The sequence below is a fragment of the Mercurialis annua genome, linkage group LG3, assembly GCF_937616625.2.
Source record: "Mercurialis annua linkage group LG3, ddMerAnnu1.2, whole genome shotgun sequence".
Lineage (NCBI taxonomy): Eukaryota > Viridiplantae > Streptophyta > Magnoliopsida > Malpighiales > Euphorbiaceae > Mercurialis > Mercurialis annua.
Genome location: NC_065572.1, coordinates 70,939,377 through 71,048,911, shown reverse-complemented (window position 1 = coordinate 71,048,911; position 109,535 = coordinate 70,939,377). Strand labels below are relative to the sequence as shown.

The 109,535-nt window shown below is 32.4% G+C and overlaps 18 protein-coding genes and 1 non-coding gene across 22 annotated transcripts; 7 read left to right on the top strand and 12 right to left on the bottom strand.

Moving 5' to 3' along the window:
• Nucleotides 1-3,438: 3,438 nt before the first annotated feature.
• On the bottom strand, nucleotides 3,439-6,061 carry LOC126674463 (putative pectinesterase 63). The gene is made up of 4 exons (XM_050368909.2): nucleotides 5,486-6,061; nucleotides 4,639-4,845; nucleotides 4,304-4,545; nucleotides 3,439-3,691 (listed from the first exon to the last, which is right to left on the bottom strand). Exons 1-4 carry the CDS (start codon nucleotides 6,038-6,040, stop codon nucleotides 3,532-3,534), a joined length of 1,164 nt encoding a protein of 387 aa, XP_050224866.1. The 5' UTR covers nucleotides 6,041-6,061; the 3' UTR covers nucleotides 3,439-3,531.
• A 2,719-nt stretch (nucleotides 6,062-8,780) lies between these two features.
• LOC126671615 (uncharacterized protein At1g28695-like) lies at nucleotides 8,781-12,916 on the bottom strand. Its single transcript, XM_050365397.2, has 3 exons — nucleotides 12,565-12,916; nucleotides 11,811-12,206; nucleotides 8,781-9,389 (listed from the first exon to the last, which is right to left on the bottom strand). Exons 1-3 carry the CDS (start codon nucleotides 12,757-12,759, stop codon nucleotides 8,886-8,888), a joined length of 1,095 nt encoding a protein of 364 aa, XP_050221354.1. The 5' UTR covers nucleotides 12,760-12,916; the 3' UTR covers nucleotides 8,781-8,885.
• Nucleotides 12,917-19,660: 6,744 nt separating this feature from the next.
• LOC126671889 (metacaspase-1-like) lies at nucleotides 19,661-21,986 on the top strand. The gene is made up of 5 exons (XM_050365710.2): nucleotides 19,661-20,178; nucleotides 20,635-20,965; nucleotides 21,080-21,200; nucleotides 21,328-21,531; nucleotides 21,760-21,986. The coding sequence occupies exons 1-5, from the start codon at nucleotides 19,821-19,823 to the stop codon at nucleotides 21,817-21,819; spliced, it is 1,074 nt and encodes a 357-aa protein (XP_050221667.1). The 5' UTR covers nucleotides 19,661-19,820; the 3' UTR covers nucleotides 21,820-21,986.
• A 39-nt stretch (nucleotides 21,987-22,025) lies between these two features.
• LOC126671891 (uncharacterized) lies at nucleotides 22,026-23,109 on the bottom strand. Its single transcript, XM_050365712.2, has 2 exons — nucleotides 22,373-23,109; nucleotides 22,026-22,292 (listed from the first exon to the last, which is right to left on the bottom strand). Exons 1-2 carry the CDS (start codon nucleotides 22,973-22,975, stop codon nucleotides 22,224-22,226), a joined length of 672 nt encoding a protein of 223 aa, XP_050221669.1. The 5' UTR covers nucleotides 22,976-23,109; the 3' UTR covers nucleotides 22,026-22,223.
• An 86-nt stretch (nucleotides 23,110-23,195) lies between these two features.
• On the top strand, nucleotides 23,196-25,336 carry LOC126671892 (probable pterin-4-alpha-carbinolamine dehydratase, chloroplastic). Its single transcript, XM_050365714.2, has 3 exons — nucleotides 23,196-23,563; nucleotides 24,619-24,811; nucleotides 25,072-25,336. Exons 1-3 carry the CDS (start codon nucleotides 23,225-23,227, stop codon nucleotides 25,161-25,163), a joined length of 624 nt encoding a protein of 207 aa, XP_050221671.1. The 5' UTR covers nucleotides 23,196-23,224; the 3' UTR covers nucleotides 25,164-25,336.
• Nucleotides 25,337-26,928: 1,592 nt separating this feature from the next.
• On the top strand, nucleotides 26,929-28,940 carry LOC126671890 (superoxide dismutase [Fe], chloroplastic). The gene is made up of 8 exons (XM_050365711.2): nucleotides 26,929-27,218; nucleotides 27,323-27,400; nucleotides 27,502-27,690; nucleotides 27,811-27,982; nucleotides 28,108-28,226; nucleotides 28,349-28,375; nucleotides 28,483-28,506; nucleotides 28,607-28,940. The coding sequence occupies exons 1-8, from the start codon at nucleotides 27,132-27,134 to the stop codon at nucleotides 28,814-28,816; spliced, it is 906 nt and encodes a 301-aa protein (XP_050221668.1). The 5' UTR covers nucleotides 26,929-27,131; the 3' UTR covers nucleotides 28,817-28,940.
• On the bottom strand, nucleotides 28,641-31,218 carry LOC126671888 (cell division cycle 20.3, cofactor of APC complex-like). The gene is made up of 8 exons (XM_050365709.1): nucleotides 31,126-31,218; nucleotides 30,931-31,029; nucleotides 30,658-30,855; nucleotides 30,313-30,582; nucleotides 30,023-30,125; nucleotides 29,630-29,943; nucleotides 29,361-29,522; nucleotides 28,641-29,214 (listed from the first exon to the last, which is right to left on the bottom strand). The coding sequence occupies exons 1-8, from the start codon at nucleotides 31,216-31,218 to the stop codon at nucleotides 29,071-29,073; spliced, it is 1,383 nt and encodes a 460-aa protein (XP_050221666.1). The 3' UTR covers nucleotides 28,641-29,070.
• A 214-nt stretch (nucleotides 31,219-31,432) lies between these two features.
• Nucleotides 31,433-31,505, top strand: TRNAK-UUU (transfer RNA lysine (anticodon UUU)). The gene has a single exon. It is a non-coding gene; the product is annotated as a tRNA-Lys (tRNA).
• A 669-nt stretch (nucleotides 31,506-32,174) lies between these two features.
• On the top strand, nucleotides 32,175-32,778 carry LOC126673873 (uncharacterized). Its single transcript, XM_050368184.2, has one exon. The coding sequence runs from the start codon at nucleotides 32,232-32,234 to the stop codon at nucleotides 32,613-32,615; it is 384 nt and encodes a 127-aa protein (XP_050224141.1). The 5' UTR covers nucleotides 32,175-32,231; the 3' UTR covers nucleotides 32,616-32,778.
• Nucleotides 32,779-33,158: 380 nt separating this feature from the next.
• LOC126671653 (peroxidase 60-like) lies at nucleotides 33,159-35,508 on the bottom strand. The gene is made up of 4 exons (XM_050365438.2): nucleotides 35,048-35,508; nucleotides 34,074-34,253; nucleotides 33,810-33,969; nucleotides 33,159-33,729 (listed from the first exon to the last, which is right to left on the bottom strand). The coding sequence occupies exons 1-4, from the start codon at nucleotides 35,255-35,257 to the stop codon at nucleotides 33,311-33,313; spliced, it is 969 nt and encodes a 322-aa protein (XP_050221395.1). The 5' UTR covers nucleotides 35,258-35,508; the 3' UTR covers nucleotides 33,159-33,310.
• A 399-nt stretch (nucleotides 35,509-35,907) lies between these two features.
• LOC126673275 (protein FRIGIDA) lies at nucleotides 35,908-43,754 on the bottom strand. Its single transcript, XM_050367356.2, has 3 exons — nucleotides 42,734-43,754; nucleotides 37,308-37,483; nucleotides 35,908-37,219 (listed from the first exon to the last, which is right to left on the bottom strand). Exons 1-3 carry the CDS (start codon nucleotides 43,626-43,628, stop codon nucleotides 36,359-36,361), a joined length of 1,932 nt encoding a protein of 643 aa, XP_050223313.1. The 5' UTR covers nucleotides 43,629-43,754; the 3' UTR covers nucleotides 35,908-36,358.
• A 439-nt stretch (nucleotides 43,755-44,193) lies between these two features.
• Nucleotides 44,194-49,997, bottom strand: LOC126675504 (chaperone protein ClpD, chloroplastic). Its single transcript, XM_050370150.2, has 12 exons — nucleotides 48,966-49,997; nucleotides 48,593-48,753; nucleotides 48,281-48,510; nucleotides 48,057-48,165; nucleotides 47,845-47,975; nucleotides 47,366-47,467; nucleotides 46,998-47,279; nucleotides 46,814-46,914; nucleotides 46,411-46,705; nucleotides 45,819-46,052; nucleotides 45,205-45,441; nucleotides 44,194-44,736 (listed from the first exon to the last, which is right to left on the bottom strand). Exons 1-12 carry the CDS (start codon nucleotides 49,622-49,624, stop codon nucleotides 44,425-44,427), a joined length of 2,853 nt encoding a protein of 950 aa, XP_050226107.1. The 5' UTR covers nucleotides 49,625-49,997; the 3' UTR covers nucleotides 44,194-44,424.
• Nucleotides 49,998-50,417: 420 nt separating this feature from the next.
• Nucleotides 50,418-52,654, bottom strand: LOC126675506 (pentatricopeptide repeat-containing protein At4g33990-like). The gene has a single exon (XM_050370153.2). It carries the CDS (start codon nucleotides 52,619-52,621, stop codon nucleotides 50,474-50,476), a length of 2,148 nt encoding a protein of 715 aa, XP_050226110.1. The 5' UTR covers nucleotides 52,622-52,654; the 3' UTR covers nucleotides 50,418-50,473.
• LOC126675501 (uncharacterized) lies at nucleotides 52,602-59,972 on the bottom strand. Of its 2 annotated transcripts, XM_050370147.2 has the most exons (12): nucleotides 58,435-59,972; nucleotides 58,022-58,156; nucleotides 57,787-57,931; nucleotides 57,030-57,299; nucleotides 56,581-56,842; nucleotides 56,047-56,213; nucleotides 55,848-55,958; nucleotides 54,982-55,033; nucleotides 54,791-54,900; nucleotides 54,570-54,698; nucleotides 53,763-53,852; nucleotides 52,602-53,368 (listed from the first exon to the last, which is right to left on the bottom strand). In XM_050370147.2, the coding sequence occupies exons 1-12, from the start codon at nucleotides 59,958-59,960 to the stop codon at nucleotides 52,832-52,834; spliced, it is 3,534 nt and encodes a 1,177-aa protein (XP_050226104.1). In that variant the 5' UTR covers nucleotides 59,961-59,972; the 3' UTR covers nucleotides 52,602-52,831. The 2 variants fall into 2 exon arrangements, with proteins under 2 accessions (XP_050226104.1, XP_050226105.1); XM_050370148.2 differs by lacking the exons at nucleotides 52,602-53,368; nucleotides 53,763-53,852 and adding an exon at nucleotides 53,859-54,488.
• A 10,008-nt stretch (nucleotides 59,973-69,980) lies between these two features.
• LOC126675505 (respiratory burst oxidase homolog protein C-like) lies at nucleotides 69,981-76,723 on the top strand. The gene is made up of 12 exons (XM_050370152.2): nucleotides 69,981-70,793; nucleotides 70,887-71,046; nucleotides 71,138-71,186; nucleotides 71,277-71,390; nucleotides 71,489-71,914; nucleotides 71,996-72,379; nucleotides 72,476-72,571; nucleotides 72,707-72,822; nucleotides 72,911-73,013; nucleotides 73,108-73,181; nucleotides 75,065-75,612; nucleotides 76,268-76,723. The coding sequence occupies exons 1-12, from the start codon at nucleotides 70,217-70,219 to the stop codon at nucleotides 76,375-76,377; spliced, it is 2,757 nt and encodes a 918-aa protein (XP_050226109.1). The 5' UTR covers nucleotides 69,981-70,216; the 3' UTR covers nucleotides 76,378-76,723.
• Nucleotides 76,724-78,916: 2,193 nt separating this feature from the next.
• LOC126675507 (uncharacterized) lies at nucleotides 78,917-84,070 on the bottom strand. 2 transcript variants are annotated; one of them, XM_050370154.2, is made up of 12 exons: nucleotides 83,918-84,061; nucleotides 83,705-83,836; nucleotides 83,497-83,620; nucleotides 83,286-83,419; nucleotides 83,055-83,199; nucleotides 82,478-82,659; nucleotides 82,109-82,349; nucleotides 81,449-81,547; nucleotides 81,111-81,256; nucleotides 80,798-80,905; nucleotides 80,290-80,378; nucleotides 78,917-79,740 (listed from the first exon to the last, which is right to left on the bottom strand). In XM_050370154.2, exons 1-12 carry the CDS (start codon nucleotides 83,984-83,986, stop codon nucleotides 79,236-79,238), a joined length of 1,974 nt encoding a protein of 657 aa, XP_050226111.1. In that variant the 5' UTR covers nucleotides 83,987-84,061; the 3' UTR covers nucleotides 78,917-79,235. The 2 variants fall into 2 exon arrangements, with proteins under 2 accessions (XP_050226111.1, XP_050226112.1); XM_050370155.2 differs by lacking the exon at nucleotides 78,917-79,740 and adding an exon at nucleotides 79,869-80,091 and having other exon boundaries at nucleotides 83,918-84,070.
• A 122-nt stretch (nucleotides 84,071-84,192) lies between these two features.
• LOC126675522 (germin-like protein subfamily 3 member 4) lies at nucleotides 84,193-85,186 on the bottom strand. The gene has a single exon (XM_050370174.2). The coding sequence runs from the start codon at nucleotides 85,069-85,071 to the stop codon at nucleotides 84,367-84,369; it is 705 nt and encodes a 234-aa protein (XP_050226131.1). The 5' UTR covers nucleotides 85,072-85,186; the 3' UTR covers nucleotides 84,193-84,366.
• Nucleotides 85,187-85,423: 237 nt separating this feature from the next.
• Nucleotides 85,424-87,188, bottom strand: LOC126675517 (inositol polyphosphate multikinase beta). Its single transcript, XM_050370170.2, has 2 exons — nucleotides 87,050-87,188; nucleotides 85,424-86,604 (listed from the first exon to the last, which is right to left on the bottom strand). The coding sequence occupies exon 2, from the start codon at nucleotides 86,546-86,548 to the stop codon at nucleotides 85,652-85,654; it is 897 nt and encodes a 298-aa protein (XP_050226127.1). The 5' UTR covers nucleotides 86,549-86,604; nucleotides 87,050-87,188; the 3' UTR covers nucleotides 85,424-85,651.
• Nucleotides 87,189-100,556: 13,368 nt separating this feature from the next.
• Nucleotides 100,557-104,589, top strand: LOC126675508 (uncharacterized). 2 transcript variants are annotated; one of them, XM_050370158.1, is made up of 13 exons: nucleotides 100,557-100,840; nucleotides 100,935-101,014; nucleotides 101,211-101,303; nucleotides 101,387-101,611; nucleotides 101,707-101,789; nucleotides 101,877-101,977; nucleotides 102,259-102,382; nucleotides 102,470-102,624; nucleotides 102,850-102,986; nucleotides 103,074-103,244; nucleotides 103,384-103,608; nucleotides 103,824-104,057; nucleotides 104,151-104,589. In XM_050370158.1, exons 1-13 carry the CDS (start codon nucleotides 100,675-100,677, stop codon nucleotides 104,286-104,288), a joined length of 1,932 nt encoding a protein of 643 aa, XP_050226115.1. In that variant the 5' UTR covers nucleotides 100,557-100,674; the 3' UTR covers nucleotides 104,289-104,589. The 2 variants fall into 2 exon arrangements, with proteins under 2 accessions (XP_050226115.1, XP_050226114.1); XM_050370157.2 differs by lacking the exon at nucleotides 100,935-101,014 and having other exon boundaries at nucleotides 100,558-100,839.
• Nucleotides 104,590-109,535: the final 4,946 nt, after the last annotated feature.

The following is a 109,535-nucleotide window of genomic DNA, read 5'->3' as shown; positions in this document are numbered from 1 at the left end:
TGTTTACACTTTATACAAATTCTCCTTAGAATAGGTTTTCTAGCTGAGTGAGAGTCAAGTCTTTACTAAAATATAGAATGAATCTGATAACTTTCGAGGCAATGTAAGGCCTGTGCAACCATAAGAAACCGCTGCCCCTTGTAGAAACCGCCGTCGCCACATTAAAAACTCATCAAAGCCATACCCATCATAATCCACCACCAAAACTCCAACATACCAAAATCGTTTGTTGAATGTTGAGAAAAGAACAAAAATGATTATTAGTTTTAATTATTACACACAATTAAAAATATTTCATCTCATCTGAAATTTATTTATTTATTTATTCAGTTTTTATATTAAAAAAAATAAAAATATTAAATTTTTTCAAGAAAAAACATAACAAGTTCTTTTAAAAAAAAATTGATATTTTATCCTTAACTTTTGTCAGTTATGTTAAATGTTAAGATTATTTAGTAATTTCTCCAATTACTAACCAATCAATAACTGACGTGAATAAATTTAGTAATTAGACTTTAAAGTTTAAATTAGTTTACATGGTACACTTGTCAATAATTTTAATAAGTAATTTAGTAAATGGTACACTCGTCAGTTATGATTAAGAAATCATAACAAGAATCACTTAACTGTATACCATTCTCTAATTAGCATTTTTTTGTCAAATCAATTTATCAACAGAAAGAATCAAAAAAATTGGAATCATCTTTCTTTTGAGAATCGCACATTCATTAATTAGAAATCAATATTAAGGTAAGGCTCAACGCTCTGATTATATATTTTTTTTTCTACTTGCATTTTAATCTGCTAATTGTCAATAATTTTAATAAGTAATTTCGTAAATGGTACACTCGTCAGTTATGATCAAGAAATCAAAAAAAAAATCACTTAACTGTATACCATTCTCTAATTAGTATTTTTTTGTCAAATCAATTTATCAATAAAGATTATTAAGAAAATTGGAATCATCATTCTTTTCAGAATCGCACATCATTCTCAAGAACAGATATGCTCAAGAAAGAACAGATATGTTCTTTCTTGAGAACAGATCGTTCTCAAGAACAATCTGTTCTCGAGAACAGATTCAATTCTGTTCTTAAGAACATATTTCGAAAATCTGTTTGGGGAAGATGACCGGCGGGCAACAGAGGGAGGCGGCGGGCGGCGGGCGGCGGGCGGCCGGTGGGCGGTTGACCGGGTTGATGGTTAGATTAAATTGAGCGTGGTTTGATTAGTTTGGTTAGGTTTTGATTTGATTGGCTTATTTTAGGGGTATTTTGGATTTTTTAATTTTTTTGAATTTTTTCTGACATGTCAGATGACGTGGCGCCGCCAGCCGCCATTTCGTTTTTTTGTAAGGGTATTTTTGTCCATAAGGACCGTGAATGAGCGCCGCTATAAAGGTTGGGGGGTTTAGAGAAGCTTTTGAAAGTATAGGGGTTTTAGGAAAGTTTGGGGTAAAGGTCGAGGACCATTGATGATTATTAGCCTCATTAATTAGAAGTCAATACTAAGGTAAGATAACTTTATTCAAAAAAAAAATATTAAGATAAGGTTCAACGTTATTATTATATATTTCTTTGTTCTACTTGCATTTTAATCTGCTAATTGTCAATAATTTTAATAAGTAATTTAGTAAATGGTACACTTGTCAGTTATGATCAAGAAATCAAAACAAGAATCACTTAACCGTCTACCATTCTCTAATGAGCATTTTTTTGTGAAATCAGTTCATCAACAGAAAGAATTAAGAAAATTGGAATCATCTTTCTTCTGAGAATCATACATTTATTAATTAGAAGTCAATACTAAAATAAGGGTCAACGCTCTGATTATATATTTCTTTTTTCTACTTGCATTTTAATCTGCTAATTGTCAATAATTTTAATAAGTAATTTAGTAAATGGCACACTCGTCATTATGAAGAATTCAAAAAAAAAGAATCACTTAACTGTATACAATTTTCTAATTTTTTTTTGTCAAATCAGTTTATCAATAGAAAGAATAAAGAAAATTGGAATCGTCTTTCTTCTGAGAATCACACATTCATTAATTAGAAGTCAATATTAAGGTAAGGCTCAACGCTCTGATTATATATTTAATTTTTCTATTTGCATTTTAATCTGCTAATTGTCAATAATTTTAATAAGTAATTTAGTAAATGGTACACTCGTGAGTTATGATCAAGAAATCAAAAAAAAAAAATCACTTAACTGTATACCATTCTCTAATTAGCATTTTTTTTGTCAAATCAGTTTATCAACATAAAAAATCAAGAAAATTGGAATAATCTTTTTTCTGAGAATTGCACATTCATTAATTATAAGTCAGTATTAAGATAAGGCTCAACGCTATGGTTATATTTTTTTTTGTTCTACTTGCATTTTAATCTGCTAATTGTCAATAATTTTAATAAATAATTTAGTAAATGGTACACTCGTCAGTTATGATCAAGAAATCAAAACAAGAATTACTTAACTGTATACCATTCTCTAATTAGCATTTTTTTGTCAAATCAGTTTAGCAACAGAAAAAAATCAAAAAAATTAGAATCATCTTTCTTCTGAGAATTACACATTCATTAATTAGAAGTCAATACTAAGGTGAGGCTCAACGCTCTGATTATATATTTTTTGTTCTACTTGTATTTTAATTTGTTAATTGTCAATAATTTTAATAAGTAATTTAATAAATGGTACACTCATTAGTTATGATCAATAAATCAAAACAAGAATCACTTAACTGTATATCATTCTCTAATTAGCATTTTTTTTGTTAAATCAGTTTATCAACAAAAAGAATCAAGAAAATTGGAATCATCTTTCTTCTGAAAATCACACATTCATTAATTAGAATTCAATACTAAGGTAAGGCTCAACGCTCTTATTATATATTTCTTTGTTCTACTTGCATTTTAATCTGCTAATTGTCAATAATTTCGTCAGTTATGATCAAGAAATCATAAAAAAGAATCACTTAACTGTATACCATTCTCTAATTAGCATTTTTTTGTCAAACCAGTTTATTAACAGAAAGAATCAAGAAAATTGAAATTATCTTTCTTCTGAGAATCGCACATTCATTAATTAAAAGTCAATACTAAGGTAAGACTCAACGCTCAGATTATATAAACCTAAAAACATAAGAGAATGGAAATTATTGTATCGATAAGTATAAATAGAAACATATCGGGGTTAGACGCGAAAATACGACGAGTTATGTATACGTTTGATTCTCGAGTTTAAATTTGAAATACCAAATGCTATCTTATAGAGGTAAATAGTGTTTTACAATTTAAAAGAGTTTAGAGGTAGGTTAGGTGTTTAAGGGATAGCGAAATTACACTGATGGTGACCTAATTTTGCTGAGTAATTCAATTTCACATGTTTAATTATGATTATCAATAATAATTTGAGTTGCAATTCAAATATGATATACTCATGAAATCAATGTGGTAGCAATTAGAAATATTAGTTATGTACCGTAAATATAAAGTAAGGTTTATTTTTAATGTTTGTGAAAATGAACTTCTTATTATACTCTAGGAGAAGGAAGCAACCATTGAGAAGCAGCAATGAAGCTAAGAGAAAGGTAAGGTTTTGCTTCTGCGTCCGTCAATTGCTTCCGGTATTTGACACGCTCAGCACTTTTTGACCCTGCTCCTGTGCACTTGTACTCCGCAAACGTCGCCGTTCTGTAATCCCAATAATGGCTAATGTTAATAACTAGTTCATAATCCAACTAATTACGCAAGAAAAAATCCATTAACAGAATTAAAATTTATAGTTCGCGGAACAAGAATGGCTCCGGTTCAGAATTGGCTATTCACTATTCTAAGATAAATAAAACCAGAGTTTTTAAACTTTAAACCGGCATTAGGAAAATTTTAGACCGGATCCAAATCCATCGGTGTTAGTTTAGGGTTTGAAACCAAGATAAATGGTTCCAATTCCTTAAAATGTAGAATCGGCATGAAACCGATTCCAACAGTTTCATATTGTTATTAGCCCAATTTCGGATTTAGTTGGTATCGTATCAATTTTTATTAGAAAATCTCACGTCGAATAAATAAAAGGATGCCAGGTGATTTATAAGTGGAGATTAATAGTACTAAACATAAGCCAATTAATTTTGTGCAAGATGGACTTCAATCACACTATTTGAGACTTGATCAATTTCAATTCCATAAAAATTCTACACAACTAGTATCAGAACAATTTGACTGGTTGGATTCTAGTCTACCCTTAGCCACCTCTATACACATATATAATGTCAATTTTATATATACCAAGCAAGGCATACGTACCCTTCACGTTCAGAGTGGAAATTATTGAACCATCCAGCAGGATTAACGACAGCTCCCATCTCAGTATAAGCATACACCACTCTAGGCCTTTTCATCCACGCTCTTCCCAAAAATGCCCCTCGCCCTTTTCCAGTCACCCTGCAATGCGCAAATACAAATCCAGTGTCCTCTGTTTCTTCATTTCTCGCCTGTGCTGCTATCACCCTCAACCCCTTCTCTTCCACCACGTGTAATTCCGTGTTCTGCGCTTCATTTCACAAATAATTAGTACTTAGTATTTTGATCACTTGCTCATAATATTAATCATCCAATTAAAAATGTAATTAATTAGTTACCAAATAGATGGATTTTCCGCTTCCGAAAATGTAATCAAATGTGCCTTCAATGTAACAATCTTTGAAGAAATGACGGCCTTTGTCATCACACAATGTGTCTTGAAATCCAAGAATTCTGCAATTGTATAAAGCTGCCTTGTCACCGCCGGTTCTTAGAGCAACTGCTTGAGCACCTTTTCTTTTACCATCCGGCCTTGGTGCAGTGTTCTATTACAAACAATATTATGAACATAATTAGCCTAAATTATAATTTGGGACCTAATATACTACACACCACCGAAACAGAAACTTCAAAAAGCCAAAATATGGGTTAGAAACCATTACCGACTTTTAAATTCTTACATTTTTATAGCCAAACATCAATTTCATCAAAAAAAAAAAAACATATCACTAAGCAAATTTAAATTAAAAATTACTTATACGGCCATCAAAAGTTAGTACATATTTTAGAATAAAGTACATAACTTGATCTCTTTAAATTAAATATAATATATTGCAAAATATTATATATTTATTGTTCAATTAAGAAAAGCTCATCGACCAATGAGCTCTAACTCAAATGGTATAAGCGCTAGGCAGCAAACTGCTAGGTCGTGGGTTCGATTCCTCCCACAAACGCTCTCCCCTCCGCAATTATCAAAAAAAATAAAAAAGTTCATCGAAAATTATTTAATGATCTATCGTTGTTGGTAAAATTGAAGTTTAACAAAACACATTAACCCTCGAAACGAATAGTTTCTAATCAAATATGTTTGTAAATGTCAAGTTTTAAAACTTTATAAGAATTTTTCGGAAACAAAAACAAAATGCCTAAACATATGATTGGGGAAGTTTTCGTGCAGTTTACCTGAATAATGAGATTAGCTGCAACGAAATACTCAGACTCGACAGTGAGAGTGGCACTGTAAACAGTTCCATATTGAGCAGCAGTACCATGATACGACAACGTTGGCATGGCTTTAGCAGATCCATAAAATGTAATAAAAGGCTTATTTCTTTCAATGGTGATTTTTTCAGTATAAACACCGGCACCAATATCCACGATCACTCGTTGTTTATTATTAACCGGAACACTCTTAACCGCATCCGTGATCGTCTTAAAATTCCCAGTACCATCTTTTCTCACCTTAATGATCTTCGGACGATTCTCGGCAGCTTGAAGCGTGGCGTTTAAGGTACCTTTCCGGTCCGAAAACGGTTTAACGTTGGCGATAAACCAGTTGTTTAAGGCGGCTTTGGAATATGGTATTATTGGTTGTGAATAGTCAGGAACGGAGACGGAAATGTTATTATTTAGTGATAGGATTGAAATGATAGCTAACTGAAATATAGCAAAAAGAGTTGTTGTAGCTCTTGCCATTTTAGTGTTTGCTTTTAATGAAGGGAAGCTGGTTAGTTTCATTGGAATTTATATGAAACTTGGTTTTAAAAAAGGCATAAAATTAATTGGATTTAGAAAAGAAATCGCATTATTTTGTTTGTAATTTGTGAAATGTGTCTTTTAGATTCTTAACTGATCTATTCTTCTGTTGTTAAGATTAATTGTCAAGAAGCAGAACGGATGTGTAAATTAAGGGGTAATTACAAAAAAAAAAAAAACATGAATTTTATTTGTTTTGTAATTGTAACAGGATAATATATATTTTATAAAATACAAACTATTGATCTTTTTACAATTAGGAACAAACACTCTTAATATTCTTTAAAATAAGTAGGTATGGATGTCAAAATAACGTATATTTTAGCGTCCACGTCCATATTATTTTATTAAAAAATATCTTGATATTCTAAATTGTAAAAGAAATTACAATTCCAGTTTTATATTGTTAAATTTGAGAACTCATGTTAAAATTTTAAACCGTGCTAAAGTTCATGTTTTATTTTACAATTAATATCTTATATTATGATCAGACCATTTTAGCATTAAAAGATATAGAAATCATAGTTGTATTATAATTCATTTCTGCTTTAAATAATTTTTCTACTTCACTAATTAAAGTAAGGACAACATCAGTTCTTTTGAAATTTATTTTTGAAATTTTAAAATGAGAAATTATTTTAATAAAAAAATTAAAGTGATGACAATTATAAGAAAATAAAGAGAATAAACAATAAGAACATTTAAATTAATTGATTTCTCAAGAAAAAGTTTAAAATTATTATAAAAATTGATTTCTAAAATAACTTGCAAACGATCTCTCTTGCTTTTGTATAGCAACAACGCCAAAAGCCAACAAATTTTGATTTTTTATAAATTTATTCAATTTTTTTAAAAATTAAAAATTTATCATAATTTGATAAGTTCGCTGAAAATTAATTTAATTATGTTTCTGTAGTAGATAGATTGGCATAAAATATTAAAATATAAAATTATATTTTACATGTACCATACGGTTCAATCGGCAATTTTTTTATATTATATAAGAACGGTTGTCCTTTAAGCACAATAAAATTAATTTTAAAATTATATAGTTTTTTTAGCGATTTGACCATATTAAGATAAATTTACAACTTTTTCAAAAAATTATTTTTTGAGAGCTTTTTTTATGCCAATCTACCTATAAAAAGGTAAAATCTTAATTAAGTGAAAATAATAATTAATAGAAGTACATCTTGCAATTTCATGAGAAAATGCTCATGCACTAAATTCGCTTTAAAAAATGGATCAATTCGATCTTTAAACTTGTGGAGCGAATTCAAATAAATCTTGGTTAGCTAACTTTGATAATTAAAGAGGAAAATCATTCAATTTTGGTCAATTATCTCCCATTTTGTGTTGAAATGGAGCGTAATTTATACTACTATCAGTACTTTCTTCCAATAACAAGTTACTACAAGATACTTGCAAAATCCTATTGTTACCAAAACAGAGAAAAAGAAAATCTACAAACAAAAATATCATAACATTCATTAGCACAACCGCACTCCTTACCCAAATGCCACAACTAGTCACAAAAAAGTAAGTAGTTTGCTCGTCACAAAAGACTAAAATTCTATAACTCCTTTTGTTTTCATTTGTTAAAATGTAAGACACCTACCCAACCTGATTTTATGAGGTGTAAGACATGAAGCCTTATTATCCATGCAATTCAAACAATCCTAATCCTTCATATTCAAAAGTTTGACAATTTGTAGATGATGAAAGAAGAGATAGACTATTATTTGTATATATAAGACCAATTCTCAAAAGAAATGGTTGGCTAGCTAGTACGGACACGAATACTGAAAAACGGTACATTTGACGCGGACATAGCAAAACAGTGTCATTTTAAGTTTTTCACGTAAAAATGAAGTTTCGTGTCTGAAACGTCAAGTGTCAGAATATTTTCGAAATGGAACATATTGATTAAATGAAGTGTCCATGCTGCCGATATGGTTAGTAAATTAAATCATCCACTCCTTTAGCATGAATTAGGAGTTAATTGATTTTATTTAAAGAATTTTATTTTAAATTGTCAAAAAATAGCATACTCTTGTTTTTAATCTGGTTTATAAATTTAAGGATTGAATTGACCTTTTATTTTTATAAAAAAACATATGATCAATCAGAGAAAAACAAACAAATTTTAACAAAATTTTAAATTAGGCAAATCCGGGTAAAATTATAATTATAATTAACCTGGATTGATTTTTTATATTTTGAATCCGGGTAAAATAAAAAATCACGTTCATAAACTATAAGCCTAAAATATAAAATATAATTTGACATAAACTATCACGTTCATATAAATTGGTTGTTATGAAAGTTCAATTGCCAAATTAAAACAAATCAAAGCAGAGACATCAAACTGAAATAAACTCAAAGTACTGTGACAGCTATGTCAAATAACCAAACATGACATGTCACTAAGCTGGATAACAGATACTGGAGGTATACAAACTATTATTACATTTTTTTTATGGCCAAATTTTAATATTTTTAATTTTAATTACTAAATTTTAATATTTTTAATTTTAGTTACTAAATTTTAAAAAGGAATTTTAGGGAAAAGAAGATGGCGTGGAGCTGAAATTTGTGACCAAATTAAAAATAAAATCAAATTCAATAGCCAAATTAAAAAGAAATTAAAGTTTGATAATCAAATAAAAAAAGAAAATTTATTAACTAAAATAAAAAAAAAATTAAAATTCATTCACCAAAATGAAAAATAAAGTTGGATGCCAACTTCTTTTTTTATGATCAATTAATCGACTCCCAAACTGGCAAAATCTATTTAAAATTTTGTATCGCTTCATGAATCTGTTTTCTACGACCAAGAATTCTTACAAGCTGCATGATCATTCAACATGCCATACGTAGTCGTTTCATTAGCTGCCGATGATTTCTTGAATCTCTTCCAGTGATGAATAACAGCAGTAAGGTCAACAATTTTTGCACTTATAGTCCGACAACAATTAGCATGAACAGTAATAACAGCCCTAATATCGGCGCTATCTTGGCAAAATCCGCTGAAAAATTGAGTGTCCAAGTACCTCATTTTGAGCCGTAGATCCCTGAACACACCCTCACGCATCATGCTGTCCAAAACATCTTGCTCTTTCTGTCCGACGGAGCTGTTTTTTCTTGCATACCATGAGTCAAATAATGTAATGGTCTTCTTGTTGGATCTTATCATGTAAAATCCTGTGTTTATTGGGTTGCCATCTGACCACTCGTCGTGGTTGAAATTGTCGACGCTCATCTGAAAATCTACACTTCCGTCTACGATTAGACTTGGAAACGGGTTCCGTAACCACATTACATCAGTATCCTGACATTGAGAGAATTCATAAAAAGAATTCTCAGATGAATGTGAAGTGAAAGTAAATTATATGTAACATGGTTAAAAGAACGAGTGCTACCAAACCTTTATCATATGTCTCTATTTGAAACAAAAATTTCTATCCAAATCAAAATAGTAGGGATAGTACGGGTAATTGATTTTGGAGGTCACTGTACTTTTAAAAAGTTACAAAATGGTGACCGAACTTCAAAACGTAACATTTTAGTTACTATACTATTTGGTTATGTTAAGATAGAAGGATTTTTGGTTACCGAAGAAAATTATTTCAAGTCGATTTTTTGTTGATTGTGTGTATATATGAAATATAAGATATTATTTGTTATAAATAATCAAAATTTGATTACTACGTATGTATAATTTGACCGTAAAACACTAAAAAACCTTCCAAAATCACATATTTGAAAGTTTAGTAACCAATTTGTTACGTTTTGAAGTTCGGTCACCATTTTGCAATTCTTGAAAAGTACAGTGACCCCTAGAATCAATTACCCGGATAGTACCTTGTAACTTTCCAAAATGATAATATAATGATCAAGTACGTATATTAGAATTTTATATCATAACATTCTTGAAGTGCTCTTTATACTAGCGGCTATATCTTAGAATGTGGCGCCACTAATTGTTACATGACTAATTAGTTATACTTTTAACTATATTTTAAAGGGCAAATTTCATAATTTAATATAAAATTAAAAGATAAAGTGATCAACATGTATTAAAAATAAGTCCAACATATGTAATTTATACTAATTAATATAAGCTTAATCACTCAAAAATACCATAATTTTTGATTTTTTTTTCATTTATGACCACATCTTTTAAAATCTTCAATTTTAGCCTATTTTTCAATTTTCACTTTCAATTTTAGCTGATTGTCCAAATTGAAGTGGAACAAATTCAAATATGTTGTTTATATTACTTTATATTATTTCAATTTGTATTTCTATCATAATAAATTTTAAAATGAAGTAATATGAGAGGTTTATTTGAACTTTTTCTTACTCCAATTTGGACAATTGGCTACAATTGAAAGTGACGATTGACAAATGGGCTAAAATGAAGATTTTGAAAGATGTAATCATAAATAAAAAAATTGAAATATAATATATTTTTGATTGATTAAACCAGTAATATACTATATTAACGTAAAAAAAATTAAAAAGTGGTTAGTGGATCATGTGTCTTTGACATTGCCTATATTTACTTATTTTAATCTAGAAAGTTGAAGTACCTTAGCTTGAACTAAAAACTAAAATTCAAATTGATGCAAATAAAAAAATGCGTAGTACTAGATTGAAATATAAAATAAAAATGACCAAATGACCAAAAAAGACCAAACATTTTATAAAAACTAGTTTCGCATTACGTGCTATGCACGTGGCTCGTAACGTAACTTGTCAATGAATATATTAGTAAATTTATTATAATTATATCAATTTTTTTGTTTATAATTAATATTAAATTAGTTAAGAATTTTTGTAAAAGTAAATATAATATATTCGGTATTAAATTTTTTTCCATGCTGATTTATTTTTCTTTTGGTTTTATAATAACCATAATTAAATAATTAACTTAGTTTTATTAATAATATCTTTAAAAATAATAAGATAAAAATTTAAATAATATTATACTGACCAAATATAATATTTTAATTTTATAGTTCAATCAAACTAAAAAATAGGTATTCCTACTAATTTGGAGACAATTTAGTTATTTTTTACATACTAAACTAAATTAGAGATAATTTAGTTATATATTCTAATTAGGACTTTTACAATAGTGATTAATTAAATACCTAATTAGTTAATGACTATAAAACCTATATTTAGTAGTAAACTGAAAAGGATTATTTAGTAAATTTGTCTGTCCCCCCCCCATCCGTGCTTTTATATATAGTATAGATTTCACAAAAATTTAAATTTTTTTAATTTTATCCAATTTGTCCTGAAATACATGCTTTCGTTTCAATTTTGTCCAACTAGACAATTTTGCTTATGTGGCAATGATGTGTGGCAATGCTACATCAGGACCATGTAGACGCCACATGAGCCAAATTATATAATTGGACAAAATTGAAACGAGATCATGCATTTCAGGACAAATTGGATAAAATTAAAAGGTTTGAACTTTTTTGAAACTTTTGTGAAAAGTTTGACATTTTTTTGGTTATTTGGCCAATAAAAATTAAGCGTGCAGTGATGCTTTTTAACCCAATATTAGTCCATAGTCCACTAAAAAAGTACAATTATACAAAACGATGGCAAAATTTTATTGCGTAAACTCAACTTCACATGTTTTAGTGAGTACACATAATGATATGAGTTGCAACTTGCAAGTCTAATTAAACATGAAATTTATGAAGGTGGTAGAATGAGAAGAGTTGTGTACCGTAAATATAAAGTTATATCCTCGCTTTAGTACGTCCCCTAGCAACAATGTTCTTCTCCACATCATCTTTATAAAATCTTCCGACATGTACACTACCTCACCGTCAAAATCAACACCGTCTGTTTCAAGCTTGTAACAATGGAGTCCAAGAAACATGCACCTGTCATAAGCCGTCCGATCAACTGTAACTAGAAGAAGATGACTGATCAAATTTCTTGTATCTTCCCCAAGCCAAAAGCTATCCAAGAATATATCTAGCATTGGCTTATCACCTTCAACATATGCTTTATTCACCATCGCGATTATTACGGTTTTGTTCGCCGTTGATGCTCCGGCCAGAGCTTCTTCAAGGCCGTCTCTATGGCTAGAAACAAGACTAGAGCTAGTTCCATTGCTCTGCAAAGTAATTGTAATAAATCAAAAACAAAAGGATAACTTTCAGACGATTATTATCGAGTATGATACCAAACTTTTGCTTCTAGTTTCAATTTGGTACTTAAATTTTGAATTGAACCAAAATGTTATCATATATTTTATTACATGTCGTTGGATCAGGTCAATGCATGCTAATAAGACATATAAATATCAAAAATCTTCTTTTTCTGAATTTGTCTAAGTGCCATAATCTGAAGTGTAGATTAAATTATATGGTGCCAATTTGTTAAGAATTTAGGTACCAAATTGATGTTGAGAGACAAGATTTGGTACTGCAGGGGATAGTAATCCAAATTCAGGACAAGGAGAAGATACTTACAATTGTTGTTGAAGATTGACAATTACAGTGAAAATCTGGAAAAGAAAAGAATGAGTTGGATCCGGCGCCGTCGCCGGGATTAGTAAAGATGAATAGTAGATATGCTGAAGCAATGAAGAAGAGACCAAATAATATAGCAGCAATGTATTTACTGTTGTGATTCTTTGGGATGGGATTGTCCATTGAAATATCCATTGTTTCTGATAAGAAGTTGCTAAATTAAATGGTTATAGTAAAATGTACGTACGTATATATGTCATCAGGATTTACTTTATCTACACTGCCAATTAATATTGATGCCGCCAATTTAATAACGGAAATTAATTAGGTATTTTATCTTGATAAAGAGTAATCGCTTTAGGATAATTATATAGCACGTTACACTTTTTTTTTCTTGTAAAAATGGCGTGAGGTCCCTTTTTAACAAATATCATGCAATTTATACCTTGGTATTCTCATGTATTTTTCTTCATTGTGTACCTTTTTTTTTTTAGAATAATGAAAATTTCATTAATTGAGAAATAAAAATACAACTTGATCAAATATTGAACAAATCAATACATTCAACAAGTACAATAATAGAACATCAGTAAAATAACAGAAAATCATATCTAATTTCTTCAATCGCATTGACGGAGCTCTTTGAATATGCAACTCGGCGATCCGTCCGCTCACTCGAAAGTTATTTTAAACCACAAATCGACTCTTTGGTCTTTGAATGAGTCCGATTGAGAGGATATTAAAAATAAGATTTCTACTGATGACACTTCAGTTCTACACTCCGTAGATAATTCCATCAAGGAAATAGCGAATGCCAGAACTCCACAAAGGAAGACAAAACATCCATAAAGGAAGAAAGAAAAATATCAACAGATCTCAGATCTGTGATTATTGATGCAAAATAAACTAAATACGAGAATTGAACAAAAAACGAGAAGGTAGGGAGGTGATTTTGAACCAAAAAATGGCCAAAATCACCTCCCTCTTGTTGCGGATAGGGTTTCTGAAAAGAAAGAGAGTTTAGAGAGATGAAAGAGAAGGAGTTAATAAGGTAATTTCATTGTGTACCTAAATTAACCGTTATGGCTGTTGCTTCTTGTTTAAAATCATTTTACTATATGCAATCAGTTTATTCAAGAAATCTATGGCTGGTACTCTACTGTTATCGAATTTGATTGCCGCATAATATTCTATCGTTTGAATTGAGAGTTTTCAAAATTAATGAAATGTGAAATTTTAAAAAACTACTGTTTGAATTGAATATAAATTCATAAATGTGTAATTTTTGTTTAGAATAACAAAAGTTGAAAACAATCCATCACTCTTTAAAAATGGTTGTAAATTAAATAAGTGATTTTAAAAGATGAGAGATTTTATGATCCATGAATTTTCATAAAAAAAATCTATCAATCATTGTATTTTGTTAAAAATCCTAGCCGCTCTCTTGAAAAAACTTTCTCATAAAGATTTTTCATTTTTATTCATTTGCAAGGCGTGTCTTTGCCATTTTTATCTAAACATCACTTTAAAATCTCCTCAAATTCAAGGTTTTTAAATTATTTATAGTACATTTATTTTTAGTTCGGGTGAACAGATTTTGTTCATCAATTTTGGGCTTGATCTAGATTAAAAATTTTACCATTTGAAAGCATAAATTCATAAATGTGTAATTATTGTTTAGAATAATAAAAGTTGAAAACAATCTATCATTTTTTTTAAATGACTATAAATCAAATAAGTGATTTTAAAAGATGAGAGATTTTATAATCTATGAATTTTCATAAAAAAAATTCTATCAAATATGGTATTTTGGTAAAATTCTAGCTGCTCTTTAAAAAAAAAAACTCTCTCAAAAAGATTTTTCATCTTTACTCATTTGGAAGGCATGTCTTGGCCATTTTTATCTAAACATTACCTCAAATTCAGGTTTTTTATAATTTATTTTTAGTATATTTATTTTCAGTTCGGATGATCAAATTTTATTGATTAATTTTGGGCTAGATCTAGATTCTTTTTCTAGTATAACGTATTAGTTCAATTAGATCTAATCTAACCCAATTTGAAAATAGTTTATTCTTTATCCTCAAAGGTGGAGATATTGAGCTTTATTTTCAAGTAAGATTGATCTACAACAATTAAAGTTGTCATCGTGCGACGGATTTTTACTGTATGTGTGTTTTGTATTCGTGTTAATGATATTGATATAAAAGAGAATAAATACAACTCAAGAATGTTGATTATTAAAATTTTGAATGTTGAGCTACTTGCTGTAGCAGTCACACGACCAGAGGTGATATTATACGAACAATAAAAGATAATCTATTTTATATAATTTTTTTGTGCTGTAATAGTATAAATTCATGCACAAAATTATTTTAGATCAATGAAGAGCAATATATTAATTTTTGTTATGTTAGTATGAAGACTTTTATGATAGCTCATTTTTTTTAATCAGAGCATATATTTACAGTGTTTTATAATTTAAATAGATGGATGTTTTATGTCTCTTTAAATTTCAAAAGATTCAAAACAATAATTTTTGGTGAAATTTATAAATAGTAAAAAATTCAATTATGTTGTCAAAATTGATTTTATTGACATTTTAAGGTTTGGCCTAATGCTCAAGTTATTCGATATGCGTGAGGTTGCATGTTCGATAGCCCAATTCTACTTAGTGGAGTATGTGGTTTGTCTGATTTAAAAAAAAAAGAAGCAAAACATACTGATTTTTGCTAATTTTTATCAAAAACTTATAAAATAGGTCTATTTTTTATAAAAAAAATTAATTTAATTGTCTTATTGAAAATTAAACAGCTCCATACCGAACTCTGTTTGATTGGTCCTTGTGCGCCAAACCTACTTCAGTTGAGCAATAGAGCGCCAAACCTACTTCAGCTAATTAAGTAGAGAAATATACAAAATAAGACCCTACTTTTTATTTTATTTACTAAATGTACAGTCGACCCTCTGATAATTAATATTCTATAAATTAATAATTCTAATAATTAATAGAAAATTGAGGAAACCAACTTCGTTCTACGTCGGATAATTAATAATTCTATTATTTAATAATTAATAAAATTTAAAACATATTCTATATATATATTAATTATTAGAGAGATTTTTTTTAAAAGAATATATTATATATAAATATAATAAATTATTTAATTTATATATGGGACATAAAAATATTGTTCAATACTTAAAAAATACAACAATTGATGATTTATTTGGGGCAACACAAATCTTGATTCGTAAGGTGGAAGATGAAATACCATCAAATTATGACTTACTTGTTCATTTGAGAAAATTTCAAAAAAAGTTATTAGATGAGCAAGTAAAAGAATATGAAGCAACCCTAGTACAAAAAGATATTAGAACTTATTTTACTTTATAAATATAATTTTTTGATAATTATTTTATTGTTTAATATCAAATTGGGATTAATTAAAGTGAATATAATATTATTTTTTTGGATCGAGTGATTGTAAAAGTATTTAATTAGTTGGTTTTTTATAATATAATATTAATATTAGGTCTATGAGTGCAAATGCTTTAAAATATAATTTTTAATTTTTAAAATTTTTCTATACAAATTCAATAAATTAATAATTCTAATAATTAATAAATTTTTGATCCACCATGTATATTATTTATCAGAAGGTCGACTGTACTACAATTATTGAAATTTATTTTTTTAGCCAAATAATTAAAAGAAAAGGTCAAACCTTTGCCAAAGTTTTTATTTTGATTCATTATTTGAAATATTTTGATTTTAACTTGAATCATATTTTTAAAATACTAAATATTTTTTAGGTCAATTTAATTAAAATAAGTTAAAAGACCAATTTTAATCAATATTTAGTAAGTACATTTTAATTTTAGTCCATTACTCATTTGAAAAAAAAAACAATTTTTTTATTACCATATAAAGTTATAGATAATTTTTAAGATTTCATAAACTTTTCAAAAACGGAAAAATGCATATTCTTTGAGGTATCTGTGCATCGTAATCTATATTTTCTATAATTTTTTTGTGTTTGAAAGAGGAGGTAAAAGAATAACATATATGCTTGAAGAAGAAGACTGAGAAGAATAAGAAGAATTAATTTGGTTTTGTAAAATGTATATTTAGATTTCTACAATATCGTATTTTAGAAAAATGAGTTTTCTATTTTTATTTTACAAAATTGAATTTTTATATTTTCAGTTTTGCAGACGAAAGATTTTTTTGTTATGAAAACAAAGAGCGTGCACTCCACGGGACATTAGCTCTTGGGCCTTGGCACTACAACAAGTTTATTAAGATTTGGGCCGGAGCTCTTTCAGTGACATGGGCTTCAACTCATTTTGATATAGAAGGTTAGTCCTACTACACAATTTTTCTGTATATCAAATACTTTACAATTATTTTATTTTTTAAATTTAATATTGTTTTTTTTATTTACTCACGATTGAACCGTAACAAACAATTTAATCAAATGATAAGATACAAATTACTAAAAATTTCAGTAATAATATATGATTGAGCTTGTAGTATTATCATAAACCTTTTTGTATATATTCAAATATAAATCGATTTTTTTTGGTATTCTATTAAATTTTTTAAGATTGATATAAAGTTTAAAACAAATTCATAAATTTTTGTAAGAGTAATGGAATTACGTATGATTCACGATTAACTAAAGTATATATATATATATATATATATATATATATATATATATATATATATATATATATATATGGTGTAGGATATAGTTAGCAAAAAGTCAAAAAGATAATAATATACTATCATAAGATCATAATAAATTTTATTAAATAAAAAAAAAACATCTTACCTAAAATTAACAAAGGTGGAGATCGATTTTGTTCCCCATAGATTTGTTGTTTTGGAGGTATGTTACGAGGAGTGGCATAGACCCACCATACCAAATCCAACAACTCCACCTTCTTACTTTAATGGCTTAATACATTATTTGACCCCTAAACTATACACTTTTATTCTCTGAGACTCTTAAACTAATTTGATATTCTATTGGACCTCTTAACTTTATTTTTTGTTCTATTTAACCCGCCAACTGCAACTTTTTTGCCGATCTGACCTTTTTCCTCCAACGTGGCAAAAGCGCGTTTTTTCAAACGCTTTGAAGCGCGTGAAGGATAATTAAAATACATAAATTGTTCTATTGAACCCCCGAACTATACTATTTTGTTCTATTTGACCCCTTAACTTATTTTATTTTCCTATTGCACCTTCAAACTTTTAATTTTTACCCATTTAACCTTCTCGAAAATACAATTATTTAATTCTTATCCATTTAATCTTCTAGAAAAATAAAAAAAACATTGAAATTTAGTCAAATAATTACATAATGTCTTAAATGATTTTTAAAGTCTTAAATGATTTTTTCAAATAATATGTAAAGTACATCACTTTTTATTTTAAATTAAAAAAAATATTTAGACTTAATATATTTTTTGACCCCTAAACCTTACCTTTTTATTCCCTATGACCTCTAAACTATTTTAGTGTTCCATTGGACCTCTTAACTATTTTTTTTATTCTATTTAACCCCATATCAGGAAAGCCATGTCAGCAATTTTATCCACGTCATCGTGCGTGGTGTGCACATTCCGAATGAGGGGTTAAATAGAACAAAAAATATAGTTAAGAGGTCCAAAAGAACACGAAATTAGTTTAGAGATCGCAGAGAATAAAATGGTATAGTTTAGGGGTCAAATGATGTATTAAGCCTTACTTTAATAGTTGAGATATATGGAGTACATCTTGTAATCCATGAGAATAAATAGCTAAATAGAAAAAATATACTATCTCATTTTTTTATTTTATCATGCTGATTTTATTATTGAGAGATCTTTAGTTATTAGTGCACCAAAATATTAAATAGCAGTATGGAAATTAATGACGTGGATGTAATACTGCAGAAAAGAATATTTGAAAAAAAGAACAAAAGCCAAAATATTTACGTCACAACCGAACAATTACTATGATTTTTTTAATTATTTATAGAAAATTATTTAAAATATAAAGTGATAATTACAAATATAATCCGGACATTTAGGGTTATGACGAATCAAACTCCATTAATTTTTAAAAAATTAAGGCCAAATAATTAAAAAATACCAAACATTTGAAGAAAATTCCATAAAAATTCAAAATTTTAAATTTCATCCAATTAGTCTTGAAACGCATGATTTCTTTTCAATTTTGTTCAACCCTCAATTGGCACACGCTTTTGTTGATGTGGCGTTGATGTAACGTGCCACCATGGTAATTAATAGATTAAAGTGCAAATAAATTAATAAATAATTATTTTGAAATGTTTTTAAACGTTAGGATTTGTTTTGTTACGGAAAATTTAGTAGGATTCGATTCATTGCAATCCCTAAATATTGAAGTTATTTTTACAATTATTCCAATTATAAATTTAACCAACCTATCTCATTATTAGTTTAAATTCAATCAACACAAATTGATCTAAATGATAGTAAAAAAACGATATTCATTACACAACATTTTATTATTTTAGAAATTGATTTGGACTGCACAACAGGAAGTAGACCACCTCCTTATTTAAAAGTTTAATACTAAAATTTTGAAGTTAAAATTAAAATGCCACAAGTAATTTGAACAAGTAGAAAAAATAAAATAAGTAAAGGTAATGCTTGATTAACCCAATAATTTTCTATCCTAAATCTATTATAATTTTCATTATGTGAAAATAAGCAGCAACTAATTTTACATGATACCAATGAACTATAGCTCAAATGATATAAGCGCTAAACAGCAAACTGCTAGGTCGTGTGTTCGATTCCTCCCATAAACGCTCTCCCCTCCTCAAATTATAAAAAAAAAACTAATTTTACATGATAATACCGCATATGGTCATAAAAAATAGAGTTTAGAAGATAAGGAAAAATAGAGTAAAAAAGCAATTATTAAGCACATTGTGATTCTGTTAAGTGAAGGGAGTTAATCTATTACGGTAATGCTTGTGTAAAACGGACACATCTCATTGGTTAATTACATTGTCATTTTCCGTTTAAAGCTATCCAATCACATATCTGAATTGTAAGAGCAAGTCAAAGTCCGTCAGCTTCTTCTTCTTCTTCTTCACACTCACCTGCCCTTAATTCTCACCTAACCATAAAATCAAATTAATTCCATTTTGATCTCAATCAATTCTTATCAATCTTTTTCTTTTCTTTAAAAGTTCAGCTGCAAAAAAGCTATGCCTATGCTTGTTAATTGTTCTAACTGTCGCACTCCGTTACAGCTACCGCCCGGCGCCAAGTCTATTCGCTGCGCAATCTGTCGCGCGATCACTCTCATCGCTGATCCTCACTCTGCCCCTCCACCGCCACATCACTCTACTTTTGGTCGGTCTCAAGCTGTTTCTTCTTCCTCATACAGCAACGCGCCGTCGAGTCCGTCTTCCCCCCATGGCTCCAAGCGTGCCGTGATATGCGGGGTGTCGTATAGAAACACGAAGAATGAGCTGAAGGGATGTATTAATGATGCTAAGTGTATGAAGTACTTGCTGATTAATAAGTTTAAGTTTCCCGAATCTTCCATTCTCATGCTCACTGGTAATTTCTTCTTTCTTTTTATCTTTCTAATTTATTCATGCTATATTTTACTCGCTTTGTTTGTATCGAAAATTTTATTTGTTTTCTATTATTGAAGTTCTTTTTAATAGAATATTGCATGCTGATCTTGATATCATTGCCAGCTATGCTTGTTTCTTAAAATGGATTGGTTGGTCGATCTGTTGATTCTAATTTTTGAAACTCATTTTGTTTGCTGTTCAATCCAATTAACCATAAGATTTTTATTCTTGCAAATCATATCATTAACTGAAAGAATTGAGCTGTGTTAACTAGTGCCTTTGCAAACATGAACTTTGACTAAACTACAATCAAATTGAATTAAATTCTTGCATTCTTAAGACTTTCCCTAGTACATGTGTTTTCTATAGATTTCTGTTGGGATTTTCCTAGTTGACCATGTTCTTTATGGTTGTCACTTCACTTGTCATTTTGCAGAAGAAGAAACTGATCCATTTAGGAGGCCAACCAAGCACAATATGAGAATGGCATTGTTTTGGCTAGTGCAGGGTTGTCGTCCGGGGGATTCGTTAGTGTTTCACTTTTCTGGGCACGGTTCACAGCAGAGGAATTACTCGGGAGATGAGGTGGATGGATATGATGAAACACTTTGTCCCACTGATTTTGAATCTCAGGGAATGATTGTGGATGATGAGATCAATGCAACCATCGTCAGGCCTCTCCCACGCGGGGTTAAACTTCATGCTATTATAGATGCCTGTCATAGCGGCACTGTCTTGGACTTGCCTTATCAATGCAGAATGGACAGGTTAGGCTTTAATACCAATTCTCATTAGATTTATCGTTCTTCCGCAAATTGCAATAGTCATGCTGTCAATTCGATGTTTAGACCAGATTACTAATTCTACACTTTTTGTTCTAGGAATGGAAGGTATAGTTGGGAAGACCATCGCCCTCGATCAGGTGTATGGAAAGGGACAAATGGTGGCGAAGCAATCTCCTTTAGTGGTTGCGATGACAATCAAACCTCTGCTGACACTTCGGTAAAGTTCTGTGCTATACATATGACAAACTTACTGTTTCGACAAGAATTCCCCTTTCTAAAAATATGTTTTAATTTGTAGTGATGATGGGCTCAAATGTTGATTCTGTTGCTTTTTTTATGGTCAGGCTCTATCGAAAATTACTTCAACAGGTGCAATGACTTACTCTTTCATCCAAGCCATTGAGCGTGGACATGCAACTACATATGGAAATATGTTAAAGGCAATGCGCTCCACCATTAAAAATGCAGACCCTGCGGTTGATGGTATCGTAACTTCTCTTATCTCAATGCTTTTAACTGGCGGAAGCCTTATTGGCGGGTTAAGACAGGTATGCTTCGTCTGTCCCAACTATCTGGTCCGTTTCACTCGATTGCTGTCTGCATCTGTATATCACTAGACTGTTTGACATGGCATTCAGAAACATTTATACACTAAAAAAGCTGATTTCAATACACTTGACCTGTAGTTCATCCGTATGCATAAGTTTGTTAGTAAGATTAACTTGATCACACATATAACGGGCTATATTGAATTCAATATTTAAACTTTGATGCAGGAACCACAGTTAACTGCCAATGAACCATTCGATGTGTATTCAAAACCGTTCTCTTTGTAACAAGCAAAAGTTTTGTTCGATCTTCTTATAGCTTCTTATCTGATTGAGGGTTCATGTACAGGTGTTTAGTATAAACGAATTCCATCATTTGATTCTCTATTTATTGAATTAAAAATGTATAAGGTCTTCCAATTTCATTACAAATATACAATCATTATATTCTCGAATTCTTTGTTCTGAAACTGCTTTTGTCTTAATTCCTTTAATGCAAAATGATTTAAATGTTATTTTGCGTCACTCATATGCAAAAACAAGTTATACTATCAGAATTTCAAGTCAATAATACAAATAAAAATTCAAGCTTACTAATGAAAAATGGAAAAACCAATTTGCATAAACTAATTTCATATTCCAACAAGAAAAGTAGTCATTACTTCATCTTCGTTGTTTCTTCGCATATTTCTTCATCCTTGTAACAGCAAACGTTGCTTTTTATACCTTGCACTGTCCTTCAATGCCATGTCTGAAAACACCTGCATTATTATTACAACAAGTCAAAACAGTATTTCAAAACAAAACAACTTTTTAATGAATTAAATCTGTTCTGTTTCACCTTCTTCTCTTTGTGTGAGATTTGGCACCACATTTGACCCAAACTCTTGCTTGCCTCACTAAATGAAGAACAATTAACCGAATTCCAGTTAGCCATAACGAAAAAAGCATAAGAATTACACGGCCTAACAGGAAGACTATGTCTTCTAAGAACAGTTTTCAATAAATCCTTCTTCCTCCCAGTTCTGCATTTCACTTTTCTCTTCGAACTCTCACTAGACACGGCAGAAACGCGAGGTAAATAGTACTTAACCGGAGATATAGCCCCGCTTCTCAGCCTTGTCATTATATTAACAGTCTTTCTTATGTCAGACTCAACAGCAGCAGCCTCTACAATCCTATCATTATTTGGGGTGATATAAGAAGAGGACGGACTTAGATTCTCGAAGAGGCGATTGTTTCCGAAGAAATTTGCGGCTAACGGACTAAAATGATCATCCGAACCATGATTATGATTACGATTATGCTTATTGTGGATGTTGAATTTAACAGAGAATTGTAAACTGCCGGTGTCACCCTCTACTTGAATAATATCTCCGTGTAGAGAACCCGACAGTTGGAGGGTGGTTGGCGTAGATGGTTCTGCAGATTGTAAGTTAGCCATTGAAACAACCGAAGAAAAACTTGAGAGATAAATAAAATGCAGTAAATATTTGAAAGAAAACGGCTTGGTTGGTTATTTATACTTTTCGAGGAGAAGTTGCATCTTTTCAATACCAACGGTAATATAGTAACTCTCAAACGGCAGGTCGTTTCGTTGGCTTGCAATACGACACAACATCCTAACTACCAGATAAGAGTAAGACCAGTGTCTTAAAATCTATCATCTTCTTCTCTCTTTTGTCTGCTAATAATGGCAGCCACTCATCTCTCCTTCTCTCTTCCTTCCCTTACCAAACCTCGCTGCCTTCCACGTCATCACCGACACGGTGTCTCTGTTCTGACGAGGAACAGTAGAATGAAAACTCGGGCTACGGCAGGGGACTTTCTGGGTGATTTTGGAGCGAGAGACCCATTCCCGGAGGAGATAGAAAGCCAATTTGGAGATAAGGTGTTGGGAAGTTTTAATACAGAGCATAAAATTCTAATTCCTAGACTCTCTGCTCTCTCTCTTGCTCAACAAGAGTGTACTCCTCTCTCTCCTCTTCAGCCTCCCATGTCCAAAGAGGACGCTCAATTGCTCATAAGAAAGGTCAGTCAGTTATTAATCTCATTTTTGCTTTCTGTTTTTATTTTAGTTGAGTAGTCTTGCAATTGAATTGTATTGCTCGTCAGATTACAAATCCTTTTTCCATGTGTGTTCTTCTCTGCAATGACACTAGTTGCTGAAATTGGTGTTCTTTTGGTAGGTTACTTATGTAAATTAAACGGTAACAGGTCATTTGAAAATCCTGATGAGGTTTTACAGATATTGGTACTAGGATGTTGAACTTAAATTACTCTGCTTATTTGGTTCAGCTGTTTAAGGAGAAATTCTTACATGAATCTAGTTCACCGTGTACGAGTATAAACCATCCATTTAATGCGCGACTTCGTTGATTCGTTCATTCATCTATTTACGCCACATGTTCATAATCATACATGGTGAACTAGGTTCATGTAAGAAATTAAGAATTTCTCCTGTTCAAGACTGGTATTTCTTTGTAACAGCAACCATTGACTCCCTTGTTATAGTTTATCCCATATATGCACCCAAAAATAGGAACTTGCACTTTTTATCTGAATGCATCATTAGATATATGTGATAGTGTTAAAGCGTGAAAAATGAAAAATAACCTACTATTGGTTACTGTAGATTATATGTCGATTCAGAAGATAAGACATGATCACTAGAAATTGGTTTTTCTTTCAAAATCTTACATCTTTATGGTAATCCTGAATAATCGAATCTTTAACAAATCTGCAACTTGTAAGAGTTAATGTAAAATTTAATGTTTGAAAACATCAGTCTGAGCTTTCAGTTTCATTTTAGAATAACGAATTATTGACTTGCTTCAAACACTTTATATCTAGCATTGGAGCAGCAATGACCAATGTGAATTCCCCACATAGTTGAATTGCTTGATATTTGAATGTCGACGTTTTTCTCTAATGCAATTGTCTGTTTAAATTTTTATTTTTTGAATGCTTAACTACCTAAGCAATTATAGCAATAGCTGATATTGGTGTTCCTGTGCATGATGATGTGAAGAAAGTAGTAATATATGAGAACAACTTGTTAAAAGATTGTAGTTTTGATCCCTTCAGGTTATTGGCTGGAAAATTCTGGAAGAAAAAGATGGACTTAAACTACAGTGCTTGTGGAAGTTGAGAGACTTTAAAAGTGGAGTTGAGCTTATTAATAGAATTAATAAGGTTACAGAAGCGTTCGGACATTTCCCAGATCTGCACTTGGAACAGAGCATTCAAGTTAGAGCAGAACTTTGGACTGAATCTATCGGTACGCCAAACCTCTTTGCTTAACAATGTCCATTTGAATAACTTTTAGAAATAATTACTGCTACCAAACCTCGAGTTTTAAGTCAAAATTACTATATGAACATTTTGTGTTTGATCTAATACGAGGGGATTGATAATTTGATAGTAATAATCCCTTTTTAATTCCTGCTTACTGACCCAATAAACAAGTCTATGCATGTTTTCTGTACTCCATATATTTCTTACACAGTAGTCCTCAAAAACTTACATTCTGGAATGCAGGAGGCTTGAGCTTGAATGACTTCATAATAGCAGCCAAAATAGATGATATTAAGACATCTGATCTTGTCCCTAGAAGAAGAGTATGGGCATAATTTGAACATTGTTTCTTCTTCAAGAAACTCAAGAGCCATGTTTTGATTCTTCTTCAAGCCTGCCTAGTGTAAATGCATCTTTATTCACTTGATTGTAATTGGGAAACATTCCAATGTGTAAAATCATTACCTACCCCTTTTGGTGCTATTAGTTCAAGCACTCAAATTTTGAATCGCGGTGGTTAGAACAGTGGCCATGTTTGGTTCATGGAATTGAATAGTATGGAATAGAATAGTCATTCCATAAGGAATGGAATAGCCATTCTTTAGTTTTTGAGAGGAGTACTTATTCCACAAAATCATGGAATAGCAATTCCGTGGAATACCTATTCCGTGAACCAAAGTAAAGAATTTTCATTCTATACGGAATAGCTATTCCATTCCGCACCTATTCCATGAACCAAACATGGCCAGTATGTTTTGCATAATCTTTTTAAGAAAAGTTATACTACTAGTGTCTGTTTTTTTTATTATTTGATTTCTTATTCGTTGTATATCAGTGTTTAATATATTTTAAAAATAGCTTATATATAGTAAATTTTTAGGATACTTCACGATCATGCAATTCTACAGTCTTTGAAGGTAATATTGAAAATATCGAATGGAACCTTGATACACACGAATTGACGGATCTTCTTCATCTTTGTCATTCTAATTTTTTATTGCTGACCTATAAATAGTCCAACAAATTGCTCTCTCAATGTCTTTGTTGCAGGATTTTGCGCTTGCTTAATTTTGGTTCTTTTTGAATCTTTGAAGCTCAGAATTTTTTAACAAATTCTGTCCATTCTATTTCTAACAACTATTTCTAACATTATAGTATTAGTATGAACTCCTTGACCACTTCTTATAAACTTACCCTTTCAAGCAATTCGTCCAGACCAGTGCCTGCAATGAATGCTATCAAACATAAGCCGAGAAAATCATGCCCGCTCTGAGTATATTTGAAAATAACATCCAACATCATTATTATAGAGCCTACTTAAGTAATGCGCTTCATAAATTTCGACAAAATTGCGATAACAATCTACTCATCATAGTGACCAACTAGCGATCTTTATGTTTACTGTCGAACAATTGCAACTGTTCTTGAAAGAGAAAAACACTAATTTTACAATGAATATTTCCACAACCATTAATTTTAAACTACTTTACACGAATTTTAAATTACATTAAAATACAAAATATTTAAATTACATTAAAATACAAAATATTTAAATTACATTACATTACGCTACACAAATTTAGCTGATATTATATTTTTTCTTAAGAATGGAGCACATCTGGTCATGAATTTTAAGTTGCTCTTTCGTCATACTTGTAGTATCTTTGAATAAAATTTCATAATCACTTCGAAACATATACCCCTCTAATTTATTTGCTACTTTCTTCATATGCTGGACCTTTTTGGTTTGTTGCTGTAATAAGATATCAATTTCTTCCCTTATATTTCTCTTAGCAACTTTCGATGAAGAACTCGTCGATGCTGATAGTCGTTGCCATTCCTCAAACAACATCATAATTCGATAATCACTATCATCTAGCAATTCATCGACCAAAATTTGCTCAATTTCTGCAAGGTGGGGATCAAGATAATGAGACATTTTCGAATTTATGTTTGGATAAATAAAAACTTATTGCATGTCTATCTCTTTATAAAGACATACCTTTACAACGGCTACTTTTTTTATAACAGCTATTTTTGCATAATATTATATGAATTTTAAATTAAATCAGAGTACTACACATACACATTGGTTATTGTACTGCAAACTTATGCAAACCAATCAGTACATTAGTAGTAGTACAGCCATAATTCCAATCTAAGCTGCTGAAATCTAACGGTCAAATCTAATAACAAATTCCCACGTGGCAAAATCAACGGTGTACAGTCATTCTTCTCCAATATTCATGTCAAAATAAAACAAACCAGTTCTGTCAACTTTTTTTTGTCATCTGCAGAAAAAAATGGTTGCAGCAGCAGCAGCTACTGTCTCCTCTTCACTAACTTGCGGATTATTTCCAAGTCATGGTGAATTACGTTGTACAAGGAAGGTTTGTATCGCATTATCATACCTTAAAAACTATGCACTCAAGTTGTTTGATAAAATGCTTGAATGAAAGTTGTTATTTATATTTTCTTTCTCGTAATACTATAGAGGCAGTGGGTAAAGAAGGCTGCCGGGTCTTGTGTAATTACAGCAAAATTTGAGCTTAAACCTCCTCCATATCCTCTGGTAAATGAGATTCTGGAATTTAGAAACTAAATATTTTGTTCTAAATCAAATGGGTAGTGAAATTAATGTTGTAAATTTTGCTTTTGATTGTTGATTTATAGGATGCTTTGGAGCCACTAATGAGCAAGGATACATTTGAGTATCATTGGGGAAAACATCACAGAGCTTATGTGGATAACTTGAACAAACAAATTGCGGGAACAGAACTCGATGGGCTGTCACTAGAAGATGTTATACTTGCTACTTACAACAAGGGCGATACGCTTCCGGCTTTTAATAATGCTGCACAGGTATGTCGATTATGCGGAATTATTGTGCTCATAATTGGACTAGATATGTAATTTTCATTTGGGTTACAATTCACCAAATTATGATGGATATTCTGCATAACTGCAATAACCTCATATCAGGCCTGGAATCATGAGTTCTTCTGGGGAAGCATGAAACCTGGCGGTGGTGGAAAGCCTTCAGGAGAGCTCTTGCAGTTGATTGAACGAGACTTCGGTTCCTTTGAGAAATTGGTGGAAGAGTTTAAGGCAGCTGCAGCTACACAGTTTGGTTCTGGATGGGCTTGGCTTGCTTGTGAGTGATTTATCCCTTAACCAAATATATGGCATACTTCACTCTTGTAACCTCGAAAAATTACTAATTTTAATATATATAGGATGAAATTGGATGTGATTATATTCTATTTTCTGTTTATCTAGACAAAGCAAATAGGCTTGATGTGGAGAATGCAGTAAATCCACGTCCCTCGGAGGAAGATAAAAAGCTTGTTGTGGTGAAAAGTCCAAATGCTGTAAATCCCCTTGTTTGGGATTACCATGTAAGCATTTACGGCTTGCTACTATTTTCTACTATATTTCGATGTGCAGAGTATCATGTACAATTTTTGTTATCTGGCTACTATTGCTATAGACATCTGACCTTGTTGCTAACTCCTTGCAGCCACTCCTCACTGTTGATGTTTGGGAGGTACGTTACAATTCCTTTTTCTACTATCATATTTATTGACTTTAACTGAGAAGAATTTGAATGTTATGATCACTCATTTGTTTTGAAATTTCTCTTTGCATTGACAGCATGCCTACTACCTCGACTTTCAGGTGAGACTGTTCAAAACTAAATTTACTTGCTTTTAGACTTTTCAGTCTACTGTGATTATGGCCAAGGTCTAAAACCCCCCCTTTTTGACCATTGTTGCAGAACCGGAGGCCTGATTACATATCAACTTTTATGGAGAAGCTTGTATCATGGGATGCAGTCAGTGAAAGACTTGAAGCTGCTAAAAAGAAAGTTGCAGAGAGAGAGGAAGAAGATAGGAGGAAAAAAGAAGAAGATGAGGACGACATGCCAAGTAGTGATGATGTAGAGATGATCGTGGACAGTGAAAATGATGAATCCGAGGCTGACTAATCAGTACCATTGTAGATTACAATAATTCGGAAAACGTTGTGAGTTTTTTTTCTCTCAAATGCATCACTTTGTATCTTGGAATTGAAAGTACTAAATATAGAGATCCGTGTTGTAAGATTGTAAAGTTCAAACCTATCAACTAAGAACAATCTGAGGTTTTTGTATCACCAATAAATTAAAAGAAAAAAAAAATCCATCATACTCTTGTTTATTTGCACAACAATAGAATAAATTGAAGCAGAGTACAAGAGGTATCATCTTATGGGGGAAGTCTTGAGAGACAGAAGGTTCTGCAGATTTGAGAGGTTAGAGTTTACAGTAGAAGGTGGTCCAAATATCTCCCAAAAGCGTAGTGTTTGATCCGCTCCAGCCGATACAACAGTTAAGCCATCAGGACTCTGCAGCAAATCAATAGAAAGACGTAAATTTAGATGTAGGTATTCTCACTAGTTAGGTGAACTCTCTCTGTTCATGACGTAGGATTATAAACATTACGAACATTACGACCTATTTTGGTTAAATTGAAGCCCTAAACTTGTCAAACCTGAGAAAGGCCAACAACTCTGTTGCTATGACCATGTATCTCTCCCACCTTACTCAAACCAGGGTACTTCCACAAGCACAGACTGTCTTGCAGTCCACCCAGACTATAGCCATGTCCACTCAATATCTCCTTGTGATGTCTGTTCCATTCTAGAGCACAAACCTGAAATGCGTACACGTCAGCATATTACTGAGAGTTTCTTTAGTTTACTTAGAATCAAAAACTATTAATAATGGACTCGATGTTAATAGGAAGAAAGATATACTGACCTGTGCTTTAGTGTCGATGTTGGTAATACACGATCCTTTCTGTAGATTCCATATCTTAATACACCCGTCGTTAGCACCCCCTCCTGAAGCAAGTACATTATATTGATAAGGGCACCAAGCAAGAGCTTTCACTGCAGAGCGATGATCATCAAATTTGTGCAAGAAACTAGATGAGCTCATTTTAGAAGCTTCCCATATGTATATTTTATTTTCATTTCCGCCACTTGCTAATAAATTTCCTTCTGACCATTTCAATCCACAGACTTCTGATGTATGTGCTACAATACTGCAAGTTGTACTGTTTCGCGCTCTAGCTAAGCACGAAAAACACAGTCAATACCATCTCATTCTCTCAACACATAGCAAAAAAAATTAGCAGAATAATATAACTACCATCATGATTCAAAATAGTTGTGTCCTGGCTTCCTGATGTTAGAGTATGACCATTCCAGGCGAGGGCTGCTATCCTATCCGTGTGACCATCCATTTGTCGAATCTGTGATAACAGAAGACGGAAACAAATCACTCCAAGCATTTTATGAATTATATTCTGATTTGACAGATTTCATTTAAATTGTAGCCAAGTATGCTTATTTGAGTGTCACGTCACGTGGGCGGATTTGGCTGTAATTGAAATAGAATTCTTCAAATCATATGACAATTTGGATTATTTTGGAGCTTACACATTTGGATGTCTTAGTGTCCCAAATCTGAAGTTTAGATTTCATAAATCCAACAGCTAAACTTCTGTTATCCTCAGACCAAGCTATGCTAGTTGGGTAATCATTTACACCATCAACTTCCAACAGCTTTAAAATATTACTATTCTCTGCATTCCATAGATAAACTGCTTGTCCCAACGCAACAGCAAGAACATTGTTGTTTCCCCAGTCTATGATCTTCATATAGTAGTCATCTTTTATATTTGGTGCATCCAATGTCCTCATTTCCCTCTGCAACACACTAATCCATCAGGAACAAGAATTCCAATTTTAGCCATTGATTTACAAATACACAGCAGAAAGTACCTTAGGCAAGCGTCGGAGACACTGATTTTGGTTTGGATTACTAATTCTCAATGCTTCTGCATCATCTCGTCGCATCTGATCAATATGATTAATTGAATTTCTATTCGATTTTGGACTTCCGCTGAAAACCAACATCTTAAATGGTCTCCCTTCTGCGTCTGAATTTATATTCTCCGTCAACTTCTGTTGGTATGCTTCCTGTCATAAAAGAAATCTGATCACATTGTAAGAAAAGAAGTATACAGAAAATGTAATAAAGACACAAAAACATACATTTAAAGTGAGATGGGGAACTAGTTTGGTCCTATTTGTCAACAAACTGTGGGCTTGATCGAGATTCATCAGACTTCTATTTGGAATAAACCTGTCACCCTTATACATACCCAGAAGCAAAAAAACAAGAATAGATGAAACAAAAACAAAAGAGAGATTATGCAAAATTGAAGAGAAATGAAGAAAAAATTATACAGGAAAATTGTATTTGGTTGGGCTATCGTGCAATCGTCTTGGAGAGTAGCAGTCTGATCGGACAAGTTGTTCTTGCTTCTCGTTTTTATCCATCTTTCACAGAAATTGAAGAGTAAAATTATACTTTAAACTCTGCCTTTTCTTGGAGGAAAAAAAAAAAGTTAAACAAGAATGTGCATGGTATTACGAAGATCAACGGTATAGGAAACAATTATGTCTCTCCCGCCAAAGACACGACCGTTGCCTGCGTTTGTTTAAATTAGATGCTATTATAATTATATATGTTTTGTTATCTAGAATCAACCGAGCCGTCTTAGCTCAGCTGGTAGAGCGCATGGCTTTTAACCATGTGGTCGTGGGTTCGATTCCCACAGACGGCGTTTTGAATAATTTTTAAAAAATCTTGCGTATGAGTAAAGATTCATTCTAGTCCACAAACTTATAAACTGGATTTATTTTAGTCAAATTTAATCTATTTTAGTATTTTAGTCCATAATTATCAAAAGTAATTACTTTCGATTTTATATTTAAACACACAAAAACACAAAGGTAAATTATGTATTTGTGTTTTCAATTTAATATTTGTACCGTTATTTTTCTATGTAATCCAAAAGTGTATGGAGGAAATAATCAATTTTAGTTTGAAGAATTATAAAACTATCAAATTTATTGATATGAACTTATTTTGACAAATTTTAAGAAATGAAATGACACTCTGCTTTTATTATAATTGCTTTTTTTTATTTTAATTCTTATCGCTAGTTAAGTATTTTAACACTTCATTCAATTAACATGTTTTATTTCGTAAATGTTTTAGATATTTGACGTTTCGATCACAAAATTTTATTTTATATATTTTTTTTTTAAATAACACCGTTTTGATGTAACTGGATTCAGGTGTCTCGTTTTTCTGTATACGTCTATGGGTTACATAGCTTAAATGTTTACAGACTAAATCAAAAGAAGTTCAAGTTTAGGGATTGGTTTAGTAAATAACATTTTATATACCCTGTATATTAGTAATTTTACTGTATATTATTTTCTTCCTTCTTATTCTTCTCACAATCTAGGTTACCAGATTTGGGATTGTTGTACAAGTTACAAAAATGTCATTTCTATGGGAAAAGAGTGAAACGTGGAGATGGGTAGTGCGTAAAACCAGAGATTCAAAGCCATTCTTTTTCACTTTCGCCACAATCTGCGGCGTAGTCCCAGGTGTTATCGGCTACTGCGTGATGCAATTCACCAGCACCAACAATCCCGAACTCGAAGCCCGCCTCCGCCAGAACGCACGCAATGAATCCCTAATGATGGGCAAAGTCAATCAACAGCGCCTAGCTGAATACCTCGGTGAATTGAAGCGTAAAGAAGATACTAATGACCGTTATGTTGCTGCTCTTAAAGGTGAGACTTTGACTCGAAACCCTTATGTTAGAATTCAACCCATTTCAAAGCCAGAGGTTCAAAAAACTGTAAATGATAAGAATTAGGAATATTTATGGCTTTTATTGATGTTTTATTTAAATTCTGCTTCTGGGTATTGTTAAAGTTTGAATCTTTCTTGGTGGGTATCGTTGAAGTTTTGAGTTTGGTATATCAAAATAAAAATTGTACTCTTGGTATTATGGAAATCTCAGCTTTTGTTTTAGCTCATGTTCTGTTCTTGCTTGTTTTCCATGTTCTTACAATAGTGAATTATTATAGTATAGATATCAGAATCATGACTCGTTTGGAAAGTCTAGTAAGATAACAATGTTGTTAGAAATTGGAATTTTGATGCTAAATTTTGAAACCAAAGTTAATGGAAATGATAAAAATTAAGATTTTTGAATAGGTTTTATTGGTGTTTTACTTAATTTCTGATTTTGGGTATCACTAAAGTTTGAATATTTTATTAGTGTTATTTTCAATTTGATTTATCAAAATAATATTTTTTTCTTGAAATTACGGAAATCTCAACTTTTGGTTTTGCTAATGTTTTGTACTTGCTTGTTTTCATGTTCTTACAATAGTGAAATTTTATAGAATAGATATCAGGAATGAGGATCATGAATCATTTGTTTGGAAAGTCTAGTAAGATTACAATGTCGTTAGAAATTGGATTTTGGATGCTAAATTTGATGAAATTTATTCCTTGCAATTTCCTACTAATAAGTTATCCATTGTACAAGAATCAAAAAAAGATTTAGGGTTCACTATTAGGTGCTCGACATGATATTCTAATCTCCCCCTCTTTGTCTGTAAGAACTCCAAGAGCACCTAGTTTAACCATTGCAGCACCAAACCTTGTCGGAAAATCGAATGCATTGGCTAGATTTCTGACTATAGGCATTGTCACTGGATCCAGTGCAAGCTCTTGGTCTATTTGTAGAATCCCTCTGTGCATCATTACGTTTTGATAGTATGACACATCCATAAAGAATGGACTAAATGGATTTTGATCAAGGTTGATAGTGTTGTCTGTTGTAGAAAACTGAGGACACCTAAATTTTAATAGATTAACTAGGAAAGGATCCATGACTGGATCGGGATTTCCACTGCCTTGGAAATTGTAGATACGATCTTCAACTAGGGAACAATGAGTTACTCCGACGGAATGAGCACCTGCATAAAGGGTTCTTTCTGTTTTAGCAATTATATTATGTTCTGAACCAAAATTGAGGGAAAAATTCTTTTTCGAGTACCTAGAAGAAGCACCATGTCTGTAGCGTTGAGACCTTTATCAGCAAAAGCTTCAATAGCTTCAGTAACTGATGCGCCGGGTCCTAAAATACTTGCATTTTGACCTGCAGAAACTAAACCATCTCTTCTTCCTGTTTGAACTTCATATCTGCCTCCACCACTCTGTAAATTTATGCATATTCACCAGTTACACAATATATTATTGATTAAGAAAACTAAATTTGCATCTAAATATGAGAATGGTAGGGAGAGATAGAGATAGGTACCAAGAAAACAGCATCTCTAGTGGCTATTGCAATGAGATCAGCACAAGAGACAACACCAGGGCAAGCTTCCTCCACAGCATCCTTTGCTTCATCTATGATGTCATATCCTCTCACTCTCACATTTGGTGCTGCTGTTTTCTCACTATTGCTTTCATCTAGAAGTAGTGATGCATCACATCCCTTTTCCACCATTATCACCACAAACAATCAGTTACTCAGATTTAATAAATTCAATAGGTGCTATTGAGTCAAGCGTCGAGTTGAAACACTATCAAGTTCGAGTTCAACTCTAAAATTTGAACCTCGGAATTCTACTCAAACTCAATTGAGTTTATTTTAGGAGTTTGAGTTTGAATCTGATAGTATAATTGAGATTTGAGCGTGACTCGACTTGATTTGATTATCTATACAAATATTTACAAATAAATATTAAATATTAAATATAAAAATAAAGATATTATCATAAATATATATAATAATAAAGAACTAAAAAAATTAATTCAATTTTGATTAGACTTGCGAGTTTGTCGAGCTGAATATCTCGATGCCTAAATTTAACTTGGCAATTGACTTGAGTAGCTCCAACTCTACTCAAATATTGAGTCGATTTTGAGTAGATTCCGAGTTGACTCGACTCGAATTGCAAACCAAGCATCAAGTGAATTTTTATTTTTAACTTGTAGAAAGTTGTAAATGTGAGTAAAGGGCCAAAAAAAAAATCACATTTATTTTTGGTTATTGTTAATAATGCTGTAAAATAACATTATGTCATGCGTATTAACATTAACAACCACCACCAACTTTTTAAATGATTAAACAAAACATATAAGCTTAAAACTTTGAGACGTGCACACAAAGCTTGCTTACTAACCAATGCATAGTTATTCCAAGTTTAGTTAACGGTTAATCATAATTAATCTTTAAAAACTACTAATCTCTTGACAAAATACATAAACAGATGTTCATAAGCTTACTGTAACAAAACAATCATGGAACTGCAAGCGAAGAAGGGCGGCGACAAGAGTAGGATCTCTAAAGAATTGTGGAGTAATAACTCCTGCAACTATGGTCTCAACATCTGCAACCCCACATTTGTCTCTGTAAAATCCAACCTCCAGAGAACAATTGCACAAACTTGCTAAAAAGAGCCCTAGGATTAGCGTTGCCTCAACGTTCATTATCATCGTTTACGGTATAAATAACATTTCGAGGATTGAAAAATGAGAAAATGGCTTAAGAATGGGAGCTTAGATTTTCTGTGACAGTAGGAGTTTGGATGAAAAAGCTGAGAGGAAATAGTTTATATTTGTGTGTGTGTTTCTTTACGTTGTTTCTTTATATGTAAGATAATAAGATACAAATCTCTTTGTATTATGGTATACTATATGTGAAAATTCAAATGAAAGAGCTGTATTATATGAGGGTTTTATAGTATGGTACTCTTGGTACTCGTACCAACTCTTTGCTAATGCTAAGTGCGTATTATCACATTACCAATTTGGCCAGTTAAGATCAAAGCCCAGCCTTCACATGTTATTTGTTTCAGACTTGACAAAAAATTCGAACACTACCCCATCCAATTACAGTTGCACGAGCCTCGGATATAAACGAGTTGAGCTACTATACTTGTAAATTATTTAAGATCGACTCGTAAGGTTTGAATTAGTATCGAACTTGAGCTACTCAAACAGAACCGAGCTCAAGTATCAATTGAAGAAGTTTGCGAGCACATATATTATATACCAATGTTGTCTTTAAATAGAAATATATATCTTTGTTTGATTAAATTTTATATTTCATAATTAAAAATTGAATATATAAAATATGACAAATATAAAAGAAACAATAAAAAAGAGACATCAAATTTCCCTGAAAAATGGATAAAACGATAATGACAAAAAAAAAATCCTATGAATTATGCTGGTCGCTACTTTTGTACTACTTGCCCATAGTGCCGAGGCAACAAATGAGTTTCTAGTTTATCTACTGTGGCCACCACTGCTGAAATAAATACATTTGCCATGAGAAAACAGCAATTAGCCTAAAAAACTTAACAAACCATCATTAATATCAATTCCCATTGCATCACAAGGTAACTATCAGAAGCTGATTCTGTTGGCCATACGAACTGATGCATCAGCAGGGAACTTAGCAGAATTCTTCTGATGGATGATGACTAAGATGCCATTTTCTTAAGCAACAAAAAATATCACGCAATAGAAGTTGTTTTGTGTGCTAAATTCCTGTCAGTGATGAGCCAGGCTCATTCGGTTTTAATGCTGTCTTCACTTGACAGCATCAGCAAAACTGTATAGATCAGAAGCTGAGCTTCGGTTACCAGCAGGAGTAGGCGAAGGTAGACCGGTGAATTCTCTTGATAATGATGGCGCAAACAATCCAGATGCAGACTGATGAACAAAACTCTGCTCCCTCGTCCCATTAACCATAGAAGAGTCCCCAATATAACCTTCTCTCGATAATGATGACACGAACAATCCAGATGCAGGTTGATGAACAAAACTCTGCTCCCTTGTTCCGTTAATGATTGAAGAATGTCCATTATATCCATAAGCTGAAGTATTACTTCCCATTATATTCCCAGATCTATCGCCAAGTGTCTCCCTGTAAACCCCAGGGTATGAACTGGTGGATGGGACACCATATGCAGCCGAGTAAGAACCAGATCCGTACATCATAGATACGGCAGAAGGGTTGATACGACCAGAGATTCCACCATCCAGAATATTTGTTTGCGTAGAAGGGTTGTACAAGCCATTTCCATCCACGTGAACACTTCGTTCATGCAACCCAAAGCTTGGAGAAGATATCATGGTTGACCCATGAACACTTCGTTCATGCAACCCAAAGCTTGGAGACGATATCAGGGTTGAACCTGAAAATCGTGGACGTTTTGCTTCTTGACTCTTCAATTTGTTTAAGAATTCATTCTCCTCAGCTCTCCTTTTTTGTGCCACCTTTACCTTATCATCTATCCTTTTATTAAGGTCAGCAATATCTTTCTCTAACTTCTCTATCTTTTCTCTAAATTCCCATCCAGGAAGAATTGTTTTAGGGTCGAGCTTGCGACGTTCAAGAAACTTCATCACAGATTTCAGAGTGGCCAAATGCTTTTGGGTTGCTTCTTTCTGTGATAGGTGAACATAAAATTGTGTGTTAAGCACCAAAAATAACAACATATACTAAAATAAAGTGGAGAGTCGTGATCATCCATACCAGTAATGCAGGTGAGTTGCTTGTTTCTCTTTCTCTCTTCTTCAATGCTTCTTTAGAATCTCGCAATAAAGACTTCAAGAGTTTCTGAGGAGGAAACTTATCCTCAATCCCAAAAGTATAGGCTACATCAACAGCTTCAAGCTTAATTCCACTATTCATCATCCTTCCCAAGATATCTGGAAGAGTCGAAGAAATATTACATAAGGCCAATAAAGGTGGTCGTCAACAAAGATAGCGTAGACCAGTGATTTCACATTTAGCACATTGATAAAAGACTAAAAAAAAGGACAAACAACAGACTGACAAAGGGATAATGCAAGTAAAAAGACTACCAAAAACATATTTCCATGAGGTAAAGCCATCTCTCAACTCCCTCACAATTACCACTGACGCTGCTAACTAGCAGAACATGAGATGAACAGTGAGTGGTTCATGGCAACAGCAGGAAAAATCCTGGAAACCAAAAATAAAACACCACTTTCAATTTAGTAGTTAACAAAAGCATAACCTATCATAGACACTTGCCTCACTCCATTTAGACAATTTTATTTATGTATGATCCCTAAACCAAAAATCTAATAGATAATCAATACTATTTTCACCAAGAAACAATCACATTGTTGATAAAAACAACTTATTTTCAGTTGACAATTTTGACTATAACAATAGTATGGCTAAACAAGTTTAATTGTCCGTAAATACTATCAGACAATTGAAAGCCAGCAAATAATGACACCCATGTGATGTCATGCACATTAAAACCACACTAGATGTAGGAAGCAATAAGGGAGGATGCTAATAAGCATTTTAGTACGAGTCGAGCAGCATAAAAAAAGGATGTACAAGAAAGATTCCAAATAGTTTATATATGTGTGTACGGCCTAGCCTTAACCACTAAAGCATTATTACAGACACGTTGCTTCAATGACATACATGCTGGTGAAAGATTCCACGTGAAGTACTTATAAAGTGCTCTTAAAGTTTAGGTAGCAATCAAGATAGAAAAACAATCTCATGCATATTCTACATTTGATATCCAGTGGGTATAATATTATTCTCATAAAAAGACATTTCTAACTTTCAGACTAAAGGCAGAAAAGCATTCAATAACAAGATTTGTATGAGTGATTGAATGAGTTTATTTCATCAAGCGTAAAGGTATATATAAACAAGTCTTGGAGTAATGCTCAAGGATAAGACTTAGAGTAATGGCCCAGTCGTTGGAGTATTGACTAAGGACAAGACTTGGAGTATTGACTAAGGACAAGACTTGGAGTATTGCCCAAGTCTTGGAGTATCTCCAAGTAAATACCTATCTCTAATAATTACAATTAATATTAAACGTACAAACTAATTAGATAATATTTATATTCTTGATATCCCCCCTCAAATTGATGGTGGATGGTCAGAAAGCATCAATTTGTCAACAAGAAACTAATGTCGATGTCGTGAGGGAGCCTCAGTAAAAATGTTTGCAGCAGTGGTGATATGTGGTAGAGAAATAACGTAATTATCATAAGCAGCTCGAATAGAGTGATAATCCACTTCAATATGCTTGGTACGCTAATGAAATACTGGATTAGCAGCAATCTGAATTGTACTAGTGTTAATTAGAGGAAATCCAAACTCACCCAATAGCCCTCGAATCCAAACTATTCAGAACAGGCAGAGAACATGGCTTGATATTCAGATTCAGTGGATGACTTAGACACACGATCTTGCTTTTTACTTTTTGAAGAAATAAGAGAGTTGCCAAGAAACATGCACCAACTAGTAATTGAACGTCGAGTATCAGAACAGCCAACCCAATCAACATCACTATATGGACACAAACGAATGGGATAATTCAAAGGGAAGAAAAGACCTCGGTCAATAGTACCTTGCAAATACCGAATAATATGACGTACAACAGACAAGTGTAGCTGCGTCGGTGCTTGCGTAAACTGACTTACTTGCTGAACATTATATGAAATATCACGCCTAGTCATAGTCAAATAATTGAGGCTCCCCACTAGTTGTCTATACAAAGAACCAAAGAAATTAATTCATGAGTGCATTTCTATTGATGTAAGAAAATACTAGTTGATGTAGAATGCACTTGTAAACCCAAAAAATACTATAGACGACCTAAATCCTTCATATGAATTTTTTTTTAAGATGCTCTTGCAGTTTGAAAATCAAGTCAAGATCGTTCCCTATAATAATAATATCATCGACATAAACCAAAAGTAAACAATTCCTTTGGCCATGTTGCCAAAAAACTGCGAGGAATCATACTAGCTCTAAACAAAGAACTTCAAAAGTGTGGTGCGAAACTTTTCAAACCAAGCACGAGGTGCTTGTTTCAAATGATATAATGAGCGTTTGAGCTTACAAACATCAGAAGATGGTGTAGAAAATAACCCCTGCGGAGAAGTCATATAAATCTCTTCTTTAAGATCATCATGCAAAAAAGCATTTTTAACATCAATTTGTTTTGAAAACCAACCCTCAGACGCAGCAATAGTTAGAACAAGTCGTACAGTTGTCATTTTTGCTACAGGAGCAAATGTTTCATCATGATCCACCCCATAATTTTGTCGATTACCGAGTGCCACCAATCTCATTTTTGTCCCGGTCAAGTGAGTAACCATATCGACAAATGGTACGTAAAGATCTCCGAGTTGCCGTTGGAGCAGACATTGGATCAAGTATGGTTTAAACGCTCAATTACAGAAGGAGAGTCATCAAAGCTTGGAAGGAGAACATCATGAGGAAGATACATGTTGCTGAAAATAATACTCATGCTCAAAGAAAATCATATTTCTAGAAGTACGAATACTATTAGCATCTACATCAAAACATAGACCTTTTCGCGGAAGGCTATAACCCATAAAGACACATTTTACTGATTAAACAGTAAGTTTGTGGCGTTCGTGTGACATTAAGTGAACAAAACAAACACATCAAAATGTGTGCAATCTGTGATAATCGGGATGTACACCAAACAAACGATCTTTACCAAGAAAACCACACTTCATTAAATTTGACATAATTACATTATTTGGATGACCCAGTCGTTTATGCCAACTAACAACAAAAGAAGCTAGAGACAACTCTTTAAATTGTATCGGGAACAATCTACCAGTTTTAGGCCTCCTCACAATCACCTTCCCCAAATCTGATCATGCACAAGACAACCATCACGAGAGAAGTGCACATCACAGTTATTATCCATAATTTGGCCAACCGAGATTAGATTGGTAGATAATCCAAGAGAAACAAACACATGAAGGTTCAATATCACCAATGGATATAATTGGAAGATTACTTCCATTAACAATCTGAACATTTTGAGAACAAGTATATTGTCGTAGATTGTGCAAAAAATCAGCTGAGATGGTCATATGATTAGAAGCTCCAGAATCGACAAACAAAGAAGAAGGACCAGGCTTACCTCGACTTTGAAGCCCAAGAGCAGAAAAAGTAGTGACAATCATTTGTTGTACCATTTCTGGAATTATCAGAGTGATTATTGCTAGTGGTAGCAGATGAAGAACTTGAATTGGCAGCATGAAAGGCTTGAGTTGAGCTTGCCGATTTTGTGGGCGTGTAGGACATTCTTTGATGATATGTCCACTCTGCTTACAATAATTGCAAAATTTCTTCGTACGACTGCGAGCAATGTGCCTAAACTTCTTACAACTGTAACATTGCATTGGCGCTTTTCCTCGATTCCTTCCTTGAGCATCATAAGCAACATTTTCTTTTAAACCATCTATGGTAGCTTGCGTAGCCATTCTCTACCCTTCTTGCAATAATTCACCGAAGCATGCAGCATCCAAAAAGGAACTGGGTTCCCTATTCAATAAGCTAGCCCGAGCAACCTCAAATTCTGATCGTAATTTCATCAAAAGTTGATCTCGTCTACTATCTTCATAAACCTCTTGAAGAGCGATTAAGGCCTCTTTGGCGCCTTAGAATAGATAATGCCAAAATATTCACTCCACAAATTAAGAAATCCAAAATAATATTGCTCGATAGATAAATTGCCTAGGTTGTAGTTGCTAATCTCAAATTCAAGTTGAAAGCATTGTACAATATTATCTTGATGGTATACGCGCTTCAGATAATTCCACATATCTTATGATGTCTCAAAGGAGCGTAAATTGTTCACCATATGACTTTCAATCGATGCTAAAATCCAAGAGATGATTCGAGCATCTTTTGCCTCCTATTGATTGGGTTCCTTAAAATCTTAAGGAGCAGTACACGACCCATCAATATGACTTCAAAGTTCTTTTCCTTTTAAAAACATTATGAATTGAAATTTCCATGCAACATAATTCTTTCCTGTAAATCCGATAGCCAGATTCTCATCAAAAGCTTTTCCAAAATATTTTTGGTAGACATTCTAAAAAAAAAAAGAGATTCAAATTGAAGATGTTGATTCAAAGAATAATCAACTTAAAATAGACAAATTCAAGAGAAATCGGAAATCTCAAAACAAAGATGTTGGTTAAAGACAATCAACCCAAAATCTAGAATGAAAACTAAAATCAAAGCTCATAGTTTTAAGAAGTAGGCTCTGATACCAAAATACGATTTGTGAGAGTGATTGAATGAGTTTATGTCATCAAGTGTAAAGGTAAATATACAGGTCTTGGAGTAATTCCCAAGGATAAGACTTGGAGTAATGGCGAAGTCTTTGTAGTATTGACTAGGGACAAGACTTGGAGTATTGCCAAGTTTTGGAGTATTCTCCAAGTAAATACCCATCTCTAATAATTAGAACTAATATTAAATATACAAACTAATTAGACAATATTTATAACCTTAATATTCAATTCCCTTGCCACCCACAATCATACACATTCGATCTATTGAAGAATAATACAATAATAAGAGGCTTATAGTCATAAAAAGAAATCAGTAATATAAGTGAAATGTTTGACCCGTATCTGTCCACACAGTAGAGTTCTCGTAATGTGCAGTCATCAGAAGCCAATTTCTACTTTAGGAGCACAATCTTGTACTGTATGCATGCAACAAAACTCTGAAGCATCCACCAGCAATGCTCCATGATAAGTTTCAAACTTAACATGAGAAATACTTATTAATCACAAATAAAAATTATAAGAAAAGGACATAAAACTAGACATGTACATGTGCATTTTCTGGATATTTAACTTGCAGTGCTATAAGTTCCCTGGCATCTTAGCCATTTTATGTCCATTACGTTCCCTCTAATTTCTTGCTTTCTCTCTTAAAAACTGTATCTCTATCAGTTCACATTCTTAGACAAGTACATTGTCCATATTGTATAATCCCCAAATAAATTAAGTTCCACAATTCAGCAACAAACTATCCAAATCCAACAATATATATTAAATCACCAATTTGAATCAAACTAAAATATAAATTACAAAAGATGCTACGAAATATACCTGAAACTCTAGTAACAAGAACATGTGATCTTTTCAAAGCATCAGAAATCTTCTTGGAATTACTCAACTTAACCAAATCCCAAACATCCCCACTAGTAAAAACTTTCGGAATCCCATAACAACCAATAAAAAGAAGCAAACCCGTTGCGTCAATTTCGCTAGCTTTACTAACACTCCCTTCAGCTAAAATCCTCTTCCTCCAAGCAATAGCAGCCTGCTCCGCCTCTTGCTTAACATCAGCATCAAACTTAACACTATCATCAAGAATTAACAAAAACAACTCCAAAGCCAAAATGCTAGCTGTTCTACCAGGGATCATTGGTGAATTCTTAGCATAGGCTTTACTCCCCTGCAAATAAAACCCTCCAACGCATTCTAAAACTAATTTAGCCGGATTCGGAGAGCGTTTTATCGCGGTCGGAACCTCGGACCGGAGTTTCGAGAGGTTTGAGAGATTGTTGGTTAGGTATCTACGGAGGCCTTTCCCCGACATCATTTCGCATAGACTGACAAGCTCCGAAGATGATGTCGGTGCCGGTACCGTTGCCGGTGTCGGAATTTGGCTGATAGCTTTTGCTGGTGAAGGGGAGTCTGATTGAATTGGTTGATGATCATGTTGTTGAATGGCGGTGCCGATGAAATTGAGGTGGTCGTTTAATTCGTGGAATCTACGGTGGAATTCGGTGATTGCGGAGGCGAGATTGTTGAGTTGTTCGATAGATTTGAAAAATTGAGGTTGTTGTTGTTGATGTTGAATGGCGACGATAGCGAGCGGTTCGTCTTCTGTGTGTGGTTCGGATTTGACACGCAATGGTGGTTGGTGCTGCGGTGGCGTTGGGGTTGACTGTTCGTGTTCTTGTTCGTCTTTGACGGAGACGAGCGCGGGTGTTGCCATTGGGCGGAGGGATTGGGTTAATTTTGTGCCCTAATTTGAAAATATTGAATCCCCCGGTATATAATGATTCTATAGAAATTTGCCTAGGATTTAGAATCCTTGTTAAATGATACTACTACGTTTCCTAATTTTTAAAACTTACTTTTAGAAGAAAAAGAATATGTTCTGACACAATTAATGGAAATAATTAACCAGCGAACTATAGCTCAAATGGTACGAGCATTGGACAACATGAGCATTCGATCAGTTTCGTCAAAACCGAACTGACAATTCTCAAACAGAATTAGTTGCTAGACCGAATAGTCTGAACTGATCAAATAAGAAATTTTAACCGAAAACCAAACCGATCGAATAAAAAAAAATCAAAACTGGACCAACCGAATAAGTCGGTTCGGTTAAAACCGACGAAAAGTTTGAGAACATTTAAAAAAATTAAAAAAAAATTGTCTATTCATTCGGTTCAATTAATTTGGATAATTTAAATTTCAAACCGAATCAATGGTACAAGCAATGAAAAATTTAACTAATTGTAAATAAAATTTTAAAACTTGAATAACAAAAAATATTTAAATTAAAGAATATCAAATTTTATATATCCATGGGAGTCAACAAAATTCAAATCCAAAGTAACTTACGCCTACAAGCCTTAGAATTGAGAATCTGAGATGCTTTTGATCTTTATATACATTTTTGGATTGAAATTGCAAACTCCAGACTTACAATACAAAACTTATACATGTAACATGTTATATACAGGTATAAAGATTACATAATCTGTATCATACAAATTCGTTAGCTACGAGACTGTTGTTATATCAGACACGTGAATGCTCTGATCTGACAGATTTATGACCACAGGATTTCCTGAAGCCTCGAGATCAACCATCGCAGTATCCCCGGGCTTGAATTGTGCAGCAAGTAATGCTTCGCTAACTGGATTTTCAATTATTTGAGTCACTGCTCTTCTAAGAGGCCGAGCGCCATAAATTGGATCGTAACCCTGTTTGCATACAAGCTCCTTCACAGATTCAGACACCTCTAAGCCGACCCCAAGAGATATTAGCCTTTCTTTCACCTCTCTCAACATCACACTTAAGATCTTCAGCATCTGAAAATAGCACAGATTATGCAAATTCACTCAGCTCAAGTTCAATGTTACCGAACAAAACCAAACCGACAAATTCCGTTTGGTTCAGTATTTCAGTTCAATAACGGTATATAATCAAACCAAAGTACCAAACTTGAAAAAACCAGCCAAAGCTACTGGTTTGCTTCGGTTCAGTTTGATTTGAAATATTTTAAATCATTATAAATTCAATTCAGTTTGATTAAAAAAATATTATTTCAGTTTGGTTCAAGTTCGAACCAAATGCACACTGCCTATTATATTCATACTTTAGTGACCGCTTGTAGGCTACTCATCTATCATAATATAGAACTAAATTTGTTAGTTCGAACAATCAGAATATGGAGACAGGGAAAATTAATTACAGATTGTGATCTCGCAAACAAAATAAATCAATCAGGGAAGCGCGCTTAAAATGATAACTGCAAAAAGCAAGGAATAGCTAAAAACCTGAGACTTCTCGAGGGGGTGGAATACTACTACTTCATCAATCCTGTTGAGTAGCTCAGGACGAAAATATGATTTGAGTTCTTCCAGCACCAATGCTTTTATTCCAGCATATGAAGTTGACTCATTATTATCTGCAATCATGAAACCGATGGAGGTGCGTCCTCCCTTTGCGATAGCAGTGGATCCCACATTTGAGGTCATCACCACCAATGCATTTTTAAATGATACTCGCCTTCCCTGTCAAATAAAGTCTTCCCCGGATGAGAACTATGAGAATATCAAGATAAAACTTCCTCCCTATTATTGCCAAAGTTGTTGGAATGGGCAACCGGTTTGAACTAAAAAATATATAAAATTGAACCCAACTGATTTTCTAAGAATATTACATACTTCAAACCTAATGGTTCGGTTGTTTATTTGTTTATGATTGATTTTTTGGCTCGATTTGTATAAAAAAATGAACTAAATTTCTTTTACTTTAAAAATCGAACTGAATTATTTCTTTTTTTTAATATAATTTAAAACTGAACCAAATTCGTCGGTTTGATTTGATTCAGTTTTCGCACACCGCTAAAAGGAAGTATTTTACCAAAGGTGTTCCAACTATGACAAACCTGAGAATCAGTTAGGCGACCGTCTTCAAACAACTGGAGGAGGATATTAAAAACATCTGGATGAGCTTTCTCTATTTCATCAAGTAATACCAATGTGAAAGGCCGTCTTCTAATAGCTTCTGTCAAAGTGCCACCCTCGCCGAAACCGACGTAACCTGGGGGTGCCCCTATTAATTTGCTCACAGTGTGTCGCTCCATGTATTCACTCATGTCCAATCTCAGCATAGCCGACTCCTGCAACATACATATCAAGGCAGAAAGAAGCAAAATAGATTCAGAAGGTTGACCCATAGAATTAGAATGCAATTTCTATTTGATTGATTTTATCATCCTTATAATCATTATTATTATATAAACATAACTTTCCCTCCTTTATATTGCTGATCATAATGTGGATATTCTCTTGCACGCAAAGAACATAAATATTTAATGACTATACAACAACCAGAGAGTGGTTTCTTGCAGAAATAGTTAAATGCATAAAGCAGGAAAGCTCTTTAACATATATACGAAACCGAAAAAGAAAAGAAAAACCGTCTATTTAATTGGATTTTTAAGAGAAAATGTAGTGTATATAATGCAAGAGCCTCACCGATCCAAAGTAGCTTGCTGCCAAAGCTTTTGCTAGTTCAGTCTTGCCAACCCCAGTTGGGCCACAAAACATCAGTGCTGCTATGGGCCTATCAGGATCCTTCAAACCAACCCGAGACCTTTTAACTGCTCGAGATATGGCACAAACAGCCTCATCTTGACCAATGACCCGTTTTCTGAGTTCATCCTCCAGACCCACCAGAAACTTTCTTTCATCAGCAGTGAGCTGCTGAACTGGGATTCCTGACCAGAGTGAAGCCACGGCTGCTATATCATCATGACCCACCACCATGGGCCTAAAAGTTCAAGCCAGAAAGTTAATTAAATCTATAGGATAGGGTGATCCTAGACCAAAAAAAATCTCCATTAACTATGAAACATAATTTAGGATCCAAAAAACATACTTGTCATCTGATGTGACAGGTTTAGGGGACTCCAAAATGATTTCACCCGAGTCTTCAGAACTCGAAGCACTGCCATCATTTCTCATCCTGCTGGCCAGGACCTGCCATATCAGAAACATGAAATCAAAAATTTAATAAGGGATAATGGAAATGTGTAATTGCCCTTATTAAACAACAAAATTACCACTTCATGCATCGCCTGAACAGTTCTAATTTCTTGCCAATAATCATCCGGCGACTTCGAAAGTATGCCTGTTTGCTCTTCTTTCTTCTTCCTATGAGCCTCAATACGAGCTCTACTTCCTGCCTCATCAATCAGATCAATAGCTTTATCGGGAAGATATCTATCGGCAATGTATCTTGCTGACAAATAAACAGCAGCATTTATTGCTTCCAATGTGAAGCTACAGTTATGATAGGCCTCGTATTTCTGGCGTAGACCCAACAGTATTTTAACTGCATCTTCCTGAATAGTTTTGCAGACTTTCAGTTAAAGAATCAATGCTTTGTCTGACATGTATAACTAGATGAAAATAGAAGTTTGCAATCAACCTGACTTGGCTCATCAATTGACACAGGCTGGAACCTTCGTGCTAACGCTTTATCAACTTCGAAATGTGCTCTGTATTCATCTACTGTAGTGGATGCAATGCACTGCACGAGACGCACATATTCTAAGCATAAAAGATAAAAGAAAGCCCCATATGGAAAGTCATAAAGAAGTCAAGCTCATTCCACTAAGAAACCCCTTGCTATTGTTGATTGACCTAGCTCATCAGGCAATTAACTCAATCAAGGAAATCCACAGCCAAAAGAAGATACAGAAGAACGGATTCAAAATTCATTACTTGTTCAGTGAAGGACATCAATTGGTCAGAGCCTCAGAGGAGATAAACTCCTCTAAAACCTAACTAATGCTAAGCAAGCTACATTTAATTTCTTCTGGATAAATTTATATAAAATGTATATTAGTTCTTTATAACATGATAATATATATAAGAGAAAAGCATGATCACATCAAGACATGTCACCTGTAATTCACCCCTCCCAAGAGCTGGCTTCAGCAAATTAGCAATGTCAAAACCAGATCCTTTGCTTCCCCGTCCAACCGTGCCAGTCCCGACAATTGTGTGGACTTCGTCAATAAAAAGTATGATATTACCTGTGAGGCAGACATATCATGAGTGAGAGACAACAGATGCACTCTATTTACATAAAAAAAATTCCACATATATGTAGCCACCTTCTTTCATTATCTCTTTTATTAATGTGGTAACACGTGCTTCTAGTTCTCCCCTTTCCTTCGCACCAGCAATTAGCAGTCCCATATCCAAGGACATAACACGCTTTGCCTGAGCATGAAATGGCATACTTATTAATTTGCGAAATATTTGTTAATGCGAGCACCCCACCAAATCGCATAATTAAAATAATAAAGGTATAGCACTCAGTTGCTAAGATACATACTATGAGAAAAAGAGGAACATCAGCCTGCGCAATACGAGTGGCTAGTCCTTCAGCAATGGCAGTTTTTCCAACCCCACTTTCACCAAGAAGAATAGGGTTATTTTTGGATCTGCGGCAAAGTATCTGAACAATTCTTTCAATTTCAGTTTCTCGCCCAATAACAGGATCAATAAGTCCTTCACTGGCACGCACAGTAAGATCCACACAGAATTGAGCAAGAGCACTTTTCTCTGTGAAACATAATTGAGTTACAAGGCATTCCTATAAAATTTTACATAAGGAAAATTAATAAAGTTAGTAATAACTTTTTACCTTTTGTTTTTCCAGAGGATCTTAAAGCTCCAGCTTTCTTCGAGAAGGACTTTTCACGCGTCCCTTTCCCTTCCACAGGTGGTTCTCTTCCTTCTTTCGCAAGTTCACCTTGAAGTCTGGCGACTGCTGCAGTTGCCAAGTCATCTAGATTTGCCCCCAATCTAAACTCATCAATAAAATCCCTTAGTTAGAACCTTGTTTCTCTAAACAAATGCTTCAACCACATACCATTCTCAATAACGAACACAACAAAACAATGTTATTTTAAGGTTTCCTATGTCAAAAATGAAGTTTTATATCCGAAATGCCAAGTTTCCTGCACGTTTTTAAACCGGAAACTTGATTGAATGAATAAACAGCTAAAATGAGTTACCTCTGGAGCACACGACTGGCACTCCCATCATCCACAGTCAACAACCCAATAGCCATATGCTCAGGTGCAATATAATTATAACCCATAGTCCTTGAATACTCAACTGCAGCCTCAAATACCCTCTTCGTACTAGTCGAAAAGGGCACATCCGTCGCATTTTTCGCAGTACTCGAAACAGAAACATTCCTCTCATCACCATCATTAGTCCAAATTTCTTGAACAATCTCACGAGCTCTATCAATTTTAATCCCAGAACCAAGAAACCCATTCGTATCCCGATCCTCCCCAATTAAACCCAGCAAAAGATGCTGAGTAAAGACCATATCTTTCCCCAAAGCTCTAGCTTCTCTCTGAGAAAAGATCACAACTTTAATAGCCCTCTCTGTAAACCTCTCAAAAACTGACGAAATTGGGAGAATTCTACGCTTTCTACGCAATTTAGAGCGTTTAAAAGACAGGGAATTTAGTGGGTTGTGTTTATATGAGATTGAAATGCCAAAACAAGAAGAACCAGATGAATTTATTGTACTGCTGTTATTATTTATACAGTGAAATGCTAAGAGAGGATCAAGTTTAGTTTTAGAGGCTGGATTAAGAGGACCCAAATCTAATCTTGAGTGAACTGATAAAGGTGATGATGATGATGATAAAACTTCCATATTTTTTGTATGAGCCTCAGAAAACTGATTGGTGCTGATTATGTACGTAAAGATTTGAAGTTTATGTATAATTTGGGTGTGGAATAAAGAATCTGAATGAAAAATGAAAAGACAGGAGCAAAGTAGAAAAATAAGGAAGGAATTGAGTAATAGAAAAGAAGAAGAAAGAGTTGGCTAACACGTCAAGCCACTGTAACTGTTCAATGATTTATTTATGGGGTTGAATATAGAAATGTAATGTTATTACTTTTTTGGGGTTAAAATGTAAAATTTAAAACTTAGAAGTCCACTATTTGTAATCTGAAAGTTGAGAAAGAGAACTGGTCGGCTACGGAAGCCGAAGATGTTGTACGGGCTGAGCCTGTGGCGGTGTGCGTATGCCTTGTTGGCTCTGTCCTGTCCGACTCTTGATATTTGAATGTGCCTGTTAATTTTTGTGTTCCCAGATTAAGGGAAGGACTAAAGTGAACAGGAAAAGTATATTGGGCGGCTAATTCAGGTTTGGCAGCTAATATGGATTATAGTGCCCAATTTCCAATTTGGAAAATTGTTGAACGATCTATTGTTTGGTTAATGTGTACTTCAAATTTGTTTTTATCAGATAAAGTATTTACTTTCAATTGTCTACATTTAGTTCAATTTCTCAAGTTAAAATGAGGAATATAAGGTTGTAGGTATGCCTACTATTTTGTTGTTTTGCCTAAACTAATGTACTACAGGTAATAATATGCCTAACAATGTGCAGAAATTTCTGTATCAATCACATGTAATTAACGAAATAGAAAGAAATGAATTCAGCAAATTGTAACTCTTTAATTATTTTACTCCATTCATTGCTTTATTAGTGTTTTACCAGTAATCGTTGCAGGAGCAAACGCCCCTGTTGAAGTGATGAAACCGATTTGTATCTCTTACGATTATCTTCCTTCCATAAATTTGCGAAATAAACTTGAATGCCGAGTGACAGTCATTGCACACACGAAGATTCTTTGTTATTTGGATATCCATTTTTGAATCGAGTTTTAGAATACCAAAAGCCAAAGCTAGCTTCTCACTGTGATAATTTAGCATGTATTCCTTATCTTCCTCTTCCACATCATGCAAAGCACATGATAAATCCGGTATATGCCCAGCAATCTGCATCTCTATCGCCAAGCTTTCCGCTTTTTGATAAACCTCTAGCCAATACGGGTTTTCACGATCAGCTGTGTGGAATCCATGAACTTCATTTCCATATTCAATCATACTAAACGCGGCGGGTTTCTTCAATCCTTTGTTGATTATATCCTGTCTCAACTTCCCAACTTCTTGCCACTTGTTTGATGCAGCATATATATTTGACATTAACACATAATATCCTGTATGGTCTGGCTCGAGCTGAAACAGATTGTCTGCTGCAAGTTTTCCTAATTCCATGTTCCCATGGATTTTACAAGCTAAAAGCAGAGCTCCCCATACAGAATCATCTGGAAGCATCGGCATCTCTTTAATCAGATCAAATGCTTCTGGCAAAAGCCCAGCTCTTCCGAGCATGTCAACCATGCAAGCATAGTGCTTAAGCTCTAGAGTCACGGATAGCTTTGTCATCTCTGTGAAACACTTTCTCCCTTCATCTATGAGGCCTGCATGACTACAAGCAGAAAGAACGGACGTAAAAGTGATATGGTTCGGTTCAACACCTTCATCTTGCATTCTTGAGAAGAGTCTCAGCGCTTCTTCCCCATGCCCGTGCATTCCATACCCTGAAATTAGAATATTCCAAGGACAAGCATTCCTCTCACTGGGGAGAATATCATTGAACAGTTTTATAGCAGTGTCTAGATCTCCACACTTGGCATACATGTCCATCAGAGCATTCTGAAGATTCGCATCGACTTTCATTTTATGAGCAATTATAAAATCATGAAATTTCTTTCCAAGATGACGAGAGCCCAAATAAGCACACACTGAAACCATGATCAATGCTGTCACTGCATTAGGTTCACACCCGGAATCACGCATCTCATCAAAAAGAAGCAAAGCTTCAGTAGCCTGTCCATTTTGAGTATAGCCCGAGAGCATAGAATTCCATGAGATAACATTTCTCTCATCCATTGTATCAAAAACCAATCCAGCCTTATCCATATTCCCACATTTTGTGAACATAGCTAAAATAGAGTTAGCAACACATATTTGCTGAAGAAACCAGTGACGAACTGCATAGGCATGCACTGATTGAGCTTTCCTGGAATCCCCTAATTGACCAATAGCAGAGGCAACACTTACAATAGTAATTTCATCCGCCAAGAGACCCACTTGTTGCATCGTTTGAAACAAAAGGAGAGCCTCCTCAGGCTTCTCAGCCTGCTCATAAGCTGTAATCATTGCTGTCCAGCAAACTAAATCCTTCACAGGCATTTCATCGAATATCTTGCGACCATCCCAAAATGAACCGCATTTTGCATACATATCCACTAAAGCAGCCTCAACATATAAATCCGAATCAAACCCAATTTTAACAGCCTCCCCATGAGCTACTTTCCCTTGAAGAAGCAATGCACCCGACGCACAGGCCTTAAATACAAAAGGGAAAGTGTAGTTGTTTGATGAAATGCCGGCTCCGCGCAAAAGCATGTACAACTCCAATGTTTCAAAACAGAGGCCAGCATTTGCACAGGCTCTGATAATTGTATTCCACAGGAAAGAGCTAGGCTTAATATCACCATTGATGTTAATATCATCGAACAATAATCTAGAGCTATTCAGGTCTCCAAATTTGCCATACTTGATAATAATCTGTGCAGCCAAGTGAGAACTCTTGGTAACTAGACCGGTAATGGTGAGAGATGAGTGTATCTGTTTGACAAACTTCAAGCTATCACAAATCTTTACAAGTCCGTCATAAACAATCTCTGCCGAATCAGGTATATAACTAAAAGTGCAGGAGTGGTTGAATGAATATAAAGAACAACGGTTTAAGAGAAGTTTAAGAGAGATGGGTATAAAGTGGCGTTGCATTCCTTTGGTATGTCTCACAAGAGTACATTACAGAATGATTTCCCTAAAGAACTGAAAATAAACTTGGACTAAATACATATAATTATGAACTGAAATTCCTAATTTCTTTTCCCAATTCCCAAAGAATACCGTATTTTTACTGAATAGAATCAATTCAGTATAACAAATAATAACGAATTGTGACCTGTACTTCGTTTCCGGACAGGAAATTTAGGATGAATCAACCTGACTCCATAGCATCTCAGCATAAGCTTTATCTTCATCCTTCTCCTCTACAACAGAAGGAGCTGTTACTTGACTTGCTTCAATAGCTTCTTCGTCTTCTCCATCAGGAATCTCTTCGGTTTCTTCCAAATTTGCTAATTCTACCAACTTTTCTCTCTCTTGATCTTTGAGTTCAGCCAATGCCTCTCGCATAGCTCGCTTGGTTGCTGGCTTATCAGTTGCTCCATATTTTGGAGCTGGCACAACAAAGGGCAAAACCACATCATCCAAGGTAGCAGTACCTTTGATCGCAATGCCCCTAGTCCCTGATGGAGGGAAGACGAAAATGATTCCTAGCTCATAATTACATATATGAAGCCTCTGACATGAAGAAGAATTGATCTTCTCATGTTCATTCAGCTTTGGACCAACTGGTTTGGATAGAGTCCTTCCCCAGGCAGCAGCACTAAAATTATGTGACCCGTTATAGATCCAACCAGAAGAAGATGCATCTTTCTTGGACTGAAAACGTCTACGAGCCACCTGCTTACATACCTCTTTCAGTTTTCCAATACACAATATTTTCAGTGACAGCTATGAAATGTGCATGAAGAATTGTTAGCCAGAGAAACTTATAAAGGTACGGTAAAGCCATATACAAGCTTAAGATACACAAACGAAAAGTCATCGCAATGAAAATGATAAGAATGATAAGAATTCAAACTAGATGAGTCAAGTGCCAATATAATACATGCATAGGAACTCGAACACTCAAAACACAGGGATGATCATTACAAGAGAAGTATTCAACAGCTGTCAATGATTATTTACAAAGAACGGAATAGAAACCTAACTTTCAGATGAAGGCATAAACCAGAAGGAAATAGTATGTGCAAATCAGATATGAGGAAGTCACATGGACAAATAAAATTCTAACCTTGACATGCATTGGGTGCCCAACTCTATCACAAGGACGAGGAACTGCATCACGCAGTATGTCTACAGATCTCAGCCTTTCCCATGTTTTCTGTATTCATCATAAATTGGATAATATGAGGCATATTTATTGAATAAAACATTATCAGACGAAATTACACAATTAATTAGAAATGGAGATATCAAGTTCTAAATTCAATGTCACACCTTAGCATGATGGAAAACAAAAAAGATAAAAACAAAGTTACAGTTCTGCTATAAATTTCCACAGTCAAGTGTCAAGAAAAACAGAACACTATTGCTGCCTCTCTTTTCCTTACTGAAACAAATTCTTTAAAAGAGAAACTTTCAAGAACTCTAACAGCTGCCATTCACCTTAAAACTGACAACGATATGAAATATGTGTAACTAACTACTATGCCTTGGCATAACTACTACTATGTCCCATATTTCTGTCAAAGATTTTGATTAATACCGGACAAGTGTCACAAATTACCGTGTACAATAAATATACTTAGCAAATAACATATTACTTTACACTAACAAACAGCAAAATTTGGGAGCATAGATTCAAATCATGATCTGAATGATGTTGTCATTACAATCATCCTCGGGGACAACACCATGATTCTATGTTTGAAAATGGTGTTAGGCTCTGCATACTTTTGCCTGGACCATTCCCAACTTGCAGCCATACTCCACTATTTAGTCAAACAAAAGTGAGTCACTGCATACAAATGGGCTACGCATCATATACAGAATCAAAAAATGTGCAGCATGTATGGCCTGATAAAAAAGGCACCAGTACCTCTGAGAAGCAAAGAATGCGCCTTGAAGGCAAGACTCCATTACAAGCATTTCTCACCCTCTCAATTGTAGGAAAAATTATTCTAATGGACGGATTTCTCAATTCTTGACTAGCAGTCCAGCAGCCCCACTGTCCAGAGAATCGATAAACAGGTGAATATGTGAGCAATGATATAAGTATCTCATTTGTAAATCATAATTACAGCAAAATATTCATAGTACCTCTGGATCTGATTCTTCTGAATCAAAAAGCCGCCGTGATCTTTTTCCAGCAGCTGCTGAAAATGATGACAGAAACTGAACGTTGATGGATGACCCAATTGAAGATGAGCCTTCAAAATAAAATGTGCATCAATGACAAGTAAAAAAGATTCATGTCCAAAAAGAATAATGTTTGCTCCGTCAAAACTCACCATAAATAAAATCAGATTGCTCCGCTTCAGGCCATTTATACTGATCCAGAACCTTGTGCAAGCAAAAATAAATCACAAGATCAGAATATTTCACAAATAATCTACATCTTACTCACTATTTTTTAAGCCAGTTGCTTAAGTGCATTGACAATGATCACCACCAGAGTTAGTTAACTATTGATCTCCTAGTCTTACCATTCATAATTGCTAACTCCTAGAATCCTTAATGCGGTTTTTTCAATGCATAAGTAAAATTAGTCTCAACAGTGGCAAAAAAACAAAAAGCCAATCGTCTCAATATGAATCTGCATTAATTATAGAAATCGATATAATGGTAATTTATATAGCTATTTTCAGAATACTCCTTTCACCATACCCTCGTGAAAAATCTCAATAAAACAAAAGGAGCTTGACTATTTCAACAGATTGGCATGTCCAAAAAAAAAAATTAAGCCACGCAAAACCAAAGTCGCCCCACTCCAAAACCCAGCTCCATCTTACCACTCGCTTCCTGACCCCTTACCAAAAGAAATTATTTGACCAAACCACATAGACATCTAAGAACTAAAGAAGTATTAACTCCAACTATAAATGGCTATTTGAAAACCAAAAATCCGTATCTCACTCCTCAATGGAACACTGGAAAACTAGAAGTCACAAAGCCACTTCACGCCAAACTTTATAATACATATGAAATGTTACTATTAATCCCACAATCCAAAAATTTAGATATAGGTTTCTGAGCACAAGCGCAAGTCATAACAAAGAGAATAAATGGCAACAGTGTAGAGCAAATAGGAAACCAAACATTTTGAAGCTGAAGCGTTAAAGCTGAAAGTATTTAGGCTTTTTCTTTTAATTTTTACCTCTTGTAATCGCCAAAGGCCTGTACACCTCTGAATTGAAGCAATTAGAGAACAAATTGCACTAACATGTTCAGGCTGCAGCGCTGTCATCAAGTGTGAAAAGCGAGGCCCCTGCCAAGTCAGTATCCTCTGGTTTCAAATGCCAAACAAAAAACCAAGCATGCTTTAAGCAAAACAACAAATTACAGAAGTACCATGCCTGTGATACATGTAGCATCAACTGTAATCGCATGTTGTTTCCTCCAGAAGCAGCTGCAAGCGCTTCTTTAGGATGGATGTATCCAGAGAATTTGAAAAATCCACCGTCCCACAATGGAGAAACCCACTTCGCCACATTTTTAGGCAAAAATCCAAGTTGAACACAATCTAGTGCAAACATGAGTCAGTCTCATTAATCTCAAAGCATGTCCAAACCAACAACTGTTAAGGAAACTAATGAATACAAATGCTTCAAAAAGGAAAAAATGCACAGGAAAAATATGATGAAACAACACTAGCCAAAGAAGACCATTAAATAATTGCAAAAGCTAACATAGAATAATATTACACAAAACATCATAACAAAGCTAAAGAAGTACCTACTACCTAGGATCAGGAAAGATGCTTAACTGTAACTTTACTGTCACATTATTGACAGAGCCATAGTAAAAGACATGCAATGAAATAAAAGGTTAGAGGTATAATTCATGCTTGTTACTCACAGAAAATTCAAATAAAGCAAAAAGCATTTCACCTCCTTCAGCAAATTGATCAGGATTGGGAACAAGAACGCTCACAGCATTCACATCTGCAGGCACATTAGTGTTTCTCCTCAAAACAATCTCGGACATTCCAAATGCATTTTCATGAGTTCTTCCCAGGAAAGCAGCCAATTTTTTTAACAGTGCGCCATTTACGTCAGCTGACATTCGAAACAAGTGGCTTAAACCAACAACAAATGCTTCAACTGATCCCAGGAGCTTCACATCAATTGAGTCCATTGCAAACACACAAGCCTGGAATATAAATTCAATAACGGACTATAAGAGTTCAACATATCCAGCGCCCCTTGTAAAGGACAAACAAACAAGAAAGCTCGGCTACTTTGTACAAGGGCTAAGAATTACAAATTCAAATAATGGCAATGTGCAAAATTATACTACCTCTCCATTCAAGGAGAACATTAGAAATTAGGGCACTTACAGGAGTTCTGCGAGAATGAATACCAGGTACTGAAGCAACCAGATATCCAACTGCCCTATCAAAGTTGTAATTTGTCAGCTCAATCATCCAATGGGCCTGACTAGGTATGTCAATCACAAGAGATGCCATGAAGCCAGCAAGCTGAGTAGCAAAGTCAGATCTTGAATCTTGACTTATTCCATCAGAAACACTGATAAAAAGAGATGAGATATCAGGCGTACTTCTACGAGGGAAATCTTGCCACCAAACAGTGTTTGTCACGTTATTCCACTGCAAGAATCATGGAAAATCATGGTAGACAATACATTAAAGTTCAACATAATTTTAACAGCTTATATTTAGCAGGATAATAAAATGCAAGCTATTACCTAAGAAATAAAAAGAATACTACAAACTAAAAGATGATGCCGGTGTCATCAAGAATTTCCTCCAAATCAGAACTAAGATAATGTGCAACTGGTCATATGAGAACACATGTCCAATTAGGGCATTAGAGTTTTCATGAAATAAAACATAAGTCTGCACATTACATCAATTTAAAGAGAACTAAACAAACATCAAACTATTTCCGAAAGTCTCTACATAATAAAACTAAATAACAAAATTCATTTCTCTAAAACTTCAAAGGAAAAAGAGCTTAGGATAAAAATCTCTTTAATTAAAACATAAATTTCACACGTAAACAATAAGCATAAAACATAATATAATATTGGTGAAAAAGTTCACATTATATTGATGAATGACTTTAAGTAACCACCTGATTTGGTACTAAATTAGCAGAAGTGATGATAACACGAATGCTATCTTCTCTCTGTAAAACAAATAACTTGGGATGATGACAAGCAATGCCTTGTCTCCTGTGGTCATTGCCAAATGCTATGGCCTCAGGGAAGGGGGGAAACCTGTGGATCACAGCAAACATCAAGAAGTCAAAACACCACAAAATACAGACAATACCTAAGCCAAACAAGTAAAATAAAACCAATACTTACACGACAACTAAGTTTGGATAATTAGAGTATGGCATGGAGATTCGATCATCAGTTCTAGGACTCCAACATCTCTCAGTGTTATGACATGCAATTGTCACAGGCAGATGGAATGGGATCCCACAGTGTGACAAAAACCTATCAAAAAACATGCCTTAGATTTGAAACTGTATATAGTGCAGAAACATACAGGAAAAAAATAGACAACTCACAATCCACTAATTGAACTGCGGATATTCAAATTTTAAATGGCCAAAAGAATATAATACCACAGCAGATGTCTGCACTCTGCAGAACAAAGAACTAACTCATTGTTCTATCAACAATTTGGAGTTCCAAAAGTATGACATGGATAAAACTATATAACTGAAAAAAATATAAAGTAAAAGTAAACAACAGAGTAAAATTTATTTTACCATAAAATATCACTAGTAAAAGTAGCAATAAATATCTGTGCAATGCTTTCAGTGGGATGAAGAAGTTCTGGTAAGGAAACTGTATTTCTATGACTTAAAGAATCATGTTCCATAAAAAGAAGACGATTCAGGTAAAACTTCTTTCCAGGTGGTTGACAACAACCTTCCTGAGGTTTCATCTGGTCATCACCAGGGAAAAAAGCATTCTTCACGCCACTATGATCAAAATCATTCTTAGAAATGTCTTTTCCATGTAAAGTATCATATCCAAGGGAAACACACTTGGAGCTACCTATTTCTTTGTTAATTTTAACAGTCTGGTCAACATCTGACTTCTCATAGTGATGTGCTTCTTGCCTAAAAACAAGAGCAGACTTATTTACCTCCTGCTCATGAACCCCAGTACTGCTATCACATAAAGCCTCACGTTTATCGAACTTCATTTTGCAATTGTGAGCTTTTGTAATCTCCATTCTGAAATCTGATATATAGCATTGCTGCAAATAAGATATGGGATCATTACTATGCAAAATTCGCCTACAATGGTTCAACAAAAACTTTGCTCTCTTCACAATTGACCCACATTTTGGCCTCGAAAAATTACAAGCTGTAGCCATAATTTCATCCGCCCGAACAGCAAAAACCCTTTTTTTCCTACTCCCACTAGACACCGATCCTTGTGAGCGTCCAATTGAGGTTGACATAGTCCCAAATAAACAACTCTCTAATTGAACCTCATTTTCCTTTACAGCGACCTCGCCTTTTAAAACAACATCTTGAATCAAAAACCCAATTTTAACCCCTAAATTACACAAACCCTCATTTCCGCAAACAAACAAAATCTCATCACCTCTACACAACTCTCTAACATATCCTCTTCTAACCCTACGTCCATTAACAAACACTCCATTCATAGAAAACCTAGCCCTAATCCTCGAACACTCCGAATTATCGGAATTATCCTCTTCCTGACTCCCCATTTGATCACTACTAGTAACTAACATTTTCCGAAATTCACAAACAACACAGCTACTACTAACACTATTTTGCAACAATGATGATACTCCATCAATAACATAAATTTTACGGTTTAAACTATCAAATAAAATCTGACAATGCTGCTTACTAACGCGACGATCACTGAACACAAAATCACATTTCGGTTCGGTTTGACTTCGGCCGATTGTGTATAGCCGGTCCGGTTCGAGGCAGATTGAGTCGAGAGGCGAACCGGTGGCCGATGAAATTAACGGGATGTTGAAGTTTCGGAGATTAATGGAGGCCGATTGGGTGTTTTGGTTAGGGTTTTTGTGGCGGCTGCACGAAATTGAGGACGGTAATGAACGGCCGTTGTGTTTGATGGAGAGTAATTCAGTAGATATGTTATGATTGGGTTCGGTGGTTGAAGGAATAATGATTGAATTTTTCATGTCAATTAAATTTGGGGAAGTAGAAAATTGAAGAAGATGAAGATGTGAAATGAGGAAAATTGGAGGGAAAATTGAGGAACGGCTCCTCTTCTGCATTTGGGAGATGTTATAAGTTAACTGCTTCTTATGTAAGTTTCCCTCCTGAATTTTGATGGATATGGGCTTCGTTTTGGGCTAACTTTATAAAGAGCCCATGAGATTTATAAGCTCCAAGGCCCATATATATAACCTCCAAAAGAAGGGAAAATTACAAACAAAATTCAAAAAGGTTTTTTTGATAAATACCCATGATATGGTAAAATATTCTCAAAAGTACTAGCCCAAAGTTTATTTTTGAGAAATACAGTTTAAACTTTTTTTTTTTGAAAATTGTCTTTTTTTTTTCAAAAATAATTTTTTTATTCTCAAAAATACGGTTTAAGTCACCAATGGTTTACCAACAGATTACTAACGGTATACCAAAAATTAATTTAATATAAATTTGTTTATGGTTTTCTCATAGTATACTAAAAATAAATTTAATGTAGATTTATGAAAAACAATTTGTTTTTATGCACAATTTAAATTTACTAGCGATTTTTAATTTTATACTAAAAATTAATTTATTTTGAAGTTATCAACGGCTTACTCACGGTTTACTAATAGTTCATTAAAAATAAATTTATCATAACTTTTAAAAAATGCAGTAAGTTTAAAAGCACAATTTAAATTTGCTAATTGTTTACTAATAAAATACTAAAAATTAATTTATTATAAATTTATCAATGGTTAACTAACAGTATGCTAAAAATTAATTTATCATAAAAATTAAAAAATACAGTTTTTTTAAATGCACATTATAAGTTTACCAATGGTTTGCTCACTATTAACCAAACGACTTCACGATCTACTAATGATATACAATAAATAAATTTATTGGTATACTTTTAGTATACCATTAGTAAACCAACATCAAAATAAATACACTAAATTTCAGTCAAATAATTAGTCGAACAGGTTGTGTGCGTAAACTGAATTAATACGTTGAGCTATTTCAGAAATAATTTTTCGAATTGATCCTACAATAACTCACACCAAAACCATTACAAACAAATTGCAAAATTTAGTGTATAAACAAAAGACCAAAAAGTAAATTGTGAATAAACTCCTCAAACCACCGCCGCGGTTAGTGTTATAAATAGAAACAAAATAAAATAAAATTAGTGACCCACAATCTGAGAGCAAAAGCAAATACAATGACGAAACCCTCGAAACATCAGCTATCCTACAGATAAATCGTGAACCGATGATAATCACAGATGGTAGAAGTCAGTGAAAATAAAAAGAGAAAGGAAGAAGATCAACCACGGTGGACTCCATATTTTTAAAATTCTTTCACATGTAATGATTGTGGCAACTTCCACTGCTTGTAACCCTTTCATCTTTTTCACCATAAGAGAGAACAAATTAGATGGCCTTCCACTGAGTTGCTTTTGCCACCGCCGATTTTGTTTTCTTTCTTTTCTTACACTACCTCAAATAGAGAGTTTGATTTGATCTTGTTAAAAATGAAACAAAAAGAACATATTAGGGCTTTAATAAACCCGTATATATTTAAAGGACAAATATAGGGGTTTTTGACAAAAAAGTGCCCCTACCCAATTAATATTTATGGTTTTGTGTCCCAGGCCACAAAAATTACATTTTTGTGCCTGGGGCCCACGCTGCCCGCAAACAGCCATTGCGGGCCAGTAATTAAATTCCCTGCCACATGGCAGGGAATTTAATGTCGCCCGCAATGGCTGTTTGCGGGCGACATCCCCTATTTAAGGGGGGTGTGTGGTGAAGTTTCACCACACTTACACTTCAAATCAAACATAAAAAAAAAGCTTAATCGGATTTGGAGTAATTTGGCGGATTTGGAGTAATTTGGCGGATTTGGAGTAATTTGGCGGATTATTTTTGGAGCTTAATCGGATTATTTTGGAGCTTAAAATTTTATTATTATTATTTTGCGAGGACTACAAGAGGTAAGTCCGTATTACTTTTTATTTTTTATAGCTAATTTTTTTAATAAATAATAAATATGTATTGTTAGATTTAGAATAATAAATGTGTATTGTTAGATTTAGAATTTAGTTAATATTAGATTTAAAATTTATATTATTAAATTTAGATTTAGAATATTAAAACGATTTGTATGAATATAAAACACAAAAACATTATAGAATGAACATTACTCATAAATATTTGATATAATATATAATAGTTTGATTAAAATGTGGACGATTTGCTAAATAGTTAAATAAATTAATTTAAATTTTTAAATAAACTGTTTATAAATTGTTAAAAATATTACTTTATAAATATATATGTAGAAATTACTTTAATATTAATTAAGCCTAGAAATGTACATTTGTAGAAATTACTTTAATATTAATTTATTACGCATGTTTGTAGTAATGGCGTCAAACACCATATTATTTGTGATATGGTGTGATGGTAGCATCATAAACTCCCCTCGTGGAGTTGAATATTTGGGGGGTAGATATGTTCATGTGCCGATTAATGGAAGAATAAATTTTGGGGAGTTGGCCGAAATCTGTAGAACGGCAGTATCTACTAGTGTGAGCCCTCCGGAGGTGACGAAAATTTATTTTCGGCTACCTCATGTTGAAAGGTACGAGATATGTTCATACTCGTTGTTCGAAGTGCAAGATGACCAACACGTATTTGCGATTCTGAACCAGACAGCTCGGATGCCGACGTTGAACGTGTTAGAGTTCTACGTGGAGTATCATATTTCGGCTTCTAATGAAACTTCGATGCAACTAGATTTATGTTCTAGTGAGTCTGAGAGAGGCAGTGTGGAAGAGGAAGAAGATGAGCACTATGATAGTGAGGAAGAGGATATGGAGGATATTCTAATCGCTGAACAACCAAGTAATATTACACATTACCAGTCTCGACTTCCGCAACACATACGATGTGTCGATCTCAGTGACTTTGATGTGGACGAGACATGGGAAGCGCCGAACATTGAATGGCAGCGTGGGATGGAATTTCAAACCGGGATGATTTTCTCGAGTCGATTGGCTGTGCGAACATGTGCCATTACTTATTCGGTTGATAATGGACGAGAGTTTAAGAGTCGCCGGACAACAAAAACAACACTGGTCCTAGTTTGCAAGCATCGAGAAATGTCCGATCTGCAACACGCATCTGAAAAATGCAACATTAAAGGCCCGCACACATAAACTCAAGAAATATAACCCGGACACCCTGACTTATCGAGTGATTACAAAGAAAGACAATTTTCGAAGAAAGGGAGGAAATACTCAGAAGGTCAACCTTCAAATGATGAAGTGCACGTGCGGGAAGTTCCAACACCGCCAGATCCCTTGCTCCCATGCCATGGCAGTCATTCAACAAGAAAAGTTAAACCCTCACAACTACGTAGGCTCCTTCTTTTTCTCTGGGATTAGGGTTAGACCCCTCCTCACAGGCTCCTGCTCCTGAGGTGGATGATGATGACGAGATTGAGGATGTGGCCAGTCCAGTCGCCGATAGTGGAGAGAGAAGCTCCGGACCAGATGGAAGACGTTACCGCCGTTTGACTGATAGTCAGACGAGTCGACGTGTCAACAGGGGTTACGACATGAGGACACGCTTACGGAGTCCTGATAGATCAGACTTTACTGAGTAGTTTTGTTATTTTTGTACAATTTTAAATTTTTGCATTATTAATTTATTTACGGTTACTTTTAATTGTGTTGTATGGTTTTTATATATTTATGTATAATTTCTTTTTAATTTATTTTTATCGCTTAAATATTACTCGGAAAGACGCTCAATTCCTTTTAAATATCGAAATATCGAAATTGTAGATAATTTTTATTTATAATATTTCAATTTTTAGTTGTGAATTTTTTTTAAAAAATTAAAAATATAATAATTTGTTTTTTTTTTAAATTCTGCTGCCAATGATTGGGGAGAGAATCTCCCCAATCATTGGCTGCTTAAGCAGCCCGCAATTAGCCATTGCGGGCTGCTTAAGCACTTAATCCAGCTGTTAATCAGCTGGATTAAGTGGCCCGCAAACAGCCATTGCGGGCCAGATTGCTGCCCGCAATGGCTGTTTGCGGGCAGCGTGGGCCCCAGGCACAAAAATGTAATTTTTGTGGCCTGGGGCACAAAACGGGAAATATTAATTGGGTAGGGGCACTTTTTTGTCAAAAACCCCAAATATAGAAATGAGAAAGAAAAAGATCGAGTCGTATATTTCAAAACTGAAACTTGACACCGTAAGTTTGGGATTAATTTGGGTCAAGCCGGTATATTGTCTAATTTTCTCAATTCAAAAAGGGGGGAAAATTTATAAAAATTCGTGCTTTTAAAAAAAATTATTTAATAACTAATAAATTTACAAAAATATAAAATAGATTTCACTTTTTACGTACTATATCAAAAATATATCAGAGACATATTGATAGTGAATCAAAAATGTATTTTTTTATAGCAAAAATATATATATAAAGTTTATTAATTTGACTAACTGCGTATTTATGTAAATTAAGTGATTTTTTAGAGTAGTTTTATAGTTATCCCCAAAAGAATCACAAATATGAATCCAATTTAGTAGTTATATTATTAATACTTCTCATTCTATTTAATCAATGTTTTTTATTTTGGTGTCTCGTTGTATTTAACAATTTCTATTTATAGAATATTTTTTACAGAGTGCATAGAATATGCGGGGGAGATATTCTATAACTTATTCGAAACAATACGCTATTTATCTCTCCCATATATTCTATACACTATGTAAAGTACATTCTTATTTATGTGTCACGTATAAAACAGATGAGAAGTATGTGGAAATACCTCTCTCATTGGTCTAATCAGCCCCAACTACCGATCAGTAACAATAGCTGTCGGCTGCACATCATCGCCAATTAAGTACCTCAACCTCTCCAACACCTAACTATAGCTTCCCTCAGTCTCATCCTTCACAATTTCATATGCTATGAGGAAGATTTTTTTGACCCAAACTTGCTCAAAAATGGGATCGGTGTGAGAAACTCTTCCGCCGGTTATGGAGCTAGCGGGTTCAGAATGATCTCCCTCTCACTGTTAATAAAGTGGTTAACCATTTTGAAAAAAATCATATCAGTGTTTTAAAAATTGTAAGTAGCTGAACCGGTAAAGCCATCAGTTTTTGGTTCAACCGGTTGAACCAATTCAATAAAATTTTGAAGAAAGAAAATTAGCGATGGATTTTAGGTTTTTGGCGACGAATTTCCTATCGTTAATTCTCTTCATCCGGTTTGACAGCGATCCAACCAGTTCAATGGTCGCTCGTCCAGTTCAATTCGGTCCAAACAGGTTCAACCAGATTTCCATTTTTTTTGAACCGGATCACTGACCTGATCCCGGTTCGACCGGTCCTGTCCGGTTTTTAAAATAATGCTTTGAACCATTCATTTTTTATCGAAAGATTATGATATTAAGGTGTTGAAATGGAATTACAACTTAACGTCGGAGTACATCCTAGATCAAAATTATAAATATGACAAATAGAATGAAACTTGGTAACCGATTTACATAAAAAAATAGAAATTTAAAGATACAAATTAAAGGTGACAATAACAAATTAAATTCAAGTGTTGGGAATTCTATAACACCAATCGCACCATTAGAACTTTTATTTACAACTTGTTTCGCTGTTAGTATACTCTGAATGATGAGACTAAAATTTTGAATTTTTAAGAACTTGAAGCTGGGTTATTTGAATAAGCACTGAAAAGTTTTTAAAAATTCAAAGATCTACGCAAGTAAAGTTTAAATCTAACAAAAACATTGGAAAACACATACAAAAGCTCCAAAAACAAATCAACTTATTGAAAAACAACAACAACGCAAACGTAGAAATAAACTAGATAAGAGACAATGATTTCCAGTTAAAAGTCTAAGATTACGCTCAAAATAAAAAAATGAAATTTCCACGTACGCATAAACTTATTTAATCCAATTTATTTTGAATAATATATCTAAAAAATTTTCAGTTTAAATTGTTTATCAAATATAAAATACAACTTATAATTTGAAATGCTAAAAATTAATAAAATGATATATCGATTCGGGACGGAATGGGTATAATAAAATATTTTCTAAAATTTAAAATTTAAAAATATTTACAGTCATATTAAACTATATTTAAATGGAATGTAAACAAAATCAAGGACTGAGATTCCAATGAATTTGAGGGAGTAATATTCACGATTTACACAATGAACGGTATAAATCGTAAACATGACCTCATCAAGTTCAAATAAACTTAAGAGAATTTCAATCCCAAAATCAATCTTTTGTACATGATACATATATATATTTATATTAAAATTAAAAATATTTGATATTCTAATGCGTCTAAAATCAGGTCTAATTAAGGATGTGGAATTGGAAAATACTAGTATAATAACTAAAAATTCTGAAGTTTTGATAAGAGAATGTTTGTTATGGATTTGGAGACAAATATTTTAAAAATCATTTTGTTGATTTTTTCTGGACAATTTTTTTTTTTTAAAAAAAAGGTACAATAAACTATTATTGATAGTAGCAGTTTTAAAAAACAGTGAATACCTCGATCGCCTATCTATGTGCCTGGCAGCTGCTGGCTGTGCAAAAATGAAACAGGCCAAGTCAAGGTTGGTTTCTTCCTTCACCAAATCCGCCCGCGTTTGCCTAGTCAACTCGCTTGTTTTTACTATGTTTTTTTTTATATTACATTTTACACCTTTTGTGGATCTTCACCAACCTGCACCCATGGTAAAAGTGAAAATTGTTCACAAAAAATAGGATCCTAGGTGAATGCAAAATTGAACATTATTTGGTAAAATACACCCCATCTTTATTGACATTTTTTTTATCTTTTTAAGTGATGTTATCCAATTTATCAAAAACTAATGTTATCCAATATAGACTGCAACTTCAATTTTGTTTAATTAAGACCAAACTGTTTCCATACTTTCGAAACAATATTTTTATGTCAGCATCAACCTTATCCTATCAGATAATTACAATTTATGTTTGATATTATAAAATTAAAATCTTGTTTTAAAATTATAAAAAATGTAAGATTTTACAACTTGTTATATAATTAATCAAAAATTAATACCGTAATTAGAGTTGGACATGGACCGCTCAATCAGTTAATCATTGTTTTAAGAACTTTAAATTTTAAACCTAAACTTAAATCATTAGTTCTAAATTAAAATATTTAAAATTAAATTTAAATTTTAGACCAATTAACTATATTTTTAATTCAGTTGTCTGTTTTTAGTTTGATTATTCTATTTGATCGACATTCCCAGTTGCATATCCAATTTTTTTAATAAAATGAGTAAAATTATACTTAAAATTTATAAGGTAGATAAAATTAAAAAATATAAATTTAAAATGAAAATACTAAAAAAAATAAGGTGTAAAAACTGTGCAATTTATTTCTATATCAATAGTAATATTTTAGGAACCAATGAGCTATAACTCAAATGATATAAGCGCTAAACAGCAAACTGATAGGTCGTGGATTCGATTCCTCCCACAAGCGCTCCCCCTCCCTAAATTATAAAAAAAATATTTTAGGAAAATTAAAATTAATTGTGTCCATCATGCGCTCTCCGTCACGAGAGATTCTTAGGTAGACTCAGTCTACCACGTCATCCGTGCACTAACCTATCACATTATGACACGTCATTATTTTAATGACATTATGTTTATTACTTATTTACACTTTTGAATAGGAATATTATAATAATATCATTATTTTAATGACGTGTTATAATATGATAGGTTTAGTCCACAGATGACATAATAGACTGAGTCTATCTAAAAAAATTTCCTCAGCCACCCCCTACTCATAATAATGAACCGCACTTGTAATTAATTAATCACGTGAATAGCTACATGTGTGCATACTTCTAAAAAAAAGATTAACGACTCAAGTTGACAATAATTTAAAAACAATCCTCCACAAACCATTAACCATAATTGTCTTCTCTTGAATTTTTTTAAATTTAAGCAATGATGGTAGTTAGAAATTGATCAAGATTTTCTCAACATTTCCTACCACAAAAGTATACATGATGATGATAATGACGATGAAAATGTGTGGTTTCTAAGCTGGACAGCTTAATATTGAAAGTTGATCAGGCAAAATTGCAACTTAGTTAGTACACAATGTTTGACTCGACCACACGGTTATGATATCGTGGTACCATCTATTTAGTTTTTAGATCTGTATTTCTATTTAGTTTTTTGGGCCACGTCGTTTTCATGAACTAGACTACAGCTAGTTGATATTTTTATTGGATTTCATTAAATATAATGTAATGTTTCAAAATAAATCATGCATATTTTTGTCATTGTTATATGTCTAAACTTATGTAAATCCCACTTGTACTTTTTATAAAATATGTTAGGTTATTTTTATTTAAATGTTGCATCGTATTTTGGTTTTATATCGTGTTTGTTTTTATCAAGCTTCTATATGTTATTTTGTTGCATTATATTTTAAAGCAGTATATTTACATTTTCTTAGCATATCACAAGCATAGCATGTTTCATAATTTATGTGTTATGATTAGAATAATATTTATGTTTCATGAATTTGATTTAATTTGATTGTGATATCCTAACAAATTAAGTTATTTTTTATTTATATGCTGCATCATATTTTGTTTTTATGTTGTGTTTGTTTTTATCAAACTTACTATTATGTGTTATCTTGTTGCATTATGCTTTAAAGCAAGAATTTCATTACATTTTCTTTACACTGCACAAGCATGTTATATAACTAAAACATTTTGATCACTAGAATAATACTATTCATGTTTTCATGAATTGGATTTGAATTTGATTTTGTACCCTAAAAATTCAATATAATTTAAGTTTTAAATAAAATAACACGTTTGATATAAATTTTATCAAACTAGAAAAGATTTAGAAAATGTCCTTTTATATGTTTTCTACTGACCAATTTTTCTTTTTAACATTAACAATATTATTGTCGTTATTCAAAATATTTATATTCAAATTTTAAAATATTCTAATAATTTAGTTAGAATTTTAAATAGAAATATCATAAAATAATAAATATTTTATAATATTTATTTCAAGTTAAACCAAATTGGAATGCTGTGAATTTTCAATGACTTTTTTAATGATTTACGAAATTCAATTATATCCCATACATGAATATATAGCAATAGAAATAGTAAATAGAAGTAAGGATTAAACCAGTTTAAGGTCCTTAACTTTGCATTTTTCTGTTTATCTGATTCATGAATTTTCATTTGATCTTATTTAGTCTTTAACTTTTCGTTTTTTTTATCTATTTCCTAAATTTTGATTTTTCGCTTCCTCAAATCCTCAAACGGATGTCCGTCTATTCCTTTATACTACGCTCTGGAAATTAATGAAAAAACAATAAAATTATTTCCACGTATGAAAAAGTAATAAAACCATTCCGTCAGACCACAAAATAGACTAGCATCCGTTTGAGTACTTGAGAAATCGAAAAATCAAAATTCATGGACCATATAAAATCAAAGTTTAAAGTTTAGGAACTAGATAAGACTAAATAAAAATTTAGAGACCATATAAACAAAAATACGTACAGCTAAGAGACCTTAAAAATGGACTAATCCTAGAATTAATCTCGAATTCATGAATTTTACTTGTACTTTCTCCAAAATAATAAAATAAAAATGAAGGTTCATTACTCATGCAATAAGTAAATTAACTTCTAATTACCACTATGAGAATTTTTTTGTAATATATTTCAAGCAAACACAAAAAAAAATGGAAAAGTTAAATTTCGGTGAAGACAATGTGTAGGAGATTGGACTGTTGTTTGGATATAAGAAGGAAATTGTGCACATGTCTGAAAAATACGAAGCTTCTTATAATCTTTCCTATCAGGACAAGAATGAATTATTAATCATTTTGGTTAAACAGTTTCAATTAATTATCATGTAATTGCAAAAGTCGTTGTTCATTTCTACCGAACTTTTGAAAAATTAATTAGTATAACCTGCAATATGATGATTAAATCTGATGTTTAATGACATAAGCATCACCTGTTCATACCTTAAGAACATTCTATAAATATATTACAGAACCACACAATATTGTAAAAGACAAGAAATAAAGTTAATGAAACCAAGAAAATATTAGTTGTTCATCATTTTATTTTTTTTCCCATTCTTTGTTAGTTTTCTGTCTGAAAATATAAAGAATCTTATCCTCTGGCAGTTGAAATCAAGATTTCAAGCTTTTTTATTTTTTATTTCAAGATTTGAATCCAAACCCAGATGCAAGAAATGGGTAAAATAGATGAAAATAATCATCACCAGCCTTATTATTCTGATCCAGAACTGAAGACAGGTGACCAAAGAAATTCTTACAGTGGTTCTTTAAGCGGACCATTGAACAAAAGAACAACAAAAAAGAGTGCAAGATTCAACATTCCTGAAGCTACTTCATCTCAGGATGAACAATATCTGGAAGTAACTCTCGATGTTCGTGACGATTCTGTTGCAGTTCACAGTGTAAAAGCTGCAAATGGAACTGAAGAAGATCCGGAGCTTACGTTACTTGCTAAAGGATTGGAGAAGAGATCAACCTCGAATGTTGTCAGGAATGCTTCTGCTAAATTCCGACAGGTTTCTCATGAAATCAAGAAGTTAGCTTCGTTTTCGAAACGAACATCTCCTGCTCGTCTAGACAGGACCAAATCTGCAGCTACTTATGCTTTGAAAGGACTTAAGTTCATCAGCAAGACCGATGGAGGTGGAGGTACTGGTTGGGCAGCTGTTGAGAAGCGTTTCGACGATATTACTGCTTCTACCGACGGATTGCTTCTTCGGTCAAGATTCTGCGAATGCATAGGTAAGTTTTCATCAATTTCCTTCTAAAAATTGAGTTGAGTTAATGATTTTTTTGGTTAGGACTAATTGGTGTTATCTGTTTGATTAAATGCAGGAATGAAGGAATCAAAAGAGTTTGCAGGAGAACTGTTTAATGCACTTGCGAGGAAGAGGCATATAGAAGGTGATTCTATCAGTAAAGATGTTCTTAAGGAGTTTTGGGAACAGATTGCTGACCAGAGTTTTGATTCCAGGCTTCAAACTTTCTTTGACATGTACTATTTCTTGTCTTAAATTCATTACCCTTCTTTAATTTTCATTATTTATTACTTGAGATTAAAGTTGTTTATGAAAAATTAATTGCAGGGTTGATAAAGATGCAGATGGAAGAATCACAGAAGAGGAAGTAAAAGAGGTATAAATATAGTCCATTTTTTTTGCATATTATATCAAAATTTTGACAAATTAATGTTAATTATGAGTTATAACCGTTTGATATTTGCAGATTATTACACTCAGCGCGTCTGCGAATAAATTGTCAAATATTCAAAAACAAGCAGAAGAATATGCAGCCTTGATCATGGAAGAGCTGGATCCAGAAAATCATGGATATATCATGGTAAAATTAAACAAACAAAAACTAATTTTTACATTCTTTTTAAGCAAAAATGTTGTGAACTGGACATTAATAATGTGTGAAAAATTGACCAAAAACAGATAGAGAATCTGGAAACACTTCTATTACAAGGACCAACTCAGTCAGTAAGAGTAGGAGAGAGCAAAAATCTGAGCCAAATGCTTAGCCAGAAGCTTAAGCCAACTTTAGATGACAGCCCAGTAAGAAGATGGGTGAGAACCAGCAAGTACTTCGTTTTAGATAACTGGAAGAGAGTCTGGGTCATAGCTCTATGGCTCGGAGTTATGTCCGGTCTATTTACTTACAAATATATTCAATATCGAGAACGAGCTGCATACAAAGTGATGGGGGCTTGCGTCTGCATTGCGAAAGGAGGCGCTGAGATTCTTAAGTTCAATATGGCTTTAATCTTATTACCAGTCTGCAGAAATACACTTACTTGGCTTAGAAATAACACCAAGTTAGGCATGGTAGTTCCTTTCGACGACAACCTTAATTTCCACAAGGTAACTGCACGAAAACTTATCAAGTCCTACGTAAACGCTTTTGAAATTTCGAAACTGACATTTTGTGTTCTGTTTTTTTAGGTGATTGCAGTGGGAATTACGGTTGGAGTTGGTTTGCATGCGATTTCTCATTTGGCTTGTGATTTTCCTCGGCTACTGCGAGCAAGTGACGAGCAATGGGAGCTCATGGAGCCATTTTTCGGGGATCAACCGTCGAGTTACTGGCATTTTGTGAAATCAGTAGAAGGAATAACAGGGATTGTAATGGTGGTGTTAATGGCAATAGCGTTTACATTAGCTGCCCCTTGGTTCCGACGAAACAAGCTTAATTTGCCTAGTTTTCTCAAGAAACTCACCGGTTTTAACGCCTTTTGGTACTCTCATCATCTGTTCATCATTGTCTATACACTGCTCATTGTTCATGGTCAATACTTGTACCTTACTCATGAATGGTACAAGAAAACGGTACGCATTATCACACGAATTAAGTTTAAGAATTCAATCTGTTTATTTAGATATATAATTGCATTTATAATATTTCTCTGTTTCGAATTTTGACAGACATGGATGTATTTGGCTGTTCCCCTTATTCTTTACGGGGCCGAAAGACTGACTAGGGCACTAAGGTCCAGCATCAAGCCTGTTACCATTAAAAAGGTTGGCAAAACATTTGTTTCTGTTTCCGTAAATGCTTCTGAAACTAAAAAAAAATCGTTTCGCCTATTTTTTATTTTAGCGTTTCTCGTTTTAATGTTTCCGTTTCGCCTAATATTGTTGTGTATGATATTGAAGGTGGCTATATATCCTGGAAATGTATTAGCACTTCACATGTCAAAGCCTCAAGGATTCAGATACAAGAGTGGACAATACATGTTTGTCAATTGTGCTGCTGTGTCTCCATTTGAATGGTAAAATAATTAATTATTCTGTAATTACTTTTTGATTAGTAAAATTATTACTGGATTTTGATTGATTAAGTTAAATTTATGTGAACAGGCATCCATTTTCTATAACATCAGCTCCTGGAGATGACCATTTAAGTGTCCACATTAGAACATTGGGTGATTGGACAAGGCAACTTAAAACAGTTTTTTCACAGGCATGTATTTTTATTTCAAAATGGTCCTTTTTTGTTTTTTTTTTTAACTTTTAGTAAATAATTTTTTGATGGTTTTTTAATGTAAATTTGACAGGTGTGTCAGCCACCAGATCATGGTAAAAGTGGACTGCTCAGAGCTGATGGCTTTCAAGGAAATAACCGCCCAGAGTAAGTTCTTTGAATAACTTATGTTGTTTCTTCATTCTTTCTTGCTTAAAAAACCAAGTATAGTCTAAAATAGTAGCTGCATGTGGTTCGATTCGAGAGTTCCGGTTCAATTTTATTATTTTTATTAGAATAAAATATAAAGAAACTTAAAGAAAACCAACATGTATTATTTAATGTAAGAGAAGTTTTTAAGTAGACTCAGTCCACCACGTCATCCGTACACTAAGTCAATCATGTCATAACACCTCATTAAAATGAGGGTATTCTTGTAATATTATTATTCAAAAGTGTATGCAAATAATAAACAAAATTACAAAAATATTCTTATTTTAATGAGGTGTTGTAATATAATTGACTTAGTCTACGAATAACGTGTTAGAATGAGTATACATAAAAATTTCTCTTAATGCATGTCAGGATTGTATTTAATAAACGTGAGCAGCATTACACCAAGTCAACTTATAATTTAGGCGCAAATCATGGGTAGTTGGGTACAACAATCTTATTGCTGACTCTGTTATGAACAAGTGATAATGCACAAGCATGTAGGGGTGAATGAGCAATTGGTAATGCACAAGCATGTAGGGGTGAAAATTCGGTTCAAACCAAATTGAGATAACTTTATAAAAAAAAAATTACAAATCAAATCGAACTATTTGGTTTGATTGAAATTTTATGATTGTATGCGGGCTTTCAACAAAAAATAGAATGAAAATCAAATTAAATTGAATTTTTTTTTATAATTTTAAACTAACTGAACTGAATTTATTGGTTTTATTTGATTTATCGGTTTTGATTTGATTTTATACACCCCTATCCACTTTTTTTTTTTTGGAAAGCACCCCTATCCACAACTTACAATAATTTAGTAACTTTTGTTATCACTTCCCCTATTTTCTTTTGCTTTTTTGGTTTAAAGTTGAAATAAAGAATCATGTCCACTTCAAATCTAGACTCCACCTTTGATTTTTTTTTCTTGGTCTTGTTATTTAGAAAGATATAATCTTGACTACATCATCATTTACCAATGACTATTATACCATAAGACAAAACACCCTTAGAACAACATGTTCTATTTTTTATGTCATATTTAACACAAAAAATAAAATAAAATATTAAATGTAATACATATTATTGAATTTTACTGTATTGTAAAAAGCTAAATTTATAATATAACTATTTATCATTATTAATGACAAATTATAAATAATTTAGATATATTATAATTTAGCAATATGCTAATTTTTTTAATAAATTTAGCATAAAATTTAGTATATGCTAAATTTAGCATGTGAAATAGAAGTGCAATAAAAATATATTTTTTATGCTAAATGTTAAATTATAGCATTATGAGGTAAATTTGGTATTAAAGTGGAGATTCTCTAAGATTAGCATGCATTTTTGAAAGCCAAGTATACTTTTGTTAAATTTATTAATATCCATCAAAAAAATTAATTAATATTATTAATATATGAGTGTCTTGTTAGTGCATTTAATTAGTCAAATAATCCACATAACACCAACTATACCTTACATTATTATCTTATATCTTAGAGGCTCTATGGATCGTGCTAGTTATACAATAAATAATAATTTATTTTCTAATCTTATTATAATTAAAGTAATTTTCATATAAATAGATAGATGGGATCTTGTGGAGATCCAAACAAGATCTTTCAATACTGAATTTACCTGATTAATCAAAACATCAAAACATATTAAATTTGTTCTTATATATTGTACGCTCCACCATGGATAGAGACACATAACAACCCCATAGATATGCACATGGCTTTATGAAATTAATAGTACTTTTGTTTTGTTTGTACTATAGTAATACTAATGACTTTATTAAACTAATTAATTATGGGTATAATCAACAGTTTTCCAAGAGTATTAATCGACGGTCCATATGGAGCCCCAGCGCAAGACTACAAAAAATACGAGGTGGTTCTTCTAGTAGGTTTAGGAATCGGAGCAACACCAATGATAAGCATACTTAAAGACATAGTAAACAACATTAAAGCAAAAGAAGAAGAAGAAAAAGAAGAGTTTAACTCATTAGAAAATGGAACATTACCAAAAACCCCAAGCCCTAATTCACAAAAAAGAAAAGAAAATTTTAAGACAAGAAGGGCTTATTTCTATTGGGTGACAAGAGAACAAGGCTCATTTGATTGGTTCAAAGGGATCATGAATGAAGTGGCTGAACTAGACCAGAATCATGTAATAGAATTACATAACTATTGCACAAGTGTTTATGAAGAAGGTGATGCCAGGTCAGCCCTAATTGCTATGCTTCAGTCTATAAACCATGCAAAGAATGGAGTTGATGTTGTTTCTGGGACACGTGTCAAGTCTCATTTTGCTAAGCCTAATTGGAGAAATGTTTTCAAGAGGACTGCTCTTAATCATCCTAATTCTAGAGTTGGTAAGTTCACTTTTTTATTTTACATTATTACTATAAGTTTTGGTCTTATCTTTTTTTGCTTTTATGATGATTCAGATAGTACATTACATTATTGCAAAGGACTTAAGTGGCAATATGCCCCCTGAACTTGCAAGCAATGGGCAATCAACACATATATTAACTTTGTGGGCAAATCAGTACACGAACTTGATGATTATGGGCAATTCGCCCCATTTTGGCAATTTGCCCCCTCAATTTATAAGTTAATTGTCTCTTAAATTGGCAATTTGCTCCCTTAACTTGTAAGTTAATTTGCCAAAATGGGCTGATTGCCCATAATCAACAAGTTCGTGTACTGATTTGCCAACAAAGTTAATTTGCGTGTTAATTGCCCATTGCTTACAAGTTGAAGGGGCAAATTGCTACTTAAGTCAAAGTCTATTTCTTGTCATTTTCACTTTTTTTTGGCTGCATTATTGTTTTTCTTTCTGTCAATTAATGAAAAAGAGGTGAATATAGATTAGAAAGTAGTAGATCTAGTGGTAGTGCTTTTCCAAGTGATGAGGATTGATAATGTTTACTAAAGTAGTGATTATCCAAAAACTTATCACCTTTTTCTAAACCATATCTTTCAAACGTGCGATTTATTTAACCTCGAGATACAAATATTTTTCAGGTGTGTTTTATTGTGGTGCGCCGGGATTGACAAAGGACCTAAGACATCTTGCTCAGGATTTCTCACACAAGACAAACACTAAATTTGATTTTCATAAAGAGAACTTCTAAATTTTCAGTGCAACAGAGTGAAAGATCCTACTGTCCACCATATTACAGTCCTTTCGTTGACATTTTTGTTAGCCTCATTTAAATACTGCATTGTGGTTTTTAGGAGTTTTGTCAATAGGAAATCTATGAATTATCAGCGAGCAGAAGATAGTGCGGTGGTTGATTGAAGAGGCAGCCCACCACCATAAGTTTGGTTTAAAACATTAGTTAGTGCTCATCTATTTTTATGTCAATCACTAATGTCTATATTCAAATACAATAGGAATTGTAAAGCATTCTTTTTTTATCTACTTTCCAAATTTTCATATAAAATTTAATAGAGAATTTCTGTTAGTTTTCTGATTAATTGAATTGGATTAAGTATCTATATTTGTTTAGTCATTTTCTAATCTAAGATGCGTATTATTTATTACAATCTTTATGATAAAGTTTTACCACTTGTTCGAAGTGATGTTGATGTATGCCCCAATTTCAAAGTTAGTTGTCATTTTGGAGTACAATTTCTTGTATGTTCCAATCGGCTAATAATCACCCATGGACCCTCAATTTTAGAGGGACGAGCGCTAAACCCTCTGATGTTTAAAAACGGGCGCTAAACCTCCTAATCTTTGTGTCGGCGCTCACGAAACCCCCTAAGCTCCAAATATGACGAAAATACCCCTGGCGCCGTTTTTTCAGTCAATTCTCAGTCTTAAAAAAAACTGACACTGCCATATCATCTGACACGTCAGAAATATACCTTAAAAATTTTAAACACCCAAAATACCCTTACTTTAATTTAGAAAAAGACAAAAAAAAAAACAAACCAACCCAATCTAATCTAACCATTTGATTAACCACAACAACCAACCCAACTAGCACTCCCACCCAACCACCGCCGCCACCCTACCACTGCCGGAAAATTTTTCCGGTCATCTTCTCCGAGCGGAAGATGACCGGAAAAATTTTCCGGTCATCCCTAGGCAAGGATCTGTTCTTGGAACAGATCCTTGCTGCTGTTCTTGGAACAGATCCTTGCCTGGATCTGTTCCCCCGGATGACCGGAAAATTTTTTCCGGTCATCTTTCACTTGGAGAAGATGACCGGAAAATTTTCCGGCGGTGATGTGGCGGAGGTGGTTGGGTTGGGGTGGTTTGGGTTAGAACAGGTGGTTGAATTTTGGGTTGAATTTTTTTTTAATCAGATATTATATTTAGGGGTGTTTTGGGTATTTTTATTTTTTTTGTCTTTGGATGACGTGTCAACTGACACATGGTGTCAGTCAATTTTTTTTTTGTTTTAAAGACAGCCGCCAAATAAAAGACGGCACAAAGGGTATTTTCGTCCAAAAGGGCCATGGTGAGCGCCGACACAAAACTTAGGGGGTTTAGCGCCCGTTTTTAAACATCAGGGGGTTTAGCGCCCGTACCCCTAAAGTTGAGGGGCCATGGGTGATTATTAGCCGTTCCAATCGCTTGTCAATTGTATGAGTTAATCACTGCTCCATTCCTGCTCTATTTGTGCTAACTCTTCACCTTCATAAATACTTTGAAGGTTTGGTCTATTCTAGAGCAAATTGCTACGAATCCCCTCACATTTGACATAATTCACACTTTAATCCCTCCTGTTTTAAAACTAAATTATGTAGCCTCTCACTTTTGCTTCCATCAACATTTTAGTCCCTCTATCCATTTTTAGTGTTAGTCAACGAAGTCAATGGACTTATGGGTAAATTAATTATCAAACCTGAGGGACTAAATCGTTGACAATAACAAAAGTGAGGGGTGAAATCATTGAGAAAAACAAAAGTGGGGGACCATATAGTTTCGTTGACTTCGTTGACTAACATCCAAAATGGATGGAAGGACTAAATCGTTGACAAAATCAAAATTGAGGGGCTATATAGTTCAATTTTTAAATAAGAGGGACTAAACTGTTAATTATATCAAAAGCGAGGGGTGTTATAGTAATTTACTCTTTATTCTATTATCCATGTGGTCCATAGCAGGCTTTAATACCCAAGCATCAAAAATTAATAAAATTAGAATAGAATTAAAATCTTAGTTAGTGAAAAATGAATCTAAAACTCTCTCTGGTCTAAGAATGTACAGGAGTTTAGTGAAAACAAAGAAATAATTTCTTTGATAATGTTCTATTAATTCATCAAATGTTTTGCTCAGTCCCTAGAGCTTACAATATATATAAAGAAATTATAGATTTTTCAAAATAACAAAAAAGAAATCAAAATAATATAATAAAAATATAAACTAATATAAAACTAGAATAATGTTATTGGAAGTGCCTAAAACGATATTTTCCATGAATAAATAAATTAACATATATCATAAAATAGAAAAATTGCTAATTCAAAGGATTAAATTACTAAGTTTAACAGAAAAATAATGAACATTACGAGCAAAACTGATGAATTTCGATCATTGACCCGTTTCCCATTGAATTTGGCTTTGAAATGCCAAAACGAATTAACCCGACTATTGGATTAATAACAAAACTGCCACTAGAATAATGTTTCTTATTTGTCTAGAAAATCACAAGCCTGTTCTTCATTGCCTTCACCATCAGAAGGATTTTGGTATTCCTATCAATACAAAATATATGCATGATGGCACAAAAAATGGTAGTCCATCACATACAGGGGTCAAGGGGACATACAGTAACAACATCAAAATTTGTCAGCATAACCAACTAATGCAGTATATTACATGGGAACATATACAGCAACAGAACACGATCTTGTCAATTTTCTCTGCACATTGTCCTAATATCGGAACTAAAGCTCGCTAATCTTAAGATTTAGAGCTCCATATACACAGAAAACCCACATTGTCAACAAAAACTCCAACACAAGGCATATTTTTTCACCTGTGTTTCCTTTTTTGCCTCTGGAAATTGGGTTTTATTAGTTGACTTGATGTCAAACTCTGGTCTAATGCATTGTTAGAACGGAAAGGGATTAGAGGCTTTTTAACCGGCACACAAGCAGCTTCTGAGAAGTTGCTGCTTGTGGCAATGGGAGACGCGACCTTTGTTTTCAACTGTCTTGGCACCTCCAATCTCTCTAATATCCTTGAAGTTTTCACATCCAACTGCTTATTACAGTCTGGTGAGTATAACACTAATTTGTCCACCTTACGTTGGGAAACACAACTGGGAGAATACATTTTGGGGACTTCACTGACGACCAGCTGCTCCCATTCTTCTGCAATAGAAGACGTGCTTTTGTCTTCTCCAAATTTCAACTTCAACTTTGGAGATTCATCGTTCACCAGTATAAAATCCATTGAACAATTTGATTGTTTTAATGAATCTAGTTGGTTCGATTTCAGGTCATATGCTGCCTCGTTTAGTTCAGGGGGAGCCGACCTGGAATATCCAGTTAATGAAGGCAAAAATAAGAACTTCCCCTGAGTTCAAACACTCATGATGCCAATAACATAGAACAGAAAATTCCAGCTAAAACCGATATCATACTTAAATTCTAGCAATCAGTCTAAGACAAGTCACCTGCATAATTCCACAGCATAAATTTTTCTACAACAACAGTTAAACTTAATTCAGATGCTTCGATGAGACAATAGTTGTGGTAGAGGACATAAAGGATGCACAATCAAAATATGCCTGTGAAGCCTATGACTTCGATGAAAACCATCTCCTTCCATGAAAAAAACTACTAACATATGAGCTGTGCCCAGATTCTTACTTGATGAACTATAGCTGAGAAAAATAAAATATTAATATTCAGAAAAAATAAATAGGCAACCTATTTGAATCAGTTAATATTTCTGATCCTTTCTGGAATCTAGTTTGAAGGATATCCTGAATTTTGATCTTGATAAATAAAGAGTAGCACATGTAGATGCATATTCATTTTGTTGGTTAGCAAGAAAGGACATGGATGAATAGATTACTTACCCAAATTGTAAGCTCTCTTTCACAAGCGTGTTCAGCTTCTGATAAACGCCCCTCTCATGCAGGATTGGATCATAGTCTCTCAATTCAATCTGCAGATATTTAGAAAGACCTTGAAAAATGGGCGAAAAAATTTGTGCTGTGCCTATCCAAGCCAAGGCCTCCGGTTAGCTAAAATTGATGCACTAACAACAAGAATGAATATCTAGAAGTTATCTCAGAGTGTCAAAATTCTGTGGATGCAACTCCCTAATATTTTCTCTTCAAATGATTCCATCCACTTTTAAAGTTACTTGTACCTCATGCTTAAAGTAACTGGCAATATCCCATTGCGTTACATCTAGCCAAAAACTTTGGCTATCAGGATCATTGAAGGAAGTGGTATAGCATGAAGGAAATTAACATTTTGAAAAACAATTTACATTCTACTGACAGCCTTAAACAGCAAAGCTGATAATAAGCAAAAGGAACAAGAACACAATTAAAAGAAGTTATTAGAAGAAATTTCAACCTTTAACATAGAGGCTTGTATTGCATTCTGAATATCCATGGACATCGAAGAATCCATGAATTGATTGATTTCAAGCATAGGCAATACTTCTTCTAAGCTGGCAAGACGCTGTGGAGTTACAGAGCAGGTTAACAGCACAGAGAAGCAAAAAAGTAATGCAAACAAAAGCCGAACCAAATTCTTCATGCATAGAACACTAGAAAAGGAAAGAGAAAAACAGTGCATGTAAAATAAATAGATAACAAGAAATGACATTTGGTTCTTTACAAGAGATAACATGCAATTTAGTCCATGCATGAGGATTGACATTCACCCTGAGAAGCATTGGTCCATTTTCTGATGGCAGAAGAATATAATAACAGTGAAAGGCTGTCTCTTTCATGGTTTCCACGTTGCAATATGAAGAGCATACCAACCCCTCATCCATTGAGTGTAGAGCACTGCAAATGCCTTGAAAAACTGCCAAATCATACCCCAATTAAGAAAGGATACAGCAACACAGAGAAGTATGCAAAAGTATACACAGAAATAGAATCACCTTAAGGCCCAAGGTGCATTTGATAATATTGAGAATCAGAGGAAAAAGGAAACATTTATTCTCGCATATATAAAATTGGGGGTAAAAAGGAGACAGATAGGGATTGCACATACGTTGAATATTCAAATCAGGCTGGGACATTTCATCTGAACAAGCTCCTATCTCATTGCAAGCTGACGGAGCCACAAAATATGAGGTCCCAAATATAACACCTGTGCTAAGATACCAAGAAGGGAAGGTCAGTTAAAAAAATACGCAATATATCGATTTACCTGAAAAATGTCCTATAAGAGAAGTCAATCAGGAAAGTCTCCCCCGTAGGAAAAAGGGGAAAGGGAGAGAGTTAAAGGAAAGGTAAAGAGCATGTAATTTATCCAAAAAGAAAGAGCATGTAATTTTTGCAAGAAACTTCCATAGCCATCCAACTCTGGGAAGGCAGAAATATGCGTGCACTTGGAGTTCTGATACGGTTTAAAATAAATTGAAAACAGGAAGTAATTTGTTCACAGCTTGTAAAGGGAAAACATAGGAAGAGGTTTAACTATTGATGTTTTCACACTAAAGACAACGCAGTATTCATGAGATTTAATACTCAAGTGGATTTCATTGCTTTTATTAATATGCCAATGTATCATTTATGCTATTCCATGATGAGGTGGGAAAAAAGCATGATGTCAGAATACAGCAGTATACAAAATCAAGCCGTTTTCTCTCTTTTAACTACTGAGATAGCAAGAAAATGAATCTACAATGATCCTCATGCTGGATATTACCTTCACTTAAAGATTTTAGATTAGTCCTCTCGATAACATTGAATTCAATCGATGAAGAAAGTTGATGGACCTTCATTGAGCTCTGGAAAGAGGGCATAAACAAGATCGTTTTATCGCCAACTTTCACAGAGTTGTCAATCAAATCAGCTGCTCCCAGTTCATGGCCCGTAACTGGACAAGAAAGCATCTCAACTTTATGTCTGGCTGAACTTTCTAACAGAATACCATGACATCTGCACGTCTATAGGATGAACAAATGTGTTTACACAAATATTCATTGAAAGAAAAATAGAATGAGAAAAACCTCAGGTGACAATGAACCATGTTATCATACACTAGTGAGCATGAAACTAGAGTCATAATAAATACCTGACAAGGACTAATCGACTCATCAAGGATTTGGCCGACAGATACTGACAAGCTGCAGCTGATCTGATTCAAAGTACCAACAAGATTGGTCTTAAAGATAAAACGAGCTTGCAAGGGCTCCTCTATATCATCCTTTAACTCCTGTAGCCATCGCTTTACCAGACTATGAAATATTCTTCTATCTGCAAATCCTTTTTATTGTTAGTTCTAACTACAGATGACATAACCTTTTTTGGGAAGAACTAGTTGCAAAGATTTGTGTCACCTGCGGTATGATTACATTTCTATGAAACTGCCTTGTTTTTTCAATTTGTAAGAATTGAAGCTACCACAATGTTTTCAAAGACAAAAGTTGACTGTATAGAACTGGATCAAATTTATGCATTGCTAGATTTTTCCAAACAAGTGGATATAATATCTCATTCTTCCTCTAGTTCAGTAGTTGTTCCTAATCTCATATATATAATTAAAAAAAATTAAATTCGAGGAAAATTCAGCTTATTAAGAAAAAAACATAACATAAATAAACTTCAACGAAAATAAAATAAATAAACCTAGAGAACTTGGAGGTATAAACCTGGTATATAAGTCTGAAATGAGAAATTGTCGAGATCAGATAAACTCGTTACAAAACAGTCGATATTCTCTTGCAGATTATTGAGATAACTAGAACTTTGTTCAAACAACACAAACTCCACTGAAACACACTTGTCAGCTGCATTCTGTCAACAGATACAAAAATTTAATTGGAAACAAACAAAGCAAACCTGAAGTTTCTGTATAAAGATAAAAACAAAAATTCAAATACCGTGAGAGTAATTTTCAAGGAAGAGTCAATATTCTCAGGTAAAGAAGAGCTCAAAACAACCACTTTCCTCATAAAATCTTGAATCTCCCATGAAAAAAGTACTTGATCACTCAAAACACTAGATAATTTTGCATCTACGATATCATAAAATAATTAATTAGCATACAAAAACACGCCTTAACAAAAATCACGTGAGAGAAAAAACCACCACCTGACCGATGTAAAGCTCCAGAATCGTCAAATTCAGGCGAATAAGCATCCAAAGGCAAGTTGTTAACGGCGTGATGAAAAGCTCGGAGACGGAAATTTCCTCTAGGATTATATGCAACTTTGACCTAATTTATTAAAAGTTTTTAACCATTAATCGCAATTATTGATCGTTATTTATCGATTAAAGAGGCAAATTAGTGATTATATACCTCTTTAGTTGAAGAAATGCGGTTTTTGACGGCATAGCACAAGCCGATTCTGTCTCTGAGAGAATCCGTACGATTATGCCGCGATGACGACGGCGATGAAATCGCGTAAGAATTAGCGAGCTGTAATAAGCTCTGAAACGAATAAAATGCGATTTTATCAATTAAACAGAGATTTAAAACATTTTAATTCAATCGATTATGAATTATTAGTACCTGTTTTAGATCTCTCAGTAATGGAGGTGATATGCTACACAGATCCAACACAAAGCATAATAGAACCATCTCTTCTTCTTCTTCTTCTTCAGTAAGCTTTACAATTTGGCGCGCGATTTAGTGAAAAATTTGCAATTTGAACTAATATATAGTATAAATTACAATAAGCAACAAAAGCCGTTGATAGAAATATGAAAATTTCATTTTGACCCCTGTATTTATGGGAATATGCAATTCTGCGCTATATTATCTTTAAAAGTAACAAATGCATACCGTTAATTTTTAGAAACTGAGAAATTGTTTTAGAATAAACAAAGTCTGCACCCTTACATTATATAACACTGATAAACAAACTATATAGCAGTTAAAGCTGTACATTCAAGGACAAGCATATATAAATTAATCAATCACCAGAATCACTACATAATATAAAAATGTTTGCTTTAAGTTTAAAATCCAAACAAGGTGGCATTATTCACTCCATTGATTGCTGATGCAGAAACTGATTTTATCCTTTTAGCTAGTTTATTTGTCGCATCAGGCTCTGTCTCAAACACTGCACCAGCAACATTCACCACTCCAGGATTTTGGCTACTCAATACTGAGTATACTACAGCAGCATCATTGCCAGCGTTCAAGCAAAAGTGTAGCAGACCTCGAGGCGCGACGAACACGTCTCCTTCTTTCAGAACCGACTGGAACAGCTGGTTGTTAGTATCTAGAAATCCAGCAATCACGACACCAGAGCCGACGAAAAACATCTCAGTAGCTCGTGGGTGAGAATGTGGCAATACTATGCCATCAATCTCGAGGTCTGTCCTGGCGATTGAGAGGCTGAGTGTGTTCAGGCCAGGGAAATCAACAGCAGTGGCCATGGTTATTGCTGAACTAAGGAAGTTGTCTGTGTCGCCGGGGTGACTCAGTATTGATGACTTGAAATCTGAAGCAGTAATGCTACCTGGGTTCTTGCATGGTAAACCATTGATGAAGATATTCTGCTTGTTTGTGAAAGCTGCTGGACAAATATCTTGAATATTATCGCAGTCTGCAAAGCACATATGAATCAATGCGCACAATACTATGCAAAAGATGAAGGCAGAGTTCATCTCGAATAATTTTCTCTTTTGTAATAAAATAATTGAGTATTTTTCCATGTTATATAGATTGCAAGAAATGAAGTCAATTTTTTTAAGGCTTGGAGTTCACTGCTAGATTTCAAATGGATTATCTTTTAAGCAGATTCTGAGAGTATTTGCTTAAAAGAAAGATTATGAGAAGTCATACCAGCTGATATGGCCCTTTAATCTTGCAGTCAATGACAGAAATTCTCCAATGTCCCGAATCTGCAAGCTTTCTTGCCATAGCAGGAAAGCAACTGGGTCCAGAGTGTAACATCTGACCTTGAGGAGTAACAAGAAAGCAACTTGCTGTAACTAATTGAAATTGAAATTAGTGGACAGTTAATTTGTTTAATCTGAAAAAGATATGCAGTCAATTACCAGAAACTTCAAAATGGGAACAAGACTACCAATATATTGATGGAATAAAGTCCACTAGGGATCAAATCCATGAGTTTTATTCTCTGCTTACTCTAAAATACAAAATTAAACACAGATAAATTTTGCCCAAAAGGAGGCAAAAAAAATAGTCATAAAGAGACTAATATCATGAATAATTGCCAAAGACAGATTCAAACACCTCAATGTAATTTTTAAGACCCCACAGATGTTATTTTTACTCTTTCTTGCTGTCTCCGCTACAAAAGCCATTTAGTTTGGCTGAACACTCATCTGGACTGGTAAGAATCTCAGAGATAAATTTGATGAATGAGCAAAGCCCGCCCAAGAAGTTGTGATCAATAATTCCATTGCCTTCAACAACATGAGCAAAGTCGATAAGTTTCACTTCAGCGCCGGAACTCTGTCCTTTTAGCAAGGATTCCTTCTCATACACCATGAGAACAGAACAAGAATTGAAATGGTAGCTAGTTTGATCCTCAAACCATGCTTTTAACTCCAATAACTGGGATAAAATTCCCCCAGAACCACCATAAACACTTGATGCAAAAGAACAGTCTGGTACCATATTTGGATCATCAGATTGGTTGGAGGAAACAAACTTTCTGAGCACCAATCTAACCTCATCTGCATTTAATTTCTTGACACTCTTCCTCGAAGGTTCCCAAAAGCCTGATTCTTCATTGCGATATACCTTCAAGCCAGATAACCTAAAACCCAATGACACACCGCCGGTTTCTCTATCTTTCTTTAAGCATTTTTGAATATAGTCCTCAGAGGCCTCTGGATACCATGTTCTGGAACCAATCTTGATGTCCATAAGCGACGGATGTACACGATGCGAGACAAAATCCTGCAAGATAATGTGGGGAAGCAAACCGGATCCATCAGACGCCTCCAAAAGCTGAGTTCCGTAGAACATAGGAAAGAATTTGCGGATGTCATCCGGAACCCTTGTATTGGATGAAAAAGATGTATAGAAGGCCGCTTCTCTAGCGCCACGCTCGCCATCCTGAAGAGGCTTGTAGAAACGTCCTGAATCGTCTATGAGAGGGCCAAGCAACCCGTTACGCGCACTGTGACCGGCAACCTGATGTTCTGGGATCTTAAGCATGGTGTGCAAGAGTTTGAAGTATGTATAACCAGTACAATTTTCTTCACTCGATGTTTCTGTGTTTAGAGGGATACACAATCTGTCAAAATCAGAGAAAAATATACTAACCCTAGTTCTGCAAAATGTATAAGAAAGCAGATTTTGATGCTGAGTTACTAATTACTACTATATGAATCATCTAATAACACTTAACTGGTTATAGAATCATAATTGATGAATCTAAGTACTGTTTTTTTGTGATTTTATCAATATTATATAGTGTTGATAATAAAATCACAAAAGAGCAGTATTTATCTCTCAATTTCAGATAAGATTATTATATAATACTAGAGAAGTAATCTTTACAAGTTCCTTTTTGCTATATTTAATTGCTTCACAATAAAATATACATCAACACAAAAGATGAAAGCAACAAGTTGTATTAAAATAAAAGCCCCAAAATTGAGACAATGCAGACTGCAGAGTTATAAAACAGCCACTTAAACGAGGATTGTTAATTACCTTCGGCGTTATCAGATAAACTCTCTTCAGCTCAAGCTCGAGGAGGACGGATCCGGTTGACACACAGCGAAGGAAAAAGTTAATATCAATAATACGCAGAGATATTTTGTACGCTATCACTTATCAGTGATAAGTGCCGAATCCAATGCGAAAGTGAAACACGGCTTTTGTTTTATGCTATGCTATTGGAGGAGGAGAATTTCACTTTTTGAACTCGTTTTGGACATCTATTGATTTGTTTAGTAAATTTTAGGGTTAATGTCATAAAAATTCACGAATTTTATACGTTTTCTCATTTTAATCACAAAGTTTAAATTTTTTTATTTTTATGCACGAACTACCACTTTTTCTCAAATTCATGCACGTTGCTGAGGTGTCACGGCTCCATTGGTATAATTCGCTGAGGTGGAGGTTATTTTACACCAATGAATGAGTGGCACCTCAGCACCGTGTATGAATTTGAGAAAAAGTGGTAGTTCGTGCATGAAAATGAGAAAATTTAAACTTCGTGATTAAAATGAGAAAAAGTGTAAAGTTCGTGATTTTTTTTGACATTAACCCTAAATTTAAGGGGTGAGCACATTTAGGGGAAATTCGGAAATCGACAAATCTCCGGAACCAAACGACAAACCGAGGATATCGAAAATAAGATGTCCGGATCTGTGTCAATTTTTGATTCAGTTCGCTTTAAAGATTTTATTTTTTGGTACTCTGCGGTTTAAAAATTTGTTCTAACAGTTCGGTATAAGTAGAACCACGAATATTAATTATTTATAATATGGTCTTTAAATTTTATAATATATTATTTTAACTCTTCAAAAATTAGTTAGCTACATGAATGTAGCTGTTTTTATATTTCCAACTACTAAAAATAAATAATTAATAAAATCAAAAGGTTTGACATATATGTTATCATTTGATTTAATATCACATAATTTTGGTTATTTAAGTAGAAAACTAATTTCTATTATCGTGGGAAAAACCTGTATCATTTTTCCAAAACCGTGAAGTTTTGACCATAGTAAAAAAAACTGAATATATAAATATTTTATATTAAATTTTTAAAAAATATTTTTAATAATTATTAGATCTTAAAAAATTTATATAACTTCCATTAAAATAAATAAATAAATAATATTTATTTGATATAATTTAAATTTATATGATTATATTTTTACGTAAATATAATACTATAATTTGTTTAAAGTTCAGTAATTTAAATGTAATATGAATATAATAATTAAATTAAAAATAGAACTAAATATATATTTTGGTTCTTTGGTTATGAGTTTAGTTGTTTGGTTTGGTACGGTTCTCGGTACGGTTATCTATCTAAGATCCAAAACCATACCAGTAAAATTTTCGGTACGGTTCGGTTCGGGAAAAATCAATGAACAGCATGTATTTTCTGGTTTTGGATATATTCAGTTCGTTTTTAGAGATATTCAGGACCCGTGCACACCTCTAGTATTTTCCACGAACTTCACTTGGCCAAATGTATATTTCCTGGAAGTTAACTTTTTAAAAGATTTAATATAATTTGTTTATTTTGATTTTATTTTTCATAAAGTATAATTTAATTTTACCATAATTCTGAATAAAAAGACATAAATATTCTTTTATATATTTTTATATTTGGTCTTAATTTAGCTCATTTTTATTTATATAGATATTAAACGATCCGGGTTCGAACCCATTCCAACACGTTGACCTTAACCTTAATGTGTTTTAACACCTAAATGAATAATTACGTATAAAATTTGTTCAACATTGGAACAAATTAATAAGAACCGGACTTAACTAATTTTTTTTATACATGAGTCGGCTGGTATGAATCCGTTTGAATACACTCATATACGAGCTCATTTACATATTTATAATAAATGATAAAATTTTGTTATCTTTGGCAAAAAAAAAATGATAAAACTTGAATATTCTAAAATAAAAGACAAATAGATTATTGTTAGTGGAATATTAAGGCAAATAATTTATGTTTAAGGAAGCCGTCATTCATAATTTATATGGTTTAAACTGTTATTATTATTTTGACTTTTGAGGGAGGGCCGTCGGCATTAGCGTTGCCTCTCGTATAACGTAATTTCGCCCATTTTTTTATTTTTTGAGAATAAAATGAAATTTCATTAAGAAATCGAAATCTAGAAAAGTTTGTGAACCAATCTCGGTGACCTAACATAGATCGTGACATTGCGCGCTAACAGATGCGTAGTCTGATTCGCAGATCGCCTTATAAAAATTAAAAAAAATTATCGTACTGATTCGCAAGTATAACACAATTTTTTACTAAAAATCGCCCATGATTATATTTATATATTTCTATACAAGATTTTCGTGACAATAAACAAGCCCAATATCTCTAAACTTAATAATGAGCATTAACTCGAACAATTAAGTTTGAGTCGAGCATGTATTGATCCGAACACCTACGAGCGGCTAAACTTATTTACGTTTCTCAAAATGGCGTTGTTCACTCATGATTAAGAAAACAAATAAAGAATCAATTCGGTTCTTCAATATATGATTTAGAGTTAAATAATTAGTTTTCAAATATTTTGATCAATTAGGGACGATATTCTTTGCATTTCAATAAATTGAATGACCTAATTCATCAAAAATAAATAAATTGAATGGTCTAATTTTATTTTTTAATTGATTTAAAAATTAAAAATTAAGTCAACAGTTACTAACAAGTTGTAACTTAAATGACATAAGCACTAGATAATATTTTGTTAAGGTGTAGTTCTATAATTTCCATTTCGCTCACGAGCATTTTCCTTTCTAATTATTATAAAAAAAGACTAAACCTATACATAGACCCCTTTACTTTACCATTTTTATTCGAAAAGGCCGCTACCCCAAATTTGTTCACGTTCGGGTTTCTGTACTTGTCAAATTCCAATTTTCATGTCCTTTTAAAGGACAGGAGGAACAAAAAATTTATAAATAGAGGGACTATAACAAATCTGGAAATCCAAAATTAGGTAAGTAGAGGAGCCTGAAAAATAAAAAAAATACAAGAACTTTCTAAAGAAAAATGGTACAATATAAGAATTTCTGGATGGGATTAGCCTTAAAAAAAAAATAACCCACCAACTAATTATATATATATATAAAAACCTCAACAACTAAAAATATTAGTATTAATCTATCTATCTATCTATAACTATCTTATATGTGGGAAGGGGGGGGAGACAGGCAAAATTACGATAGTAGGTTTCATTAAGGGTATAAATTATAATTAAAAAAATAAAGTCAATAAAGTCAATAAAAAAATAATTTAAATAATAAAATAATTTAAATAATATAATACAAAGAGTAATTAATTAGGAGAGTAACTTTAGAGAAAGGAGAAGTCTAAAGCTATATATTACTCCTGGAATGGTATTAGTAATGTAGGACTCTAAAAATCGGATCATTGTTATCCTAACTTAGCTGGAATAGTATTTGGCATTAAATATTGAAATAATCAATAATAATCTAATAATCTGACCATATTTGAGAACAGTTAACTTTATATTTTCTTGAACGATTCAATTATTTTCTTGAATTTGGGTTCAATTTTTGATATTTTGTGTTGAAGTTAAACCCTTTATAAATTAATTTAAAAAAATATGAAGTTTAATACAAATATAATTCTAATAAAATAACTTAACTAAATATAATTCTAATAAAGTAGAATCAGGCAATTTGGAGCCAAGGATTTCGTCAAATAATTTTCATATCAATACCAATGTATAATTTTAATTAGTACTTCTATTGCTGGATGATCTATAGGTTTTTTCTTTTAATAAATATGTGTCTTATTATACGACAATGTTAAAGGAAGCAGTAGCTCATTTTAATTAAATATTATAGCACGAAACCAATTGCAAAATTAGCTTTCATGAAGTTAATTTGTATATAATTTATTTATTTATAACTACTATTTAATTTTATATATGACGGGTCATGTGAATATCGCTCACGTATTGTAATGATTTATTAAAAACTAAATTATAATGTTTAATATTTTTATTAATATTCAACATATATAACGGGTCATGTAAATGTCGCTCACGTGACGACTACATATAATAGTCATATAATGTCAACAAAATTATTATTATCAAATAAAATAATTTACAAATATACTATATCTAATAATCTATATCTATATATTATATAATTGGGAGGATCAACGGAGACTTCTCATTGATTCTCGCTAAATAGAGCATTCTCATAGTCTCCAATTTTTTCAAACTACTTTAATTTTCATTATTAGATAATTAGCATTAATTTTTGATTTAAAAGATAATATATCTAATAGATTAGAGAACATGTAATTCTTTTGCTATAAAAACTCTTTCAGGCTTCTACTTCGATATATAGGTGTTTGAGGTTTAGGTATTCACGTGTCCAATGGATTTCTTCTCGTAATAATTAGTGTGAAATAAATAATGCATTCAGTTTCCAATTTGGATTGTTTAGTTCCTCATTTGACATTGTTTAATGGTGGATGGTATTCTCATCGCTTGAAACTACTTCAAAAAGGTGATAGCGTGGTAATCTGTTTAGTTAACATTTAAACGTTTTTAATTTTTATTTTTATTTTGTTCTAGGTTTTTGCATTTATTTTTTATGTTTCTGTTAATTAGCTCTAAGCTCCTTATTTGGTATTGGTTTGAGAGGATCCGCATAGGTAAAGGTTGTTTATTGGATGATTTTGGTGGGGCTTAATTCAGATTGAAATACAAGGTTTGTGTTGTTATTTATGTTGATTTATTGGATTCTAACATTTTTCTGTATGTGTAATATTTAGTATATTGTTGTGATTGAGAATATGTATTGCTAACAGAAACTAGAAAAAGATGGTTTGTTCCTTTTTTATGATTAATTATTATAAATCAACTTTATTGATTAATTTTGGTTACATGATATGATTAATTAATATTTGATAAAATTTATTACATTTTGATTCTTAATTATATGATTAAAAAGAATAATATTACCGCCATGTAAACCGATGAGAAAGATGCGTTGATTAGAGAAAGATGCAAATATAATTGAATATATATATATATATATATATATATATATATATATTGCGGTTTAATTTTAGCTATAATTTTTAATTGATTTTTCCGTTGTTTGAACATATAATCAATTCTTTTGTTATCATAATGATGGATATTGAGATAATAGTGCTCGATATAACTAACTTTTAAATTGTTAGCTTTTATTTCACTTTACTCCTTAATAAATATTTTATATTTAAAAATATTTTTTATTTTTTTATTTATTTAAGTGGTCTTTTGTTGAAGAATTAAAAAATTGATCTAGCCTAATTTATTTGGATAATAGTTCTGGATATAACTATGCCATTGTGAAGATAATGGAGAACCTACCAAACAACATGGTGATATATTTATATAAATATTTTTACTTTTTATTCCATTAGATTTATAATGAGAACATGGTATAATCTCTTACAATTCATATTTATTTCCAATTTATGTATCATGGTTTCTTTTTATCTACTGTATTGTAATGAAAATTCGTAAATGAAAAGTAAATTTGGATGATGAAAAAAGGTGCACTCTCAGTATATATCTCAGTATTTTAAAAAAGGTGGAAACTAACAGAAATACTTTATTTGGTGAGAATGGATGAGAGAGTTCTATTTGGTGAGAATGAATTGGAGAACCTACCAAACAACATGGTGATATATTTATATAAATATTTTTACTTTTTATTCCATTAGATTTATAATGGAAATAGAAAAAAAGTAATTGATGAGATAAAGATAAAAAAACCGACATAAAAAACTTATAAAAATATAAAATAAAAAAAACGTATTGTAGAGATTCAATACTTTAAAATAATTAGTTATTTGTATAGGTTTTTTATTCTATTAGTTCATAAATTATGAAATATTAAATTGTAATTATTTACATGAATTTCTTATTAAAAAAATTAGATACCGCGCAAATGCGCGGGTTTACGACTAGTATTATATAATTGAGAGGACCAACGGAGCCCTCTCATTCATTCTCACCAAATAGAGCATTTTTAGAGTTTCCAACCTTTTTAAACTACTTCATTTTTTTTTAATTTTTAAATTAAAAGTTGAAACTAATAGATAATTCACATTAGTTACCACTTTTCAAATAGAGCATTTTTAGAGTTTCCAACCTTTTTAAACTACTTCAATTTTATTTAATTTTTAAATTAAAAGTTGAAACTAATAGATAATTCACATTAGTTACCACTTTTTTTAAAATACTTATTTAAATTGATCTTTATCGTACTTTTAACATCCTAATCGATATGAACCATCTAACTTATCAATATAAATACAATTCATCATTCTCTTCTACCACAATGATTTTTAGCAATTAGGGTTTATTTTTGCTCTTTAAATTATCTGTTTGTAAATTGTGTTGTTATCATGAAAAGTGTTCTTTTAGTTAAATATATTCAAATGATCTGTTTTTTTTTTTCGAGTTTTCAATCATTTTGTCTACTTTATTCTGATTATTGCAATTTGAAATTTGTTTTTCTCTGTCATTAGGCGACAATTCATGGAGAAAGGTGGAAGCTGCTTAGATTTAAATGTTTTGTATAATCTTTTATATTTAGTTTCTAATTTCTAAGGACAAAATGTCAAATTAATGATAATCATTAATTAATGATCATCATTAATTAGCGGGATGTCAGTAATTCTATGTTCAGTTTTCATTAATCATGTAATACTTAGCTACGACTTTGTTTTCTCATCACGTAAATCATTTTTCTGATTCTATTATATCTATATATATAGTGTAATTAATTCTTCATAATAACCTGTGATATTATTATGTTGTTGTTTTGATGACTCCCACTCTATAAAAATTGAATTGAGCTTTACACATGGAAACAATCCATATTTTGTCGTGTTGATAAGGTTTTTTTTTTTTTTTTGAAATCATCAAATCTCATTAAATCGAATATGAAACAGTTACATTTGTAAGAAATTCGGAATAATTCGAAAACTAAATCCGATGATCTGACATGGAACAGACAACATGTTGCCTGATTCGCAGATCTTACTTACGAAAATAAAAATAAATTATTAACTGTTTCGCTAAATAAGTGCAGTCTTCGATCACTCGTCGATCAAAACTTATCCAATCACCCACAAACTCAGAGCATTCCATTCAATCACCACTTGATAACTCCTTCATAAAAAAGAGACAGCAAACTCCTACATAAAAAGGAGACAACAAACCTTTCACAGAGAAAGGACAACAAACCTTTCATAATGAAAGGACAACATAAAACATTCAGAAAAAAAACAAACAATGAAAAACAAATAAAACTAATATAGCTCATAAACGATTCCATTTTATTGATGAAAGATCTTCGATCTATCTTCACTTCTTGGTAAATGAATTGCGCTTCGTTGATAGATTTTAATCCATCAAAAAATGAAAAAGAGTCGCTATTTATTATATTCTATCAAATTAAAATAACATAAATAAAGGGATGGCTACCGTCAACAACAAAATCAAACCATTGACGGCAGCCGGAGAAGAAATAAAAAGAAAACTCTTGGCGGCTAGGGTTTTTTTAGAGAGAAAAAAGAGGTGTGTTTATTTTTTCTTTTCTACTCACTTGACTTGATGCTTATCCAAATGTTGGCCTCTGTATAGTGTTACAATTGGGTTTTGGTATATTTAATAACTATTAGTATATATACATTAGAAGTAAGGAAAAAGAATATCACAAAATAAAATAAAATACCAACAACAAAAACCCTATAAAAATGTAAAAAAAATATCATAAATATTTAAAATTTTAAAATTATCAAATATATTATATATTTTAATTTTTGTTTGATTTTGGTTGATTTAAACTGTTGGATACCGGTTATAAATTAATAAATTACTTTTAGATTATTTTTATAAGGATGTAATAGCAAGATAATTTAAGATTAAAATTGATTTCATTCCACTCATATTTTTTAAAATGACAATCATATCAGTCTATTCTTTTTTTATTTATTACATTGATAGATATGGCGTGCTTTATACTCAAATTTTAAAAAATTTAATATCATCCTTAAAATTTATTTGAAAAATGACTATATTTTTTTTGAATTTTCTTATAAATTCATATATAATGTAAAAAAAGTCAATATATTATGATACTAAAATATATGCTATATTTATCATTAAAATTTATTATTAATATTTACTCACAGGAAAAATAATACACGAATTCGACACTCTAATTTTAATAAAAAGAAAAATGAATATGCAACATTTTTCTACCACGGACACGGACACGGATACGGGGAAACGGGACACTTGGACACGGCGAAACGGTATAACTTTAAAGTTTCCTATGTAAAAAATGAAGTTTCGTGTCCGAAACGTCAAGTGTCCGAAACGTTTCCGAAACGAGAAACGTCGATTGAATGAAGTGTCCGTGCTACTTAGGCGAGAATTAAACACATATTTTTAATAGAATATGAACAATTATTTTATTATTATCAATTGTAAAAAAATCAAAATGCACAAGAAAATTTTATAAATACCGTAAAGTATTGAATATTATGGCACTCGGTCGATACTTCATTACGAGAAGTAGCATCATGCACAATACTCTATAATAAAAAAATTATAATAATATAAAATAAAATAAATATATAATACAGATATTCAATATTTTAACACAATTAATTGTTTAAAATTACTAGAATATATTTTTATTTTATCTAACATTATTAGTTTACGTATTATTAATTCTTATTTTTTGGCATTTTATGTATTATTATTTTTTTTGTAAAATGATTATCAATATTGAATATTTTGATTCCGCGCAAATGCGCGGGGCTACGACTAGTTTGTATATATAACGGGTCATGTGAATGCCGCTCACGTGCGTAGCACGTGGCGAAACGCTAGTCTATCTATAACTATACTATAAGAGCGAAGGGGGGGGGACAAGCAAAATTACAATAATAGCCTTCAATAATTAAAATATTTACAAAATTAAGTATAAATTTAATTCTAATATAAATAATAATTTAATTTTATAAATAAGATGTTACAAATTAATAAAGAGTTTGACTTCAACTCACATTAGAAAATATAGGACTTCTTTTCAATAAGATAAAAGCAATCTCAATAGAAGAAAAACCGTAAATTGAGTATATCAATATGTGTTTCATATGAATAACAACTTTAAAAGTAATCTCAATAGAAAAAAAAAATCGTAAATTGAATATATCAATATGTGTTTCATATGAATAAAAACTCTAAACTCTTTATATATGTCTATAAGAGCTCCACTAGGACCATCTATATATATAGGTGTTTATGTGATTCCGCCGATTGGTTTATAGGAACCTATGAGTTTCTATTAGTTTATAATATTAATATATTATGAATGTTTGTAGTTTTTGTAAATACTAATTATTATTCATTTTTTTATTTATTTTTCAGCAAATGTTGATTTTTGGAACAAGCATATGTGGAAATTGGTGTAAAAGATATGAAATCTAATGTTAATATTAATATTTTCTTATATAATATCACTCTAATTTTGAATTTCAATTGATATGTAAGCTCTTGAATTTTAATGAAAAAATATAAACTAAATCCATACAAATAGATAAAGCATGTACTCGGAACAAAAAATTGTCTTCACAAATATTTTAGAATTTTTTATTGGAAATTATTTTCTCTTAAATAAACTGTTGGCAGAGGTTCAAGTTTTTTGGATGGATCCAAAAAAAGTCATCACGGTCATATTGTCCCCGATATGCTAGCTTTATTATTTGCTTTGTTATATATTCTCATATCTTAAAATTGTTAAAATATTATAGTACGGTATAGTTATAGTGTTTATTTCCTTATTGTTGAAGTGTACTAACCCGGAACCAAATAATAAATAAATTGGTAACAGTGGATGTTGGGGTGCATTATTAATTGATATTTTTTTATTCATTCTTCCCTATTAATTTCTTGATAGCTTTCCATCGCTTAGTAAAAATTACAATTAACATTCAACATATATAACGGTTTATATAAATATTATTCATATATTATGTTTTTAATTTTAATAAAAGAATTATAATAATTCATTAAAAACTAAAATATCCTATTTAATAATTTAATATTCTAAAACATTCTATTTAATAATTTTCATATGGAAATATAAATTAAATAGAAATTTAAAATGATTTAAACAGAAAACAAATAAAATAGGAATTTTCCACAAAAATAGTTTAATTGTAATAAAGAAAATACATTTGAGTTTAATATGAGCAATTACGCATTTAAACAAAATTTTATTACTGTACGGTTTCGTATGTATAAGTACTAATATGATTTTGAAGGTATTAACCATATGCGGTTATATTAAAAAAAAGTGTACGTGTATATATGAAACGGTTGAAAAATTGAACATATAAAAGGCAACATAATCACTTTAAGTTGGATTATAGAAAAGGCAACATTATCACTCTAACATATGTTATTGAGTTAAACTAAACTTCTACCACTTAACTTAATTAATGAAGGTTAATAAATATGTGATGGTTATCTTAAACTTGAATTCTTATGAATTTCTTTAACAATGTTCGATGTAATGTTAACAATTTGGAGGATAGTTTGATCAATACTTTTATAAATTCTCACATTAGTGCTCGATAAATTTGTATTTCAACATTATAATTTAATTAATATATAATATATAACAGTATCATTCATGCTAATTTGATTTTAAAAAATTGTAATTATTTATGTGCTAATTTCTTTAAATACATGTTTCGCCAAAATAATTACAATTTTATATTGCAAGTTTTGAGTTTTATTTTTTGACTTTTTGCCCTAACTTTATTTACCTGTTTTGTTTTTTTATTTACAAAATACCTTTTTCGGTTTTCGGTTTTTTGGTTCGGTCAATCAAATCGACCAAACCGACCAAACCGACCGGCAATTTTTTTGTATAATGTAAGATTAGTGTATATATATTATTAATTTTTATTTTTTATAGATTTTTTCCTAAAATTTTTTATTTTATTTTTTTATAATGTAACAGTAGTATATATACAGTGTTTTTATGGTGTTTATATAGTGTAAAATTACTGTATAAGTAGTGTATTTATGGCATTTTGTAGTGTTTTTCGTGGTTTAACCATGAAACACTGCAAATACACCATAAACACTGCAAATACACCACAAACACTGCATATACACCATAAACGCTGTAAATGCACCATAAATATATTAAAAACGGCAGAAATACACCATTAATACACCAAAAATACACTAAAACGTAAAGATATTATAAAATTATTACAAATGCACCATAAATCAATATTTTCTTTACAAAACCAGTAGCAATAAACAAATCTACGAATAAGAGAAGACAAAATAAATAATTTTATGAATAATAGAATAATTTTATAAACAAAAAATTATAGATCTACAATAATTTATTTACAAAATATTCAAATCATTAAAAAAAACCTAAAAAATTACACAAATCTAAAAACGAGTCGAGAAATCCATAGCGCGAACGAAAAAGACGAACGGACTAGCGCGAACGAAAAAGACGAACGAAAAACGACGAGAAATCCATTGGAAGTAAACGAACGGAAGCACGACCGGAAAGACGAACGGAAAAGTAATGAGGAGATAAACTGAAAATCGAATGAAAAAAGAAGAAGAAAAGAAAAGAGAAGAAGAGAGAGAAAAGAGATAAAAAAAAAAGATGGATATGTAAAAATTTAACCTAAAATGAGATAAGAGTTTTTTATATAGTGGGTATGTTTGGTAAATAAGTTAGCTTATTAGGTAATGTAGGATAAGAGAAAAATATGGGCCAAAATGGTATAAATATTTTACCCAAAACAGGTATTTGGAAAATAATTCCATTATTTATTAAAAACTAAAATACCAATATAAATCTAATTAATATTTAATGCTCATCAAACTAAAAAATACAGTTTATTGTTAGTACATTTAGGAGTACAGGAAAATTTATTTTAAACGGAGCGAATTATATTTTAATATAAGATAAAAAAAAGACAAAAGGCTAAAAATGACCCTTATATTTCCACCCAAACTCTTAAAGATCAATTATGACCCTCATATTAACAAAACCTAAAATTCGCACCCCCCCGCTCTCAAAACATGAAGGGTCATAAATGAGTCTCACGAGGGGTTGCAAATTTTCGGTTTTGAGAACATAAGGATTATAATTGAGCCTCGAAAAATATGAAGGGGACTCAAGAGTTAGGTGGAAACATGAAGGTCATTTTTTAGCCTTTTTCCTAAAAAAATAAGGTGATCAATATGACACTACCATATGTATAATGTAATGGGTTATACAAATATATATTACGCTCTGTAATTTTAATTTAAATAGAATAATTTATTTATAGCTAAAATATTATGTTTAATAATCTAACTAATAGCTAAAATATTACATTCAGTAATCTAACTTATAGCTAAAACATTACATTTAATAATCTACCTTATTTTAAATTAAAAAATTGGTTTTATAATTATCATTGCGTGCCAATAAAAAATAATCATAATAATTTATTATCAACTAAACTATTTTATTTAAGATTTTAATTATTTTTTATAATTAGATTTTAATTATTATTAAATATATAACGGGTCACATGCATATCGCTCACGTGCGTAGCACGTGGCGAAAAACTAGTATTATATATAAAAGCACAGATGGGAGGGGGGGACAAGCAAACTTACTGAATAATTCTTTTCAGTTTACTACTAAATAAAGGTATTATAGTCATTAACTAATTAGTTATTTAATTAATCACTATTGTAATTAAAGTCCTAATTAAAATAGATAGCTAAATTATCTCCAATGTGGTTTTTAGTATGTAAACAATAATTAAATTGTCTCCAAATTAGTAGGAATACCTATCTTTTAGTTTGATTGAACTATAAAATTAAAATACTGTATTTTGTCAATATATTATTATTTTTAAAAATATTATTAATAAAATTAAGTTAATTATTTAATTATGATTATTATAAAACCAAAAGAAGAATAAATTCAGTATGGAAAAATTCTTAACTAATTTAATAATAATTATAAATAAAAAATTGATATAATTATAATAAATTTACTAATATATTCATTGACGAGTTACGTTACGAGTCACGTGCATAACACGTAATGCGAAACTAGTTAATTAAAATATTTTAAAGTACATTCGGCTTACTCCGGAGTTGAGAAACTTGGGTGACCATTTCCTGTTACGAAAACAACAAAAAGTGTTCTGTACGGATCCAGGTTTCTTCAAATTGATTGAAATGGTCTATTATCAATCTCACCATTCATTATTGAAATGAATGATTGAGATTAAAATTATGTTTAGTTAATCTAAACCATTCATTTTAAATGAATGGCATAGATAGATTTAAGAAGATCCTATCATCCTAATACATTCTTTCTGTATTACTAGTATTAATTAGTTTCAGAAAAAACTAAAAAGATTCGTAGAATCTCTCACCGGCGTACGAGTACGAATTCTTTACATGCAAGAAAGAAACGCCGACAATTAATCAACCACCCATCAGAAGCGAAACGTGGCAGCTATGTCGCTCGATTCATGTCCTCCTCGTTTTCTGATTAGATTGACACGTTTAACTCTATGCCTCCATTTTTCACTTTATTATTCAGTGAGGTCAGCTTCGTTCTGTAACTCGGCAGCTATTATCATTCGACCCGATCGCTTTCTCGCTGACACCGAGACATCCATGGTACCCTCTCTGTCTCTTTGTTTTCAACTTTCGTATAAACTAATGTTTTAGTTGGTTGCTGATTGTTGTATTTTGATTTACATTTTTTATCTAATTTAAAATGATGAGACCTTTTAAGAAATTATTCAAAACCTTTGGAAACAAATTCAAGGTTCATTCAAAATTTATTGTTCAGGTATGGTAATATCTGTAATGAGTCCAGGGGCGAAAGAGCTTATGTTGGGCAGTTGCCCACCTTGTTATTTGAAAATATATGAATATAGAATTTAACAGTATAGTTTTTTCGTCTTAAAATTTAAATGCCAACCTCATAAAAGAATTATGGTTCCGCCATTGGTAATGAGCACGTGATGTTTCTTGTTATTGAGCAGGATGGAGGGGAGAGTAACAAATGTTCAGCTGATGCTGCACCTTTTAAATGCACATTGAAGTTGCTAGGTGCTGGTTTTTTTAATGATGAAAAGGTGATTGATTAGTATTTTTTTGTTCTCATTAATTTTGGGTGTTGGTTAGAATTGCTAGTGATTAATGATTATTTGTAATTTAGGTGGTGGAAATTGCTAAAGGTGCAGAGGAATTTAATCTGCCCATTAGTGAAGCTAATCGGAGACTAGTTGCTTCTGAGAATGGAGGGTTGCATAATCCATCTTGTTTAGTTTTTAATCCGGAGTGGGGTAATGAGCATGTGAAAAATGCTGATAAAAGATTTAAGTATCCTGCTCTATCTGGCATACAGAAGCCTACGAGCGAAGAAGATATTGCATTTATGAGCGTAAGCTATTTGTGTATGTTACTCATTCATGGCTTATCACTTGTTCTCTTTTTTTACAATTTAGTGCATTTGCGAATTTGGTTGGTATTTTATAGGTGCTTGAATTAGGAGAACTCATTAGGACGAAGCAGATCACATCTCAGGAGCTTGTACGGATTTTTTTGGAGAGATTAAAGAGGTATTAATGGAAGAAGTAGAGTGGTGGTTTATCTATTTGTGTTTCAAGTTAATTATGATTCAAATGCTTGAAACAAAACAACAACAGGTACAATCTTGTTCTTGAAGCTGTTGTAAGTTACACTGACGAATTAGCTTATAAGCAAGCAAGAGAAGCAGATGAATTGCTTGCTAAAGGAGTATATTTAGGTATCTTATCTCAATTCGTTACTGCATAGTTTGCGACTTAATTTCATTTTCCATATTGGTTAACCATTTAGTTGATGTCATTAGTCTAGAAGTGAAATTTTTAACGCGCTTAAGATGCTATGTGCACTTAAAACTCTTATTTTAACAGACTGATGTAACCTAGAATAAGCAAGCTTATGTAATCTATGATTGATCAATCGTTGCTGTACTTTGTAATTTAACTTGCATTGTCAAGTCTATTGTGTTTATGACTCCAGATTTAAGGAGATTTTGTCTTACAGGACCTCTGCATGGGATTCCGTATGGTCTGAAGGATATCATTGCAGTACCTGAATACAAGACAACATGGGGTTCTGGAACTTTTAAAGATCAAGTTCTAAATATTGAAGCTTGGGTTTACAAGAGGTAATTAATGATATGATGAAAGTATTTGGTTGCATTCAGAATGTAATGGCGCTGCTATGCTTGTTGAACTTGTATATCTATATGCAGGTTGAAGTCTGCTGGGGCAGTTCTTGTTGCAAAGCTTGCTAGCGGATCACTGGCATATGATGACATCTGGTTTGGGGGCAGAACAAGGAACCCGTGGAACATTGAGGAATTTTCAACTGGTTCATCATGTGGCCCTGCTGCCAGCACCTCAGCTGGTATTCTTCTGATCTTATGAGTAATTTGAGGTTAATTTGGAGACTTAAAATAGTTTGTTCAGTTAGGTCGTGAATAATTCAAGTTTACAATGGAATCTGGAATATGAAGTATTCTGAAACCAAATCATAATTAAATCTCATCATTCTTGTTTAAATCAGTAAAAAAAAACATACATTTATCATAAAAGTATACAGTGACTAAGAATTAAGATCATTTATGAGCAGGTATAGTTCCATTTGCTATTGGCTCAGAAACAACTGGCTCCATCACATACCCTGCATCTCGCTGTGGTGTGACAGCACTGCGTCCAACTTTTGGTACCGTTGGTCGAACTGGTGTGATGAGCATATCAGAAAGTCTGGTGATGTCCATGGATATTCCTTTCTTGTGGTTTATCTATTCATGGACTGTTAATTGACTGTAGATTTAATTCAATTTTGTCTAATAGGATAAGCTTGGCCCTCTCTGTAGAAGTGCTGCAGATTGCTCGATTATTCTGGATGTTATTCGAGGGAAGGATCCAGATGATCTTTCTTCTAGAGAAATTCTTCTCGATGATCCATTTTCTGTTGACATTACGCAGCTTACTGTTGGATATATGGATGATGCTGAAATGGAGGTCAGTAACTTCACAGGATAAAATTGAAATAATTACAATGAATACTGTCCTATATCAGCTTATAGACTTTATTGAATTAGCATTTATTTTTCAATCAGAGACTAAATTTGTGTGAATTTCCTTGAAATGGCAATTTTAGGTTGTACACGTACTCGAGAAAAAAGGTGTTCATATGGTTCCTTTCAAACTGAATTACTCTGTTGACTCCGTCCAAGGTATTTTAAATTTCACCATGGATGTTGATATGCTGGCTCACTTTGATAACTGGCAACGCAATGGCCTGGATGATGCTTATGAAGCTCAAGACCAATGGCCCGTTGAGTTGCGTCGTGCACGTGTGATTTCAGCAGTCGATTATATGCAGGTACTGTTTGATCTACAGTCAATTTATAATCAGAGCCTCATTGAAGGTTTTCTAACAGCATTGTGATTAGTGCATTTTCTTGTTGGAATTGAGCACTGTGATGGTCCAATTCAGGACCTAATGAGTAATGACTTCCGTATAAGACTCTAGTTGGTCTAGAAAATATCTTCAAAAATCTTGAAGAATTGTTACATTAAGTTATTTTTTTCCCACAGGCACAAAGGGCCCGAGGAAAATTAATCCAGGAAGTAAAAAAGAGTTTCACAGTGGACGCATTTATCGGTAATGTAACCGACTGGGAAAAAGTTTGCTTGGGAAATCTAGTGGGTCTGCCTGTAATTGTTGTTCCAACAGGATTTAAAAATATATCAAATCCACCGTCTGAGGGAAGTCGAAGAAGAACCACTATCACCACCGGCATATACGCTCGTCCTAGCCACGATCACATAGTAAAAGCTTCATGTTATGTGTGAAATCATCAACTAGCATGCCTAGTTCTTATGCTGATTAATTTTCTTTTTGTTGGTTCCTCTTATGTGTAGGCTCTGGCATTAGCAATGGCTTACCAGTCAGTCACGGATCACCACAAGCAGCGGCCACCGATCGATAATCTCGGGCCAAGCGACAAGATACCCGATCCACCTACAGTGACTATCCCTCCTAGGTTGTTGCATCTGTAAAGGTTGTGCAATCCCAGTTTGTTACAGGATTGTTGTTGATATGGTCGTAGAATGTAGTATTTCTGTGCAAAGTAAGGTGGCTCAAATCTGTAATTATATTGTAAATATGATGTGGGTTCAGGGTAATATTGAAGAATTATGCGTGTAGGGAAGTAAATAAAATAGGATAGATTAAGTGTTAATCTACAGAAAAGAAATGTATAGCTTCAAGATTCCTATTTTGGGATGTACAGCTGAAGGAAATATTCCTCTTGGTCTGCTTGTTAAATCAATGGTAAAGAAGAATTTTCTTTCTTCTTTATGCGGGCTTTTGTTTCTTCTTTTTCTCAAAAAAGCGTCTCTCTTGGCAGGCTATTTTTTGGTTTATTACGTTTATTTTGTCATTGTATACTGTGTCTCAAATTAATTAGTACAAGTATGGATATTAAGAAATCTGAGTTTTTTTTAGTAAAATTAATTAATTTACAAAAATATATCACATTTATTGGATATAGTATTACTTTTTTTAATGATTTTTATCATCTTTTTAAAACATACATCTATAATTAATGAGCACATATTTAAACTTTTTTTAATAAAATAATAATTAAATATCTATAATATAAGATAAAAAAGATTAAAATAGTGCATATCTGAAATATAAAACATACTTATTTATCTAAAAATTCTTGTCAACTCACTAATTGATAACGTATGGATAATATATGATCATAGGGGCGAAGCAACCTCGATAAAATGAGAGGACACTAAGTCCAGCAACCGAGCTCTTATTTATGCCAGATCGGTAACCGAGATACCATTGGACGAGATACAAAAACATGCACCTTTCAAAGATCCTAAATTCCGAGATACCCATATCAAGCTATGAATAAACCGTACCTAACATCACCACGATGATAACATGACTTACTCTCCGGCGTTCGCACCTAAATCCCGAGATACAAATACCGAGATATAACACGAGACCTATTTAATAGGGTAACACCGAGATTTCGAGATACAAACACCGGGATATAACACGCGACCTACTTAACAGGGGGAGAAGAACCACTAGACATGGGCTATATAAGTCACACTATGGGGAAACCCTAAGGTACTTCTTTCTACTCGCTTAATATTACTATTTCTCTTCTCTCTTCTTTCCCCGACAAAATATACCTGACTTGAGCGTCGGAGCGAACGTCCGGAGATCCCCCTCCGGCGTTCTTTCTGACCTCTGCTTTTGGTGTACGCAGGTATCCCGGAGCTTAAATCCGTTTTGGTGATTTATCACTAATTAAAAAAATCTTACAACTTTTTGGTGCTCTTGAATTAAGAATTAATGCAGCATAAACGAATTCAATATCATTCAATCAACTATCATATTTGGAAATTAAATTATATTTTCTTATTAGTCCCGAAACAATTCCATTGGTAAAAAATTCAAGATATATTCTTATAATAAGATATTGTTGTGAAAATTTATATCACTATCCAAAAAAAGTACACATTATTTTACTTTAAATTTTCATAAAATGCATCTATTTTATCCTTGTTTTTTCTAGTAATGCTTATTAATTGTAGGATCTTAAAGAATTACTTTATGAGTTGAATTAAAGGGTATACTTTTTTTTTTATTTCAGAACATAGGAGTATGATATTTGCAATAATCGCAATGATATTTGCAATAATCGCAAGTATTTATAATTATATTTACTTTCATTCCTTAGTAATTGTTTATTCTTTACTATAAAGAGACAAAAATTTGGATCCTGTAAGGTTCCATTTTGCAAATTGATCATTAACCGTGATCTTATTTTTGAGTTTAAGTAAGAGAATTTCTCCGATGCAACGATAGTGTGTTAGGTAACGCTTACATTTATATCTACGTGGGTCCTAATTCAGACATATTATTTATTTAAATAAATAAACTAAAATTTATCAACATAAATAAAAAGAACAAAGGGTCAACGCGCCCCTTAAACTTATGACACAGAATCTAACCCAATTTATACTTTTTTGAGCAACTAACCCCAAAACTCTTCATTTTTAAGTCAAATAACCCCATAATTTATATTTTTATTTTAAAAAATAGATTTAGAATAATTATATTGCAACAATTAGATAAATATCTAATTATTTTTTTGCATCCTTCGCCTTCGATTTATATTTTACACATTGTAACAATATAATTATGGGTTATTTGACTCAAAATTAAAGAGTTTTGGGGTTAGTTGCTCAAAAAAATATAAATTGGGTTAGATGACCCCGTGTCAGTTTAGAGGGCACATTGACCCTTTCTTCTAAATAAAAATCGTGAAATGATGTGACACATTGCATGAAATTTTCTTCATGCATGAAAGAAAAATAAGGGAATAAAAAATGTAGGAAATTTTATTTATTCATTTCAATTTTAGAAGACAAAAATAAATAAAGCGAGGAAAATTAACTAGTAGGAGGATTTATTTTTATTTTTAATAGTTTTAAAAGAAAGATAATGCTGAGATAATAATAATAATGTAATTAACTGTAATGCAATTTGATTTAATTTAAAATTTCAACTAACAAATTAAAATTAACCTTTTTAGTAGAGCTATTCGATAATTGTTGAGTAATTTAGATACAACGGAACATAATTACATAAACAAAAAATTCATTCTAAAATTATCAATGCATCTCATATTCAGATTTAAATTAAATTTATCTTGAAACATAATAATTATTTTCAGTTAATTTAAGCACGTATAAATATTATTTTACTTTCTTATCCAATTAATAAAAGAAAAGGATCTAGAGTAAGTTATTTGATACGAGAAACTCATTTTGTTTTCTACTTGTTTTATAAAACACTCATTCTATAAAATTATAATATACATTGATCAAAATGATCGAAAGTGAATTATTCGATTATGATTCACAAATTTAAGAAGGCTTAATTACTTAAAAACTACTCACCTTAAACTTTTTTTTCGTTTATACCATGAGCTAGGAAAAAATTCATTTATACCCTGACGTATGTATTTATGTTTCACCTCTACCCCGAAACACTAAATTAATCTCTTTTCATCAAAAAAAAAAGTTTAAAATAGTTTTTCATTTTTAACCTAAGCTAATTAGAGTTTAATTAGAAATGAATTTTTCTCTAAATGAAGGACTATTTGAAACTTTTTTTTGAATGAAAAGAGGTTAATTTAGCGCCACGGGGTAGAGGTGAAACATAAACACATACGTCAGGGTATAAATGACTTTTTTCCTAGGTCAGAGTATAAACGAAAAAAAGTTCAAGGTGGGTGGTTTTTAAGTAATTAAGCCATTTAAGAATCGAGCTAACCTTTACTCATTATTTTGAAAAAGTTTGTTTTTACTTTTGTTTACAGATATAGTGTAATATAACTACAGTCGACCCTCTAATAGTTAATATTCTATAAATTAATAATTCTAATAATTAATAGAAAATTGAGAGAACCAACTTCGTTCCACGTCGGATAATTAATAATTCTATTATTTAATAATTAATAAAATTTAAAATATATTCTACATGAATATTAATTATTAGAGAGATTTTTTAAAAGAAATATATAACAATTGATGATTTATTTGAGGCAATACTAACCTTAATTCATAAAGTGGAAGTTAAAATACCATCAAATTATGACTTTCTTATTCTTTTGAAATTTTTTAAAAGAAGCTATTAGATAAAAAAATTAAAGTAAGTAAAGTATCTCTAGTATAAAAAAATATTAAAAATTATTTTACTTTATGAATACAACCTCTTAATAATATTTTTTAATTTGATATCAATTGATATTTCTTAAATTGAATATAAAATTATTTTTTTTTAAATTGAGTGATTGCAAAGTGTATTTTGTTAGTTTTTTTATAATATAATATTAATAATAGGTCTATCAATGTAGATGCTTTAAAATATTTTTTATAATTTTTTTATACAAATTCAATAAATTAATAATTCTAATAATTAATAAATTTTTGATCCACCATGTGTATTAATTATCAGAGGGTCGACTGTAACTATCACGAGAAAAATGAAAAACAAAACAACAACTTTAAAAACAATCATCCAGGCTTAGTCATCATCTTTTGTTTGTACTGCTGCCATCTTCAAACACATCACTTCTCTAAATCTATTACTACGACTCAAACAATGTCCTTTTGGTTTGTCCTCTAACATCATGACGTACTACTATTTTAATTTCTTTTCATCAATATCCCTAATTAATATCTCAAAATTCAAATTAATTACTATCTATATAGTCTAAAACCAACACACATTCATCAAAATCACCCCTCAATTAATCACATTTAATAAGAAGAAAAGTTACAGCATTATTATAGTAATAATAGTTTGGACCACATTCACCACCCCAATAAATATTTTTTACCCAATTGAGAAATTACAGTTACAGTCAATCCAGTTATTCTATTCATTCAATTTTTTCAAAGAATATTTCCTTTTTGTAGTATGTTTTTCATTTACTTGAATTAGTAGAGCATATTTACAAAACACAAGTAAAAATGTAAACTCATTGTTTTCTAGTACCTAAATACAAATAGTAGAAAAGTTCCTGCTAAGTACTGAGTTAATCTCTATGTTGTCTACCCAAAAATGTTAATTTATGGATTGTGGCAAATCTGTAAAAAGGGTGCTGTAGACTAACCTATTCTTCATAGCTTTAGCTTTTCATTTTTTTCGTCCAATAAAATTAAAGTATGATCCAAATACACTAATTTTGGATAAGATTTCACTTATTTTCTCTATTTCAGTGCTCATTTATTAAACATTTTAATAAAAATAAAATGAAGCCTACAGTTAATTTCTCTAAAATTAAAGCTAAATTAAATAGAATACTTTTATTTGCATCTCTTATTAAATTATAGTATAAAAAATAGAAATTAAATCAAAATATAGAGATCATAATGTCAATTAGCACACATGTACATATTAAAAAAGTAATAATATATCTAGATAAAATAAATTAATTTGTAAATTTTTTATTTTAATTGAATTATAGTTTTGTATAAATTTAATAAATGAAAAATTTTAAACATTGTCAATTTATTTAAAACGGATAAATATTATTTTTTATTTTAATTTTATATATCCATATGTCACCTATACAAGGAGCTGATGTAATAAGTTGAGGTAATAATTTTTCAAATAAAAAAAACAGCAATAATCCCAAAAGATAAATAAAAACAGGAAAAATAAAAAGGGCAACGACGTTACGTTTCATTATCAATTAGTAAAAA

Coding starts and splice junctions, on each gene's coding strand:
- LOC126671892 (XM_050365714.2), top strand. CDS start 23,225: ATGGCAGCCACTCATCTCTCCTTCTCTCTTCCTTCCCTTACCAAACCT. Junction 23,564..24,618: donor CTCAATTGCTCATAAGAAAG/GTCAGTCAGTTA, acceptor TGATCCCTTCAG/GTTATTGGCTGGAAAATTCT. Junction 24,812..25,071: donor ACTTTGGACTGAATCTATCG/GTACGCCAAACC, acceptor TCTGGAATGCAG/GAGGCTTGAGCTTGAATGAC.
- LOC126674463 (XM_050368909.2), bottom strand. CDS start 6,040: ATGAAACTAACCAGCTTCCCTTCATTAAAAGCAAACACTAAAATGGCA. Junction 4,546..4,638: donor GCGGAAAATCCATCTATTTG/GTAACTAATTAA, acceptor AATGAAGCGCAG/AACACGGAATTACACGTGGT. Junction 3,692..4,303: donor TTCCACTCTGAACGTGAAGG/GTACGTATGCCT, acceptor TTGGGATTACAG/AACGGCGACGTTTGCGGAGT.
- LOC126671889 (XM_050365710.2), top strand. CDS start 19,821: ATGCCTATGCTTGTTAATTGTTCTAACTGTCGCACTCCGTTACAGCTA. Junction 20,179..20,634: donor TTCCATTCTCATGCTCACTG/GTAATTTCTTCT, acceptor GTCATTTTGCAG/AAGAAGAAACTGATCCATTT. Junction 21,532..21,759: donor TTATTGGCGGGTTAAGACAG/GTATGCTTCGTC, acceptor ACTTTGATGCAG/GAACCACAGTTAACTGCCAA.
- LOC126675508 (XM_050370158.1), top strand. CDS start 100,675: ATGTCGCTCGATTCATGTCCTCCTCGTTTTCTGATTAGATTGACACGT. Junction 100,841..100,934: donor TGACACCGAGACATCCATGG/TACCCTCTCTGT, acceptor TTTTTATCTAAT/TTAAAATGATGAGACCTTTT. Junction 103,609..103,823: donor CAGCAGTCGATTATATGCAG/GTACTGTTTGAT, acceptor TTTTTCCCACAG/GCACAAAGGGCCCGAGGAAA.
- LOC126675517 (XM_050370170.2), bottom strand. CDS start 86,548: ATGCTTAAGATCCCAGAACATCAGGTTGCCGGTCACAGTGCGCGTAAC.
- LOC126675507 (XM_050370154.2), bottom strand. CDS start 83,986: ATGGTTCTATTATGCTTTGTGTTGGATCTGTGTAGCATATCACCTCCA. Junction 83,837..83,917: donor TACTGAGAGATCTAAAACAG/GTACTAATAATT, acceptor TATTCGTTTCAG/AGCTTATTACAGCTCGCTAA. Junction 80,379..80,797: donor TACAAGCCTCTATGTTAAAG/GTTGAAATTTCT, acceptor AAATATCTGCAG/ATTGAATTGAGAGACTATGA.
- LOC126675506 (XM_050370153.2), bottom strand. CDS start 52,621: ATGCAACGCCACTTTATACCCATCTCTCTTAAACTTCTCTTAAACCGT.
- LOC126673275 (XM_050367356.2), bottom strand. CDS start 43,628: ATGGCAACACCCGCGCTCGTCTCCGTCAAAGACGAACAAGAACACGAA. Junction 37,484..42,733: donor TCTTGTTACTAGAGTTTCAG/GTATATTTCGTA, acceptor CGACTCTTCCAG/ATATCTTGGGAAGGATGATG. Junction 37,220..37,307: donor GCAACTCACCTGCATTACTG/GTATGGATGATC, acceptor CACCTATCACAG/AAAGAAGCAACCCAAAAGCA.
- LOC126671890 (XM_050365711.2), top strand. CDS start 27,132: ATGGTTGCAGCAGCAGCAGCTACTGTCTCCTCTTCACTAACTTGCGGA. Junction 27,691..27,810: donor CTTTTAATAATGCTGCACAG/GTATGTCGATTA, acceptor ACCTCATATCAG/GCCTGGAATCATGAGTTCTT. Junction 28,227..28,348: donor CCCTTGTTTGGGATTACCAT/GTAAGCATTTAC, acceptor AACTCCTTGCAG/CCACTCCTCACTGTTGATGT.
- LOC126671888 (XM_050365709.1), bottom strand. CDS start 31,218: ATGGATAAAAACGAGAAGCAAGAACAACTTGTCCGATCAGACTGCTAC. Junction 30,583..30,657: donor GTCTCCGACGCTTGCCTAAG/GTACTTTCTGCT, acceptor AGTGTGTTGCAG/AGGGAAATGAGGACATTGGA. Junction 29,523..29,629: donor ACATCGACACTAAAGCACAG/GTCAGTATATCT, acceptor TACGCATTTCAG/GTTTGTGCTCTAGAATGGAA.
- LOC126671615 (XM_050365397.2), bottom strand. CDS start 12,759: ATGGATATTTCAATGGACAATCCCATCCCAAAGAATCACAACAGTAAA. Junction 12,207..12,564: donor GTCAATCTTCAACAACAATT/GTAAGTATCTTC, acceptor ATTACTTTGCAG/AGCAATGGAACTAGCTCTAG. Junction 9,390..11,810: donor GATATAACTTTATATTTACG/GTACACAACTCT, acceptor TCTCAATGTCAG/GATACTGATGTAATGTGGTT.
- LOC126671891 (XM_050365712.2), bottom strand. CDS start 22,975: ATGGCTAACTTACAATCTGCAGAACCATCTACGCCAACCACCCTCCAA. Junction 22,293..22,372: donor TCTCACACAAAGAGAAGAAG/GTGAAACAGAAC, acceptor ATAATAATGCAG/GTGTTTTCAGACATGGCATT.
- LOC126675522 (XM_050370174.2), bottom strand. CDS start 85,071: ATGGAAAAATACTCAATTATTTTATTACAAAAGAGAAAATTATTCGAG.
- LOC126671653 (XM_050365438.2), bottom strand. CDS start 35,257: ATGATAATGAACGTTGAGGCAACGCTAATCCTAGGGCTCTTTTTAGCA. Junction 34,254..35,047: donor TCCATGATTGTTTTGTTACA/GTAAGCTTATGA, acceptor ATGGTGGAAAAG/GGATGTGATGCATCACTACT. Junction 33,970..34,073: donor CTAGAGATGCTGTTTTCTTG/GTACCTATCTCT, acceptor ATAAATTTACAG/AGTGGTGGAGGCAGATATGA.
- LOC126675505 (XM_050370152.2), top strand. CDS start 70,217: ATGCAAGAAATGGGTAAAATAGATGAAAATAATCATCACCAGCCTTAT. Junction 72,380..72,475: donor ATGAATGGTACAAGAAAACG/GTACGCATTATC, acceptor GAATTTTGACAG/ACATGGATGTATTTGGCTGT. Junction 73,182..75,064: donor CAAGGAAATAACCGCCCAGA/GTAAGTTCTTTG, acceptor TATAATCAACAG/TTTTCCAAGAGTATTAATCG.
- LOC126675501 (XM_050370147.2), bottom strand. CDS start 59,960: ATGCAGAAGAGGAGCCGTTCCTCAATTTTCCCTCCAATTTTCCTCATT. Junction 55,959..56,046: donor TGATGCTACATGTATCACAG/GCATGGTACTTC, acceptor CTGACTTGGCAG/GGGCCTCGCTTTTCACACTT. Junction 54,699..54,790: donor CAGAAGAATCAGATCCAGAG/GTACTATGAATA, acceptor TTCTCTGGACAG/TGGGGCTGCTGGACTGCTAG.
- LOC126673873 (XM_050368184.2), top strand. CDS start 32,232: ATGTCATTTCTATGGGAAAAGAGTGAAACGTGGAGATGGGTAGTGCGT.
- LOC126675504 (XM_050370150.2), bottom strand. CDS start 49,624: ATGGAAGTTTTATCATCATCATCATCACCTTTATCAGTTCACTCAAGA. Junction 47,468..47,844: donor TTGGGAGGGGTGAATTACAG/GTGACATGTCTT, acceptor CGTCTCGTGCAG/TGCATTGCATCCACTACAGT. Junction 46,915..46,997: donor TTCAGGCGATGCATGAAGTG/GTAATTTTGTTG, acceptor CTGATATGGCAG/GTCCTGGCCAGCAGGATGAG.